The 138,419-nt window shown below is 42.9% G+C and overlaps 12 protein-coding genes and 1 long non-coding RNA gene across 28 annotated transcripts; 7 read left to right on the top strand and 6 right to left on the bottom strand.

Annotated features, from left to right (window-relative positions):
* Positions 1-15,394: 15,394 nt before the first annotated feature.
* On the bottom strand, positions 15,395-33,453 carry LOC105358860 (centromere protein P). Its single transcript, XM_020701459.1, has 5 exons — positions 33,354-33,453; positions 30,101-30,163; positions 15,783-15,940; positions 15,552-15,706; positions 15,395-15,463 (listed from the first exon to the last, which is right to left on the bottom strand). The coding sequence occupies exons 2-5, from the start codon at positions 30,152-30,154 to the stop codon at positions 15,456-15,458; spliced, it is 375 nt and encodes a 124-aa protein (XP_020557118.1). The 5' UTR covers positions 30,155-30,163; positions 33,354-33,453; the 3' UTR covers positions 15,395-15,455.
* Positions 19,787-29,426, top strand: nol8 (nucleolar protein 8). 4 transcript variants are annotated; one of them, XM_020701458.2, is made up of 18 exons: positions 19,787-19,898; positions 20,045-20,240; positions 21,785-21,847; positions 22,054-22,132; positions 22,226-22,382; positions 22,474-22,772; positions 23,208-23,437; positions 23,528-24,603; positions 25,717-25,899; positions 25,978-26,085; positions 26,868-26,949; positions 27,069-27,204; positions 27,299-27,379; positions 27,717-28,012; positions 28,083-28,203; positions 28,474-28,535; positions 28,617-28,696; positions 28,988-29,426. In XM_020701458.2, exons 2-18 carry the CDS (start codon positions 20,120-20,122, stop codon positions 29,045-29,047), a joined length of 3,234 nt encoding a protein of 1,077 aa, XP_020557117.1. In that variant the 5' UTR covers positions 19,787-19,898; positions 20,045-20,119; the 3' UTR covers positions 29,048-29,426. The 4 variants fall into 4 exon arrangements, with proteins under 4 accessions (XP_020557117.1, XP_020557114.1, XP_020557116.1 ...); XM_020701455.2 differs by having other exon boundaries at positions 28,614-28,696; XM_020701457.2 differs by lacking the exon at positions 19,787-19,898 and adding an exon at positions 19,908-19,930 and having other exon boundaries at positions 28,614-28,696.
* A 24-nt stretch (positions 33,454-33,477) lies between the features above and the next one.
* On the top strand, positions 33,478-35,792 carry tspo (translocator protein). The gene is made up of 4 exons (XM_011494591.2): positions 33,478-33,748; positions 34,370-34,545; positions 34,612-34,750; positions 35,565-35,792. Exons 2-4 carry the CDS (start codon positions 34,373-34,375, stop codon positions 35,736-35,738), a joined length of 486 nt encoding a protein of 161 aa, XP_011492893.1. The 5' UTR covers positions 33,478-33,748; positions 34,370-34,372; the 3' UTR covers positions 35,739-35,792.
* Positions 35,793-36,903: 1,111 nt separating this feature from the next.
* Positions 36,904-39,615, bottom strand: LOC101156472 (ubiquinol-cytochrome-c reductase complex assembly factor 2). Its single transcript, XM_004086124.1, has 4 exons — positions 39,283-39,615; positions 37,617-37,691; positions 37,169-37,235; positions 36,904-37,078 (listed from the first exon to the last, which is right to left on the bottom strand). The coding sequence occupies exons 1-4, from the start codon at positions 39,418-39,420 to the stop codon at positions 36,969-36,971; spliced, it is 390 nt and encodes a 129-aa protein (XP_004086172.1). The 5' UTR covers positions 39,421-39,615; the 3' UTR covers positions 36,904-36,968.
* On the top strand, positions 39,493-42,218 carry tomm6 (translocase of outer mitochondrial membrane 6). Of its 2 annotated transcripts, none has more exons than XM_011494596.1 (3): positions 39,493-39,654; positions 40,969-41,091; positions 41,220-41,247. In XM_011494596.1, exons 1-2 carry the CDS (start codon positions 39,557-39,559, stop codon positions 41,063-41,065), a joined length of 195 nt encoding a protein of 64 aa, XP_011492898.1. In that variant the 5' UTR covers positions 39,493-39,556; the 3' UTR covers positions 41,066-41,091; positions 41,220-41,247. The 2 variants fall into 2 exon arrangements, with proteins under 2 accessions (XP_011492898.1, XP_004086173.1); XM_004086125.3 differs by having other exon boundaries at positions 39,532-39,654; positions 41,220-42,218.
* Positions 42,219-45,656: 3,438 nt separating this feature from the next.
* Positions 45,657-48,519, bottom strand: sirt4 (sirtuin 4). Its single transcript, XM_004086126.4, has 4 exons — positions 48,361-48,519; positions 47,666-48,153; positions 46,422-46,716; positions 45,657-46,350 (listed from the first exon to the last, which is right to left on the bottom strand). Exons 2-4 carry the CDS (start codon positions 48,151-48,153, stop codon positions 46,198-46,200), a joined length of 936 nt encoding a protein of 311 aa, XP_004086174.1. The 5' UTR covers positions 48,361-48,519; the 3' UTR covers positions 45,657-46,197.
* A 201-nt stretch (positions 48,520-48,720) lies between these two features.
* LOC101166114 (melanotransferrin) lies at positions 48,721-60,928 on the bottom strand. 2 transcript variants are annotated; one of them, XM_011494597.2, is made up of 17 exons: positions 60,811-60,928; positions 57,681-57,844; positions 57,384-57,483; positions 57,138-57,314; positions 53,495-53,657; positions 53,275-53,339; positions 52,632-52,789; positions 52,363-52,549; positions 52,148-52,296; positions 51,984-52,074; positions 51,066-51,113; positions 50,794-50,976; positions 50,559-50,706; positions 50,295-50,377; positions 50,019-50,203; positions 49,713-49,899; positions 48,721-49,625 (listed from the first exon to the last, which is right to left on the bottom strand). In XM_011494597.2, exons 1-17 carry the CDS (start codon positions 60,863-60,865, stop codon positions 49,582-49,584), a joined length of 2,187 nt encoding a protein of 728 aa, XP_011492899.2. In that variant the 5' UTR covers positions 60,866-60,928; the 3' UTR covers positions 48,721-49,581. The 2 variants fall into 2 exon arrangements, with proteins under 2 accessions (XP_011492899.2, XP_020557136.1); XM_020701477.1 differs by lacking the exons at positions 48,721-49,625; positions 49,713-49,899 and having other exon boundaries at positions 50,117-50,214.
* sfi1 (SFI1 centrin binding protein) lies at positions 60,592-70,407 on the bottom strand. Of its 5 annotated transcripts, none has more exons than XM_020701472.2 (24): positions 69,889-70,406; positions 69,658-69,775; positions 69,230-69,447; positions 68,996-69,152; positions 68,821-68,917; positions 68,548-68,629; positions 68,392-68,463; positions 68,216-68,313; positions 65,909-65,990; positions 65,735-65,835; positions 65,571-65,646; positions 65,235-65,330; positions 65,082-65,158; positions 64,880-64,979; positions 64,681-64,777; positions 64,337-64,497; positions 64,181-64,255; positions 62,878-62,952; positions 62,615-62,791; positions 62,147-62,410; positions 61,968-62,064; positions 61,782-61,899; positions 61,597-61,696; positions 60,592-61,302 (listed from the first exon to the last, which is right to left on the bottom strand). In XM_020701472.2, exons 4-24 carry the CDS (start codon positions 69,129-69,131, stop codon positions 61,159-61,161), a joined length of 2,325 nt encoding a protein of 774 aa, XP_020557131.1. In that variant the 5' UTR covers positions 69,132-69,152; positions 69,230-69,447; positions 69,658-69,775; positions 69,889-70,406; the 3' UTR covers positions 60,592-61,158. The 5 variants fall into 5 exon arrangements, with proteins under 5 accessions (XP_020557131.1, XP_011492900.1, XP_020557132.1 ...); XM_011494598.3 differs by having other exon boundaries at positions 68,548-68,602; positions 69,889-70,405; XM_020701473.2 differs by lacking the exon at positions 69,230-69,447 and having other exon boundaries at positions 69,889-70,407.
* A 334-nt stretch (positions 70,408-70,741) lies between these two features.
* Positions 70,742-82,916, top strand: eif4enif1 (eukaryotic translation initiation factor 4E nuclear import factor 1). 4 transcript variants are annotated; one of them, XM_011494562.3, is made up of 20 exons: positions 70,742-71,063; positions 72,015-72,140; positions 72,216-72,289; positions 72,630-72,757; positions 72,889-73,163; positions 73,350-73,548; positions 73,631-73,794; positions 74,291-74,429; positions 74,612-74,755; positions 75,303-75,571; positions 76,029-76,079; positions 76,841-77,018; positions 77,111-77,190; positions 78,645-78,781; positions 79,672-79,750; positions 79,827-79,947; positions 80,028-80,345; positions 80,439-80,582; positions 80,663-80,861; positions 80,957-82,916. In XM_011494562.3, exons 2-19 carry the CDS (start codon positions 72,051-72,053, stop codon positions 80,842-80,844), a joined length of 2,772 nt encoding a protein of 923 aa, XP_011492864.1. In that variant the 5' UTR covers positions 70,742-71,063; positions 72,015-72,050; the 3' UTR covers positions 80,845-80,861; positions 80,957-82,916. The 4 variants fall into 4 exon arrangements, with proteins under 4 accessions (XP_011492864.1, XP_011492862.1, NP_001121993.1 ...); XM_011494560.3 differs by having other exon boundaries at positions 80,663-82,916; NM_001128521.1 differs by having other exon boundaries at positions 70,819-71,063; positions 75,303-75,526; positions 80,663-81,530.
* A 4,346-nt stretch (positions 82,917-87,262) lies between these two features.
* patz1 (POZ/BTB and AT hook containing zinc finger 1) lies at positions 87,263-109,547 on the top strand. Of its 3 annotated transcripts, XM_023954680.1 has the most exons (6): positions 87,263-89,615; positions 90,773-90,836; positions 95,344-95,515; positions 100,230-100,388; positions 105,983-106,195; positions 106,523-109,547. In XM_023954680.1, the coding sequence occupies exons 1-6, from the start codon at positions 88,381-88,383 to the stop codon at positions 106,999-107,001; spliced, it is 2,322 nt and encodes a 773-aa protein (XP_023810448.1). In that variant the 5' UTR covers positions 87,263-88,380; the 3' UTR covers positions 107,002-109,547. The 3 variants fall into 3 exon arrangements, with proteins under 3 accessions (XP_023810448.1, XP_023810450.1, XP_023810451.1); XM_023954682.1 differs by lacking the exon at positions 105,983-106,195 and having other exon boundaries at positions 87,265-89,615; XM_023954683.1 differs by lacking the exons at positions 100,230-100,388; positions 105,983-106,195 and having other exon boundaries at positions 87,265-89,615.
* Positions 109,548-109,617: 70 nt separating this feature from the next.
* On the bottom strand, positions 109,618-118,175 carry slc2a11 (solute carrier family 2 member 11). 2 transcript variants are annotated; one of them, XM_023954685.1, is made up of 12 exons: positions 117,897-118,175; positions 117,212-117,310; positions 116,874-117,034; positions 116,461-116,585; positions 116,245-116,374; positions 116,024-116,172; positions 114,635-114,822; positions 114,263-114,373; positions 112,370-112,471; positions 111,902-111,977; positions 110,556-110,656; positions 109,618-110,031 (listed from the first exon to the last, which is right to left on the bottom strand). In XM_023954685.1, the coding sequence occupies exons 1-12, from the start codon at positions 117,915-117,917 to the stop codon at positions 109,819-109,821; spliced, it is 1,476 nt and encodes a 491-aa protein (XP_023810453.1). In that variant the 5' UTR covers positions 117,918-118,175; the 3' UTR covers positions 109,618-109,818. The 2 variants fall into 2 exon arrangements, with proteins under 2 accessions (XP_023810453.1, XP_023810452.1); XM_023954684.1 differs by having other exon boundaries at positions 110,556-110,683; positions 117,897-118,171.
* On the top strand, positions 116,013-116,862 carry LOC110014676. The gene is made up of 3 exons (XR_002873264.1): positions 116,013-116,094; positions 116,222-116,560; positions 116,762-116,862. It is a non-coding gene; the product is annotated as an uncharacterized LOC110014676 (long non-coding RNA).
* A 4,907-nt stretch (positions 118,176-123,082) lies between the features above and the next one.
* On the top strand, positions 123,083-138,178 carry LOC101166855. Its single transcript, XM_011494601.3, has 7 exons — positions 123,083-123,466; positions 123,999-124,160; positions 125,227-125,427; positions 132,474-132,588; positions 133,785-133,934; positions 134,033-134,124; positions 135,852-138,178. Exons 1-7 carry the CDS (start codon positions 123,430-123,432, stop codon positions 135,857-135,859), a joined length of 765 nt encoding a protein of 254 aa, XP_011492903.2. The 5' UTR covers positions 123,083-123,429; the 3' UTR covers positions 135,860-138,178.
* The last annotated feature ends 241 nt before the right edge of the window (positions 138,179-138,419 follow it).

Genomic DNA, 138,419 nt, shown 5'->3' with positions numbered 1-138,419 from the left:
TATTTATAAAGCACTTAAAAATAAATTTCATTTCTAAAGCACCTAAACCATGCAGACCCCAAGTGTTGAACAGTGACAGAATATAAACATATACCGAAATGGATTAAAAAAAAAATAGGTGGTGAGGGCGACCCATGTCATGTGAGTAAGTTGGAAGCAGCAGGAAGTGCTCCGGTAAAACTAGCTTTTATTTTGCCTCATTCACCGCTAACTTCAGAAAAATATAATTATATAATTGAGTCTGGAGGGTCTGGAAGATTGATAAGATTGCCAACAGTTTCCGTTCAAATACTCAGCCTGTTATAACTCAAAGCAGGTTGTTGCTATAGCAGAGGTTTTGCTATTTCAATCAATAAAAATGTCATATTTTTGCACACCGACACTGTGTTGGATCCAAAAGGTAGACATGTGATATTAAGATATCAATTTGTAATACGAAATATTGCATAGTCCAGTGTTTTTCAACAGGTGTGCTGCAGCACATTAGTGTGCCGTGATAGACGGTCAGGTGTGCCGTGGGAAATTATCCATTTTTACTGATCACTGAACATTTCCCATCTCCAGGATATCAGCTCTGTGTTCATCCAAACAGGCCCTGATAAAACACAAAGAAGTTAGAAATATGAAAGATCATAAAATACTTTTTATTTTGTGTTTATTTGATTCTATTAAAGACATTTTAATAAGAATGACGGTACCGCGATTTAGCCGCAGCCTCTGCTCTGTTTTCGGAAAAGTCCCGCCCCTTTAACTGTCTCCACCAATCATTCTTGGAGGCTTAATCACACGTCATCAGTCTGACCAATCAGAAGTGGTTAAAGTCTTCACTTCCTTGTTCCGATTTAGCTCATAAAGTCTCTCAGTTCTAACAAAAATACCAGCTAAAGCTCATCTTTAGCGGTGCAGCTTTCCACAGAATCCAGTATCAGACCTCGGAAAAAAGTGAACAAAATAATAAAGCTTAGAGACGCTAGTCTGTCTGGCCTTGGCGTCAGTTTTTGCACTAGATCTCCCATGATGCATTGTGTTAAAGTGACAGCGTCTCAGCATACAATGATTCTTCCCTGTTTAACGTCTTGAAACCACAACGAACACACATCAAACAGTTTTTAAACCTTCTTGATGAAATCAGAGGTCAACAGTTTAGTTTCCTTCAAGGTTTGTGTTTGTTAACAGCCAAACATCCCAGAGTTTGGTCCAAGTCATCTTTCTAACTGAAACACTTTTCTAAGAACGTCTGGATTAAAGGACAAATTTGCTTTCAGACTTCAGTCACTTTTGAAAAATTAAAAGATAAGCTTTAATAGAAGTAATCACAACAATTAAGAAACAGACTTAAGGTAAAGTGGCAAACAGAAACAATTAAACTAAATTGAAACAAATTAATCTTAAAAAAAGAAATAAAACTTTTTTGTTAAAGTTTTGAAAGACTTCATTTTTGAAGACAAAAGAAAAACTTCTGGTTTGTACACAAACGGTATGGCTGTGTGGTGGGAGAGCTCCCGACTGAACCAGAGAAATTGATCACAAACCCCCACCGGGAACGGCAAAATCAACTACCGTACAGTATTTTCCGGACTATAAGCCGCTACTTTTGTCACGAACTTTCAACCCTGCGGCTGATTCAATGATGCGGATAGTTTATGCTTTTAATTAACGGCTGCCAGTAGCGCTCCGGCAGTATCAGCGGGGACCTGCCTGCATAATTCAATGTCCAGCAAAAGGCGTGATTGCTTTGACACACACCAAAGCAGCCAAAAACAGCATAGACCTGACTTCAGCTCTTAGACATGATGCAATAAAAGAAACACCCATGCTCAGCCGCATCCTACAATCCTTTGGTGCCATTAGATCCAACGTGTACGTGACCGCCACTACAATGTGACGCAGTTTTCAATTTAAAAGCAATCGTTAAAAGTAGTGTGAAAAAATCCACCATCACCAACAGGTTTGGAAAAGCTCAGGCCTCTTAAATCTTATGATATTGTTCTTATTTTCATCGAGACAATAATAGATCACCTAGTTTGATTCTGGTTTTTCTTTTTCCCCTCTTGTATTCATGTGGGTCACAGAGATGTAGCAGCGGAAAGCTGCTTTTACGGCAGGACGGAGTGCTTACCAGGTAAGACTGTGAATGAACCCGGACATGGAGACGTGATTACCGATGGTTATATAGAGCTTCTTAAAATAAATATATCTGATCTCCAAATATCCTGTGTCTTCCATGCATTGTAATGAGATGCACACAGACAGAAATGTGAAGGTATCTGCTGTAAATCCAAGTATTCGCATCGTATCCGTGTTTATTTATGACTTATTGCGAGAATTATTATTTTGTGGAGACTAATTTTTTTTTTTTTTACCCATGTCAGGTCACAGGCTCCATAGTTTTGTGAGCTAATGTGAAAGAAACCAAAAAGAAAACAGGGAGAATTCTCAGTTATCAGAAACTCCTGCTATTAGCTAGACTACATGTGCTGTGTCCATGAATGATTTGTTATATATACCAGTAAGAGGAAGCATTAACTTCCGATAGTTGTAAAAAGTTACCAGAGAGCTGAAAATCCTGCTTAGAGTACTGAAGCCAACAAAATATAATAATAAGTCAATTCCTATCACTTCTTTATGTTTAAGCAATTCTTGTCTCAATTTAGATGTATGTTAATAATTTAGTGGTAATGAATACCTTGAAAGGAAGCCACTGCAATTCTGTAGGTCATCCGAGTCCAACACCACATTTAGACCAATGACTTTCTTCTCAGACGTGGGGCCCTCCTGCAAGACAAACACCACAGGTACTCATCACAACACTGACCAGCATTCTTACCTTACTTTGGTTAGAACTGTTTCCTTTCTAATCTCTGTTGAACCACTGAGAGGGATTAAGTGACCAGCTCTGGTGGATGTTAAGCTTCAGATACAGATCAAAGAGTGACCATCCTTCATTAAAAAGAAGATTTTGACAGAATGCATCAAATAGAATTTGACTTTAACATTTTAGCCAGTGTTTTTTAACGTTTTTTGACCTAAGGCACACTACCCTTGACAAAAGTCTCGCGGTACACAAGCATCCAAAAATTAAAAGGAGAAACTCGACAGTTTCAGCTGTTTTTTCTAAAAGATGTAATCAAAGTTAAGTTAGTTTTCATTTATAATTTTCAACTAAATTATTTGACATTTTACTCTGGTAGTTGTTTTTTCCTCTAGTTTATTAACATGTAATTTTATGTAACCTCACAAAAAAACAAATATTTTCTTTCTAAATAGTGATTTATTTTTAAATATTTTTTTCAATGTTGGTGCAAATGCAACTGTTATTTTTGTTGTTTTGTTCACCTTAATCCTGTTTCTTAAATGTTGTTATTACTTCTTCTTTAGTTTAACATAAAAAATAATCCAGACGTTCTTAGAAAAGTGTTTCAGTTAGAAAGATGACTTGGACCAAATTCATGGATGTTTGGCTGTTAACAAACACAAACCTTGAAGGAGAACTAAACTGACTCTACAGTCCCACAAGCCAACCAGAGTTTGTAGGAGTCTTTCTTCAGCTTGACGACATCCCTTACTAGACAACACCGGGTTCTGGGATTACCGCCACGACTGGCACCAGTGACCTTGCAACCTCAGCTCCATACGGACTCAATGTCACCAACCTCCCTCTGTACCTGTATGAAGCTCGGCTTGATGTGGGAGTAAAAGACTTCCCTGACGGAGGGCTCAGCAAGACGTTCCCAGCAGACCTTCACAGTGTGTTTAGGTGCAGAGAGCTGCAAAGTCTTTCCGGCCTCCTTCCCCGCCAACAAATCCAGCTCACCACCAGGTATGGATCGGTGGACAGCTCTGCCTCTCTCGTTACCCGAGTCTTCAAGACACATGGCCGTAGGTCACCAAAAATGACAACTAAGTCGATGCTTGAGCTCCTGCCTCTAGGGTATCCTGATGCCACGTCCAACACAAAAGTCCAACAACAAAACCCTCCTCGGGTTCAGATCATAAAAGGCCATTCGTACCAATCACGCCCCTCTAGGTGCCACTGTCATTGCATTGAAGCTCCACAGCAGGACAATTAAGTCCCCCATTAGGGCACTATGAAGTACCCCTTCGAGAGACACCAAGCAGGTCGGCTACTCCAAACTGATGTTCGGCAGTCAGAGACCTCTCCCCCATTCGAAAGGCGAAGGTACGTGATCCTCTCGTCCACCAGGGTGAACTCCAACACTTGGTAGCTGAACTGGGGGCCCCTTAAAAAAGTTGAGAGATCTGTATTGCTCATCGTAGATAAAGTTTACCTCAAAACTTTGCATTGTAACCCTGGTTGTCAATGACAGAGATCAAACGTTTCCTGTATGTCCTCAGCAGATTTGAAAAATCTGGCCAACTATAGACCAATTTCAAATCTCCCTTTTTATTTTAAAAATCCTAGAAAGAGTTGTGGTTAAGATGCTTTACTGCCACCTACAGGACAATAGCCACTTTGAAGATTTTCAGTCAGTATTCAGACCACACCACAGCACTGAAACTGCACTATTTAGAGTCTCTAATGACTTGTTATTAGCCTCGGAAAGGGGACTACTCTCTATTGTGGTCCTGTTAGTCCTAAGTGCAGCCTTTGAAACTATCGACCACAGCATCCTACTTCAAAGATTAGAGTATGACATCGGGATCAGAGGATCTGCACTCCAATGGTTTGAATCCTAACTCAGTCGAGTTAGCTACAGAGTCCCACAGACTCTCCAGCCCGACCAACCAGACCATGAGAAAGGGGTAGACCCCCGGACCCGGAGCGTCCCCAGCGACAGGACCCACGCAGCCCGAGCAGCGGGGGACCGCCCACCAACCCAGCCAGGTGCAGAGGAGGCCCCCCTACAGGGCCCCTCCCGTACCGGGAGGCATAGGCAAGCCCAGCATCAGGACCCCCGGGCCACAGGACAGGCGCACTCGGCCGTACTGGGGGGCAGCCATTGGGGCCACCGGGCGCTGGACACCGAGACACGAGCCAAGGTCAAAGCCAGGGCCCAGAGGGCCCAGGAGCAGCCCACCACCAGCCGGAGCCTCGTCACCGCAGGCCAGCCCCGGCGCCTGACCTAAGCTGCTCAAAGATCTCGACACAGCTCCAACCCTACCTCCCCCCACACTACACTACTCTCTACAGTCCCCCTCACCCAACACGTTCTTCAAATCCTCCTCCCTTATCCCGCCCACGCTGCTCTTCCCACTCTGCAAAAGGGGGGTTGAGCCCCAGTGGGTACTGGCGAGGTAGCCCCCAGGCCTGTCCCCAACCCATGCATCTCACACACACACATTCTTCTGGTTGTCCTCCGCCCCCGTCGCTACACAGTAGCCCCCTCCGGCCCACCTAGCCCCCAGCACCGCACACCCGGCCACCGCCTCGGCTAACAGTATCCACCCACGCCAGGCTGCCCCGAGAGGACCAGGCGGGTGAAGACCGGCCGCCCCTCCCTGATCCCACCTGTGTATTGTGGTGTGGGGGTGCAATGTGTGTGCTGCAGGTAAAATGGGCGGTCAAGCAGGAGAGCCCTCCACCCCGGGGGTCCCTCTGTGTAAGTGTGTGTTCGCTACGTGTGTGGTGCCAACATGCAGTATCTGGTGTCTAAAGCTAGAGTTCAAATTGGGGGGCGGACCGGTGAGAGATGAGACCAAATGTTTCACCGTGCCCCCCTCCACCAGGCCATCCCCCCCAAGACCCCTAGACGAGTCAAGGTGTCTAATATGCGAGTAAAAGTGGAATGGAGGGTGGGTGCCGGTCAGCCCTCCCAGCATATCCCACCTGTCCAATTCCCGGAGCCCAATGTGCATGTGTGCAAAATTTGTTTGGGTGGGAATGGGAAGGAGCAGGCGGATGGGCACAATCGGGAGAAGAAGGTTCCCCCCGAGCGACTGCCCCCCCAGCCAGCCGTAGCAGGCGCCTCACCTCCCAGGGCGAACGGGAAACCAGAGGGCGGCCAGCCAGCCGCAGACAGAGACCGGGACAGCGCCAGCGCAGAGAGACAGTCAGCAAGAAAGCGGCCCAGCGGTCCCGCACCACCACTCATGCCCCTGACTGTCCTGAGGAAGTAGCATTACGCACCCCCCTCTCAGAAAAAATAATAATGAGAAAGAGAAAAAATAAAGAGTTTGAGTTTTAAAACACCTTTAATGACCAGTCATCATTAAAAAAAGAAAATATTCACGCGGTGATGAACCAGCAGGGGGATTTTGTTTCGCAGTGTCGGGGTTCACCGCGACACCGCAAAACAAAATCCACACCATCCACCCACTGGATGCAATAGGATGCAATAAGATCCATCACGATGCAGATGCAGTAGGATCCATCACGTAGGCTTGAGAGGACACAGGCAAGGAGAGACAGATCTCTTTCACAAGATTGTGCAGTGTTCTGAGAGATTGTATTCCATTCAAAGCAGAAAGCTCAGGAACAGGAGTCTGCAGGACATGTCCAAGCATCACACAGCCCACATCTCTCAACTTTGACCTTAGGTTAGCTAGACCAGACCAAAAGAAATCCACCAAAGTTTTTTGAATTGCAGTGATGAGGCAGGTCGAGTCAACCAAGTTATTGACAACAAGAACTCTACCCCTGAAGGAAAGCTGAGATAGCAGGTATTTCCATTTACACAGTCTGGCACACACTCTCTCCTTGACACCCTCTTAATTCTTTTTTTGAAAACCGTCACTGCCTAAAAATGTCTAAATTCCTAAAAACGCCATCCCCTCCGATTCCCAGGCAGAAGAGGCAACGTGGCGCCTGCCTGACCAACTTCCCAACAATAGAGCTGTGCTCTTACTACAGTTCAACTTAGCCGCAGAAGCTTTTTGGAATAAATCCAGAACATTACACATGGAATCAACATCTCCCTGATGCTGAACAATAACAATCACATCATCTGCATGTGCAGACACCACAACAGATGGCTTGTGGGACATTTCTGGTAACATCAACCCTGTACGCCGGGGTAGAAAGGGTTCAATGGCTATAGCGTAAAGTTTGCCAGAAAGGGGACATCCCTGTCTAATCGCTCTCTGAACCATAACAGGACTGCTCAGTCGGCCACCAAACTTGACTAAACAAAAATCATCCTTGTACAGAAGAGCCAACAAAGAAGTAAAAAAAACTTTCCAAAACCAAAAGCTCTCAAGGGAGTAAATAAATCAGAATGATCAACTCTATCGAAAGCTTTCTCCTGATCTAAAGATAACAGTCCAATTGAGGTGTCACAGTGTTTACAAATATCAAATAAATCACGTACAAGATTGCCTACAATAGATCGGTCCGGCAGATAATATGACTGATCTCTGTGAATGATCACACCCGAAACATTCTTAAGTCTAATGGACGGGACCTTAGAAAGCAACTTATAGTCTGTACAGACCAAAACAAGCGTTCTCCAGATTTTCAGGAGATTTATTCCCCTTTTTTAGGAAGAAGAGAGACAACGGCGTGACGACATGAGAAAGGTAACAATCCAGTCTTTGAGCAATCCTTGTACACCTCTTGTAGATCCGGGCCCAGAAGTGTTTGTTAAAAATCAGCCAGCAGACCATCCTGCTGGCTGATTTCCCTGTCTGTATCACTCAGTCGTTGGAGTCCCTCCAGCAGCTGATCCACACAATTGCTGTCGCAATCTTCTTGTCCGAAGAGGCAGCTGTAAAAATCAATCGCAAGAGTTCTCATAGCAGCTGGACTCGTAGTAACAGTCCCATCATGGAGGTGTAGACAGACCATCTGCTTTTCTTAGAAAAAGATTTCTCCAGTTTGAAAGAGAGAGATGTGGGAGCAGCCATGTCTCTAATGCCTGTAAAACGAGCTAGAACTAAAGCTCCCTTAAACCTTTAACGGAGAAAAAAACTTAGTGCACCCTGTCTGCTCTTAAGTAATTGACCTTGTGAAGCACTGTGAGTTGAACAAGTGTTTTCTTTTTCCAAAGCAGATAGTACTCTCTTAGTTGTTGTAACTGTGAAATTACTTGTATACTGCTGACAGAAAACCCGTATTTGTGCTTTACCCACCTCCCATCACTGGCTAACAGAAATAAAATCAGATCTTCTACATCTCCAAAGCTCCCAAAAAACTCAAAGTTCTCACAAAAAAATTTATCTAGTAGAAGCTTCACATTAAAATGCCAGTATGAACTTCCTTCAGAAGATGGATCCAAGGTGTAAGTCTAGTGTAATCATATCATGATCACTAACGGCAACCGGATAAATGGAACATCCATAAACCTTGTTCCTAAAACTGCTTGTGAGATCAAATCTGTCCAGTCTAGCGAGGCTCAAATTCCCACCCATATTCCTGGCCCACGTGTATTGTCTGGTTTGGGGATTATTAAGCCGACAAACATCAACCAACATCAATCAACATCTTTTCTGTATCTCTCCCAACATTAATATTTCAAGAGCCCGCCCTAACTTTAAGCATAGAGAGATAGGAAAGGAGAAAAAGTGAAGGAAACAACAGTAAAGAGATCATCCACACACACCCAGTCATAACTACGTCAACATTTCATTCTATTTCTTCATTTTCAACCTTTTGGAACTTTTAACTTTTGCAGCCTTTAACTGTTACCGAATAGTTAAAAAATAGTTAAAAAAAAGAAGAATCACTGAACCACACAAACTTTGTCAAACTCTCAAACTGTCCATGCTGTCATCGACACAACCAATCTCCCAGCATGCAGTGCAAGAAAGAAAGATTTTTTGATTTTTACAAAACTTTAATAAATCACATTAAAATAAAAACACACTGTACATTAAAAGAAAAATAAGACATAAAAGGTACCCCATTGCGGAGCAACAAAAAAAAAAAAAAAATGTATGTAGCTTGTTATCCGTTAGAATTGGAACACGATGTTATTATCCTCCCCGATAGTACACAGAACTCCCTCCAGAGCCCACATACTTATGAACTTTTGAAGGTCGTCAATCAACTTGAAATAAGCAAATTCAACATTCACACGACTTTTCAGAAGAGAAAAAAACATAAAGGGAACATCCACACAACCAACAGAGAGTAACCGATTTTTCCTTGTTTAACCAGATAGCAAGTTTTGCTGTTGCAAAAATAAAATTGAGAATGGTGTGCACATGTTTCCTTCGGGTCGTATATTTGCGGCCAAAAACAAACAATGGTAAGGAGAACACCTCCCTGAGCCTCAGACACCAGTCTTCCAAAACTGAGCAAACCCCTTAGCCCAGTGTTTCTAGAATAGTGGGGCGCGCCAGCGATGCCAGGGGAGGCGCACGGTGGTGGCGGTTTTAGGCACAGGTAATACGGGCAATTGTCCGGTGCGCAAATTTCACGTGGGGGCGTGGTGACAGCAGCTCAGTGCTTGGAAATAAATCTGGTCCACTATTGGTTTCCTATTGTCTGTTATATCACAGTTTGTAACAGCCTGAAACCTGTGAATTCCCATCTGTGCAGCTCCTGTCCCCTGTCACGGGCGGCTGCGTGAGCGACAACGAAAGGGGAGGGGTGGTGTGGGCTCTGTCTGCCAGGTGAAACGGAGCACGCGGAGAGCTGCCTGTTGCCCAATATCAGGATCATCGTGTGCCTTTAGATTCCTCAGTTCATGCTAATAATGTCATTCTTTATGAACTATTGTAGACATTTTGATGACGTGTCTTTATTTTTTTCCAAAAATTTGTACTTTCACTCCCAACATTAGGAGCATAAACGTTAACTAAAATTACAACAGCATTGTTAACCTCCAGCTTTTACGCTTAAATTTTCAACTAATTTAGTTAAAAAGTCATTACTAAGAGCTATTGCAACTTTTAGGAAAAACAGCTACAACTTCAAATTATCACGCCTCAATTATTACAAAAAATGCATGTGAGATTGTGGAGGGACTGTAAATCAATACATACAACAGACTCTCCTTTTTTACATTTTTTTTTTTGTCGAGGAAAAAGTGTACCTTGGCTGAAAAAAGGTTGAAAAACATAGGGGCCTTGAGCTTGATGTATTCATGCATCTTGGATGTTTCATCCTGGATAGTGGCTTCTACGCTCACTAGTCCTCTGCCTCCTTCTTTGCGGCTAGCATACAGTCTCAGGGTGCTGGATTTGGGATAGAACCCTCCATGCATGGTGAGGAGCCTTCGTGTTTTAAAATCCGTGGTCTGTATCTCTTCCTCTTGGCTATTTTATTATTCTTGCGGGGCATCTGATAACTGGCAGTGCATAACTGTTTATTGCCCAGGTCTTGTTCTTGCCATTGAGCTGGCTTCTCAGGATTTGCCTTACTCCTTGGAGGTATTTGGCTGTTGCAGCTTTCCTTGTTGCCTTTTCCAGGTTGCCATTTGCCTATGAAATTCCAAGGTACTTGTAACTGTCCTCAATGTCCGCTATTGTTCCTTCTGAGAAACCCCTCCTGTGTGGACTACCTTGCCTCTCTTTGTCACCATCCGGCTGCATTTCTCGAGCCCGAATGACATCCCAATGTCAGTACTGTAGATCCTGGTGGTGTGGATCAGGGAGTCAATGTCCCGATCGTTCTTAGCGTATAGCTTGATGTCATCCATGTAGAGGAGGTGACTGATGGTGGCCCCATTTCTGAGTCGGTATCCATAGCCAGTCTTGTTGATTATTTTGGTGAGGGGGTTAGATCTATGTAGAACAGCAGTGGGGACAGAGTGTCATCTTGGTTTATCCAACATTTGATGTGCAAGTGGCTTGCCATTGGCCTTATGGGTGGTTTTCAACAGCTTCATCGAATTTCCTATGAAGGCTCTTAGAGTCCTATTGATGTTGTAGAGCTCCAAGCATTCAGTAATCCACGTGTGTAGCATTGAGTCATAGGGTGCATTGTTGTTGTGTGCCGTCTCTTTCTTCCATTTACTTTTCCAGTACTGTTCGGTTTCAAGCCTTGGTGGGTCTGCTCTGCTGTTTTGACCCTGCCACTGAGCGTACACTTTTAGCAGTTTGGTTAGTGATTTACCGTCTGGCTTCATTGTCTCTTGTGTACCTCTTTAGGCGGCTGCTTAAGGCCAGGAGCCTTTGTTTGGCAGTTTCCAGTCCTTCAGGTGTGGGCAACTGGCTAGATCTCTTAGGTCCTTAAGTTTTCATTGCACCTCTTTGAGCCTCTGTCAGCTGACTCGCATCCCTCCGAGCTGCCTTGATTTTAGCCTCCAACCGTTGCTTCCGCGGTGGGCATTATTTTCTCCCATTGTTGTCAAGCAGTTCAAGGATCACCGTTGCTGAAGTGTAAACCAGTTCATTGTTTTCTGTGATTGTAGGGGTAGGGATTGCCCTCAATGCTTAATTCACAGTTTCCAGGAGACTTTCAGGGGGTACATAACTTAACCGTTGTAATTGGTGTCGGAGTTGCCTAGTGTTCATTCTAGACATGATCTTGTCCTTCAGGTTAGTTGCTGCCTCGCTCAGCGTATCTGTAGTTATTGGGGCTGAATTCCCAAGCTCAGGGTGAGAATGTTGTATAGCCTCCTCTATGACCTGGGGCCTCATTTATAAAACTTTGCGTAGGATTTGCGTCAGAAGTGGCGTACGGATGAAACATAGGACGTGCGTACGCACAGAAATATTCGGATTTATAAAACCGTGCGCACGCACATCCTACGCATCTTTCCCTTAATAAATCACAACCGATTCTAAATGCAGCGCAGCTTTTGCGGCTACATGACACGCCCATAGTTGCCCATAAATAGTCCGTGAAACGCCCACAAATTAATATTCATGGCTTGCTAAATCATGGCAAACACAGAGGGGAAATCAAAAAAACGTAACTTCACTCAATGTGAAGTAGAAGTTATCGTTGGCGAGGTGGAAAAGAGGAGAAAAATGTTGTTTGGAGGGCCCAGTGTGGGCATTACTAATGCCGAAAAGGCACGTGAGCGGCAAACGGTGGCAGACGCCCTAAATGCTGTAGCCTCACAACCTCGGACCGTGGCCGAAATAAAAAAGAAATGAAATAAATGATCGGACATCAAAGTCGAGGCAAAAAAACGTCTAGCGCTGCATCGGCAGAGTGTGTCCGCCACGGGGGGGTGGGGGACCGGAGCTGACCCCTCTTGATGAGAAACTGGCCGCTATTATTGGGGAATCCCTATTAAGTCCCCCTTATCGGCGTCCTCCTCCGCCTCAGTCACCTGACTGAGACGGAGGGGACGCCGACGCGCCAGGGTCAGGCTGACACAGGTAAGAGAAATAATTCAAATGAATGCAGTCAAGTCACATGTATGCAGGCTACACAATTACAGATTATTAATATAGAAAAATTTTATTTTAGTTGCTGGGTGTTCCAGCGGGGCCAGTGGTTACGATGCTGCAGCTGAGCAGCCGTCTGGACCCAGCGTCTCCACGGCACGCGGCTCTCAACCCTCAAGCAGTGGACGCGTCCTCACCGATGCAGTCCTTGAAATGCAGAGGGAAGTCAGTAGTTCAATCAGAGAGGTGGCCAAGGAGTTGGGTGAAATCAAGATCGCCCTGACTGAAATAAACTGCACGATGAGGGAATTCTTAAATAAATAATATTTTCCACACCTTTTGTTGTTCTTTATAAGCGACGCATCACTTCCAAACGCTGGCGCACAGCAGCAGCGTTTGGCTCAAATGCGTGGGGATGGGGTTCAGGGTCGGGGCCAACACAGCAATCGGCGCCAGGGGGTAGAGGCACGTTTTTAAGCTGTGCCACATTGTGTAGCACAGCACATGCCGGCACGATTTGGCACACACTGTCACTTTCACGTGTTTCTTCCATCTGCCGACGGTGTCGCCGTTTCTTATTTCACCCGTTTTTGTGCGTACGCCTGGGTCAGAGCGTGAAGGACCGCACATTTTCCCGTCAAGTTTGCTTTTTATAAATCTCAACTATTACGTAGAGAGTGGCGTACGCCTTCTTTTGTGCGTACGCAACGTTTATAAATGAGGCCCCTGGTGATCTGGCTCTCCCATGGTGTTGTTATTGTGTTGTACCGCTTCAATCTCAAGTTGTGATAGGAGTTGCCGTTTGTGGATGTCAGACTTTTGAACTACTAGTTGCTTGGCAGTTAGCCTTGATTGTGGGCTTTGAAGCGTCCATTCACTCCACATTCTCTGCATGTAAACACTCTGATTAAGATTACTTGAGTGGTAGCATTCACATAGAATCTTGTTCTCACATCTAGTCCATTTCCGTGTTGTTCCAGTAGCCCACCTTCCATCAGGGTGCTCTGGTTCTCCAGCACCTGACACAAACCTTGTTTGGCCAGGCGACATCTGAGCCGGCATGACATGCGATTCATTGTTTATCAATGGGTTATGAGGTAGACAGTAGCGTTAAGGGTCTGGCCCAGGGGCCCTCACTGGACTATAGTAATCACTCACCATTGTTAAGGTAATTGTCCTATTACTATTGATGGTTCATTCTGCCCCTGGGAATCGAACCCTTGTTCACATGTTTAAACAGAACTTAAAGTTTGTGTCTGTCTATTTATCTGCATATACATACACACACACACACACACACACACACACACACACACGCGCACACGCACACACACACACACACACACACATACATACATACATACTTCTTGTACCTTGTATGCATGCACACTTACATAGTGCTGCACCGAACGTAGCTCTCTGTCACCATCTGCTGGTTGAAATTAGCAAAAGATCTTTTTCAACTTTGCTTCTCTGCAGCCGTACAAGCTGAACTTTTCTTTTTGTAAAAAATATTGAAAGACAACTAGCTTCCACCACATGACTGCATTTTTCTGATTTTGGTTTCAGTGAAAAACAACTATTTTGCAGAAATGCAGTTTCTACCATTTCACCAGCTCTTGAACAAGTGAGTAACCGTTGTGCTATCCTAGGCACTTAAACAGTCGGACTGGGGTCATCTAGACCCACTAGTCAGTGCTCTGAACCTTTTTTCTTCAATGATTTGTGATCTTCACTGGTGTCCATGGATTACATGAAATCTTTGCACCTTTATCCACCTTTGTCATGGTAGGGAGAACACGTCAATGTGAGGGGGGGGTCACCTAAGATAGCACAAGGGGTATAGAAGCGCACACAAGATTTCTTGGCAAAACACTAACCACCTTGGCATCAGCTTAAAAGATACCTAATTTAATTGTGTGGGTTTTTGAGCTAAATACTTGTTTGTAGTAAAGTCAACATTTACAAAAAAGTATAATGTTCATCCTTAATTTATCAATATTCTAACAGCTTCTGTACTGTTCCAAAATGACCCAATTTCAATTTTAAAGTTGTCTTTGCTTTCTTGGACTGGGAAGAACCAGACAGGAAACCTTACCCGGTTATGGTAGTATCCCTTCAGCGCTGTTCCAGAGGAGTAACACCAAAACTTTTTAAATTTAGCAACTTTTTTCTAAGGTGTGTCCATGATAGTGAAGGGTTGCAGTTTTTTCCTGATGCCTAACAGAAAACTCTAGCAGGTTTCTATTTTCGTTTGAGTTCATGAACAAAACTTGGATGGTATGTTGCTGAATTTGCAACAATGCTATTTTGTAAAATAGAGTTTTAACTGTGATGCATCTGTTTTCATAACAGGGGAAGCATATCTCAATTTGCAACTTGATGGTGAAATGTAACAGGATCTTTAGAGCCATGTTTACAAGGTTGTTGTCCCATTACTTCTTTGCAGGGCACACCTCCACATAGAACCACAGCTTTTGCATTTTTTCACAAAGCTAATGTTTGCAATTAGCTAACCACCTGTGGGGAGATTTATAGTCTCGTCATCTGAAACTAGCTGACAAAAAGTTTTTCTTGAAATCTTGAAAACAATGGAATTCTCTTTTTCAAACGCTCTGCTTTAATGCCATCAGAAAAGTTAACCAAACAAAAGTGAGTGGATCTCACAGCTGGGTTTTTCCTAAAAGAGCTTCATGTGAGGAAGGCTGAGAAAACACCAAAAGCAGGATTGGTTTAAAATTGATATACATTTGCTTATGGAAAAATGTTTGCTTTATGGATGTAAAAGAAACTCTGTATGTTGCATTTATAAAATGCAGAATGAGATGTGAAAACCAATTTAAGTATGTAAACACAGGAAAGACTCACTTTAGTCTCCGAGACTTGGAAGTCCACTTGGAAAACCATATGAGAGCACTGAAGTGATACGCAGACCTGACGGATCCACTTCCCCTCACCTAGGACACACACACCCACACACACACACAGACCTTAGCTGTAAATTATTATAATAAAATGTAAAACATTTCAATTTATATATTAAAATTAAAACAAAAAATAAAATAGTTTGCTTTAAAAGAAAAAGGCAACAGATTACTATCCCTTTAGGGGTCTCCACACGGAATTTGGTTTATGCCGGATGCCCTTCCTGACACAACCCTGTATTTTATCATTGTATCTGGACTGCACAGCGCTTGAGCACTACAGGCAGTGGCACCTAAGGATGAAGGTGGATGAAGCTCATCGCACTCCCTATGTGATTTCCCACTAAGCTATGCAGCTGCAAAGAAAAATATACTGAATTTTTATTGCAGACTCTTCACAAATCTTCAAATGTATGTTGAGGTGAAACACCCCATTGCTCTTACTTCTAAAGAGAGTTTTTATCTTGCAGTTCTCCACAATGATGCCATTCATCTCAGTCTGCAGTCGTAAGTCCTTTTCCAACTCCTCCACCTCCTCCTTCAGCTTGGACATCACCACCTCCTCATCTTTGTCTCGTGTCTGCCTACACACAATAAGCCTGTGAGGAGAAATGACAATGATTTCCTATAAGGAACTTCACAGTGAGGCATAAGAATGGAAAAGCTGAAACTCACAGTGCATCTAGCATTGGTCCTTTAAAGTGGAACATTGCGTCCCTGTCAATTTCTTCTTTTTGATGCTGCAGTGATGTAATTTCAGCTTTCAGATGCTCAATGTGACCCTCCAGCATCTTCACCTCATCAGCATTCTCCGCACCCATCTTCTCCAGCATCTTGAGGAGCAAAGATCAAATGTTTGAGTTAACAGGAAAAGAAGCACATAATGTCTCAAGACAGGAGGTCACTCTCTGAAGCAGGACTGTTGATTTGATTTTACAAAACCAACAGTACACCCTCTGTTAAAACTTATGCTTAAGGTAAAAGTTATAAAATAAATAATTATTTTCAGGAAAGTTACAAAAATTAAAGCATGAACATGAGAAATTATAATCTTTCTCAGGAATGCTGCATAAACAAGCCCCTGAGAATTAAGCAAAAAATTCTTACCCCATTGGAAGATAATCTTTACATAAGATAAATGAAATATGCCAGAAGGGTAAGATAAATGGTCTTATCAAGAATTCTAATTTATCAAAAAGGAAATTACAGTCAAAAGAAGGCATTCTGCTGTTTTCATTAGGGTTGCACAATAATATCGGATACCGATTATCATCAGCCAATAATGGACGACATGACTTCATGCCGATAATTCGGATAAGAAAAGAATTTGCAGATAGAATGGACCGTTAACTAAAAGCTTAAACCTTCGTCGCTTCCTCACTCACCATTCTGTATTTACTTGTGCCAGCGAGGTGTCTGCTCATCCATCCTTTTTTTTTTTACTTTATGGTACAAAATGGAAGTTCTTTTCAAATACAAAAGGCCACTTGGGTATGTGGTCCTGAATCCAATACATATCTGATCTTTTTAAATGCGACCGCCGTCTGAACGGCCAGGCCACATGAATCCGACCCGTACGTCATCGATACGCTACAAACTTCATCATTCTGCGTTGAAGTAGGCGGGAACGAGAACGTAAACATCAACCCTGGTGGACGATGCTGCTGAGACCAGTCAGTGGAAGGGAAGCGAGATCCCCGATTGGATTCATATTTGGGGTGACAGCTCTATTCAGGCCAAACTTAAGGGCTCTTATCGCAACTGGGCGGTTTTTGAAAAGATTTCCAGCTAAATGGCCGAGCGTGGTGTTGAACCTTTCCCGCAATTACTTTTTTTACTTTCCAACTTTGGTTAGAAGAAGCGCGGGGAGACCTTCTCCAGGGTCGAAGGCGGATCCTCTTCCGGGGTTCACTTCCCCGTTCGGACCCTCAGATTCTCCAGAGCGGGTTAATAGAGAGTCAATAGCATTTATTCTGGGGGAAACCTTTTTTTATCACCGCTCTCCTTCCTCCCCAACACACTTCCGCTGCCCCTCTCACTCCCTTCTGCACTACACGCACTCTCGCCCCTCTCTTGCACACACGCGCGCGCGCATGCGGCCCCAGCACATCCACATCCCCATTACACAACAGTGGTTACAGACGATCCCGGCTCCAATGCCTTCTTACAATGAGAAGATTGTAATTGTGCTGGCTCCTTCGTGAAAATAAATGTAATAATGCAAAAAGAGCTCCACTGTTGACAACACTGTTGTTGACATCCATTGTTAACGTTAGCTACTTCCGCAAACCACCAGTGACATTGTTCCTCGTTGAGTACTCTTCTGCGCGTGCGGGTCACTTCTGGGTCATTTCACGGTCACACAGGAGATCACAAAAGTTCGTATTTAATTCGAAATTCAAGTCCTGCAGTGTGAACATAACCAAGAGACACATACACTACGAGAAGTGCGGCCAGGCTTGTAGCCTTGTGTTTGCGGCAGAGGACAGGGTTTTGTGATTGTTGTGCACTCCTGATGATTGTACACATCTTATCAGGACTACGTAGCAGCATTTCTGCCTTATGCGGTCCGGATTTTGGGACCACAGCCTCTTTCGGAAACCCTGCGGTCCACAGCCAGATGCACCCGCTAGGCCTCGGATGGAGCCTGGGCCCACAGTTTGAAGCTTCTCTCGGACTAGCTTTGTCTTTGGACAGAGACAAAGCTAGTCCGGAAAGCTTTGAAGGAGGAAGTGCTGCTACACAGACCTGAGAAACTCTAAACCATCATATGAATTTGTGTTTCCAGTGGTGTCCAGACTAAATAAAGGCTGATGTAAATCCCACACATTTACATTCAATATGCTCATTGCGACATTACCCGCACTGAGTTTTAAGTCCCTCCATGGCTAATGTTTTTAGCACGTATTAGCCTAATGCTAACCCTTCTTTCGGGTCCTCCTTGCAGCGAAGAAAAAAGCACTGACTGCACGGATTAAAAAAATAATATGAGCGAGCAGGCCCTTAATTATAATCATAATAGTAATAAAGCACATTTAGAAGATACGTGTTGGTCCAAACGGCAAACGTTTAGCATGGCGAAATCTGCTAGAGCTGTTGATGGGGCTCCAGCTGTCATCGAACAGCAAAATCAGCGAAGCTGCAGGAGACTATCTTATTATTTTGCAGGACAGAAAACCAGACAATTTTTCTTGAAACAAGGGTCTTTTTACTTTCTTAAGATTCCGTTTTTGCAGTGTAAAATAGTTCTAGTGCAGTATTAGAGCTGTAACCCAACTTGCATTATGGGCCCCGGCTGAGGAGGGCGCAGAAACATAATGCAGAGAATACATTTCTTCAGGAAGTGTCTCCTCCTTTTGAAGATCTAGCAGCACTTCCACACATCCAGTCCAGTCCCACATTTCCCCCTCATGATGTTTGCTGCAGCCACAGGCAGGATGACTACATCTGATCTGCATCCCCCTGACCTGGACAGCAACCTTCACATCCCCAGTTTGCACTTCCATGGTTCTATTGTTTACAGCCATGTTTTTATGTCTTTTCAGCATTTTGATTAAATCCAGTTACTATAAATTTTATCCTCTGTGTTTACACAAAGACCAAAGCAAGTTCTTCAGAAGGTTCCCTAATGGGAGCAAATGTATCTGCAACTTCACAGTAGCCAAACAAAGCTCATTTGGGGCCACTGACTCTGCTGTTGTGAAAAAACTGCAAACATTTGAAGCAAGCAGCGTAAACATGAAACCCTCAGCAGTCTCAGAATCAAACACATTATGGACATCCACCTCATTTTTTATTTTATTTTGTTTTTGTCTTTTCGGGACCGACATATGAGTGCAACGACATGGAGACACACACACACACATTCTGACAGGGATAACTACTCTAATGTACTTTAGTTTAGCACAACACCTGCACAGCACGGTGTCTGAAGGCTAAGCAACAACATTCAGACAATAGAAATAATTTTTAAATAGTTACATTAACTGCGTAGGGTAAAATACTGCGATAAAAGAGCGACCGCCTTAACGTTGGACATCCCCATGATGACACTTATACTCAGTGTTTATGTTTGAAATTTCTCGAAAGGTACGATTCGAAGAAAGTGTTGACTTACCGCCGCCATTCACTAAAACAAGGGTGGTCAATTTAAAGAAATACTCTAATGTGTTATATTTATATAACACACGGTATTTAGAGGCGCGTGGCGATATTTTTGTTACAGTTATTGCTTTAAAGTAATACTTCTTGCAAATGTCGAGTTGCCAAAACACATTAGATTAGAACGTCGCGCGCTTTGGACTCTTCCACTTCGCGTGACTCAAAGGGGGTGCAGGTTTCTTCTGAAGTGCTTACAAATGTACGGTCTTTTGCAGTTATACACCCCAGTTACTATAATGCACATTTGAGTAACATTATGTTTATTTATGTAATTATTTATTATTTAAATAAGCTAATAATTACAGCTAGTCCAATATGAAATGTCACAGCACCCCTCCTCCAGAACGTGATCGTGTAACTCATTAGACGGATCTTAGACGAGACGGACTCAACCCGATGCTGAACGAAACTCCAGCCAATAATTGCCTTATGTGTGTGTGTCATATTTCATAGAATAAATATAAAATTATTTCGTGCTCTTTTGTTTTTGTATGCTTTTTCTAAAAAACAAAACGTTGCATTTGATGAAAAAAGACAACATAAGCGGAACGTTTCTGTCTCGTGGAAGGAAATCGCAACGGGACTTGACACGGACTCAAAAGAAGGTGGGACCGGCTGGCCGCGTGTGAGGTAAACACGTCTGTTCCTCCCTCTTCTTTGGAGTAAATGGATGATCTACTTTGATGGGTCTAGTGTATCTTCTTGATATTGAGGCCACTTTAATTGGTTAAGGCGATATTTTAGTGTGTCTAATCTTTCGTGCTGCGTTTCATCAGACGCTGAATTTCAAGTTACCACCGCCGGAGAAGAAATTGGAGAGAGGCACTCAGACAGCAGCCACGCGTGGAGAAATGCGGCGTCTGTTTGTGGGCGGCCTGAGTCACACCGTCACCCAGAAGGAGCTGAAGGATCGCTTCGGGAAGTTTGGAGACGTGGTGGACGTGGAGCTGCGGACCAGGAGAGACGAGGAAGGTGAGAAGATGTGGGGCAGAGTTCTCATGTCATTCTTCTGTCACCCACAAACATGCCTGGCTGCTGCAGTGCTGGAGTCCGGCGGCAAGAAATCTTCCGAAGCTCAATGATAGGTTTCAGTTGCTTGTGTGATGCAGAATGATACTTTTAAGATGTTAGTTCCGTTTCAAACTCAGGCTTTCATGTATTGACCCTTTAAAAACAAGAAAAAAAACTAGTAGAACAAAACCAATCAAATGCAGCGGAGTATGGAAGCATTTCTTTTGCATAATTGAAAATAAAATTAATTCGATTAATATTTGTTTTTATTACCTTCTGATGGATTTGAGTTTTAGTTAAAGAGGCGAAAAAAATGTAATATGAAATGAGGCAAAGAGCAGTATTTTCACGACCATAAGATGCAGTCTCAGTTATGTGGGCTTTTTTTGTATTTGACACATACAATAGGTGTTAACACAAACCGGTAAAACGTGCATGTTGGTTGTGATTTATTTTTCATTTTTTCACTCATCAGTCAGCATCCAAAAATCCATCAAAGTCCTCATCTTCTGTATCTGAAATGAACAGCTGGGCTAAATTTCTATCAAACACGCCACCAATTGCCTCATCGCCAGAGTCCGTCTCGTTGCCGTACGGCTCCTCATTAATGATGCCGGCTTCTCTGCACTTGGAATCCAGTGTGAGCAGACACGTCAGCCCAAGTTTCTCCCAGCCATTCTCAAAGTGTGGCGTAACTCGCCCGGCGCTGCCTCCCAGTAAAAGGAGCGGAAGATGGACAGTTTTTCATTGTCATCCGCTGGAAGTTGCTTGCGCGACTGTAGGTCTTACCTGGATGGAAAAATGGCCCCTTTCACAAAACGAAAGCACCAAGACCTCCCTGAAAATGTTCAGTTTTCCTTTGCTCTGCAAGCATTTCTGCCTTCAGTCAAGTCGGTTTCGGGCCACCTCACTTTTTTTCCGTGGAAACTCAGCTGCGTCATCTTGACTTGTCGGAGTACGTTTCCCAGCTTCCTCTACTTGTGAACCATGGATTCATTCATCTTTAATTCTCTGGCAGCTGCTCTATTCCCGTGTTCCTCCGCGTAGCTGATAGCTGCAGTTTAAACTGAGCTTCATAATCGTGTCTCTTTGCATTTTCAGGGTTTCCAAAACGAAGTTGTTCTGCATTATGCACATACCTGCACCTTTGTACTATGGGGGGGGGGGGGGGGGGGGGGGTGTCTACTTTCACGTCCTCACTTCTCTCCGTACCGTTCTCATACTATTTTCTCTAGGTCCTCTTTACCGAAGTCACACATCAACACATAGTCCGTAGTCGTATGGTTGTTAAAATATGGTCAATAGAAAATTTCAAATAAATTTCCAACGTGTGGGATCAATAAAGTGATTCTGATTCTGATAGGATAAGAGGTAAAGAGGTGCATTCTTATTGGCTGAGTGTCTTTGTTCAGGAGCATTCTTATTGCATTCATTAACTGTTTGAAGTTCCATCCCTTTCTCTGTTGTGTCCTTACTGTTGTGGTCTTGCTATTCTTTTCTTACAGGAGTTCCTTACAAAACATTCGGCTACATCAACATCAGCATTTCAGATGCAGACTTGAAAAGATGTAAGTAAAAAGTGGTTGAATCGTCAGTATGGAGAGGGGGTGTTTAGTTGGTTTAAGCAGTAACGTTGATACTTGTTTACTGCATACACTCTAGTCAGACTGTGCAGGGCATTGGTGTGAACACTTATGTAGAGTAAGAGTTGTGTTTTCTGTCACACTGAGCTGTTTTAATGTTTGTTCCTTGGCCCTGTGTGTTTTTTCTGGAGGCTTGACGGTGCTAAACAAGTCCAAATGGAAAGGAGGAACTCTGCAGATTGAAACAGCCAAGGAGAGTTTCCTGCACAGGTGCAGTTCTAACATTCTGACCACTCTGGTTTCTGTAGATGTTGAAGTGAAGGGGCATGTGAAACCTTTTGAAACTGACTGTCTGTGGGTTAGACTGGCTCAGGAGCAGCAGGCGGTGGCAAACCAGGATCTCCAGCAGGCTGCAGCAGATGACAGAAGGCAAAACCTGCTGGACTCTCTTAGCAAAGCTGGCATCGACAACTTTACTATGAAGGCTGCAGTGCCAGGGACCGAAGTCCCAGGACATAAGGTTCAGTCTCTCTTTGGTCCAGTTTGAAGTCTGGATGAGCAGCTGATGTCAGTGACAGACCTTTGGTTTCATGTGTGTGCTCTGTTTTCAGGACTGGGTGGTCAGTAAATTTGGTCGCGTCCTCCCTGTCCTGCAGCTCAGGTGTCAGAAAGGCAACAAAGCTCGAGTAATGAAGTATGACCCTTCAAAATACAGCCATAACATCCGCAAGCTGGACCGGTGCGCAGACGATCAGTCCACACCTGTCAGCCAGCTCACCTGGGAGCTAGATGGAGGGGATGATGACATCAGCAGGAAGAGGCGGGGGGAGTTCCCTTCCTACAAGCCAAGAAGGGCCAAGAAGAGTCGACCACATGGCATCAACATCTGTAAAGCTCTGGACAGAAAGAGGTACCGTAGACATTTTCCCATCATGAAGTTCCTGCTGCTTTGACTCAGAAGAGTTTTGGAATCATGGCATTATTCTTTCCTCAGGAAAGCTTGTATGGAAACACGTATTCAAGCTTTCTTCTGCCAAACGTAGCATGAGTTTCATCGGTTTTCAGCTGCTCGAGCAGCCAAAATCCTTTCAATTTGTTTCAGCTCTGCTTAGAACTTTGTTTTATTGTTTCCCTGTTTATATATATATATTTTTATAAATAAATCCATTTTGATTTATTGATTCATTATTTTTCTTCCTTTTTTTAATCCTTTTTAAACTTTGTCCTCTTCCTCAGGTCTTTCCAGCTTAGAAATAAACTTGGAAAAATGCTCCATTTCTTACTTGGTGTTGGTTTCTGTGAAAAACCGATGCCTTAAATCTTCTCTTTTTCTTTTGTTCGTTAGATTGGAGCAGAACAATTCCTCTGAGGATGACATGGAATCCAAGCAGTTCTCCGTTGGACCAACCAGGACCAAGGCACAGCTTTCCCCTGACAGTGATGTGGACTCGGATGAGGACATTTGCCGGCTGATGGCAGCTCAGGATAGTTCCCATAATGCACTGCACCAGGAGGCCGGGGAGAGTCAACTTGAGGTGGTGGGACTCGAATACTCGGTGAAATCTGGGCGGAAAGGTGACTAGAAAAGCCTTGGTTACGTGTTTGTCTTAGCAAGTCAGTCAATGATGGCGCTTGTTGATAACAAGACTTTTCTTGTGATTCCAGATTGTGAGGATGAGTATGACTCTGCTGACACAGATGAACTCTTTGCATCTAGAAGAAATGTCTCTACACTTATCAACAACGCGAATGAGAAGGCAAAGAGGAGGAGTGGACCCCTAGAGAAAGAGGAGAAAGTAAAGGCCCCCCTTCCTCTTCAGACTTTTTCATTCAAAGAGGATTTTGATTTGGGGGAGAAAAGAAACAAATCGAGAGTCCTGCCTGTGCTTCAATCCTCCTCTGTGTCGCATAGTGATGACGAGGAGGAGGAGGAGGAGGAGTCTGAAGGATCCTGCTCAGATTCTGAATATGAAGCCATGTTCTCACACGGCACTTGTCTGGAGATGTCGTTCGCAGATCTTCAGAAACTTGCTGAGGATGCCTCGCAGAGCTCAGAGACGGCCTGTGATCGCGGGTCTGAAGAAAACCCAGAGCTCGCACCCGGCCCTGAAGAGTGGCCTGCGCTCAAGAAGGGCATCTCCCCTGAAGAGATCCTCGCCGCCATCCTGGAGGAGAGCACCAGCGACGAAGACGGGCAGAACGAGAGAAAAAAACCTGAAGGCGTGTCGTTGCCAGCCTTCCAGGGAACCAAATCACTGAAGGAAATGGACAATACTCTGACAAAAGAAAAGGATGGAAGAGGAATGGAGGTTAAAAAGCAGATGCAGATCTCTGAAGCTCCACAGATGAACACCAGAACATCAGGGACAGAAAGACAGGAAGGCGAGAAGAAGGCTTTATTGCAAGTTGGAAAAAGGACTCTTCACAAAGTCCTCACAGCATCAGAGTCTTCCTCCTCCAGTGACGAAGAGGAAAAGGAAGAGGAGAGGACAACAGGCCGGCAGGCTAATGTTGCAGAAAAGCTTTCAGCAGAGATTTTCTCTGAAGAAGACAGAGGGAAGATCTTCCCTGATGAAGGTTCTGTGGAAGCAGTGCCTCCACCTTTTCATCGGAAACTGAATGCTGGGAAAGAGGAGGAGCTGCAGAGGAAGGCCAACCTGAGGCGGCTGTCTGCCCTCCAGCAGAAACAGAAAGAGGCTGAAGAGCAGAAGAGGCTCATTCAGGGAGCTTTGGCCAATCTGGTGAGTCTGAACTGCATCATGGATCTAAAAGTGGCTCGTCCTGCTTGGACGCCAACTGGCCCGTGCCAGATCCATGTTTAAGAGGTGCAGCATTCTCGAAATGGGATTGCAGGAATCTGCATCTGTGGAGACAAAGATCTTCTGAATCGAAAGGGGGAAATTTTCTAGCGTGCTTTGAGGTGACTTCTCCCTACCTCTACATTTTGCCCCCCAAGCAGAGTTATGGAAAAATAATGTCTTCATATTCAGACATTACTCCCACTCAATGGCGTCATCAATAGTCAGCAGTCAGCTACGTTAGCACGGAGCTGCTAGCACTCGGAAAATACATAACATCTGTATATAACTTTAAAAAGGCCGTGCTAAAACAAAGAGTCAGTACTAACATGTAAATGTAAACTTCTGTGCCTCAGAGGATTCAAGGATTGAAAGGAGTTTATTGTCATTTGCACAGTAAGGAAACAGGTTTGCCTGTACATGAGCTGTCTGCTCTGAATGCCTAAAGGTTAAAGGTCAATTCAAATACTTTGCCGTACTTTGCACTTTTGTACTCAGTCTCATTGCCAGATGTAAATGCAGTGGAGTGAGGATGCAGCATGTTATATACAAGGCTGTTTATCCAGAGCTTCTGGTTGGAAACTTCCTGACTTGGATGGTGGTCATGATGTTTTCCACACAAGTGCTGATGTACTCAGTCACATAGTCATAGTCAGCTTGATCCTGTGCACTGACAGAAGAGGCCTCCAGAGTGGCTCCAGCTTCAAACATCCCAGTCTGCAGCCATGAAACAGTCCTGTCATGCGCCCTCAGTCTCCGGTGTCCAGAGCTGAACCTGTTTGGTGACTGGATTAGATCCTTTGAGTCTATGTCTCAGCACACCCACGGGAAGAAATGTCTCTTCTCTACGGCACAGCGCGGCACGGAAAACCCCCTCTCGGTGGAGGGTTCGGAATCCCTCCGCATTATAAAAATTATTTCAGACATCCCCACCCCTCCAAATGCCCCCACAATTGGAAAGGTAGGGAGAAGCTGTAGGGGTAAGGTAAGAATTCGGATTCTGCCTTTATGTGATTTGTAGTTTTTAATTGGTTTCTCTTTATTCTTTCTGACCAGGATGCTCCACCTCCAAAAGCAGGCAAACGCGTCGTTTTTGACTCTGATGATGAAAACAATGAAGATGAAGAAGAGAAAAAGAGTTGGGCAGCAAGTTCAAAGAAGAAACTCCAGGACATCCAGTCAGAAGAGGAGGCGGTGTGGAGCAGAGCAGTAGCCAATCAGAGAGCCACAAAGGACAAGGTGAGATGGATTCACTCAGTTTTCACATTTTGTTGATGCCGCCAAAAGTAGTTCATGAATTTTTGTCTCCATCTGCAGTTTACAGGCCCACAACTGTTTGACAGCAGTGAGGAAGAGGACAGCGCTGAAGAGGAAGATAACGGATTTCACATTCGGCCTCAGTTTGAGGGTCAGGCGGGACAAAAGGTGAAGAGCAACTGTTCTTTTTCTTTGCTGGTTTTATTTCCTCTGGGTGGTCTGATGGCCTTTTTGTTCAAGGCTTTTTACATTTTATGGGATGCAGCATGTGAACATTTGTGTCAGGAAAATGTGACGGAATACATTCAAAGCTGTTTCTGCCTCTGGAGAGCTGTGTCAGTCTGACGAGAATGTCTGAACAGACTTTTGCTTAATGAATACACCCTTAATTGTCCTCCCGGTAAATGTTCTGATCAGGAAGCATCTGCAGTCCCCTACAGTTCAACTAACCCTGGATAACTCAACCTGACTATAACTCAACCAGAGTTGTACAGAATCAACCCCTTTTCTTTGAGGAAAAAAATCTACTACTCCAGCGGGTCACACGAATTCTACTCGCTATCTACTTTGACTTACTGGCCTACAGAGTCAGCATCCACATGATAACACTTCAGAATAACAATGAGGCAGCATCCTCTCTGATGTGTCTGTGATAAGCTCCTGAAAAAGACCTAAAATACGGTAAATTGCATTGCATAAGATTTACAGAATAATTGCATATAAACCACGTAAAATACGTATGAACTGCATAACTCTCGACCAACCAAATATTTTGAATGGCTCAAAACCAAATTCACCCGTAAAGACCTGAAACCCTTGATGGACATCTGCGCACATTGATGAATGACCAATGCAAGAGACACTTGCTTATATGACAAAAGACTGAAATCCTGTACGTGGAAAATGTGGAGAACAGAACTTCTACGTCTGACAGTTGTTTTGTTGTCCAGCTGATGGCGCTGCAGCATCGCTTTGGAACTGATGAGCGGTTTCGGATGGACGAGCGCTTTCTGGAGGAAGAGGAAGAGATGGGTGTGTTGATGTCAGATGCATCAGTGAACTTTGTGTTTTTTCTCTCTAATGACGGCTCAGGAAGGAATTAAGCCGTTGTTGTCGTTGGGCCACTGTTCTCATACAAATTTGTTGTTTAGAGGCAAATGGAAGCCTGACTGTGGAAGATGAGGCCCTGGAGGAGGAGAAGAAGAATAACCTGTCTATTCTTCAAAACGTCCTTGGAAGTAGCAAACAACCCAGCAGCAAGACGCTCTTAAAAGCTGCAAAGTTCAGGTGCGCCTCACAGGGAGTCTGAGCCGCTTTGGATCCAGAACATCTACATTGAAATGAAAAGACAATAAAAGATTGTTTTTGTGTGTGTCTACAGAGATGTGTCCACACTACATTATGATCCCAGCAAAGAAGAACACTCTGCGTTTGAGACCAAAACCATCAAAAGTACTGAGAGGTAGGAGTGTGAAGAGTCCACTCTTTTTACTAGAGGTTATTACAGAGCTCTCATGCTTTTCTGATACTCTCCATCATTTGATCTTATCCTAAATAGTTCAGACTCCTCCACATCTGACTGGTAGTTGGACAGCATAGTTGATAGTTTCCTTTTCCTCTTCAGACTCACTTCAGCAGATTTTCCATGTTGTTTTTACCGTTTTCACACTGCATTTACAACATTTACTGAAATGTTTGTGTCTTTAAAATGAGTCCACATAAAAAACGTCATGACCGCATCATGTGCACGGGATCAGCTCCACCTGCCCTCTGCATCATGTGATCTGCTGTCTACACAGCAAAAGCGCCAGGAGGAAGAAGAGAGAAGAGGCTCAGAAGCTTCCAGAAGTTTCACCTGAGATCTTTTACCAAGTCTCCAGCGACCTGAAGGGTGTGTTTGGTCAGACGAAAGAAGACCTCTCTAATCCAGAGAAGACCAACTGGGACCAAGTGAAGGAAGAGGAGGACAGAGGAAAGGCGGAAGAGCTGCAGTCGTCTCTGCTCTCAGAAGATCCCACTACCACGAAAGAGGGATCATCTGGATTTAAATTTTCTTTCTTTGGGGTTGACGCTGAGGCAAGCGGCAGAGAGACCAGTAAGACAACCGGATTGTTAGTCAGATCTTCATTTCATTTCAAACCTTTAACTTTCATCTCTTTTAACAGCTGAATACAAAGTGGAGAGCATCCAGGCTCCAAAGGTGTCATGGCAGCAAAACCAATGTGTCCATGACAGCAGCTCTGATGAGGAGCAGGAGAGGCAAAGCACTGCATCCACTGAAACAGAGTAAAGAACTATAATTCTGACAAACGTCACTTTATCCTCATTCTGTTTTGTTACATTGTTTTTGAGAGCAGCAAATAATGTTGAATCAGACAAACTTAATGCAAGACAGGCCAAAGAAAGTTTTGCTTGAATGGTCCTAAATCCAGTTAATATTATGCATTTTTGTCTAAAGAAAAGTGTTAGCACTGATAGATTTAATGAAAGGAACAAACGGCTAACGACCTCTTTGAACTGAGCGTATTTGAACTTGTTTGTATCATATTATCTCAGAGAAACTCCCATAAAGTCGATGGATTTGTTCTTCTTCTACCCTGGTGACACCAGACTGAAAGGTAGGAGATGCTTTGAAAGAAAAGAGGCTGTTTAGATTCTGGCCAGAAAAGTCATTTGACAGCTCTGTTCTGCTCCAGAAGGTCCAACGTTGTTCTGCCGCTCCAGCCAGCTAGAGGAGCAGAGGGAGGAGTGGGAGGAGAGGAGGACCACGCTCAGACGGGTTAGTCCCAGGAAAGCGATTATCACACTGAACAGATAAAATACACAGCAGTTTAATGTTGTGTATTCGAGTGTGTATCGGAAAGTGTGTGTGTGTCTATATCTCCTTGTGTGTGTAGGAGTGTCTCCGTGTGATGGTGTGTGTGGGTATGTGTGTATCTCCTCTTGTTCTGTGTTTCTTCTCCTCCAAAATCACAGTTTCAGTGTTTGAAGAACGTTTTATGGGTTTCATATTTCCATCTGAAGACCAGGTGTTATGACTAAGTGTAAACTCCTGCTTTCTTTTCCAAAGGAGGTTCGGAAGAAGCACAAAGATGCACAAAGGAAGCTGAAAGCTGCACCTAAGAGCTGAGGGTTCTGGGAAAAGGTTTCCTTCCATTCAGTGGGCTGGACAGCAGAGCCGACTTCTCTGTCAGATGTAATGTTTGGCCTCAGCTGGAGGCTGAGGATGGTGAACCTGAGTATCTCACTGTGGACAATGCTTTGTGCTGGGAGCATTTGAGAGGCATTTGTTTGTTACCTCTGAGCAGAATGAGATGCCGAAGCTTTGATCAAACCCACAAAACAAAACTGGCTTTAACTATAAACTGTGCTCTTTGCAGGATTCACTTGCTGGTCTTCACAAAGCACAACTGTTCAAGAATCTGCTTTTGTTTGTTAAAGAGAATACTGTCAATAAGAAACATGCATATCTTAAAATAAAAAATGTGAATACAACAGTTTACATTTGACATGACTGTTTTGACTTTTGCTTGTCTTGAATATGAAATTTCACCTGTTATAAATATGTCGCGTGTTCACAGACGTATTCCAGTCTCAAAACATCAATTCAACTTAGTGAGCATGTGCTTTGAGCCTCATTTATTAAACTATAACAGAATTCAACTTCTTAGAATGTTATTGATCCCCTGGCATGGAAGTTGTCTTGGTGCTATAGCTCTGTTGAATAACAAAAACCAGATTATAACAGCGATGTCCTGCCAACGTTTTTGTTGCCAGAACAGCTGATGGAATAAACAATGCACCTGATCCAGAAGTGGTCGGAAAAAGGGCAGCAGACATCCGTCAGATCTAAAAAGTACATATTTATCAAAAAATAAGAGAATGATGAAACGACAAAAGAAAAGCCTGAGCAGGCGGCGGGGGGATCCCTGCTCCCCTGACTCCCCCTCTGTAATGTCCATGTGGGAGACATGGACACCACAGAAGAAATGAAAAAAATCTCCCAAAATCCTCCACAGAACCAAATCAAAGAACCCAGCAAAGAGCTGTCGACTGGGTCCAAGGATCTCTCCAAGACACTTCAATGCCAGTGTGCTGGAGAACTAGGAGTGAAGCATGACAGAAGTGCTGACATCATTCTCTCTCATCGATCAACAGAAGACAGGTAATCTGACTACTGCACCTGCAACAAGGTCCTGAATGTGTCAAACCTTCCATTGTCAGAAATGATCTTCATCAGGTTTTCCTGCAGAGAAACAGCAGCAGTTTAAGAATTTTCTTTAAACTATAAAAGGGAGAAAGAACAACAGGAACTTCTGATCCTCTGAAATGTTTTATTATGTGTTTTTTCACAATGACTTTTTTCAGGAGGATAATGTCAATGCAGGTTCTCGCTCATTTAGGTGACATCCTAAAGTTGAATCATGGCATCTGGACTTAAGTCTTCTTGAGAGACTGAAGGTGGGTGGAGCCTAAGAACAGTGGCAGCTGGAGGAGTGTGATTGGATGAAAGGGCCTCCCTCTATTTGAGCCTGAGCAGTGCTCAAATCCGGTGGATGGGATTCTGTGCTCATCACAGAAATTCCAGCTAGCAGGTACCGGTGGTCTCAGCAAGCTGCAGTCTTGACTGTGTTGTTAAATGGCGTATGGTAAATGGCATTTACTGATATAGCGCTTTTCTACGTCTTTTCAAAGACCCAAAGCACTTTACAGTCACACACACATTCACCGATGCACACACACACTGGCGGATCCGCTGCCAAACACTGGCGCCAACCTTCCACCAGGCAAGGTGAGGTTCAGTGTCTTGCCCAAGGACACTTCCACACATGGGCCTGCAAGGCGGGAATCAAACCTGCAATATTACGATCATGGGTCGACCGCCCTACCGCTGCACCACGGCCACCCCAAGATAAAAACTCAGTCCTGGGAGGAGTTCAGTGAGACCACAGAGAAGAAGTATCAATCAGCCTTCAAGAGATTTTGGCGAACCACCTGGCAAGTCAGGAGTGGAAATCAGTTTTCTGCATGTATGTGGACTGTTAACTTTGACCGGGGAAATTGTTGGACGGTGGAGGAATACACTGAGGAAGTTAACAATCCTGCTGACACGCCTTCAGCCACACCTTATTAAAGACTATTCTATTCTATTCTGCTGAGGAGGGTGAACCTGGGGACTCTGGAGTCCGGCTGTCCGTCACCCAGACGAAGCCACAGAGACAGATGAAGAGCCCCTCCTGCTTAATGACGTCACTGCTACCTCAGTGTGTCCGGCTGCTAAAAGACACATGCTGGGAGCAGTGTAGCCTTGTGTTAGCGGCAGAGAAGAGGGCTTTGTGACGGTTATGCACTCCTGATGATTGTACACAGCTTCTCAGGACTACATAGCAGCATTTCCAACTTCTGCGGTCCGAAGTTTGGGACCATAGCCTCCTTCAGAACCCCTGCAGTCCGCAGCCGGATGCACCAGCTAGGCCTCGGATGGAGCCTGGGCCCAGGGTTCGAAGCTTCTCACATACTAGCTTTGTCTTTAGACGGAGCTAACAGCTTAACCTGGTCCGCTAGCCCGGGGACAAAGCTAGTCCTGGGAAGCTCTGAAGGAGGATGTGCTGCTACGCAGGCCTGAGAAGCTCTAAACCATCATATGAACTTGTGTTTCCAGTGGTGTCCAGACTAAATAAAGGCTGATGTCATTCCCACATATTTACATCCAAGATGCTCATTGCTGGATTGAGTTTTGAGTCCCTCCACGGCCAATGTTTGTAGCACGTATTAGCCTAATGCTAACCCGTCTTTCGGGTCCTTGCAGTGAAGCAAAAAGCACTGACCACACGGATTTAAAAAAATTTGAGCGAGCAGGCCCTTAATTATAATCATAACAATAATAAAGCACATTTAGAAGATAGTCTCCTGCAGCTTTGCGCTGATTTTAATGTTGAGGACAGCTGGAGCCCCATCAACAGCTATAGCAGATTTCATGCTAAACGTTTGCTGGTTGGACCAAAACGTATCTTCTAAATGTGCTTTTATTACTGTTAGGATTATTATTAAAGACCTGCTCACTCATAATCTAGAGTTTCGGATCAAAGGCAACTGCCGGCCTGAAGACAAAGCTAGTCCTGGTAAAAGTTTCGACAAACCACGGTGTGTCCGAAGGACGACCGTGGAGGGCAGAAATGCTGCTACGTAGTCCTGAGAAGCTGTGTACAATCATCAGGAGTGCACAACCATCACAAAGCCCTCTTCTCTGCCGCTAACACAAGGCTACAAGCCTGGCCGCACTACTCCTAGCATGTGTCTGTTAGCAGCCAGACACATGGAGATAGCACTGACGTCATCGCCCCGCCTCCTCTCTGGAAATGCTAAGTCAAATTGAATTATGCGACACTATTTGCAGGGTGGATGTGAAAATGAAAATGCAATCCCCTCTTTGCATTTTCATTTTAATTGTGACACAGAATACACGGTTTAAAGTAGAAAATGAAAAAGCATTTTGAAGTATTGCTTTTTCATTTTCATTTTTGTTTTTTGTTTTTTAAAAAGCCAAACTTTATTAATTTCAATCATGTTTGAAAATCTTTGGTGTTGGACCGGACGGAAAAGGAAAGAGGGGAAGAAGAGAGAGGGACGTTAGAGAGAGGGGGGGGTAGGAGGGTGATAATAGGAGGGGAAGGGGGATAAGACCATGAAGCAGCATAAAGCAACAAGTTTACTGGTTGTTTATCGTTACGGTAAGGTTCAAATGTAGTACAAAAAGGGCGGGGCCTGTCCACACACACACTCAAATGTTATAAACACACCTGCTAGCTGCAAAAAATGTCCACCTGTCGACATGTACACAATACAGATAGTGCTCACACGCATACTTATGCCTTAAAACCAACTAGTGTGAAATATTTCAGTCATTCAGTCATGCAAACTGTTAGTGCAAAGGTGAGCTAACACCTGTGCTCAGGTGAGTGTTTATGTTCTTCTAAAATGGATGGTGGAACGTGACAAGAAGGAGGGAGAGTGCCCAGCCATCCCCACCCCAAGACCCCCACCGCAGCAGCAGCGGCAGCCGGAATCCCCCCAACGCCACACGGGAACCGGCAGGGAACAACCGCTCCCCGGATGACCAAGCCCGCCACCCAGGCCAGGGCCAGCAGGGCCCTGGCCTGGGTGCCCTGGCTGGTTTTCATTTTCATTTTAATTCATTTGATGCAGCTACATTTTGAAAATGAAAAAGCATTTCTGGTTTTGACCTGTATTTTTCATTATGCTACACAAATGCTTCCATAGTTTTTGGCTTTATAAACATGGAATTTTGCTAATACTAAAAACAAATGTTTAATAAAAATAAAATCTTTTTCTACTTTGTCAATAAGCTAACCTAGAATAATTTCTTTATCCAAAGGTTTTACAGAGAAAACCCAATGAAAAATGTGAAGAATGACCTTAAATCGTCCACTCCAAGGAGGCGGGGCTTATTTCGTGAGCTGTTTTCGTCCCGTTTCCGGCCCCCGTAGGTGTGTCAGTCGGTAGCGTCCATCAACGAAGCAGGACGAACAGGAAACGAATGTCTAAATCCTCGAACGCAGTCTGGTCTGGTGGTGTTTGCTTATTGCACAGCCAACTGTCGGTTGAATCCGTTTGACATGGCGACCAATCAGAGTCTACCACGCTACGACGTCACGTCTGCGGTTGGCGTGGCCGAGGAGTGACCTGTCCGATAACCCGGCCCCGCCCCCAGTTTCACAACATAGCAGCGCGTGCCGCCGCTGAGTTCAGGCTTCCCTCCGAAAGCTACGCTGTCGGTATTCCCCGTCGAAGAGCCGAACGCCGAACCGGGGTGAGTTCCGTTCAACTTATCGTCCACACTCCTCACGGATGATTGTTGGAGCGAAGGCGACCATAAACTTTGGAATTAGGATACGTCATCAGGAAAATGTCAGAAACGATTGTACCGCCATCACGTTTTAGTGGCGTTTGCTTCTTCTGTGAAGTTTGCTCCCTCTAGTACCAAACGTCCCGGATGGGTTTTAGAACTTAAAAGAATTTCCCAGTTGAGTCCTGTATAGAACTGCAAATGCTGAGTTTTGTGTTCAATGATCTCGTTTTAACATGTTGGTTAATAAAGGGAGCCTAACCCGCCAAAAACAAGATTTTCTGATGAGGATGATGAGGATTGTGGGTAATGTTGTGCTTTTAAGAATTGTAGTTTTCCACAAATTATCATGACCTGAAAAGACTTATTTGTAGGAAACGTGTTATTAGACTAAAAAATGTATTTAATCTGAATTTAGTTGCTTGTGAACCATGTTTGACCTTTTGACACCTTTGTCTGTTTCCTGCAGACCCACTCTGATTAAATATGTCTTTTATTGTGTTTATATTGTGTTCTTGTGGCATTTTCCTCGTGAAGATTCCTAAAGAATGACTTAAACTGAAACCTTATCTGTTCTCATCACAGACCATGTGGCTGCCTATGATCGGGATGACGGCCCTGCCACACTTAGGAGGGCTCTACGGGGGCTTCATCACACGGAAACAGGTGAAAACCTGGTACCCCACTCTGAAGAAACCCTCGTGGCGCCCGCCAAACGCAGCGTTCCCTGTGGTGTGGACGTGTCTGTACACTAGCATGGGGTAAGTCTTGGGGTCATTGGGTCTACGGTCTTGGCGAAATGCTCCTCATCTAAATAACCTCTGCAGATACGGCTCCTACCTGATCTGGAAAGAGCTTGGAGGTTTTACCCAGGATGCTTTGGTTCCACTGGGACTTTATGGCACGCAGCTCGCTCTGAACTGGGCCTGGACTCCTATATTCTTTGGCGCACACAAGCTAAAACTGGTACGTGTAACACCACATGATTACTAGAGTAGGTAAGGTAAACATGTACATACTTGTGATTGGTTAGAATGCATCGAGCTCTTAGGTTCTTCTGTTATCAGACACGTCTGTCAAAACATGTCATGTATGTGAACAACACAACCACACGTCATGTATGTGAACAACACAACCACACGTCATGTATGTGAACAACACAACCACACGTCATGTATGTGAACAAAACAACCACACGTCATGTATGTGAACAACACAACCACACGTCATGTATGTGAACAACACAACCACACGTCATGTATGTGAACAACACAACCACACGTCATGTATGTGAACAACACAACCACACGTCATGTATGTGAACAACACAACCACACGTCATGTATGTGAACAACACATTCACACGTCATGTATGTGAACAACACATTCACACGTCATGTATGTGAACAACACAACCACACGTCATGTATGTGAACAACACAACCACACGTCATGTATGTGAACAACACAACCACACGTCATGTATGTGAACAACACAACCACACGTCATGTATGTGAACAACACAACCACACGTCATGTATGTGAACAACACAACCACACGTCATGTATGTGAACAACACAACCACACGTCATGTATGTGAACAACACAACCACACGTCATGTATGTGAACAACACAACCACACGTCATGTATGTGAACAACACAACCACATGTCATGTATGTGAACAACACAACCCTGTCTGATAACAGAAGAACCTGATAAGTCAGTTATCAGTACAGACACTATGAACGTTATTGCATCGTCTCTGTTACATTTAGGCGCTGATGGAGATCGTGCTCCTCACTGGGACTGTCGGCGCCACCATGGCGTCCTGGTATCCCATCAGCAGCACCGCCACTCTGCTCTTGGCGCCTTATCTCGCCTGGCTGTGCCTCGCCACGTCCCTCAACTACTGCATATGGAGAGACAATGCAGAGGAGAAAGAGGAGTAGGAGGACATTTCTGCTGTCCAACCCTTCTGATCACATTAAACCTGCTTTTCCAAACCTCCTGCTCGGTTTCCCTGTGTAGCTGTGCGCTCCGTGACATCAGAAGGTTCATACGGTGCCATGATTTACCAAATGTGCTCGTGTACTGTGACCTATATAGAAATGGTTTCTTTTTCCAGTTGTGTTCAGCATCTGGCACTTCTTATGAAGGGAGCGATTTCTGTGGGATCAAAGGTGAAGCGACGTGGATTTAATGTGATCATAATGCACACGCCTTCGTTTTATAATACACAGACAATTACTTGCTGCCTCTCAAGGTTAGGAGAAAGACACCGTTTTTTATTTTCCTTCCTTTAAAAGCCGGTCTTAAACTCACGGTTCCCAACCTTTTTCCTTCCTGGAATTGCATTCATATGCATTGCTGCTCCCTATTTACAGTATTTCATTTGAGACTCTTTTCCTAAATATATGGATGATGATGGCTCGACTGTTTTCTTCATGAATTAGAAACGGCTAAGAATTAGTTTAGCCTTTTTAGCTTTCTTTCACTGGATCTCCTCAAAGTTTTTCTTCAAAATCCTAAGGAGTTGACAAAAAATAAAAACTTAGATCAACTGGACCAACTTTCCTTCAAGAAACCAAAGAAGGTCCATCAGCTCACCCCACTATGCTGCAAATCACACCAGAATTCACTTTTCTATGTCAACTACTGTCAGATTTTGTTGGTGGGGGTGTGAAGTACAGTCACCTGTATTTAGTCTGCACTGCCAAAAAGAAAAGCCAACAGTGACATTGTGGTCACAACAATAAAACACTGATCTGAATTTGGGTCCAAATTCCCTCAGTCCTCCTTAACTCCCAAAGACCTTTGGTGCACAGCTATCCAGTAATACAGTTCAGACATGTGCTCACTAGTTTTTTATTCTTTGAGCCCTAAATGTGTCACCCTTTTGCCGAAGTGAAAACGCAATGCATTGTGGTCTATATTCGCCAATGTAGTAAGCATCGATGCGCACTGAGATTTTTGGGAATTTTCCATGGCGCAGAGTTTGGAATTGAAGATCTGGATACCCAGCCAGTGTGGCGTTCTAACCGGGTAGAGGTGACAGGAGTCTGCCTCTGCCTCCAGTGAATTTACAACCTGTAGAGTTAATGGAAGCACACCAGGTCACAAAGAGAAACTTTATTTCTACACAAGCACTAATGGGAAAAGGTCATTTAAGAGGTCAAAAGTTATTTTTCAGGAGCTTTTTCTGGAACGTCCTCCGTTTTGGAGGAGAACCTCTCCATTAATGTCTTCCACAAGCCCTTCTTTTCTTCATCCATGCTTTGCTGCATACTTCCTGCATTTGGAAAACAAAGCATTTTCCGTGTTATTCCCCCTTCATTGTGAGAAAAGAGCGGACAGTGAATGGTAAATTGGGAGTCCGTACCTGAAAGGAGGACTCGACACTCTTCAACCGTGACTCCGGTGAAGCTCGTGTCTCTCACCCGAGGAAACTGAACAAAGCGGAGATTACAGTTTTAGTTTTTATTCAAAGCCAGGACAAACAAAGAAGCTCTTTGGATGATTTGAAAAATGCCATTTGAATGTATGAGTTTTCTTCTCTGGTCAAACAGTGGTAACCAAGGTGCTCCAGCCATCCGAGGAGCTCTGGGTCTCATGTTTTCCATATCGGTCAATTGAAGTTTACTCAAACATTGACCTTGTGTGGCCTGCTTTAAAAGTGATGAGACCTTTGGTCTAAATATGGGTTTATGACCATCGACATGGAGGAAGGGAGCAGAAAGGAGGTCACAGCAGCAGCAGAGGCAGGTTTTCATGGAACAGCAACAAATTTTAACGTAAAATAAATGAGGAAGCTTGAGGATGTCACTCACTTTTTGTTTGTATACGTTGCCATTAATACGAGCCAAACTTTCATACATCTGGTCACATTTGTCTGGATCTGAAATCTAGAGAGAATGAAAATGCATGGTCATGAAAAACCAAACAGAGGAAAGACTTGTTTAGATTATCCAACGTCTGATGGTTGTGGGGTTTACAGAGAGCAGGAATTTGCACGGCCAGTGAAAACATGTTGCTATGTGAATACTTTGGGTCATAATATATAAATGTACTTTTGTTAGATAAAAGGATTAAAAGGAAACTAGACTTTCAATTACAAGGACTAACAAAGGAAGGAGCCTGGTCTATAAAATTCTTAAAGGCCAGAAAGAAACCAAGAATCCATCTCAACATGTTCTGGGTTGTCGATTTTGCTTTATATGATGAATTCAATTTGGATTTACACTCTAAAAAGAAAAAGGTTGATCCAACCTAATTAAATTAAGTTTGTTCAACTAAAATTTTTATGGCTATCCAACTCAATTTGAAAAGTTGATCCAACTTAAAAAAAAAATTCAATTTTGTTTATACAATTTAAATTGACACATTTTTCTAAAGTTTCAACCAATGTCATCATGACGCGTTGACAGCTTCACACCAAAGTTACACCAACTTAATTGAAGTAAGTTGATTGAAAGTAAAATAACTGTCAGACAACTACGTGTTATTTTTAAGTTGACTGAACTAAAAAAAAAATATTTATTTTCACCAAACTAAATAATTAAGTTACAACAATGTAAAAAAGTTCATCTTCACTCTTTTTGGAGTGTACTTTTTAAGTTATTTTTTTATTTTTTTTGTAAAACAATTTTTCAGAAAGGCTGATACTATTCACACGTATGTCATGCATGTATTTTAAGTGCGTCCAACTTAGGATTCTGTTGTTTGCTGCACATATTCATAAAAATAACATCCAAATAGACGATTTCTTTCTGGGCTATCTGGTGATAAAAAATTCAAGAGATTTTTTATTATGAATTCCTTTGTTGAAATCTGAGAAAATTCCTTTTGGATTTTTTCCTTAAAAATACAAAAGGGCGTTTTAAGAGAAATAAATCATCAATATTTCATGCATAAGACTTTTTAATAATGTGTGTAAACCACAGCAGGTCACATTTTAGCCTGATAATGGCACTCTTCCCACACTATATATAACTTTTCTTTACATGAAAAATAGTATAAGCCCAGTTACAAATATTTGTAAAACAGTTTTGTGATTTCTTTTTCAAAGTGAAAGACTTGTTCTTTAAACCTGATGTCATTGTCAATAAATAAAACAGTTTCACCATATTTTGAAATAGTTTCAGTTATAGTTAGCCTGCTGAACAGATTAAAAGTAAAATTACATTAACCATAAAATCAACAATAAAGAAGAGTTTTCAAACTTTAACTTTTCACATTTAAATCCGTTTAATAATAAGTGTTTGTTGAAAAGACAAACTCAGCCATTGAGAGGCGAAGAAAAGGACTTTCCGGTACATTTCTGCATAAATGATACTTCCAAATATATATAAATATGTGTCGGTTCATGTTTGTTTCAGTGGAAGAACATTTATGAAAGACATTTCACGTGCATCAACAGCCGGGTCACCAAGGTCGTCAGCTGATGGCCATATAATCTTAGCTCAGCTGCTAAGAAGCTAAGCTAAGAGCCTCTACCTGCGTGTTTTCACCCTCGCGAAACGCGGAGGCGACCCTCTGCCGCAGGAATGTGCCCAAATCGCGACCTTTCTTTGTCTCATCTCGAGGCCATTCCTCGCACAGTTTCAGAAACCGTCGGTACCGAGTCGCAGACATCCTTAATCACGTAACAGCGCAGTAAACGCCGCCCGCTTTGAAAGTTTGGGCTCCGTTGCTTTCCGTACTGGTGTTACATCTAAACTCTTCCTCCCCGTTTGACCCTTCCTCATCCCTGACGCCGCATGTTAGCAAGATGAGCGGAGCAGGTGCGAAAAAGAGCCCTTCCACTGGAGTGATGGGTTGGATCAGCTCCTCGTGTCGTTTTGTAACGGACAGAAACGATTTTAAAAGGTAAGAATGTTGCAGTTGTTCGATAAAAACTGTAGGATTGCTCATTAGCGCCGCGCTAGCTAGCTGGACTGGAGCACAACCTCGCAGTGCTCAGTGTTAGAGACACGCTACAAACGAGACATAAAAATACATGATGATCGACAAAAACTATTAACAGAGGACTATGTGAACATGTATACAGTTGGTTTGTTATGTATATGTGTGACAAACGTAGCTTTTGCACAAATAAACGTGGTTATTATTTACTATTTTTTTAGGTTTGAATCTTTTAATAAACAGTTTTAAAAAGCATTTCTTGATTTGTAGATTTAGTTGCACTTAGATTTAATTCAAGTTCCAACAAAGAAAGTTGTCCATAAATGTTCTCCAAATGGGATTTTGTGAGCAGCAAATCCTTCTGAGAGAGAAGAAGAGTGAGGTGAAAACAGTGAATCAAGCAAAAATGTACCTAATTTTCTTTGAGTCTGAGGTCAATAACCTCCATGCATTAACATTCACGTCAGTTTAATGTTTAGTCAGGACATTTTTAGTTTCCTTTCCTAAAATGACACTGAATTCTACCATTTTTTAAAGCTAATTTTAGACGCCAAGCATTTTGTTAAAATGACAGAATGCAAACAGTGCTTTCAATTTCTCTACTGCTGAAAAGTTAAACTAAAGATTAATTCAGCCATTGAATGTTGCACCAAAACTAACTACTAACGTACAAGCTAAACAGAAAATGAAAGTTTTTCTAAATAAATAAATGAAACAGAATGCTTACCTGTTCCTTCAGTTCCATTTAAACACAAAGCATTAATTCTACAGTAAAATTCTAATGTTTTCATGTTTTACTGAACAAACATGAAATTGACAAATAGGGCTGAACGATAAGGACTGATGGCTTAGATGCAACGTACAGAAGAATATCTTCAAATAAGTTTCAATGAAAGAAAAGCGACACTGAATTCTCCTCTGTCTTCAAATCAACAGTTGTCATGTGTTTGTCACGTCAATTCAGCTGGAAATTGTTGTATTCATATGAAATTATCAACAGCTTAAATGTATTCAATACTTTGGCTTATTGTAAATATCCACACAATGAATCTATAGCAGTGGGATATCGATTACAAAGTTCACTTCTTGTCTGAAACTTGTGCTAAGTGGATCACCGCTCCCTGCTTTGGTTGATGTGCATTAAATGTTTTTTTCCACATAAAGCCTCCTTTTTTGTGCATTGAATGAATGTTTACTTCTTGAAATGATATCTGTGTTTTACAGGAAGCAGGACTCTGAATCATCAACGGGAGCTAAATCTTGGTTTCTTTTTTTCAGGAATCTTCTTGTCAACTTGGGGCTATTTGCTGCTGGTGTTTGGGTTGCGAGAAATCTTTCAGACTTTGACCTGATGTCTCCTCAGCCTGTGACGTAGCGCGGCCCCGGGGCATCAGAATGATGGTGAGACCCCCTCTTTATAGGTTTCCTACTCAAAAATCAAAGCCAGGATGGAAAGGCCTTTATTTTAGGAAACAAACGGTTGCCGTCTAGCTGTATCTGTAACAGACATAATGTCTCTTCTCTTTCAGGCCTGTTGGACCAGCAAAGAAAAAAAATGAAAAAAGAACCACAAAAGTTCATAAAAAGTTGTACTATTTTCCTGTTTTTTGTGTCTCTTTGAACCTGCATGGACCACCTGTAAAGACAGCCGTCTATTCCAACACCTGCACTTTCCAGTTGAAAGCGTTTGAATTCCACCATGTCTGCAGCGGAGCGCTGCGTGGCGGCAGCTCGCTGCTGTCTGCGTGTGGGCAGAAAATCCCTCTCCACCTCCCAAAGTCTGGACCTGGCTGCTCAGGTGACCGCTGTAGATTTAGGCTTAAAACCCGCTCTGCTTTATGACGGCAACGGCGCCGGCGTGGAGCAGGTGCAGCGGTATTTGAGCGACCTGCAGTCTGTCGGGCTCCTCTCCGGCTCTCTTCTCACAGTGGAGTTGGACGGAAACAGTGTCGTTATCAATGTGAGTGCAGTGAGTTCCCATCTGGAGCGTGCGCTCACCGACTGCAGCGTGGCCGGGGTGGATGTCGGCTCGTCCCTGGAGAGGCCCTTCATGGCAGACCCCCAGACGCAGCTGAAAAGCACACTTCAACATCTACAGCGTCTTGTTGGCGATCTTCGCCTCCAGCAGCCTCAGCAGCCTTTTCGTGTTGGGAGCAGATCTGCAGGGTGGAACCTGTGCACCGTGTTTGGCCTTTTATTGGGTTACCCTGTCGTCTACTGCTTTGATCAGACCGAGAGCTTTGAAAACTGTCTGTCCATGACGCCGCTGACGCTGACAACAGCCTCAGTAAGGTGGCGGGCTGACGGCGCCGGTCACACGTGCTGTCTGTACTCCTTCAGTGTCCCAGCTGCTCTCCAGAAGGAAACCTGGCCCGTAATGGAAAACTGGAAGCTTCAACTTCAAGAGAAAGTGGAGCAGCAAAGCATCTTCAATGATCTGACGATCGCTTTGTCAACCGTTACTTTACCTGCAGTCTGTTTGTGATTCTCATAAAAGTTCTTTTAATAAACTGGTATTTTACTTGAAACATTTCTCATTCTTTTTACACACAACACTTTAAACAGACTTACAGGTATTTACAGATATTTCTGTATAGTTGTCAGTATTGAAGTCATCTTAAGGCTTAAACTTACTTTGGAACGGCTGGCCCTTCACCTTCATATTTAATGCGTAGCCTAAACATCTATTTATACCAGGGTCCGGGTGAATCCTCAATTCTGATTGGCTGCTGAGTGTGCATCAGAATGTGATAAAAAAGTAGTTCCGGTCATGTAGCTTAAATGTTCTGTATCACTGCGCTGGCTTCATTAAAACAAACTTTGTCTTCATCATCTGGACAGAAACAAGCGGTTAGAGGTGAACTTTCTCTCTAAATTGATGCTTTATTTAACCATCGTGACCATCAGCATAGATATCGCTTTCCTTTGCCGGACCTTGACTGCTGCAGTGGTGTGGCGCCGTGACAACACGCAACAAATAGTCTGCTTTGTAAAAAAAAAAAAAAGCGATCCAAACCATAAAAATAACAGGAATAAAGTACTAATATGTGGTTGAATATTTATTTCTTTTGTATGTGACCATTTGAAGTGTGCATTATCAGAATTAACACACTCCACGTTGAATGGTTCAGGCTTCCAGGTCATGAGTTAATTTCTGATAATGCACACTTGGTTGGCCCTTAACCCTTAAACTCCAAACAGTGGTCACTGAACATGTCTGTCCATCTTCAGAACCCACTGAATCCATTTCTGAGTCTCCAGTTGTCTAAGTCAACCAGCTACTGTTGGGTGGGGTACACCCTGAACAGGGAGTCCATTGCAGGGCCACACACATGCACATCAAGGGACAACCTAGAATGTTCAGTTAACCCAAGAGGCGTGTTTTTGGACTGTGGGAGGAACCCCACACGCGTGGGGAGAACATGCAAGCTCCACACAGAAGGAACCCAGTTGGAACTCAAAGCAGGAAATGCTCCACCATGCTTTTCTCTGTCGCAGTTTTGATGAGGAGCCTTGCTCAAGGGCAACCCAATGGTGTGTAACCCTACCTTAGATGACCCCCCCCTTACATTGACGTGTTCTTCCTACCATGATAAAGGTGGAAAGATTTGGATTTCAGGTAGTTCATTTTGACTGGTGGTCACCTGCTGTGTTGTTCTGGAACATGGAGCTTACAGACCCACTCCAATAAGAACTCTGTTTTTAACAGCATCCTGTAGCAGTTTTCTCATGATGGAGGACAAATATAAAGAAAGTTCAGCTTTCAATGGCCTTTCTGAGTTTCTCAAATGGTCGTAAATCAGGAGCAAACAAAAAAATGAAAAAGTGTGTGGCTGTGACCTAGGTGCTACAATCGTTGGGTCACAAGCTTCCTGCTCCACTCTATTCTGATGGGTCCACTTACAACCAAACAGATCCGTGAACGTCTTTGTTTTCCTGGTCTGAGCTGGAATCTATGTCACTCTATGTCGTGATTTGTTTGGACCAATCCCTGTCTGACACGTCATCGGACCAACGTACAGCCAATCAAATAATATGACGTCATCATCTTCCTGGAGGGCTCCGCCCCCTCTCCTGTGGCTCTGCATGAGTGGTGCACAGCTGCCTGCATACACTACTAGGTTCATTTTCACGAGAAGTTTTTATCTCCGGAGGAGTTACCCACCTGGACCCAGGAGGAGTGCAGCCTACTATCTGGCCTGCAGAAGCTCCGGGGTCGTCCCACCAAACTGGAGCACAGCTCCTCTTCTCCCCAACAAGCCCGACTGGGTTCACATGAACTCTTCGATGGAACCGCAGAGGATTGTCGTCCTTTTCTCTCCTCTTGTCGGCTCCATTTCATGTCCAACCTTTCTGACTTTCCATCTGAGCAAAGAAAAGTGTCTTTTGCTTTAAGTTTTTTGACAGGAAGAGCCAGACGGTTGGGTCTGGCTGCATGGGACTGAAGAGCAGCTCGTTGTCTCTATGTTAGTGAGTTTTCTGTCCAGTATCTCCGTGTCTTTAACCCAACTGCTCTCCACCGTGCAGCCGGCGCACAGCTTCGTCAGCTCAAGCAAGGAGCACGCAGTGTTTTGCATTATTCAGTGGAATGTCGGACCCTGGCAGCCAGCACTGGATGGACTGATGAGGTGTTGGTAGACGTACAGGTACAAGCTTGCAGCGTGAGATATGCCTGATGTTTTAGAGGAGCTAATCGATTTAACCACCCGGATTGACAGGCGGTTGAGTGAACGTGAAGGTTGTGATGAGAAATGTGGTTCCCTACCTGCGATTCTCCTTCCACTTCATCTCCACAGCTCTAGTTCCTCATCTTCCACATCTCCTGAGTCTGTGCAGATGCTCACAAGACAGCTTCCTCCTGCTGAGCGACGAAGACGCATGCAAAGTGATCTACTGCGCATAGCCAGACAGCTACATCAGAGACTGGCCAGTAAAGACCACGGCTTTTGGACGGGGGCGTCTGGGAAGTCGCTCTTCACCTTTTTCTTTGCCCTATCCCCCTTCAAACCAACTCTTGGTGACTCATGCTCAGCAGAAGGCTGAGTTTGAGACTCTTATAGATTTTGGGTCTGATGGTGACCTCATCACCCAGGAGGTTGTGAGCAGAGTAAACATTCCAGTCGAACCTCTAGCACCTGCGTTACAGATCAACGCCATAAATGGCTGTGTGATTCACAAGGTCTCTCCAAGGACGGTACCAGTTACTGGAACTGTATCTGGTAATCATACTGAACTTGTGTCCTTTTTTCTGGTAGAAACTATGAGACCTCCTATTATCTTAGTTTTAAGCTCACATTGACTGGTTGCTCAGGAAGAGTGCTAACCTGGAGCCCTTTTTGTTTAATGAACTGTTTAAATGCTGCTCCTCTTCGTTCTTGTTTCTCCCTCTCTGCATCCACCTCCGAACCCTCACTACCATTTTGTCTCTCTCAAACGGTCAGATCTTCAACGAGTCGTAACTTCTTTTTTTTCACGACTGCTGCATCCATTGAAGCCCTCCACATGTTCTACCTGAAAACCTGCATCATGAACTGTACTGTGACCGATCGAGGTGAGCTTGCTTCTTTACGTCGTTGATTGTGCATGGTGTAGGCCCTTTGAGACACTGTAATGATAGTACATTGGTAATGCACTCAGGGTTTCAGGGGTTTTTCAGTTGGTGGTGTGCCTTGGCTCAGGAACGGTTCAAGGTGGTAAAACATTTCTACGTCACAGATGTGCTCTTTTTCCAACAGGAAAAGGGAGTCACAGAAATAAAGCAGATGGTTTCTGTAACAGCAGCTAACTGTTGGAAACTTCTTACAGTCGTTGATCATTTCTATTTGAAATAAAAAGAATTATTAATAAGCAAATAAGGACTCTTAAAGGGTCTATAACAGGCAAAATCAACTTTTTCGAGTTGATTATTATAAAACACCGGAGTGTTTTATAATGTTCATTCCTCGCTAAAAACAACCCCACAGTGGTATTTTGATCCAGTCACATCTTTCTGAGTATTCCTATATAAACCTGCTTTCTGAGCACCAGCCCCTCCCAATCCACGAAAACACACCGCTTCTGAAAGCCGACGTAGACCAGTGAGAACAGCCCCTTCCAGGAAGAGTCTGCGCTGCCAGCCCCACCCCCAGACTAACACACACGCCCACTTTCTCTGTGGGTGATCAGCTCAACCCTTTCCCTGTATAAGCACAATACGCACGTCCATCTTTGTAGAAGTTCAAATGTTTGTTTTGGTGGGGGAAAGGCAGACACACTGCTGAGGCCGACTCTAGGATGATGTCATGAAATGGGTGGCACCCACAAGGAGAGAAAGGCGGAGCCTCAGAGATCGAGGCGTTGAGAAAGAATTCAGGAAATCAAGGTCTTAAAAGTAACAGCACCAAGTCCATTTTTAACTAAGACAGGATTGATTCATACATTCTCTCTGCTTCCTTCAGAAAACTGTGACTCCATTTTAACAGAGGTAGTGTTTCCTAACAGAGTCCAAATGATCTGACTCCCACGGCCTCAGAGGAGCTGAACAGCTGACAGGACTTCTCCACAGCGGCCGCTCACTTTCAGCTTGGCCAGGTGGTCCGCTCTAGTGGGTCCGATGTTGAGGATGGCGACAGGCAGCTTTCTGTCACTGGCTGCTAGTAAAAACCTGTATCCTGAATACACCTGTGGACAGAAAGAAAGAAGTGAATTCCAGAGAAGCGATCCACCTTCAGTGCCTTTGTGTCTGTCTGGACCTGCAAGGAGGAGCCAACGACCAGTACGGAGTCTGACTCTGCAAGTCTGCCATGGACGAACTCCACGGTGGTTTTGGAGACGGTGTCTCCAAAAAAGGTGACTTCTGGCTTCAGTATGCCGCCGCAGTTCTGGCAGGAGGGAACCCTGAAGTTCAGCACCTGCTCGTCCTCTAAAAAGACATCCCCGTCCGGAGCCACGGCGCCGGCCTGAGCGCTCCACTCTGGGTTGATGGCTACGAATCTTCCCTGCAGGTCTTCCCTGGGTGTGACAGCACTGCAGCTCAGGCAAACCACCCTATGAGGACATGTTCAGAATGAGAATGCAGACCTCAGCACTGTTGATGCCGGTGGCACTGAATCTGTAGAGATTCTTCACCTATTGTCTCGTTTAGTTCAGGGATCGGCAACCTTCAGCTCTGGAGCCACGTGTGGCTCTTTGACCCTCTATTGTGGCTCTCTGGATGAAGGAAAATAAAATATTTTTAATCTAAAAAAGGTTTGTGTTATTGGACTATAAGGTGCAACAAGTGGAACAGAAGACTAAGATTAGCTGAACATTTATTCATGTTAATTTCTCTGGGAGGCAATGGACTACAGTACCCATAATGCTCCAACAATCCGTGAAGCGGCGAGGATTTGTAGTTTTCCACAACCATACTAAAACGTTTCGACACATTTTTGAGCGCTGTATACCACGAAACAAAAGGCTTGAGGTCGATGAGCGCAACCAGATTTGGTACATAAAGATCGCTAAATTATAAGGCGCATCTTTTTGAGGAAAATAAAGGTGATTGATTTGACTTAATTAGGTCTGTGAGTTTATGGCTACGGTGCACCAGCAAGAAATAAAGTGTATGATTGTTTTTTTTTTCTTTTATTACCCCTGACATCACATGGACCACTACTGATTTGCTGCATAATGATGATTCCATGTGTTACAGGGTGTCTTATTTTGAAAGGACGTCATTGATCCTCTATCAAAAGTTAGTATTTTGGTATTTTTTTTTTTAAAAAAAGGTTATTTTATGTTTTATTTAATACAAAATAAATAGAACAGTGGTTCATTCATAGTTTTTCTAATAGTATCGATGCAAATCGACCCGAATGGCTTTTGAATCCTTGAATGGATCTTGAAGGTTGCAGACCCCTGAACCAAATAACGTTAATAATGATAATTATTATTATAACTTATGAGCACATGCGCATTGGTCACCAAAGTAAACCTGGAGAGGGTCGTGCCTGACCTGTGCGCGCAGCCGTGCAGCTCCGTCAGCCGTTTCTGTCCCGCTTTGCCGTGAAGCGCGTCCACGTTCTGCGTGACCAGCCAGTGCAGCTTCCCCCCCTCCTCCCATCGCCGCAGCGCTCTGTGCGCCAGGTTCGGCTGGTGGGAGGAGAACTGCGGCCACCCCAGAAAGTTTCTGGCCCAGTACCGCTGGCGGGACCGCGCGCTGCGGACGAACTCCGCATGCTGCATGGGCCTCCGGTCGGTGCGGGCGTACAGCCCGACGCCCTCCGAGCGGTAGTCCGGGATGCCCGACTCCGTGGACAGACCCGCACCGGTGATCACGAGCATGCGCCGGGCGCGCGTGACGAACTCCTGCAGCAGCTCCAGAGAGCGCGCGTCTGTTGTCCTGCAGGGGGGCACGAAGTTCAGCTGACCGGCAGCGACCGAGGAGGCTCCCCGCCGTACGGAAGCCGGGTGGGGCGTCACCATCGGCCACGGGAGTCTCATCTGAGGAGGACAGGCACGAGTGACAGCCTAGAAACGACCGATTTAACGCAGCAGAGCTCAGCAGACCTCAAAACAAAATCCTCTCTAGAAGTTAAGTTTGGTCAAAACGTTCAGCTGTCCCGTGATTCACGGGCGGGAAAACATAACCAGCGGTTGGCAAAGCGACATGTCAGTAAAAGGTTCAGCTGTGCATCTGAGCTACTTTACCTCCGGATCGCTGCCCGTAAATGAACTCTTAACAGAGGCAGATACAGGTGAACAGCTGTCAAGTGCGATTGAGTAACATTTCACCCAAACAGACTCAAAGAGGAACCTTTGTCAGACAGAAACCGGAAGTTTCTTTTAACTGCAACACCAAACAAAGCCGGTCTGTTAAAGCATGTACACTTTTGAAACCTTAACAGATTCCTTTACCTTTATTATTTTAACTTGTTTTAACATTCCTATTATTAAAAACTATTTTTTATATAATAGAAAAATTATAACATTAAAATTATAAAATAGTTACAAAGTTAAATGATTCAAAGCATTTCTAGTCTGCAGAATTATAAGAAATGAGTATAAACAGAAACTGAACATTTGCTTTAATACATGGAGAAGTGGTAAATATTGCAGAAACAATTGAACATGTGGCCAAACTAACTCTTAACATAAAACACAGAACAGATTAGATTTCACCTTTTATGGTTAACTCTCAAACACTGGACAATAGGATAAAAGCATTTGCTTGTATTTCCTTATCTTTGAAGAATTCTACGATGATAAATCCCATTGTTTAGAAAACCTTTATGATGAAAGCAAAAATACTTAGCAACTATTTAGTTCTGTTTATGTAATTTAATGATCCACGTTATCTCAACGGTCCTTTAAGGGCCGTATCTTGCAAAATCTACTTTTTTGACCTTCTAAGTGTTAAATGGTAATTTCTTACAAAACAAAACCCCAAAGTGGTATTTGGATCCATTCACACATTTCTGAGTATTCCTCTGCAAAGCTGCTCTTTGAGCACCAGCCCCTCCCAATCCATGAAAACCAACGGGGGAAAAGTGTCCCTAAAAAGATTGTTCTTCAGTGTCCCAAAGGTAAGATGTTATACACATGCATATGGTTTATCCTGACCGGATTAAGAAAAGCATGAAAGAGGCCCTTTAACCCTTGTGCTATCTTAGATGACCCCCCCTCACATTGACGTGTTCTTCCTACCATGATAAAGGTGGAAAGACTTCATGTAATCCATGGACACCAGTGAAGATCACAAATCATTGAAGAAAAAAGGTTCAGAGCACTGTCTAGTGGGTCTAGATGACCCAACTCTCAACGTTAACGTGCCTATAGGATAGCACAAGGGTTAACATGGAAACAATAAACATGTGGATCAAAAGTTAATGAAAAAGCAACACCGGCTTGTGGATCAATGGCCTTCCTCCTTTAGAAAATGCTGCACACATCTTGGTTACAGAACTCTAGGATGTCTGTTGGGACGAAAATGGACAAATAAGATGTCATGATAGTCAGAGCAGAAACCTTTAGCGAGCATCAGTGTGTGGTGGTGGCCTCACCTGAGTGTGTGCAGTTGAAGACATTTTCCAGGTGAGAGTGGAATTCTTCTCCAAGGATGGAGCGGAGGTCCATGTGACTTGTGTGGACAAAACAATTTGTGGCGTCTTTAAAAAGGAGATCGCTCTCTCCAAATTGCTCAGACTCAAAAAGCTTAAAAGCTGTGTTTGGTCTTAAAAACAATGGTTCCTGAGGGAAAAAATATATATATAGTTTCCAACTCCAAATGTCCAGATGTAAGAGAATACTATTTTTAACAGAACATTTTGGAAACACCCAAAAAGAATGAGAAAACAAACAGATCTGACCTGTGACTTCATGAGGAGGTCGTACACTCGAGCAGCGAGCACCGGCCGCGTCATGATGGTGTTTGGGGGGATCACTCCCAGATTACAGCTCTCCCAGTCAGACAAGGTGGCGCGGCGCCCGTCACCACACAGCAGCTCGAAATCCGATGACGTCCATCCCTGCGCCCAGCCGCCGGAGCTCAAGCCTGAATAGCAACTGCACTGTTATTGAGGCATCGCTGAATATTTGGCAAGGCTCGTTTTGATTTAAATCTGTATATAATTGAAGTTTCTCACTTAAGATGTTGGCAAGGAGGTTGTGCTGTTCAAGGAAGGCAACATCCCCATAGCTTTTCCCATTGGGATCGCCAACTAGACACCTCAATGTGGATGAATATGACAAATGTAGTACCTTGCAGAACATTTAGGAGTTCTAAACAAAGCAATGGTTTCTTTGAAGATCAAGCTTTTAGTCACAGGAATTCTATTTCCTGGGGTTTGAAATGGATTCACGCTAGCATCAGATCTAAAAAAGTCCTGATAAACAGAAAAGCAGAGTACCTTAAGGCACCCATGTTGCCATAGTAACGCTCGTTGTGGTTGTCAGTGCAGCGCTTGGTTGCAGCCTCCCCTGTGCCTCCCATGCAAACTTTGCACAGATTCCCCACAGAGCCAGGAAGACAGCCTTTCCAAAAGAGCTCTTTGTAGACTGAAAAGACACAGACCCGCCTTGATACTGCAGCCGGGCTGAACGCATGCAGAGAGCAGAGCTGAAAGAGATGAGAGGAGCTGGTACCTCGGGTCGGATCACAGGAGGAGCTGCCGTTATGTGTCGGGCTTAACGCATGTCTGTATGGCAGCAGCCAGCCTGCCGGGCTGTAAAGGTAGCTGTGACAGGAACGGCAGCCCTCCAGATTCCCCATGAAGACGTTCCGACTGGAACGCTTTGCCAGTGCTACTGCCACCAGTGAGGGCAAGACTGAGGGGCAAAAACAACAACAAAACAGTCCCATCAGCTGGAGCAGTGGCCTTCAACTCACTGCTTGTTAGGGTCTGTTTCCATCCTACCATCAGCCTCAAAGTGAAGCCCTCTTTTATCATCAACACATTTACTCCCTGAAAGAAATAAAGAAATTACAAAAGACACTAATCAATATTATATTTATTAGCACATTCAAACTACCGTAATTTATTTATTTCTAAAGCACCTTTCATGAAAAAAAAGAACAGCTCAAGGTGCTGTACATAAAACAAACAAGAATGCAAAAACAGCAATCCTCACACATGCAGTAAAATACTAGAATAAGCCCGTCATAAAACACACAAAGACAAATAAAAGAGAAATGATTCTAAAAAGGTAAAGAAGAGAGAACCCAGAAGGCGCCGTCCTCCCTGTCCTCCCACTGGCCGGGGTGTTAGCATCTAAACATCACAACTCATTCCCAGCACCTCCCGCCCCACAGACCCCCAACCCCCTGGTCCAATGCGCCCAACGTGGGCACACCAGGCCGGGCAGCCTGGGGGACCCGGAACAAGACACCGAGCGAGGAAAACAAGGATAGCTTGGGTTAAAAAATTCAGTTAAACATTCTCACTGGGCTTTTGGTAACATAGTGTATTTGCATCCATCTTCTAAATCTAAATCTAAATCTCTGGGGCCAACCCAGCTATTGTTGGGGAAAGGCGGGGTCCACCCGGAAAAGATCACCAGTCTGTGGCAGCGCCGCACTCACATGGACCCCGAAGGGCAACTAAGATTCACCGATCAGCCCAGGAAGGAGGTTTCTGGACTATAGGAGGAAACTCCTTTAAAGAAGACCCACAACATCCAAACTCCACACAGAGAGGACCCAGACACGATTTGAACCAGCATCAAATAATAATAATAATAAAAAAAGGTCCTATTGTGTTAGTCAATTTAATCCTAGGCCAAAACAAAGTAAATGCTGTGACTTTGGGGATAAATACTTCATTTAACCACAATACCATAATACTCTGTCACAACAGGGACCAGACCACATTTCCCTGCGATGTAGGAGTGGGTGGCATCCAGGGAGACGGCGTCCACCTCATTCCTCTGTGGTGATGACACATGGCGTTCAGCTCCTTTCACAGCAACTGCAGTCATTTCTGAAAGCCTCTAAACTTACTTTAATCTTTTCAATGCAGTCCCGCATGGAGGCTGCTCGGATGCACACCAGCGGGTCGGACTTTATGCTCAGAGCCCACTGCTCACATTTTTTCTGCTCGGCATGGCTGATGCAGCACCATCGCATGACGCTGTCCTCCAGGGAGCTTCCTGCACACACGTGGGTTCACATCTGTTCCGTCTCTTAACATCAATACTGTCTGAAAGCATAAAGACCTTCATGTCCAAGACCCTTAAGGAGCGCTACATAATCCAGCCCCAGCACTTGGCTGACATCCATGTCGTCCGGCACAACAGCCAGTTTGTGGGTCGAATCTCTGAAGAGAAGGTCGCTCTCTCCAAAGGCGTCGGAGCTGAAGAGCTGGAAACGCTGCCTTTCCCTTCCATGTCGACCAAACAACAACTGAAGGAAAACAGTTTGAAAGGCAGCAAGAAGACAGTGAGGGCATTTGAGGGCAAAACCCACAATACGAGAAGAAAAATACCTGCACAGCTAACAGAAACTTGCGAGAAACTTTCCGAAAATTATATCTAGTGACCACCGCCCCTCCTGGACCGCGACCCAGATTACAGCTGCGGTAACGGCTGACAGGAGCTTGTGTGCCATCAGGGCACAGCAGCCTGAACATGTCCCTGTCGATCCCTGAAAAACAGAGACAGGAAGAAGGAGTAGTGTCTGTCCATTAGAGAGGCAAGTATGATGTAATAAAACAATATTAATTACACTGAATTTAGCACTTTCAACATAGAAAGGCTAACAAATGTAATATGGTGGCAACAAATCATGATTTGGTTCAGTGTTGTAACAAACGGTATGGTTTTAAACTAAGAATTGTAGCTTCTCTTCTATATAAATACCAATTGTCTACCTATTGTCTAATTAATTTCTATTCTACAAAAAGCAGTATGGCTGTTATTTTAAGTGTAATGCAAGAATTATGTCCCATATTCGGTTTCTGATTTCCATGTAACTTTTTATCCCTTTTCTTTTTTTTTTAATTAAGAAAGAAATATGAGGCAGCTGAATGTGTTGAAATAGAAAAGATCTCAATGCTGCATTATAATCTCTTTTCAATTAGGGATTTAGCTGTGTTACAAAACAATAAAGAAAAATGTTAGTGTTATTACCGTCTATGCTTTCAAGAGCTAAATGGTCCACAAATGCAACATCACCTGCTCCACTTCTGAGACATCTACAAGGAAAAAAACAACAAAATGTTTTTTGTCAAAACAATGAAGCCAAAAAAAGGAACTGGTAAAAAATACAGAGGTCTTAGTTTGACATTTCATAATTTAATTTCTAACAAAGTACAAATAACAAGCTGTTAGAAAACAATACTAAGCTCACCTGAGCGCTCCCTGGTTGCTGTAGAAGGGTTCATTTTGAGACGTCTCACAGTGGTAATTCTTCTGAGGATTGAAGGACTTCTGGCCTTGGCACAGAGTGCACAGTGCAGGAGACATGGCAGCAGCTCCAGGACAACAGCTGGCGCTGAAAAAGCCACCGACCTCTACCAGAGAACCGGTACATACCAGAAAACAGAAGCTTTAGAGCACGTGGCAAAGTCAAGGCCTGCGGGGCACATCCGGCCCGTCAGACCATTTTATATTGTTGTTATTAAAACGTAGCACGAAACGTAGCGCTGATAACATATCAACTACAGATCCCATAATGCATCGCTACAGCTGCCCCGGTAAACACTTCTGCTGACCCTCGCAATGCACAAGAGAAGAAGTTGATTCTGAAAACAGACGCAATAAAACGGACCGGAGGCAGGATAAATGTTTCTGAAATGACTGCTAAACCAATATGTCTCATTTGTGGAGGAAATGTGGCCGTAATGAAAGAATATCATCAAAGATGGCACTGTGGTAACTTTGAAAAACAAAAAGGAATTTTTAAATTGCTTCCTAACCCGTTAGCAGTGGATGTAGAAACTGTATCTGTGGAGATTAAGATAGAGCTGCAGCATTTTGACACACTAAAGACAAAGTACGACACAGAAGGCAAAGTACGACACTGTAGACAAAGTACGACACTGAAGGCAAAGTACGACACTGAAGACAAAGTACGACACTGAAGGCAAAGTACGACACTGAAGACAAAGTACGACACTGAAGACAAAGTACGACACTGAAGGCAAAGTACGACACCGAAGGCAAAGTACGACACCGAAGGCAAAGTACGACACCGAAGGCAAAGTACGACACCGAAGGCAAAGTACGACACCGAAGACAAAGTACGACACCGAAGGCAAAGTACGACACTGAAGACAAAGTACGACACTGAAGGCAAAGTACGACACTGAAGGCAAAGTACGACACCGAAGGCAAAGTACGACACCGAAGGCAAAGTACGACACCGAAGGCAAAGTACGACACCGAAGGCAAAGTACGACACCGAAGACAAAGTATTCCACTGAAAACCAAGTACGACACTGAAGACAAAGTACGACACTGAAGACAAAGTACGACACCGAAGGCAAAGTAAATGGCGTATACTTATATAGCGCTTTCTACCTTTTTACGAAGGCCCAAAGCGCTTTACAGTCACAGTCGCATTCACCCATGCACACACACACATTCACACACTGATGGCGGCTCCGCTGCCGAACACTGGCGCCAACCTCCCACCAGAGGCAAGGTGGGGTTCAGTGTCTTGCCCAAGGACACTTCGACACATGGGCATGCAAGGCGGGAATCGAACCTGCACTCTTACGATCATGGGTCGACCGCCCTACCGCTACACCACGGCCGCCCCTAAAGTACGACACTGAAGGCAAAGTATGACACTGAAGGCAAAGTACGACACTGAAGGCAAAGTACGACACTGAAGGCAAAGTACGACACCGAAGGCAAAGTACGACACCGAAGGCAAAGTACGACACTGAAGACAAAGTACGACACTGAAGGCAAAGTACGACACTGAAGGCAAAGTACGACACCGAAGGCAAAGTACGACACCGAAGGCAAAGTACGACACTGAAGACAAAGTACGACACTGAAGGCAAAGTACGACACTGAAGACAAAGTACGACACCGAAGGCAAAGTACGACACCGAAGGCAAAGTACGACACTGAAGGCAAAGTACGACACCGAAGGCAAAGTACGACACCGAAGGCAAAGTACGACACCGAAGGCAAAGTACGACACCGGAGACAAAGTATTCCACTGAAAACCAAGTACGACACTGAAGACAAAGTACGACACTGAAGACAAAGTACGACACCGAAGGCAAAGTAAATGGCGTATACTTATATAGCGCTTTCTACCTTTTTACGAAGGCCCAAAGCGCTTTACAGTCACAGTCGCATTCACCCATGCACACACACACATTCACACACTGATGGCGGCTCCGCTGCCGAACACTGGCGCCAACCTCCCACCAGAGGCAAGGTGGGGTTCAGTGTCTTGCCCAAGGACACTTCGACACATGGGCATGCAAGGCGGGAATCGAACCTGCACTCTTACGATCATGGGTCGACCGCCCTACCGCTACACCACGGCCGCCCCTAAAGTACGACACTGAAGGCAAAGTACGACACTGAAGGCAAAGTACGACACTGAAGGCAAAGTACGACACCTAAGGCAAAGTACGACACCTAAGGCAAAGTACGACACCTAAGGCAAAGTACGACACCGAAGGCAAAGTACGATACCGAAGGCAAAGTACGACACCGAAGGCAAAGTACGACACTGAAAACCAAGTATGACACTGAAGGCAAAGTACGACACTGAAGACAAAGTTCGACACTGAAGACAAAGTACGACACTGAAGACAAAGTACGACACTGAAGACCAAGTACGACACTGAAGACCAAGTACGACACTGAAGACAAAGTACGAAAACCGAACGCAAAGTACGACACCGAAGGCAAAGTAAATGGCGTATACTTATATAGCGCTTTCTACCTTCTTACGAAGGCCCAAAGCGCTTTACAGTCACAGTCCCATTCACCCATGCACACACACACATTCACACACTGATGGCGGCTCCGCTGCCGAACACTGGCGCCAACCTCCCACCAGAGGCAAGGTGGGGTTCAGTGTCTTGCCCAAGGACACTTCGACACATGGGCGTGCAAGGCGGGAATCGAACCTGCACTCTTACGATCATGGGTCGACCGCCCTACTGCTACACCACGGCCGCCCCTAAAGTACGACACTGAAGGCAAAAATACGACACTGAAGGCAAAGTACGACACTGAAGACAAAGTACGACACTGAAGACAAAGTACGACACCGAAGGCAAAGTACGACACCGAAGGCAAAGTACGACACCGGAGGCAAAGTACGACACTGAAAACCAAGTACGACACTGAAGACAAAGTACGACACTGAAGACAAAGTACGACACTGAAGACAAAGTACGACACTGAAGACAAAGTACGACACTGAAGACAAAGTACGACACTGAAGACAAAGTACGACACTGAAGACAAAGTTCAACACTGCAGAGCTGAACAGCTTATTCTTTACATTTCTTCCGAAATACAGCTCCAACTTTGCCAGTTGTCCAGCTCTGATAAATTGACGAAATAGCAAAGAAAACACAAGTTGATTTGATTTTTTGCTGGAAAGCACACATTTGACTCATATTTCCAGGTTCGGTTTGTTTAGTTATGCAGCATATCCCTATTTCGAATTTGTGTGATTTTGACAGGATGTATTTTCATGGAGAACAAAGTCTTTCTGGTATATTTTAAATTTTAAGTTTACTTTTCATATGAAAGGACACAAGAATAAAGAAATGTCACGTTCACTTTATTTTTAACCTGTGTAATTTAGACAGGATATATTTTTATGGAGGGAAAATGTAACTTATTTAAGGTTTAAGTTGATTTATTCCAGAATAATATTTTCTGTCTATTTTTATTCATGTTTATGTTTTAAAAGTTTAGATTTAGTGCGTTCAGAACTTCGACCTGTCGCGCGTTTTGGATTTTGGCCCCCTGAGCGATCGAGTTTGACACCCCTGCTGTAGACGTACCCTGAGAGAGAGGATGATCTTTGGACCAGCTCAGGTAGTTCCTGGACAGCAGAAAGCCGAGGGGAATGCTCCACCCCGCCGTCCACCGCACACCGCTGTGGCAGCTCCTCAGGCCTTGCAGGGATTGGACGGCCAGGCTGCTGTTTCTGACCACAGCCACAGACAGAACGCAACTCCCTGCAGAAACACAAACCTTCACGCCTCCAACCCGAGCAGGGTGCCATCAGGAACGTGAAGCAAACCCACCTTCACTGTAGATCTCTTTTGCAACAGTTACAAGGTCAAACTGCTTCACTGCAGAATAAACCTCTCCTGCATCCAAACTCACTATATCAGCACGGTTGGCCTACAACAAAGACAGGTTTGTTACAGCTTTTTCTGCCTTCATCTCCTCTTTTTCAGGGTTTCCTCATCTCACCTTTCACTCTATAGCTTTCAGTAGAGTGAAACTTTTTATGTGCCAAATTACACATAAAAGGATTCAGAGTAATTCAAATCATAGATAGCTTACACCTTACAGAGCCTCTGTAAGGAACAGCTCACCTTGATTCTGTCCATGCAGTCCCCAGTGCTGGACGCTCGAATGCACGAGAGTCTGGCAAAGTCTGCGACAGCAGCTGGAGGCAACACCGCCACCAGAGCTTTGGCTAGCTCTGCACACTTCTTCTGTTCGGGACTGGAGACTGTGCACCATCGCATTTTCTTTGCTGCCATGGAAAGAGCGGGAGGAAGAATCCAACCATGACCCTCAAAGGGGAATTCTGCTGTTTTAGGACTGGTAACCACATAAAAGAATCTGTGCTTTCTAACTCTAGTGAGGTTAATTTAATGATGCGAGATACGATAAATAACATGATACGATACGATCTAGCCCGGTTCCCTCTCTAATGAAAACCCTTTTAGTTTCAGATAACAATTAAAATTACATAGAAACAATTGACACGCATTGTTATGTAGAAACACTTGTTGGTTGAATGCTATAAAGCCTTTCTTCATTATTGTATCTTCCGCCATTTTTTTGCGCTAACTCCTTCTACAATTTTTCAGAATCAGCTTTAATGGCCAAGTCCAGTGCAAATACAAGGAATTTAGCTTTGGTGTTTTGTGCTCTCGAGCAAACCAGCAAGGTATAAAAAGGTGTAAAGGGTAAGACCAAAAAGATCAATAATAAAAAAGTAATAGCAGATACTTATAGGAGTAACAGTTCTCGTGTTTCTGTTCCGTGCTCTGTGATTGGTCAGGGGGTCATCAGAGTGACAGCTCGGGGGAAGAAGCTGACTTTGTGGCGAGTGGTTTTGGGGCACGTTGTCCTAAAACGCCGCTCTGACAGTAGAAAGCTGAGAAGGTAGTGTCCAGGATGAAAGGGGTCTTTGGTGATTCTGCCAGCCTGCTTCCTGACGCTGGACCGGTCCAGGTCCTGAATGGAGGGAAGATCTGAGGATTCTCTGCAGTCTGCTCCTGTCGTTTCTGGTAGCTGATCCAAACCAGACCGAGATGGATGTGGTCTGGACGGACCAGATCATTGCAGGGTAGAAGATGGTCAGCAGCTCCCGGTTGAACTTCTTGAGTTGTTGCAGGAAGTACAAACTCTGCTGAGCCTTTTTCCAGAGTGAGACAGTCTGATGGGTCCACTGAAGTGAGATGGTGGACCCTGTGTGAGTCTACTGAGGGGACAGCGCTGTTGAGAATTGTGAGTGGGGGTCCTCGTGAAGTCCACTGTCATCTCCACCGTTTTAAGTGGGTTAAACTTTCAGCTATTTTGACCATTCAACTATTCAAATGTTCAGCTCTTTCAGTTTTTCCCAGTTGTGAATTTTGGTCCTTCAAATCCTTGAACCTTTCCAAGATATTCTAGGATTATATGTCCTGCCTACTGTACCTGGTTGGTGGCATCATGGTATGACTCATGAGCTGCAGTGAACAACATTGCTGGTTTGATTCCCGGTTAGGCTCTCATCTTCCACAAACATCTTTTTGTTATTGTGCCGTTTTCTTTTTATTTATGGTCCACTTTGATCACTTCTTTTTTTTTTGCCAATTATTGGTTGAATACTATAAATCCTTCAATCATTGTTTTCCTCTTTCTTTATTCTAGTATCTTCCTCCATTTTTTGACGCTTAACTCCTACAATATTTCAGCTATTTTACCCATTCAACTATTCAAATGTTCAGCTCTTTCAGTTTTTCCCAGTTGTGAATTTTGGTCCTTCAAATCCTTGAACCTTTCCAAGATATTCTAGGATTATATGTCCTGCCTACTGTACCTGGTTGGTGGCATCATGGTATGACTCATGAGCTGCAGTGAACAACATTGCTGGTTTGATTCCCGGTTAGGCTCTCATCTTCCACAAACATCTTTTTGTTATTGTGCCGTTTTCTTTTTATTTATGGTCCACTTTGATCACTTCTTTTTTTTTTGCCAATTATTGGTTGAATACTATAAATCCTTCAATCATTGTTTTCCTCTTTCTTTATTCTAGTATCTTCCTCCATTTTTTGACGCTTAACTCCTACAATATTTCAGCTATTTTACCCATTCAACTATTCAAATGTTCAGCTCGTTCAGCTTTTTCCAGCTATGACTTTTGGCCCTTCAAATCTTCCAACTTTTCCAGATATTCCAGGATTTTTGCCTCCATTGAAACGCATGGGAATCCTTGGTGCAGGAGCTCGCTGGTTCGATACCCGGCTGTGGCATTTTTCAGAAGCATGTCTCTTTTGTTATTGTGCGGTTTTCACTTTATGGTCAACATTTCTTTATTCATTTTTTGCCAATTATTACCATTTTATTTCGTTTTCATTCAGCAGTAGATCACCAACCCTGATTTTCTTCTGGAAATGCAGCTCCTTCTAGTTTTGTATTTAATGTCTGCCTCTTTGGTTCTGTAATTTTAGATTAGTATTTAGAATTTGTATTTTTCTTTTTTTGTGCATTTTGTCAATGTCTATATAACTTAAGTTCAAAAAAGATTTTTTTTTAAATATTCAAAGACATTAAAACTCATTCCATTTACGTGTCTGCAAATCAGCTTTATATGCAATAATAGTGTCCTCTGTCTTAATTCTTCTGTGTTTTGTTGAAAATCCTAACTTAGAGTTCACATTACTGCGATCATATACTGGAAAGACTGGTAGAGGGTCACTAATGTCACTGATTAACTGTTTCATTGTTGATGTCAGTGAATTTATTATCCATTCGTGTTGCACCATTAGCAGTTATCTACTTGGTTTTGTTATTTTTGGGAATAAACTAATACTGTACATGGCCTTAATAAGGGCAGGGATGACCAGTTTAGTTTAGTCTGTTTGTTAGTTCAATTTAGTATTTTGCTATTGAATTCTATGTATTCATGATCTTTTTGATTTTATGTTTAACTTTTTCAATTACCAATACGAAGACTATTGAGACGACTGTTGTTGTGAATTTGGGCTATACAAATAAAACTGAATTGAATTGAAATAAATTCATCAAGGATTTTAATCTTATGAGGTTACATGTCCACATTAAAGTCGCCATACATGAAATTGATCTTATTTTGACCAACAAACAATGTTTAAAAAAAAAAAAGGAGCTCTGCCAGTCTTTTAATGAAAAAAGCATCATATCTTTACTTAAAAAGGAAGAAACACAGGAGCTGGGAACAAACAGAAACACTCCGAGACCAGCACTTACCCCTGATGCAGCTGACAAAAGCCATAAAAACCAAAAGACTGTGAAGTCCTCGCATGTTGACCTGTCGTGAATGAAAGGCGACCAGCACTGTGAGCCGTCAGCAGAAAGCCGTCCTCCCAGTCTGAGATCTCAGCTTCTTCCAAAAGGTTTCGTACAAACGGGAAAAAGGGGAAAGCTTATTGCGCAAGAGCAGCTGCTCCGAAAACGGTCCAGTCACTTTATGCACACATGGAAAATGTTATTCACCATCTGCATCAAGAATGCTGTCCAACCATTTGAGACAGAGACTTTTCAATGAACAAAAAAGCGTCATTTTAAACAACGAAGAAATGCAGAGACGTGCACTGATCATGTGACGCGATGGCCATCAATGTCCGTTTCTGCTGAGGCGCACAGGACGACCTGCACCTGCTGGACTCTCTCTGCATGCAGGAGCATTGCTGGCCTTCTCCTCTCCAGCTCAGTGGAAAGTCTACTGATGCGCCCATCCAGCTGCCAAAAACAGAGACTTTTTTTAACAGCAATAAGAAATCAAATCAAATCAAAAGCAGTTTAAGCAGCACCTGCTCATAACCTGCTCTTGCCTCAGCCCTGCTGTCTGTTTCCTTACACAAATGCATCAAGTGTTTGGGCCACAAAAACAGAACTTTAGTCACTAAGGTTCTCTTGTCTATACTTTAGAAATGAAAAGCTAAATTAAATAACTGCATCCCTAACAGGAATCCGAGTTACCGTGGAAACGCATTAGCAAAGGTGCTGCTTTAACTCCCCTGACATCCTTCTTACCTCCTTCAACTCTTCAAAGACGGCCTCTTTCTCCCGTTCGTCTTCCTCTCCACTCCACTGCAGCCAACTCCGTAAAACCTCTCTCAGCTTTCGCCACGCCCTGGGAATACCGCAACGCTGTCAGACGCGAGTCGAGGCGAGTCGCCGCAGGGACACGCTTCTGGAAGGAGCAGCCAGGTTTTTACCTGAGCCGTTTCCTGCTTTGCTGGAAGTTCTTCATATCCAGCTGAATGTGGAGGAGCTCTGTCATCAGGGCGGATGCATCTTTACTTTTATTAACCGGCTCTTCCATCTGGGTGTTTCCTTAAAAATACATTCATAATGAAACAAACGATCACAACTCACAAAGAAAAGAACAGCCAGTGCCATACCTGGATGAGTAGATGTGTGGCATGTCATTGCAGAAGTGAAGTGATGAAGAGGTGTGGCTGAAACTTCTCCAGTATCAGAGCTGCTGAGGTTCCCCAACTTTGAGAAGAAAAGACGGGCTCAGACTCAAGCCTTCAGCATGGAGAGAGGCGTGCCTCTGTGTCAGGTGTGTCATCATTACTGTGCTCTTTGGGATCATGAAAGCAGAAGGAGGAAGCAGGACGTCCTGATGCCGGGCTTCTCTGGACGTGTGGCGTTCACGCTCAGTGGATGCTCCATCCTGAGCTTCCCGCTCCCTTCTGACACAGGAGGGGATGCTGGTGAGTTCAGGAGCAGTCCGACAGAAACTCCTTCTCCATGCTGGGATGTTCTGCTCCTTTTGGGGTGTGGAAAGGGCACGCCGCTTCCACCTCATTGCACAACGTCTAACAACCTTATGGAGATTCTGAAATGACACAAACAGAGCTGATGAGAGGACACCAACACAGGGGGGTCAGAACCCGGGCCTGGAGGGCCGGCGTCCTACATGTTTTCATGCCATTGAAGCAGCTTAGTGGCTAAACACGCCTGATCCAGGTAGCAGGAATCCGGCCCTGGAGGCCTGGAGTTTGACCCCCCTGCTCTAATGGAGGGGTTGGAGGCTACTCACGTGGCTTTGGGCGACCTGTGCCATGCTTGTGGTGAGGTCACTCATGTGAGCCGCGTATGTGAGGATGCAGGCCACGCCCTCCCTTAGCAGCTGGTCTCTGTAGATCTGGGCAGATCTCACGGACTCCTCTCTCCTCCTGCGCTGCTCGCCGGCAAACAGCCTCCACTCCATTAACACCTGTAGCAGGTGTACAGATGACTAAAGATGAGACTGAACTGTGCAGCTTACGCTTGAGTGGGAGAAACGATGGCGAGCGTGTTAACCTTAGCCTGCAGAGTGAGAGACCAGTGCCAGAGGGCTCGCTCCGTCTGCTCAGCCTCTGTCCGTCTGCGCTGCAGCTGGGAGGAAAAACCAAAGAGTTTGTTCTGCGGTGAGAACCGCTCAGCTGAAACAGAAAATCCTGTTTTCATCTTTCTCCTTCAGAAACTGGCTCTTTTGTTGATGCTGATTTAAAAGGATAAAATCTGTTTTCATCAAATTCTACTTTTTTGCATGAACAAAATCCATTTTAATTAAAGGTTTTAAAACGTTGTTTTTTTTAGTAAACTTTGTGGTTCACCAGAGCCACAAGAAATGCTTGGAAGATTCTGTAAAAACTCTTGTCTTGTAACTTAACAGTCCCAGAAACACACAGCTAAAGTGAATAAGAATGAACTTTAGCCTAAATAAAACCAACAACAACCCAAAGGCATCGTGTCATTAGTGGAGCTGGAATTAAAAATAAATCTAAATTAATTTACTTTAAGGTTTTTCTTTAAAATAATTCTAATTTTGTCACTGCTTTCACTTTATTTTTAAATGTATTAAATGGTGAATTTATAAATAAAGGTTCCTCTTTTGTAGGTTAATGTCACTAGTTATATAAAAATCCAAATTTACATCCAAAACTCATCATTTGGAAGTAAATTTAAAGAATAAATCAACATCAAATCCTGAATTAGAAGTACATGAATCCCCTTTTTTGCAGCAGGTGAGGAAGCTAGAAATGGTTTAAACCAGTGTAACTCAGTCAGGGCTTTGCATGATTCCAAAATGGTTGCACTCACACATCAGTCTGATCAATTCTACTTTCACATATTTTCCTTCAATATCCTCAAAGGACCAGTTCTCCCTGTTTTTTAAATAGTTGCAAAGCACAGCCGTGTTCAAGAGGTTGCCAGATTTGTCCAAAAAGGACCCTTTTCCTCTGAAGCCCTGAACTTCAGAGCAGTATCACAGACTGTGGCAGGATCGTCTGCATAATAGAGATTTCATGTTTTGACAAAGGTTTTAATCACAGGAGGAAAAGATTGGTCCAACTATGGATCCTTGAGGAACACCAAAATCAGCAGTCTAAGTAGAGGGATTTGATATTGCAAACAAACACACAGTTGATTTAAATGAATATTGGATTTTGTTCATGCAAGAAGTAGAATTTGATGAAAAACAGATGTTCCTTTTAAATCAGCGCTAACAAAAGAGCCAGTTTCTGAATGGGAAAGATGAAAACATGTCTTTCTGTTTCAGTTCTCACCGGAGAACAAACTGCAGTTAGTGTCAAACCTGCACTGGAATCCCACAACAAACCTGCAATTTCCACAGTTCAAAGTGTGTCTGGAACATCTTCAATCTCAGAAACAGAGCCCCTTGTCGTTTCATAACCTTTAGGAGAAAGAAACATTTCACACATATTTCTGGAGGAATTCAATGTGCTTTTATTGATGTCCCACGGCTGGAAGATACCAGTTTTGTCCTGCGCTGTGACTGATGCGTCTTCCACGCTCCCATAGCTTTGGAAAGGATTCTGGAGTTATGGTGACACTTAGCTTTTTCCATGCTCGTCCTCTCTATGCATGCATCTCTGGTTTGTTTCCTCCACTGTTTGAAGAGGCCCAGCAGCAGCTCTACACAGGAAAATGAGGGGAGCAGTTATCACACCAGCTTCTTTTATATCTAGTTTTTTCTTTTACTTTTGGGGTTTTTCTATTTTAGCAATTTAAGATAATTATACAAGTATAATTTCTACGTGTATCCAAACCACTTAGATATTAAAAGTGATACAAATTAACCCTAAAAATGTTATTTACTTTGATTAATGTTGCACTGAGCCTGGCTGAGGGGCTCCCCCTGCTGGTGACGCTTAGACTCTGCACGTGTGGCTGCTTCTCTCCAGGCAACAAACACCTCAAATATTTTAGAAGAAAAAAGAAAGAAAAGCCAGCAGAGGCACAGATAAAACCAAAAAGCACAATTTTATCTACCAAAGACGGCACATGACGGTCAAACCTTCAGCTGGAGGACATTCTTGAAGTGCTTCTCTGCTCGTTGCTCTGCAGCTCTGGTCTCAGCCAGCAGCGAGGCTTTCTCCCACCACACAATGAAAACCCTGGAAATGTAAGACTGGAAGTGAGAATCCTGCAATACAGCTGCAGCTTGTGACATTAAAGGGTCAACTTTCTTAACGGTCAAGAAAAGAACTTCTTGTTACCTGAGAAAAGGGTGAGTCTGCAGTCTGAAACGCTCCTTTGAAAGTTCAGGGATCTGCGATATCTGCAGCTGATGTTTCTGTAAATCCAGCAGACTACTGTTTTCAGATCGGTGTTACCCTGACAAAATAATCCGTTTGAGACTCATAAATCACCTTCCAAGCCCTAAAAAACTGCTTGAGCAGCATTACTTTAGGACGATGCTGAATGTCATTCAGTCCACTTGTCCTCGCTCTTTGGATCTGAACGAACTGAAAACGAGGCCAGAGTGGCAAAGGATGAAAAGGAGGAAGAGGAGAAAGCGTGGCAGAAACGTTCAAGCTTCATGCTAGCCCTCAAACTCTGCATTTGTTTGAACATTGGACAGATGGACAACAGCTACAATTTACAAGCTTCCTGGTCAATATTAAGTAATTTTTTTCTTTTTAGATCCAAATCATTGAAGATTAAAAGTGTTCATATGGAGACAAAATAAGAACAAATAAAAGCACCTTTTTCCAATTTTCCACAGGAACTGGCATGCAGTCCATGTCCCTCAGCAGACAGGCCTGCAGCTCTCCGTTTCTCCTGGAAGGAAATCCATTCATGAGCCGACGTCACTGAATGACGGCCAGGTGGAGCTCAGCACAGCTGAACTTCCCCCCACCTGTCTCACCTGTGCAGGTGCTGCAAGGCCTCCTCTCTGGCCGCTCCTTCCACCTTCTCTCGTGTGCGTTGTCTCCATCTTTTCCACGTTCTCAGCAGGTGACATCCCTCCTGAAACGAAGTGTCTGCTGTTATTTGGAGCTCAACAGTTTACTAGAGTGTCAGAACAGAACAGGTGTCCCACCCTCTCAGAGAGCGACGCCCCCTTTCGTTTCTCTGCCTGCGCCCACCAGCTGTAAAACACCCAGGTACGATGACGCCGCTTACTGTAAAAAACACACACACACACACACACACACACAATGTGTGTCAGCTTACATGGAGGCTCTGAAGTCAGCTGCAGCTATAGACATGATGGAGAGGTGCTCTCTGATTGATTATAGATGTCAGCTTTGTGACAAAGCAGTCTCTGCTGAGCAAACAAAACAATAAAAGCTTGTAAATGCCAGCATGCATCTGTTTTCAACAAGTTCTTCTATCCATGATGGAAACAGCTTCTTAAAGGAAAGGCTCTGAAATGAGAGAGACGACTGTGATGGTCAGGAATGAAAACAGAGAGGTTTGGATGGTCCTGTTTAGGAATTAAAGCTTCTGAACGCAACTTTTCCATCCCAATGAACTTTCAAATCCATATTCAAAATCTTCCTCCCAGCGGCTTGAATTAAAAGAAAAAGAAAACTGCCAGGTAGAGGACAAAAATGTAATTGCACCTGGAAGTGAGGAATTACATCTGAACCATCAGTAACAATCAGATTACTCTTCATGGTAGAGTTCTGTGTATAGGCCTACTGTCCTTTTGCCCACCTTCTAGGCCAATGTTGACCATGGATGACGTATTCTAGCGCTCGTCTTGGTTCATGGATTGTCTAAGACAGAGTATTCCAAATTATTATGTAAACTGTATTTAAGTGTCAGGAAGATAAAACCTTGTTTTTCAGTTCATCTCATGGATGATATCGTATTTCTGGGCTCTTTGGATCACTGACATCAATCTCAGACACCTGAGATAACTAGTTTGTTAGGTGAGTTCATTTAAAAACCTAACAAAGAAGGACGCTCCACATTGTTAAGCAAACCAACATTTTTAAGCTGTATGGGAAAGAAAAGCAGCAAGCACATATTTGAAGCTGCTGGTGTCTCTGCAGTCCCACGACCATCAAGGTGTAGGACCCTCCAGACGCTTGCAGCCCGGCTGACCGTCACCGGGACGTCCATACACCAGTGGGGCCACACTGGAGGTGGGGAGGGGAAGTGAACCCTAACCCTTGCCCAAGGACACAACTAAAGTTGACTGGGGGGAGCGGGGATCGAACCAGTGACCCTTCAATCATTGGATGACCTGCTCAACCGCCTGAGCCAATTTAATATATTATATAATATATTGGTGGTTTATTAAAAAAATTAATTTAAAAACATTTTCTTTGCAAAAATTGTTCAGACGCAATGCATTGTGGTCTATATTCCCAGATCTAGTGGATGCACACTGGTTTTTCACCGAGACTTCTCCTGGATTTTGGAATTATAGATTCGGACAGCACTAGAAAAAGGAGAACGCCCTATAGAGTGAGTAGGGAAGGAATTCAGACACAGAGAAAGAGGATCTTGTTCACTGGTGAGTGCCATGAAGCCCTGGATGGTCCAGATGGATGGAGTAGGGGGTGGTTGGTGGATGGCCACCATGTCCCAACAAGGCGGTGACGTCAGCAAGGAGGAGGCGGAGTCATGGTTTGGGCCAGAATCATGGGGAGAGAGCTGGTCAGCCCCTTTAGGGTCCCTGAAGGAGTGAAAATGACCTCTGAAAAGTAGGTGGAGCTTCTGACTGAACACTTTCTTCCGTGGTACAAAAAGAAGAACCGTGCCTTCCGTGACCAAATCCTCTTCATGTATGACACAGCAGCATCTCCTGCTGCAGGGAATGCCTCTGCATCATCGGCTGCTATGGCAGAGATGAGATAAACTGATGCTGTGGCCCCCCTCCTCTCCTAACTTCAACCCTATTGAGAACCTTTGGAGCACCTTCAAGCAAAATATCTGAGGGTGGGGGGCAGTTCCCATCCAGGCTATTCTGACTTCCTGCAAAGAAATCCCAGCAGAAACTCTAAAGACTCCAAAGTTCAATGGATGCACGAAATGTGAAGCTGCTACAAAATAATGGCTCCTAAATTCAAATGGAACCTGAACTATGAAGATGTTTTTGTTAGTTTTCAGTTAATATGACCTCCTAATGCAGCAAATTCAACAAATGACCATTTTCAGTTCTTCAGAATCTAGAAAATGTTGTACATCTCTGCGTAAAAATGTGGAACAGTGACTCTGAAAGGTTTTACTTTGAAAAAAATATCTTTCAGGAGGTTTTTATAATGGCATTTATTATATCATCTGATGGTTAGGGATTTAAAATTACGCTGTAACTTGCACTGAAAATCATAGAAAACTGTAAACTGATAATAGTTTGGAACGTGCTGTAATGAGAAGTGTGAAAAAGGAAAACCTGTATTTGCTGAATGCGACCTCAGTTGGTGGTAGAGAACTCCCATTTCCTTCTTCCTCCACACGGTCCATCCACAGTTTCCAGTACTGGATCATCAACTGCATCAAAATACAGAATTACCCGTCTATGAAATGCATTTACAGCAATGTTCGGAGCATTGATTGCTAATGGGTTACTCTTAGCGGATGGTGCTGCACAGCCATGTTTTTGTTCCGTCTGTAATCTGCAAGGCCCTGCAGTCCAGCTCTCTGGAACAGAAACACGTTGAAGTCAGGAAAAAGTCCTAATCTTTGACCCCCCCGTCATCTCATTCACTCATTTGTTTCATTTACCAGTGAGTGATGCTGGAGATGTTGGCTCGCTGACGGATTCCTTTCAGCTTTGCCCCTACAGAGCATCACATCTTCAGAAGAGCTTCAGAAACAGCCACACATGTGAGATGTCGTACTCTGCTTGAAGAGCCCATGTAGGGCTCCAATTAACTTCAAATATATGTATCCAACAACAGAACAAGATAGTTTAATGTATGCATTAGGATACAAGCTCTCCAGAGCACTATGGTTCTACACAGCGTGCTTCCAGCAGCCAAAAACCTTGCAGCTTACATATGGATCCTGTCCCTCCGTTTGATCCCCGGGATCCTTTTCCTTTGATGCCAGGACTTCCTCAGCAAGTCCAACCGAGGAGCATGCTGGGCCACAGCTAGAGAAAACATGCACACGTATGAAAGAATTGTCCGCTTTTGCACTTGACAAGCAAATAAAGATGAAGCATAAAAACCTCTGGAGTTTTTCTTGGTTTGGTGAAAGGATGTGTAACATTTCCCAGAACACAAGCTTTTGTTTTTCAGTCTTTGAGCAGCATAAAGAGCAGACTTGTCTCTTTTCTTTCTCTGGTAACGTGCTAACCTGTTCATCCCTTTCCAAAGAAGCCAAACCTGTAAAAAAAAAGACAGAAAATATCATCATAAAAATGCCCAAATGTCAGCAGCAAACTGTGTGGATCAGATCTCACTTTGCTTCAAGTCCTCACTCTCAGCTTCAACAGCTGCTTCTCAAAGGGGTTGAGGTGTTGGCGTTGCCTTAGTCTAGTCTGCCACAAACGCCACACTGAGCAATGTGTGTTTATCTTATTGCATTATTGGGAGCCTCTTTAGCTCAACAGCTGAATCTGGGTTTTGCCTGTGCGTTCTCATGAAAGCCCTCCAACTGAATGCATTGATCGCCTGTCAGCTGATTGGAGAAACAAAAAGGTTAAATGTCACCAGAGACTTTTTTCAAAGGCACGTTTGAATAAGAATGTACCCAATAACTGTCTTTTTTGTGTATTTTCCTTTCTCCTGCCTCAGTGATGCTGAATTTCTCTGGTTACGGAACGTCCAAATAATATACCTTCAAAGCAATGGCTGGCAAACGCAAACAGCACTCAGGTAGAGTTTGTACCTTTCAAGCATAGGATGTCCTCAGATGACCTAATGACAGTCTGCTCGCAGTTCCCCGCTAGAGGTCCAGCACTCACCTTTGCATGAATTCAAGGCTCGTGCCAGTTAGTATACAGGCTCTAATAAAGTCAAAGAAATAAATAGACTGGTAAGCAATGGCAAGACCATCAAGGATTTCCCCAACTCTGATCTTGAAAACTCAAAACAAAGTTTGCTAACTGTCAAATGTTACCTGGAGGAGAATCTGTGTTTCCAAATGATTAGAAACTTTGTGAAATGCATGAAGTGGTAAAGCAATAAAACTCAATAATCACAGCAGTAAAATCCTAAGAAGTAAGCTAACAGTCCTAGAACCCGATCTAGTTTGTTCATCGAGTCTTCCAGCAGGGATGTCCAGCTCTGTGAAGCACTTCCTGTTTGTTTCTGCACCGACTTGCAGCCCCGACTTTGCGTCTCTGACTGAACTATGTTGCATATTTGCATCGTAGTTCAACTAACAAGGAACGGAAACCATATCGCATAGTCGCAAACTTAAAATTTGAACAACTTTCCTTGTCACGTGACCCCTAGAAACGGTAACATCAGGCGGCAATGCTCAAATATAAGACATTAGAAATTGTAACTATGGATTACACTTTTCTATTTTAAACTCAGTCCTGCTGTACTCGTTCTACTTTTCGAACTGAAATATATGTGTGTATATTATTATAAAATATATATTTTAGATGATAGTCACATTGGGTCCTCAGCTTTTGGAGGAATACTAAACAAAATACAAAACCGCCCACAGGGGTGGAGACGGCAGTTTCTGACAATATCACTCCGAGATCAAGATTGAGGGGGAAAAATCAAGCATACCCTGAAAAAATTAGGTATTCTATATAATGCCAGATTAAATGAATGAAGTGTTTGGTGTTTTTTCATCAACAAAAAACTTCACAATAAATATACACGATTTTATTAATTAACAAACATTTATTACGTCTATATAATATTTAAGCAATAAGAACAAGATTGCTCCTACACCTTCAGTAACAAAAATTTAAATTCTACAAAGGCGCGACGGGCACCTTTTAATCTCTCTGAGGACCTTCTTAAAGCGGTGATTGTAGGAAATTCGCTGCTACGACTAAGAAACAAGAGAAAGAGCAAACAATAATTTGTGATTACAGAGTTTCTGTGCGACCCGATTAATTATTTGGACTAGAAATACTATTTTGAGTTACCCTGCCATAGCCTGTAACAATATAGCTCTTTGGAAAAGTCGACCGCCTTATGAGTTGTTGTTTGCGGGGTGGGAATTATCCCCATTACCCAGCTAGTTAGCTAGCGAAAGGCGCTAGGCTAACTTGCTAACTAACGTGAAGTGCAGCTGTTCGGCAGTATTTCACGCATCATTTCAACTGAGTAAGTTGTTTGTTTGTGTTTTTCAAGATGCTTTTGACAAGTTTCTGTTGAATCACATTTTTGCCATCCCCTCAACTCTCAGGGGTTTGCATCGGACTGTCTCAACTCGGGTAACCATAATTAACCAACCTGTGTTTATTGTTGTTCTCTAATGTTGAGGTAAATGGGTGGAGGAAAAATACTACTTGTAGTTAATAATTTGTTACCAGGTGGCATCAACATTTGTCGCAAACATTTTGCGATTCATTGTAATTGACTGCCACTTGTGTTGTCAGGATGCTTTCAATTAAGCCACTAATTGGTCTCCACTGACGGATGGTTTGGGTCTTCACTGTTAAGTGAGTTAACTCCCCCCCCAGTATATATCTATTTTAATTACAGATTTGAAAACAAAGTGCTTAAAAAACTAAACTACAATTACCAACCAAGTTTAAATAATCCTATAGTAGACATGATGCATGTAAAGCTAATGGAAATAAACTATAAACAACATACTAACCTCCGGAACAAATGGGTTTTGATGACTTTGAAAAGTTTAGACCAAAACCACCAATGGACGGATGAAGAGGTTGTTCCACAAATGGAGGACAACTTGAAAAGTTTGATCCCCGTTGATTTGAAGCGTTTTGAGCCCCATCAAATGATTCTGCTTAAAAGATCAACATCTCCAAGCCAAGGATTACAAGGTTAAAAAAATATATATTTTATAAGCTTTATGCCAGCAAAGCTCCAAAATAAGTACCAGTACAGTATTTTGGGTTTGACAAATTATCTGTGTGTACTGTTTGATGTATTTACAAGAAACTTTCTTTAAAGGTTTGGTTTTTTTTTTTTTTCCTGCTAAGACATTGTCTGATTCTGAAACTTATTTAATATCAAGAAGTTGACCAATTATTTATTTATTGCCTCTAATGACACCAAACGAATGTGAAATTCTGCCGTTTTCAACAGGATCAGTAGTTTACCTGGAACCGCTTTGCCTGCATCATGGACAAAGATGCCTCAGAACAGAATGAAAGTGCGTCCACTGAGTCCAAGCAACAGGCACTGGCTACGTCTGCCTACAGATACACCAAGGTGATGAGACGCGTCAGCTAAACGTTGCTGCTTATTCCACACCGTTTTCCTTTTAACACAAGCATTTGTGCACAGGAAGAGCTTCTCAGGATAAAAGAGCTTCCCATTTCCAATCAAAGGCCTGAGTGTCTCTCAGAGAAATATGACAGGTAAAACCGTCTCCTTGTGAAATGCTTTTCTTTTTTATTTCAAGGGTTAGTCATAGATATTTTTTTTGCCTCTTGATTATATATCATATTTTATCAGCTTACATTTGATTGTGGCAGATTTAGTTCACTTAGTGACTAAAATCGCAACAGTTTGACCTTTTGTTCCGAACAGGATATGTCAGTTACAATTACTCTGAGGTTGGTTGGTTGGTTAATTTTAGGGTTAGTATATACTTCCAAAAATACTGAAACGTATTCTATGTGTGTTTTAACCAGCCAGCCCTACTTGATCTTTATGTTACATTTCTTTGCTCACCTTCCCCTAAAAACTGTTCTTTAGTGATGGAGTTTGGGACCCAGAAAAGTGGCATGCCTCACTCTATCCAACTTCAGAGCGGAGCTCTCCGGTGGAAGGTTTTAAGAAGGACTACATGGATGAAAGGGTTCCTTTAAAGCGAAGAATCCCAGGTATGTGCACTTCAAGAGTGAGACAGTGGTGGGAATACCACAAGACTTTTCTGTAGTTGTGACTTCAAGCTTTCAGGAATATTTACTGAAATTTCTGAATGAAACTTCTTTTCTCACCTATTTCCATGAAGATCCCCGTGAGCGGTTGAAGGAGGACGACTTGGACGTCATACTTAGTCCACAGCGCCGTAGTTTTGGCAGTGGATGTCAAGGCAACGCCCTACCCGCTGCTCACGTCCGTCGCCCAACCAGTCCTCTGGAAAACAAGGAGAATGAGAGCCTGCGTCTTGGAGGCCCCCGCAGGATTGGCAGCGGCCGCATCATCCCAGCGCGGGTTTTTGAGAGAGAAGCCCGAGTAGAGAAGGACAGAGAACGAGAGAGAGACTTCAAAGATAAAAGATTCAGGGTTGGTTTCTTCCATTTTTACAAACATTTAGGTCTCTTTAAAGAATTTTCTTTAAATTATCCTGTTATGATGACTAGTCTTGTATTTTAGTATAACCCTGTTGAAAGAAGTTCTCAATACTTTGCATTCAGTAGTCCATCGTTATTCCCTTTTCCATGTCCACCGACCCCTTTTCTGAACTGGCAGAGAGATTTTGGTGACAAACGTGTGTTTAGTGAGAGGAGAAGAAACGACTCGTATGTTGAGGAGGAGCCAGAGTGGTTCTCAGGAGGCCCCACCAGCCAGTCGGAAACCATCGAACTCACCGGATTTGACGACAAGATCCTGGAGGAGGATAAACGCAAGTCCAAGAGGTCCAGGAAGCGGACGGAGCCCATCAAAGAAGGTCGCTCACATGTACATTGAAGACTGTTTTAAAGTTGGCCAGAAAATCATTACTGCTGGGGGGTCTGTTCCGTTTCTCACAGCTGTGGATGTTAACGGTGGATTAGTGGAGGACCAGGATGTGAGTTTGCCGTCCACAGCAGATCAGGAGGTTCCACATCCTGATGTTCTTCCAGACCAGTCCAGCAGAGACTTTGACTTCAATGAGTTTTTCAATTTGGAGAAGACTATGCCAGGACTGGCCTCTGTAAGTACCAGGCTGTTTCATTATGACTGCATGTCCAGAACATCAGCCAGAAGGGGGGTCATTACTTCTCATGCTCCACTGTTGTCAAATGCGTCACAGTGCTTTTCTCTCCTCTAATGTTACATCTATAGCCATGTTTTTATTACTGAGGTTTTGTTAATTTAGTTTTTTGCACGTCTGCACTGTTCTGGTCCCACCTAAACCTCCGGCGGTGGGCGCTGTCACTAAATGATGAGCTTCTGTTGGGTCAACAATCCGAATGTAAGCCCATCTGTGCTGCTGGACCGAGCAGTTCAGACGACCAGGCGTTCTAAAATAAATCCTTGTGACCAAACGGCAGTACAGTATATATTGAAGGTTATTGTTTCATGTCTTAGCACTTTTCTGCAAATCGATAAAAAGCTTTTTAAAAGGAAGTTTCCCAGTTCCATTCTTTGACTCTTCTGTGCACATGTTTTCCCAGTCTCCCTCACAAGCCTTTCTTTTTGCCTTTCAGATGATCGAGGACGTTTTGGGGGAGGGCCCTGTGTCAGCGAGTCGCTTCAGTCAGTGGTTTTCCAGCAGTTTAAGCCCATCAGGCAGTCATTCCAGCAGTTTAAGGTCTACCCCCCATGAGGAGTTGGAAAAACTCGCACGTAAGTGACGTGATGCCCTTATTTCTGTCTTACACGCAGATGGGAAGAATCAGTTTATGCTAAAAACCACAAACATCCAAAATGATAAAACGCAAAGATACCACGGCGAGGGCATCATTGTCCTTCCCAATCTTCCTCTGTTGTCTCGGGTTTTGAACCGGCCTCCATGTCTCTCTGTCAAGGTCCTGCGTCATACTTCACGCCCATTCAGCCGTCTGAGTCCAAAGAAAAGGTGGACATCCTGGAGTTGCTGCAGAAGGCCAAAGTAGACCTGAAACCTCTCTTGTCTACTTTATCTGTCAACAAAGCTCGGCTACGAGAAAGCAGTGAGTGTGGATTCATCCATCCGACCCCATCTGGGTCTGGAACCTGTTTGGATGTATGGAATTGGACACATTTAACCCCTCGATGTCTGAGTTACATGAATCACATCTTTGTTTTCAAGTAGATGCCTATTTAGGTCATTTTGGGGCCGTAGTGGTTGATGCATATTTGCATCAAAGGCGTTAAAAAGAAAAACCCAGTTCTTTGTCAATTTGGCAAAAATCTATTTAAAAAAATAGTTTTAGTCTTGTGAAAATTGTTTTATTAATATATATCATATTAATAATTAGCTTTTACAGCTGATTAGTCTGAATAAAGGAGGATTTTACTCTACAATTCCAAGTATATAGTATTGTGTAGATGTAACTTTAGTATTCTGTGTAATCGTTGAACCCGTCTGGGGAAAACCAGGAAAACGATGTGACCCATCAAGATGAGTTTCAACGTTTTCTGCTCTTTTGTTTCATCTAGAAAGTCAACTGAAGACAAAGTATTTTCTAGCGTTGGTTTGAGCCTTTTCTTTGCTGAAAGCGTCTGTCCTCTAACCAGCTAACTCTGGGGTGGTTCTGTCGCTGGAGGATGTGGAAGGAAACATGAAGGGGATGAGGCTGTCCTCTGAAGCGCCTGTGCCAAAGGCGTCTCCGGGGCACGGGAACGGCACGCCCTTCATGGCGGAGCATTTAGAGGAAGCGTTAACTGGCGGCTCTAGTAGCCGGCCGCGCTCGCGCGACACTGACATGTCAGCCTTCAACAAACTGGTCAGCAGCATGAAGGCAAGTGGAACTCTGCCAAGTCACCCCAGACCCAATTCCAACAGTGTAAGTATTTTGACCCCACTGTGCCCCTCTTCTCAACCAAAACAAGCGACCCCCCCCCATGACACAAGCATAGAAGCTAAATGTAAATAATCTGATTTAAAGATGGTGGCTACAGATTGGTATGGCAGCCGTTCCTTTTAAAATCTGCTCTTGTTGTTCGATTGCGATCCTTTGCGTCAAATAAGAACAAAATGTCTTTAAAAACCACTGAGGAGCATGTTGTGGTTATGAATGAAGCATCACTGCTGGCATGACGAACACTGACTTTACATGCTCCGCATGCGTTTGCCGTGTTTTCATGTCCGCTTGGTTTTTACATTAAAATGAACAGAATAGTGGTGAGTACTTGGGCTGCTCACAAATGATTCGTTGTGGAAAAATGCTTGATGAGAAGGAATGAAGTTTCGGGGGAAACATTTACGTTTTTTTGTTTGGTTCTTTTTTCCAAAACCCTCAGAAACCAGCAGACCAAGCTGTGATGCCGCAGCAGCAGAAAAACCCCTTTCAGGTATGGATGGCGTTTGTTTTCTCACAGCTGCATTCGGTAGGTCGCATGCCTTTAAAGGCAAATGATTTGTTTTGACATTCAAAGCAATGAACGTTTTGCTCAGACTGCTTCTCACAAAAAGCACAGTTTTCAATGTGTAAATTCAGAAGTTTGTCAGACATACAAAGGAAAGCCGTAAAGACATAAGTTTGCACACGTGGGTCTGTAATGGGGGTAGATTTCTTTAAAGATTCGATTCATATCATAATTGGTGGTTGCCGATATGATTCATAGTCGATATTAGCTCGAGGTCGATCCATAACATCTTTATCCAAACTTCCAGAGTTGTTTTTCCACATCCAAAGAATCCAAAGGGAACATTCTTAGAACATTCTAGACACTGGATGGTCACATGACTTTACTCAAAGTCTGTCCACACATTGGACTGATCCGTGTTTGATGATGTCATCACGTGTGTGTTGACCGCTGTGATGACAGAGTAGAAATGAAGCCACTGTACCTCCATCCAAACTGTATTTTCAAATATTGAGTATTTATTGACCTCATTTTAAAGCCATTTATAATGGTTTAATTTGGTTAAGAACTTTCCTTAGACTGTTCAATCTGGTTGGATTGGAATAGAAATCGGCTAACCGCTACACCCCTAGTTTGTAACCACAAAGAGCTCGCCTAAACCCTGAAGAGGACATCAGGTCTGGGGACTAAAAAGGATGCCTTTGTCTCAACATGGCAGTTAAAGTTTTTTATTTCTGTTGTTTTAGGAGCTCTTGAGGCACAGAGACCCCTCGCCTCCTTTAGGCAGCCTGGTGAGCAACTCTGATGCTCCGGGGACTGCTGCCCCCCTACAGGGTCTATTGCACAAAGGCCCCTCGCCACCCCTGTTTCCACAGAGGGCGCCATCTCCGGACTACTTCAGCACCAGGTTGCCGCCTCCTGCAGGTGAGATGGAGAGTTTAGTCCAAAGGCAATGGGACTTTTCATGAAGTTGACTGACCCACTGAGGGTTTGACCAACTGTGTTTGATTCTAAAGGGTTTGCCGTTGGTCCTCAGCCCCCTCTGCCAGATCAGTTCTCCCGTCTCCACGGCTCCATCAGTCCTGTGCAGCAGCAGGTAACCTGGGCTTAAAGCGAGCTGCCTCTGTTGGTTTGGCCGCATGTAGGTTGTTAAAAATGGACATATTAATCTGATTACTATTGAAAAATACTTTAACTACTCTTAAGTTTGTGCTTTTGTTGTTCACATCAGTGTTTTTTGGCAAATGTCCACTTTCTGCCTTGGCAGAAAAATCACAAGGAAACTGAAAATGTAAGAAAACTGGTCTGTGTTCATGATGTACCAATCCCTCTGGATAATAGTTTAATAGTTTTAACATGGCTCTAACAAATGTTTTTGTTTAATTTTAGTGAAAAAAATTAGCCTTAATTCTGTTCCTTTTTTTATTGCTAATATTGAAACTTTGCTTAATTGTTTCAATAGTGCTTGAAGTTTGAGCTAGAATTTGTCCTTCAATACAGACATTGATCTTTCTAACGGAAGCAGCTGATTTCCACAGACTTGAACTCTGGAATCTCTGGCTGTTAATAACACAAACCTCAAAAGAGAACATAATAGTGTTTGTTTGTGTGCATTGGGCCTTATGATGGTTAGCAGTAGGAGATGTTGTCGCATTAACCCAATGAGTCACTGGTGATGTGGTCCGAGAACGGCAGCGCTGATGCAGGACAGACTCCTGTCTAAGCATTGTTAGAGTTTTACATGATCTGACAGCAGATCCTGTGGGAAGCTACGCCGCCAAACACGACCTTCTGTTGGAACTGATGGACTTTATGAGCCATGTCAGCACAAGGAAGATGTTCACCGCGTGTCTTTGGTTGGATTGACATGTATGATTAAGACTCCAACAATAATTGGCTGAGACATTTTAAGGGGTTGAACTTTTTCCAAAATGAGAGCAGTTGGCAGTCATTCCCAGCTACTGTGTCAGTCCTACTCCTGTTTGGCTGAACGCGGCTCATCTCCTCCTAAGTGTTAGTTACACCAATGATGCAAAATGGACGACAGCACACTTGACCATCTGTCACAGCTCACGGGGTTAAAAAAAGCACTGGTTTAAGCTGCACTGGTGGTGCAGTGGTCAGCGCTCTTGTCTCACAGCAAGAATGTTCCTGGTTCAAGTCCCGGCTGGGGGATCTGAACCAGAACATCAAAGGAGGGCGTTTCTGTGTGGAGTTGGCATGTTCTCCCCGTGCATGCGTGGGTTTTCTCCAGGGACTCCAGCTTCAAAGGTTCATTGGTTACTCTAAATTGTCCCTAGGTGTGCATGTGTGTGTGCATGTGTGTGTGATTGAAGACCTGTCCAGGGTGTCCCCTGCCTTCACCCACAAGTGGCCAGGATAGACTCCAGCAGCCCCGTGAACCCGAAAGGGACAAAACGGAAGAAGATGAATGAATGATGGTCAAGATGCCAAACGGTCTTCCTAGAAACCTGCATGACCCTTTATTGTGTGTGTGTGTGTGTTGTCCAAACAGGGGTCTAAAGCTTTATTGTCGTTTGTATCGTCCAGATTAGAGCACTGTCTATGCCTATGAATCAAGTGGACCTGGAAGCCCTGACCTTCCACCAGGACCTCGCTCTTCATGCTCACCAACCCTTCCAGCAAGCTTACAACAAGCAGCCCCAGGACAGGGCTTTTCGGAATAGGTTTGATTTTGCTCTTTCTATCTAAACTAGTACTGGACAATGGTTAACGTGTGAAAGTGTGATTAATGGCAGGAGTTTTCATGATGAGTTGTTTGTGCCTGCAAAGGTTTATGCATTGAAACGGATTCTTTTGAGGAATTTTAATTTCAAACTAAGAGCTGCATATCCAGAAGAAAATGCAGGGTTGAACAGTGTATTGCTGAATGAAAATGAAACTTAAAGGGTAATAATTGGCAAAAAACTTTTTTTTTAAATGCCAGAGCCGGGTATCGAACCAGCGAGCTTCTGCACCAAGGATTCCCCATTTATTTCAATAGAGGCAGAAATCCTGGAATATCTGGAAAAGTTCAAGGATTTGAAGGACCAAAAGTCACAGCTGGAAAAATCTGAACGAGCTGAACATTTGAAAGGTTGAAATAAATGAAAAATTGTAGAAGTTAAGCAGCAAAAAATGGAGGAAGATACTAGAATAAAGAAAAACAGGAAAACAGTGATTGAATGATTTATAGTATTCAACCAATAATTGGCCAAAAAGAAAGTGATCAAAGTGGACCATAAATAAAGTGAATTTTCTTTAAAATAAAACGGTTGCAATGAAATAGAAATGATGTAATCGTTTTTCTATTTGTTCGTGTATCTTAAGTCACATGGTCATCGCAGTATTGATCACTAATAATTTACATCACAGGTTTTGCTCATATCCTGCAGTCCTGGTGTATTTTATTACTCCATTGTTGGCAGCTTGCGTGCCTCAATCATTTATTTATTGTCAGTGTTTTAACATTGATCCAATTCCCTGAAATGTGGCACAAATGTACAAACCTGAAAGTGGAGCACATGACTTGTTTGGTTTTTGGGTTTGGCTGACTTTGGTTGTTTGTGATGGGCAGACCACAGCGTGTGAACCATTCCCCTGGACCTCAGCCTCCTGCTGGAAGAAACTCTCCTGGAAATGCCGTCACTAGCATGGTGAGGATGAACCTTGCTGTTGGGGTCAATGTGGTGTCCTGTTTATTAAATGCCTTGCTCTGTTGCTCTTTGGCAGTTGTCTCCATCATTTACACCCACTTCTGTAATTCGCAAAATGTATGCAACCAAGGAGAAAACCAGAGATGACGCATCCCTTCCTTCTGATGCAAAGGAGACAACTGCACCCTCACAAGATGGTCAGTTCTATTAAAGTCTCATATTTCGCACGTTTTTTTCTGATTAATTGATCAAACCTAATAAAAATTATGTTTTCCAGGCAGCAGAAGCTCTCCTAATCCTTTCCTGGAAACGTTGGATGAAAGCGTTGCATCATCAGCAGGGATGAAGGCCGCCTCACAGCCTCTGCAAAACAAAGGCCAAGAGTGTCTCAGGCCTAGTCCAAGTGGCCACCATACAGTAAACATGGTTCCCCCAGGGCCCCCTTCATCTTTCCCTCGTCCGGTCTACCCAGTGCCACTGCTGTCCCATGTCCCCATGGTACGGCCGCCTCCTCAGCTCCACCCCAATGTGGTCCAGCGAATGCTGGAACAGGGGATCCAGCCCCAGCAGCTGGGACCTGCACTTCTGCAAGCAGGTTTGTATGTGTGCGGTTTGTAAGGCACTATTACCGTTGTTGTACATCTAGTTTTTGCCTGATTTGATCACTAGATTTTTTGCAATATCTTAGCCCAACTTCAAGGCTTGCCACCTGCACTTCTTGGACAGCCACTGTACCCTGTGAGCGCCGCAGGGCATCCGCTTCTACCTCCCAGAGCCAACACTCAAATGCAGCTGGCAGTAATGCCCCCACAGCTTCAATCCCAGAGACCAAGTGAGTTCAGTGCCACAGTTCCAGTTCAAACGTATTCAGAGGTTTTCTGAAACCGTTTTTCTCCCGCTTTGTCTTTTCAGTACATCCAAGCATCCCAGTGTCACATGGCCACAGGCCTCAATGGACAAACGGCGTTCAGCGACACCGGGGCAGCTCCCCTCTTGGTCTTGCTAAATGGTTCGGCTCGGACGTCCTCGACCAACCGCTGCCTTCCATGCCGGCCAAAGTCATCAGTGTAGATGAACTGGAGTTCCGGCCATAAGAACGCTGACTGTAGAAGTGGGGTGGCTCTTTTTTTTTCCTTTTTTTTTTCTTCCTTTATGCCCGTCTTCACCTCCCGGTTAACTATAAAAATGTGAACTTTATTTTGACAGATGGTGAGCAAGATGGGACATTCTGAACATGCCATGAATGTCTAGCATTGGAGGGGGCAAATACTGATTTAAGTTTTGAGTTCAATGTTCTTTTTTGTATTAGACAGTAATTAATGTACAGGCCCACATGTACAGATCACAGGAGAATGTTATTCTTTATGTACATAGCTTTTTTGTTGTTGTTTTGGTTTTTATTTTTTTGGTTGGAGGGGCAGAGGTCACAACTCTTGAAAGTAAATGATGAGCTAGAATTTCAACGTCTACTTTAAATCCTTCTCACTTCCCCTTGTTGGAGAAAGGGTCACTGTTGGTGAGATATGGTAGATACACACTCCACCTTTCCTTTGTGGCATGATCAGTGGCCCTCGAGACACCCCCCTGTGGATGCAGCAAGCTAGTTTGTGCCTTCCCCTCCTCATTTTTTGGGTACCTGCTCCCCTCTGAAGTGTATGCTCTCCAATCTTGTGTGTCACTAGGAGGATTGCACTGCTCTGTCATTTTTGAGGGTGGCTGGGGATCATTTTGTGTGCTGTTAAGTTATAATAAGCACAAATAGAATAAATAAAATGTTGTGTAAAGCACGGTTTTAAAATTATTTTTGTATTTTATGTTTATTGCTGTTTTAGTCAAAGTAATACAAATGGAAGTGTCAAGAGGCAAAGGTTTTGGTAAAAAGGCAACGTTGTAAAATTTAAAGTACAATCGCCCACATTGGTCAAATAGTTTAGACCAGCTTAACTAAAACAAATGTTTTTATGGAGAAGTCTTTTGTGGAATTTTTAGTCCTTTCAACTCTTGAAATATCACCGGCAGCATGGTGACTTGAAAATTTAGCAAATCCTATAAAATTTGGGGGCAAAGAGATTTGAGGATGGACTCACAAAGTTAGGGGCATTGGAAAAACTAAGGTGTACTTCTATAGCACCTTTCAGACGGTCCCAAAGTGCTTCTCACAGAATACAGCACAGTTAAAAATACCCAAAATGCAGTCACCGGCCATGCAGTGGGATTGGAGAGCCGGATTCTAAGTGCGGTTTTAATGGAGTCCAGCGAACGTAAGGATGGTGGGAGTCTGTTCCACAGTCTGCTCTGAAAGAACGTCTCTCCTTGGGTTTTCACGTGTGCCAGGGACCATCAGCAGATTTTGCCCTGAGGGTCTTGGCCTTTGGGAGAGGGTATCTGTCTGATTGTAGGGCTCTGAAGGTCAGGACCAGGATCTTAAAATGTATTCTGAACGTTCCTGGGAGCCAGTGAAGAGACTTTAACATGGGGGTGATGTGTGCTCTTTAGTTTGTGCGAGTCAAATGCCTGGCAGCAGAGTTCAGCATCAGACGGTTCGGTTCTCTGTTTAGACGAGTGAAAAAGGCTGCTGCAGTCGTCTAAATGTGGGGACACAAAGGGATGGATTATCATGTCTAGTTCATGTTTAGAAATCATGGTTTTGATTTCATTGGATATGCTATACAGTGTTTGTGCTTTACTCATTGGGGCCAGAACAAAAAAAAAACCTCAACGTTGCATCAATGTCAACATTCTGTTGGTATAAAAAGCTGATTTTTTTTTTCCAGTAAGTCACTCAAAGTTCATCATTCAACCACATGGATTAACGGACGAGCAGGCCCACCTGCACACAGCGCGTTGCATGAGGCCCAATGAAGGTTTTGCTCCGTTACGCACCAGATGCACCAAGAAATATCAGGAATAAAAAGAAAATTCGATTTTTGAAGAACTTGCTGGTTTGAGATCCACCAAGACTCCAAAAAACCTGTGAAGTGTTTTAAAGTCTTAGTTCTCTCTAAATTCTCCCTGTTTTTTCTGTTTTAAACATTGACAATTTGACTGAATTATGTTATGTCTAAACTAAGTTGGCTATTAAGTTAACTGTCATACTTCTACTTGGAATTTAGAGAGTACTTCTAAATTTGTAAGTTTGTATACTGAATAAATCTTTTCAAAATAAGACTTCTTCGTATTTCTTAAATTCATATTAGTCCTGACAAAAAGTATAACTATCAAAACTTAAATTCTAAGACTTCACTGAAATGAATACATGTAAGTATGTCAAATAATTATACATTTGCTACATCCAACTTATTTTTATTAGGTACAACCTGCTCAAATTTAACAATGTTTTAAAAGTAAAAAATTTGAATATAAAAAAGTGAATATTAGTTTTTACCAACTGAAAATTCTGCTTGGTTCAGTAAACTTCAAAAAATTGCTTGTAAAATATTTCCTTGATTTTTTTGTCAGCAATATCAAATAAATGCTTTTTACAGTGCCGGAGTGGAGCCCCACCAATGCTATGACCAGTACCTAAAGACCTCTGACCTCAGATAAGGTGTAGCAAACGCCACATAGCTGCAGGCCCGTTACCAGATGTGACAGGTACTAGGGTGTCCAGACAAACCAGTCACAACTGACTCCACGCCTTCAAGACTTGAATACCAGATGACCGCTGCAGGTGACTCCAATGACACCAAGACACCTCAGGAAACGTTTGCAGTGGGAACAAGAACTTGTGACCTGAAAAGTGCAGCACCAGTCTACTGTCCTGTTCACTGATGACTGTCAGCCGAAGTGAGCGATATGCCAAAGTCAACATGGTTCACTTCCCAGGGATCACTTTGGTGGAGGAGGCGAAACAGTCTGTGCAGGTATCACCAGTCTGTGCAAAACCGATGTAGTTCTTGTAGATGGTCCAGGCACTGCACGTTCTGACCTCAAGACTTCATAAAACCATCACCATCCCCCAGTTCCATCAGAACCCCCCCAACTTCCTGTTCGTGGATGATCACGCCCCTCCACGTGCTGCCAGAGTGGTCAAAGCTGGACTTCAAGAAGTGAAAGTACCTCATGTGGTTTGACCAGCAGTGTCCCCTGACCTGAACCCCATAGAGCAGGTCTGGGACCAGCTGAAGCAGAAACTCGTGATCGGACCCCACCCCCAAGTGACCTGACAGAACTGCATGTAGCACTCGTGGAAGAGTGGAACGTTGTCTCAGGCAGGGGTGCCCAAATCCCCGCCTCGAGGCCCGGCGTCCTACATGTTTTCCTGCCATGAAGCTCCCTATTGGCTAAACACACCTGATCCAGGTAAACAGCAGCAGAGGAGGCGGAGCTTCTGGAAAACTAGCAGGAGGTCCCTTCGAAGCCTGGATGTGAGCACCCCTGAATCATAAGGCTAGCGAGGATCGTTAGACAAATACTGGCAAATGTGGACATGCCTGCTATTGACATGGTCAGTGTTTGTTATTTGGGGCTATCTTTATGATTGTCTTCATTTTGGGGGCAATAAATATCAAACCAATGAAAATTGTGTTTCTTCTCATTGATTATTAACGATATCAAAGGGAACTTTTACACGTTTCGTTGGAATTAAGAAAAGCACTGGTAACAATATTCCTAACTCATTGTGAATAGTGTCCTTTTGTAGAAGACTGACAGAAAGTGGATACACACAACTACAGACATCATTCAGGCAATTGTTTCTGAACTCCTCATGCTTCATCATCCTGGAGGCTTTTGTTTCTCCTCTTCAACACACCTGCCTCTAACTACTGTAATTATCCAGTCTCTGCAGAGCTTGATGATGAGCTACATCAGGTGTGTTTAAACATGGAAGACATACAGGTTAGTTGTCCCTGAGGTTTGGAGTTTTGAAACCCTGATTTCAGATACCTACCTTAAAGTGGTCTAATGTAAATGTGTTCCTAGTGGTCTTTTAATTATGATTATGCTGTTTATAGCCAAAGAACTGGGGGGTATTCCAGGAAGCATGTTTAAACTACCCTGACTTTAAGCCTGAACTCTGGCTGAAATCCGCCTGAACTTGCTTACTCTGGGTATGTCGGTTCCAAAAGACCGGATATGAGTTGGCGTAATTACGCTCGACTTGGTAACCCTGGGTTAACGCACGGTACATAAAGACATTCTCAATAGATCGCCGATTTCTGGAGTCACCATGGAAACGCGTGGAGAAAAAAAAAAGAAAGCGCGACACTTGAGACGGAGTGTGAGATTTTAATGACGGCGGATAGAAATTATAAGTCCATCAAAAAAGTAACACGGCTGAAAAATAATTTAGTTAAATTTATTCAAACTCTAATTGTTTATACAACTCAAATTTACGTATTTATCTAACTAAATGTCACATTACTTCATTAATCTTTTTTCCATCTTAATTACTTATATTTCTTGAACTTTCATATGTCTACGTTTGAGCCGGCAGATATGCTCATTTTTATAACAATAAAAAGAACGGAAAAAAATGCACGGAGTGCAAAAATTCATAACTGAATATTCCATCACTATCATAACAGGTTTGGTTGGTAGAGGTGCTATATAAACTCATCATCCTCTCCTTTACTCTCACTCATGGTGCAGAGACGTAAGCATAGTAGGACAAATTAGCTCGGCAAAACAAGGTTAAACAGCTATACAACTAAACACATTTTGTAAAAAACCCACACTAAAGGCCTGTTCACACCGGGACGAATTTCGCCGGCGATTTTCGCCGACGTTTAACGCCTCGTGACTAAACAAAGGGCACCAATGAGAATGTGCACACTGACGCGAAAAAACGCCACGCGCCAAAGCGTCAAAAAAAAAAAAAACGCCTCGGGTTCTTTTTTTTTTTTCGACGCGACCAATGAGAATGGCGCTTTTGCTCACGTGTCTGGAGCTTCTGAAGTTACAGTAAAACACAACTTGGGGGCGCTCAAACACAAAACTGCCTTGCTGAGCACACATACCAGCGAAGAAGATAGACGCCAAGTAGCGTCAACACTGCCGCAAAGAAATAATGACGGACATTCTAAAATATCCCCTTACCAAGTACCAGTTGGAGCTACTGATGCTTGAAATATTCATGTTTTCTTTGTATTATTCTGACAAGCGCGTAAATACTTGCTCTCTTCTTCTGAGTGAAAAGCGACTTTAAGAATCGTAAAGTTGCGCAGCGCCACCTTGTGTACAGGAGTATTTCTGTTTACATTAAGCGCCATCTAATGTCAGGGAATGAAATTGCATGTTCGCTCGGCTCACCGTCAGCGAAAATCGCCTGGGTGTGAACACAAAAAACGTGGCGAAAAACGCTGGCGAATAACGCCTGGCGAATATTCGTCCCGGTGTGTACGGGCCTTAAAAGCCTGTTCACACCGGGACGAATTTCGCCGACGTTTAACGCCTCGTGACTAAACAAAGGGCACCAATGAGAGTGTGCACACCGACGCGAAGAAACGCCACGCGTCAAAGCGTCAAAAAAAAAAAAACGCCTCTGGTTCGTTGTTTTTTTTCGACGCGTTGCGTCGAAATCTACTCGACCAATGAGAATGGCGCTTTTGCACACGTGTCTGGAGCTTCTGAAGTTACAGTAAAACACAACTTGGGGGCGCTCAAACACAAAACTGCCTTGCTGAGCACACATACCAGCGAAGAAGATAGACGCCAAGTAGCGTCTACACTGCCGCGAAGAAATAATGATGGACATTCTAAAATATCCCCGAACCAAGCACCAGTTGGAGCTACTGGTGCTTGAAATATTCATGTTGTCTTTGTTTGATTCTGACAATCGCGTAAATACTTGCTCTCTTCTTCTGAGTGAAAAGCGACTTTAAGAAGCGTAAAGTTGCGCAGCGCCACCTTGTGTACAGGAGCATTTCTGTTTACATTAAGCGCCATCTAATGTCAGGGAATGAAATTGCATGGTCGCTCTGCTCATCGTCAGCGAAAATCGCCTGGGTGTGAACACAAAAAAACGTGGCGAAAAACGCTGGCGAATAACGCCTGGCGAATATTCGTCCCGGTGTGTACGGGCCTTTAAACCCAAATCCGTCCAGACAGGCAAAGGGAATGATATCCCAGAATCCCTTGCGGTGCCGATCTAACAGCAGCATCAAAGTTACACCTACTTAATTGAATTAATTTGAACGAAAGGAAAATAACTGTCTGGAAACTACGTGTTATTTTTAAACTGACTTAACTAAAACGAATTTGCTTCTTAACTGAAGCAAATAATTAAGTTAGATCAAAGTAAAAAAGTTTATCTTTCCAACATCCATATGTGGTTTTATCACCCTCTCATGGTGGAAAAAGTATTATCTGAGCTTTTTCATCCACTAAATCATCTTCAAATGGACACGCCATGCTGCTTCACCTCTCTGTAAACAAACTAATCTTCAACTAAACCTGCTCCAGACCAGGTTATGTTCAGAGCATGAGTTGCCATGGTAACTTGACCTACCCTGAAAAATACCTCCATTTCTGGAACCGAAAGCTGAGGTTATCAACTTCCTTAGCCTCAAACTTATCGTGGGAGCTAGCATAACCTGCTTTCTGGAATACCCCCCTGTCATTTCTGGGACACCGTTTCAGCAGAAGAGCAGTATTTCATGAGAAATTATGGGTGGGACCGTTGGTGTGAAGCAACCCCACCCACACTTCCCGTCACCCCTTTGTTTACTCTCCTGCTGGCTTACAGCTCCTCATATTGACATTACCGGTGCGAGCATATCAGAGCTATCCAGACATACAGTGTTGAGCGGGATGCCAGCTCGGACGAGGAAACAAAGACGTTCCTGGATCTACAAGTGATTGCTGGTGGCTCACTGTTATGTGTTCTCCGTCACACGTTTGTCTACTTCTTATTCACCACAGCTTGAGTACTCAGAAATACTCAGAAATGCCATTTTAATCTTCTTCATGTTTGTAAAAATGCCAACAGAACAAGTTAAAACTCCTGTCATTTGTAGGAAATGCAACATTTGCTGAAAGTCTTAGATGGAGATGTAACCGGGTTTATTTTAATATTTTTTATTTAAGTTTGTTTTTATCTGTTTAATTGTATTTTTTTTTTACTTTATCAAAGTTGTTTACATTTTTCTATGCCTGTTGTAATTGTAATTTGATGAACACTTTGTCCAACAATATTGTAAACCTCAAGTGATTTTTCAATTTAAAGAAAGAAAGAAATGATGGGTTTTGTGTGGATTTCCAGAGGGAAGGGGGGTTTCGGCCCTGCGGGGGGAGGGGGAGGGGCAGACGGCAGGAAGAGACCTGCGCGGTAACCGAGAAAAAAAAAACAAAAAAAAGAAAACCTCGAACCCCCGCAGCGGTGACGCCGTGCGGGGAAGCGCGCATTGTTAGATACGGAAAACGGTCAATGTTTTCATCGAACCGGAGAAATGTTAACTGACGACCCCCCACCCTTTAAGAAGACGGGGTCAAAGTTCACAGGAAGCTGGGGGGCTGCCATTTTCCCCCCGCTACTGCTAATGTGTAACGGCGGATGCTAAATCGACGGCAGGGGCGGCTCGGTTTGGGTCTGCAGCTAGCTTGTTTCAGCCGTGCCCGCGTCTGCACGCGCGTTCAGCCGTTTCTCCCGCCTTTGTCGCCAACACCCCTTGGACTTGGATGAATCTGGAATGGAGAAAGTAGCAGAGCCGTCTTGGACTTCCTCCTACACCTACCAGGTGAGCAGGCACAGCGCAGAGATGCTATACAACCTCAACGTTCAGAGGAAAGATGGAGGCAGGTTCTGCGACGTGCTGCTGCGCGTCGGAGAGGAGAGCTTCCCCGCTCACAAGGCGGTGCTGGCCGCCTGCAGCGAGTACTTCGAGGCGGTGTTTGGCCGCCAAGCGGAGGGTGACGGGGACGCCCGGGAGCTGGAGATGCACACGATCAGCCCCAAAGTTTTTAAGGACATCCTGGACTTCGCCTACACCTCCAGGATCGTGGTTCGCCTGGAGTGTTTCCCGGAGCTCATGACAGCCGCAAAGTTCCTGCTGATGCGCTCCGTCATCGAGATCTGCCAGGAGGTCATCAAGCAGTCCAACGTCCAGATCCTGGTCCCCACCGCCCGCGGAGGAGACGCCAGCCTCTTCCAAAGCGGCGGGCCGGTCGAGCTGGGCTTCCCGGTGCCTCCGCAGGATCTGGTGAACGGAGCGGAAATGCTGCTGAACGGGCAGGGCTTCGCCGCCGGCGCGCACATGCACGCGGAGGACCACGACGGCGCGGCGGCGGCCGCGATGCTGGAGGACGGGGGCGAGTCCTCGGTGCCGATGCTGGAGCCCGTGGAAGGACTCTCCGTGTCCCCGTCAACGGAAATAACGGGGAGCGCGGCGCATCCCGACGCGGGCTCCCCCGCATCGAAGAGGGGGAGGGGGAGACCAAAGAAAGAAACTAGCGCTCATTTCAACCACCACAACAACAACAACCAGAAGCACGGCGAGCTGTTTCCTTGCGGGGCGTGCGGGAAAGCCTTCACGGAGGCTTCGCGTCTGAAGAACCACGAAGCACAGCACGGAGCCTCGTCCGGGGGCGTCAGCAGCCTCCCGGACAGCCTGTCGGCCGCGGGGGGGTTCTCTCTGCTGGCGCTGGAGAACGGCATCCAGCTGCCCGGGGGCTTGGCGCTGGACAACGGCCGCAAACGGGAGAGGACCAGGCGGCACGTGGGCTGCGAGATCTGCGGTAAAGTGTTCCGGGACGTGTACCACCTGAACCGACACAAACTCTCCCACTCTGGCGAGAAGCCGTACGCGTGTCCCGTTTGCGGGCTGCGGTTCAAGCGGAAGGACAGGATGTCGTACCACGTCAGGTCCCATGACGGCTCCGTGGGCAAACCGTACGTGTGCCAAAGCTGCGGGAAAGGCTTTTCCAGGTGAGTCCGCGCAGACATGCGCCGTAGTGTTTGCTGACGTTCAGTTTGGGTTGCATGATTTTGTGACACCTGCGTGTTTGTGTTGTCATGTCAAACAGCCGACTTACAGTCAAATCTGAGTGCGGATCAATCGAGTGCCCTGAATTTTAAAATCAACTGCGACACCATGCTCACTACCCTTTTTTGTTTTATGGCGGATATGACGTCATAGATTTCCCACAAAGTTAACATCTAATATCTCATAGGTTTATGAGTCCACTGTCTTCTAAAGATTAAAAAAGCTGATGGTTTATTAAAAAATATATATATTAAAAAATGGTTTAAAAAAGAATTCTGACGCAATGCATTGTGGTCTATATTCACCGATGTAGTGAGCATCGATGCACACTGGTTTTTCGCAGAGACTCCTGGGAAACATTTAGGGTACTTGATTTGGGAATTGTAGGTTCGGACAGCTACACAAAATGACAAACGCACTATATAGTGAGTAGGGAAGGAATTCAGACACAACCTGAAATACAACTATGGTGCAAAAACAGCTCATTTCTCGTAGGAAAGTAAAATCACACGCAATTTTTTTCCCCCTAACAAAACTGGAACAATATTATTAAAATCAGGTTATGATTATTATTATTATAGGGGATTATGTTTAAACCGACTAAGTCTGTTTAAAAACTGCCTTTATTTAGGTGATCAGTCAGTGATTCAGCTTTTATCATTTTCTATGTCACACCCATAAAACATGCTTTATCAGTCCACTAGTGTCACTCGTGCGCCACCTACTGGACTGGAGGTTAGGTGCAGACAAACACTGTTGCACACCTGTACACTGCATCACAGGCTTTTGGTTTTATTAATCAGTTTCTGTTTTTTCCCCCCTTAAATTTTAATATTTAATCTTAAATATATATTTTTTTACATGTAAAAAGAAATCTCCTATGTTTTGGTAATTCACACATAAATTGACATGCAGCAGTAACAAAAAGCACCACACTAATGGGGACGAGTTGGAGGGAAGATTGAGTAGAAAAGACTGATACAGCTTGTCGATTTTCATAGACTAATGCTGTTTTTAGGTAAATAGTCTAGAAAACTTGACAAGAGAAACTTCTTTTATGGGATACTGTCATGCATATTTTCCTTGGATGTTTTTTCAGACCAGACCATCTGAATGGGCATATCAAGCAAGTGCACACAACAGAGAGACCCCACAAGTGCCAGGTAACCTTTACAGTCTTTTTAAAATGGTAAAAAGAAAAAAAACAACAATAGCTGGTACTTGAATTCCAGAAAATAGGATTTGTTTTTTAAATTTTATTTGATTCCACAAAGGTATGCTTTTTCTCCCTTTTGGTTTTCACTGAAAACCTGTTGATTTAGAACACACATCTGAAGATGGTTTAAAGCAAAGGGGGCTGAACTCCAAGCCTCAGAGGCCGGCTGGATTTTCAGAAACACGCTCTACCTGTTGCTGATTACCCTGATCAAGTGTGTTTTGCTGGTTAGATGCTAGAATGGTTGGAAAACATGTAGGACACTGGTAGGGATGGGTATCGTTAAGGTTTTAACGGTACTACTACTCTTATTGATACTTCTTATCGGTCTGTATTTTAATGATACTCTTATCGATACTTTGAGGACGAAAAATAAACAACAGATTAAGAACATAAAGTGTTTTATTTCCTCTTTATGCAACAACATTGTTCTTTTTACTTTATACATGATAATGTTCCAGTACAAACCTGGAATGTATGTGGATGTGCTAGACCAGGGGTCAGCAACCTGAACCTCTCAAAGAGCCATTTGGATCAGTTTCCCACTGAGATGAAAGCACAGGGAGCCCCAACACTAGGGATGTTAGAACAAATGGTTTTGCTGATATATCACAATAGTTCACTTGGCAATACTTGCATTGATTCAAAATGCTCTCAGGATATTTATTTGATTATTTAATTTAATTGTTTGTATTCTTTATGAGCGTGATGTTTCCTTTGTTGTTTTGTCCATTTTCCACAACCTTGAATAGACTTTTCTGTCAAACACCAGAGTTAAGATGAGTGAGATGATGGAAACAGATTCACTTTGACTCCTTTTTATTTTTTTTATTTTTCTTTAAATCTAGTAAACCCAAAAAATTATTTTAATTTTATTGATGACAACTATGTTTTATTTGGAAGCAGCTGTTAGTTTGTCTGGAATCACAAGTGGTGAGTATAAGCCCCGCCCCCGCCTCCTACCTGTTAGTTGTTTCCCCTCCGCGTGCAAACCCCCCCCCCCCCCCCCCCAGCGTGTCATCGTAGCAGGATGGTGAGGACGCCCTGACGCAAATTTAATTAACTTTACGCGGAAATGGGTGGTCTTAGTCTAGGGGGATAAAGTTGTTGTTTTTTCTTCTCCTTTTTGGTCGTTCATGTGTCCCTATGAGATCGCCACTGACTGTCTTTCCAGAAAACTTTCCATCCCATAACAGACTCTGGTCGGCCTTCACAGCTGCAGACACGCCCCCTCCGCGCTCACGCTGCTCTCTTCCTCCTGTCTGCTCTGACCAGTGGCGGTTTTTGATATGGTCGATGTGGGCGGTCGCCCAGGGCGGCACTTCATAGGGGGCGGCATTTGCCGTTCCTGAGGCGTAATACATAATATGCTACATACTAAATTCAAAGAGGAAGCTTGGAGCTTTTAATTTGAAATTGCTTGAGCAGCCGACACTTAATGCTTTTATTTAGCCACATCAGACTCTAAAGAATGTCTTCCTCCTATTTGCTCTTCACACTTATGGTGCAAAAAAAAAAAAAAAAAAAAAAAAAGAATACCTCAGAGTGAAACAACGTAAAACAGGCACATGAAAATGAATTAGGCAGAACAAACATCCGTGCTCAACCCAATTTCGAAAAAAGCAGGCAATGGAGATTATTTCCCACAATTCTTTGCTCCGACACAGCAGACCCGATGCGCACGTGACCACCGCCCTCTGCTGCAAGACGATTGCGGCCACACCTCTTTGCGGTAGTCTTTAGAACATAAGTCAAAAAACTCGAGAGGGGAGCGCAGCTCGCCGGTGGCTGGCTGAATCACACTAACAGGTGATTGGGGGTCTTTTTCTATCTGACAATCAACTCTGGGCCGCAGCTGCGCGCTGTCGTCATGGAGACGGAGCCGCGTGTGTCAGAGGGAAGGGGAGGGGGAGGGGGAGGGGGAGGGGGGATTAGATCAGACCATTTTTTTAGGATTGAGTTTTTTTGGAGGATTTCTGCTGTTGGTGTTGCACAAATTTAGGGAAATGCCAAATATTTTTGGAGTAATCCCACTGATGAGTTCTAAGATTTAGTCTTTAATGTTCTATAAGACCTAAACATATTAATCACAATAAGTTTTATTTTTTAGATCTAATCCCTCTGATATGTTTCACAGAGACACACACAGGACGTCACACATTAAGAAATTATTGCTAAAAATGAAGCAGGAGTCTAGCTCTAAAAAAAAAATGCTCTAAAAAATGATGAAAGAGCAAAAAAAATGGAATTATTTGATATGTAATTTCTTATTAATATTTCCAGGCTTTCTTTGTTTTGTTCTGCAGCATGTTCATATTTGTATAATTTTGACAGAACATATTTATATGGAGAACAAATATTTCAAGTTATTTAAGGTTTAACTTGAGTTATTCTGGATTAATGTTCCTGTTTTTATTAATATTTATGTTCAAAATGTTCAGTTTAAAAGGTTTAAAAGTTTAGCTTTAGTGTGTTCAGTAAATGTTTATCTTCTTCGGCCCAAAACCTAAAGCGTGTTTTTAACTTAGGCCCCTGTGTGACTGAGTTTGACCCCCCTGTAATACGAGTCTAGAACATTCATGCATTTTTTGAGTAAAATGGCTAAATAGAAGACAGGGAACACAAATTTTGTATGTGTGCGGGGGGGGGGGGGGGGGGGGGGCGCTGGTGGGGTTACTCGCCCAGGGAGTAAGTTAGTGTAGAACCGCCACTGGCTCTGACGGTGTTAAAGGCACCACCACAATCTGAGAACATGATGGTTATTTTACAGAAACACAGAGAGCAGCTGCATTCTGGAACGTTTAGCTCTTTCTGCCATCGCATATCTTTGGTAGCGTTCTGGTGTGCCCTTCCTTGTCTTGTCCTGTGTGTGCGCGCGCCGCGTGCTCTCTGAACAACAGCCCCCCCCACACACACAAATAGCCACATAGACCTCTCCTCTTCAGCGAGAATAGTGAAACAGGGGTTGACATAGCCCAGAAATTTGCACTGGTCCACAGGGCCAGCAGTTTCTGAAAGTTACTGGCCCGACATCGCGCACAGCGCGACCCGCCGCCGCACGCGGCACCCAAGCGAAGGACGCCGCAGGCGGACGCAGCAAGCACCACAGGTCCGGGGAAAAGTTTAATATGCTGCAATGTGGTGCATTCTGGTGACATCTAGCACTTATTTCTACACTTTTCAATGACTGAAAATAGAGCACATCAAACTTAAATCTGCTCTAGTCTGTTTCAGATGTTTTGAAGAGAGCACTGCAGTGTAGTAGGTAACACTAGTTAAGAAGTTTTCATGCTGCTTCTAATCACTGCTATTTCACATTTGTTCCTAATCAATAGTTAAGAAGTTTTATTTACTGTTTTGCTCTGACTGCCTTGAAGTTCTGCTTTTTGTTACTGCTGCAAAGTTACATTTACTTTTTATTTACTTTAGTTACATAAAATAATTGAAAAATTAAATAAAATTAAATTACTAAGATCATTATTTGGAGTTGCCTTTGATTCTTTGACATTCAGCTTAAAGCTTAGTGCAGGGGTGCTCACACTTTTTTGGCGTGTGAGCTATATATATATATATATATATATATATATATCTATACTGTATATATATTAAATACTCTAAGTAAATGTTTGTTTGTTATGTTTGTTAGTTACATGTTTGTTTGAACATTATTGTTTATATACTGATGATTAAAAACTACACAGTAAGATTACACAAAGATACTTTTGTATTAACAGATGAGGCGTTTTATTACAAAGACAGAAAGCAGCGACTATCGTATGTCACGCTCTGTTAACCGTACAATGCGGGGAGCATCATGGCATATTATGAGGCTTTTGGCGCTGCTGGCTCCGTACGAAGCGCGTGCCACGTAAAAAATTGAAAGCGACTTTCTGATGACAGAGAGGTTGCGCTGAGTTTTTTTTAAACACGCATGTGCAGTGACGTATGTATCAGAGGATGTCCGATTGGCCAATCTACATGTCAATCAAGTCCCGTACTTCTCAGTGAGGATTTTGATTGGCTGGTGGATTTTTAAGAAGTACTTTTAATTTTATTTTTTTATCTTTTCTGGCCTGCGATCTACCCTCATGTCCTTGAAGATCGACCGGTCGATCACGATCGATGTAATGAGCACCCCTGATCTACACGTTTTCACAAAATATACTTTATTGAAAAAGGTCAAAAATATATTAACCGTTAGATATTTATTACTAATTAATTGACTGACTTGGTGAGTTAATTATGGCAGATAACCTTTATATCTTGTGGGACACAAAAAAAGCCACTTCTCCAGTACCAATAGCAGAACCGTTGAGGTCAGATCTTAACGATACTGCGGTCTTGAAGAATGTTGCTCCGGGGCTCGGTACCCCTCCCTAGACGCTAGAAGTTTGACCTCTGTGGTTTACAGGTAAAGCATTTTCAAACCATTTGAAGAATTTGTTTTGTTTCAGATTTGCAATGCGTCCTTTGCAACAAGAGATCGCCTTCGGTCACACCTTGCTTGCCACGAGGATAAAATCCCCTGTAAAGTTTGTGGGAAGTTCCTGCGAGCTGCTTACATGACAGACCACCTCAAGAAACACAGCGAAGGAGCTCACAACTACTGTGGCATTTGCAATAAAGGTAAGCTTTGGCACACCATGGCAAAACACTGCCGTGGCACTTCATTCTGACGGGCATTTAAAAAAAAAATCAAACTCTTTGCTATGATCATATTTTGATGTATATATCTGTCTATTCGGTTCTACAATGCTACAAGAATCTAGGAGTGTTGCTGGGTCACTGCTGTTTTTTTCAGTTTGTAGTCTTGAGTTTTTTTGGTATGAAGTTTACATGGTTGAAAACTGTCTATTAAAGGGATTCCGGGGCTGAATCTGAATTTTGCCCCACCCCTACGGCTTCTCTCTACCCCTCCCATTGCTGGGGCATTTAGAAGGGGTAGGATTGTCCAGAATAGTTTTATTTTTTTTCTGGGTTCGTGGTCGCGCTGTGCTGAGGAGAAACGCATTTCCTCACACGGGTATGCTCTGATGCACAGAAGCTTACATTTAAATGTAAATAATGACTTTTTGCTTTAGCGTGACCTTTTTAAAGTTAAAAAAACGTTGTTATTTATTTCATAGCGCTACCAGCTCTGCACTAACGTTGCCTACCCATTGATGATGTCATCGAGCAGGAGTAACGTCTGAAGTAGAAGACACTGGCTGTGTCCAAATTCCCGCCCTTATCCCTAACTACTAAAAAAAGATGTAGTGCAGGACTATCTAGTAGGTGTGTTAGAAAAAAACGATTCAGCGATGTATTGCGATAGTTCATTTGGTGATGCTTGTATCGATTCAAAATGCTGTCATCATATTTCTTTAATTATTTCTGAGCGTCCTTCGGCGTCTGACTCTTGTTTTCCACTTTAACCTCTGACCACTAGTTGGCAGCTCCGCCCACTTTGAGCAGCTCTACACCACAAAACATCAAGATCTCAGTGAAGCAGCTTGTTCTGTTGTTCTGAGACAAGAACTACTTAGTTTCTACTCAGGATGGTACCGAACAGATACTCTGTGCCATGTTCCTGTCAGTATCATATAAAAATGTGGATTGTGGTTCTTTGTAGTTCAGATCAGAACCAGTGAAGCTCTGCAGCTGCACAGCGGCTAATGCACAGAGACAAAATGCTGTCGGCAAAGCGGGCCAAAGTTCTGCTTAACCTCCCAGCAATAGACTCTAGTTCAGAGACCTGATGGATCAGAGTGATGTGTCCAAGCTCTGGAAAGAGGCCATCGCCGTGGCGATGAGCGGTGAAGTGTTTACAGAGCTGCAGAGCAGACTGTCATGGAAATAAAGCATCTTAGCCACATTAAAGCTTCTCTTTCATCCTGTCATGCTGCCTCATCATCATCACTTTATTGTTTCTGGATAGAATTAGTGTTTTTTTGTTTTTTCCCTTTATGTTTGAAGCACCGTTCAGGCTCCTGAACCGTTTAAAAGTTCTGGAGAAGCTACATTAATGTTGAAAATAAACATTTAATTATTTCCTCAATCATACTTTTAGAACCTTATTGGTTTAGGCACATTCATTCTATTTATTTATACTGAAAAAGATTTGATTGTGGAACTCAGACATGATTGACTGTTCCCTTCTATATTTTAAGTTACCAAAATAAAAGCACGATGACTTTGCATGGGTAAAAGCAGCATATATATGAGATGCAGTTGCAGTGCTTCACATTGTGATCATTAAATAAACTGAATTTGACAATTTTATTACAATAGAAGACGTATTGATATTCAGGTAGAGTTTTTACTAAGTTATATTTAAAAGAAAGAAAATGTGTTCCGGTATAATATTGGGATAGGCATCGTATCGCCAGACTCGCCAATACACACGCCTACTATCTAGCACAGGGGTGGTGAACAAGTTTGACACCAAGAGCACAACATCTTCACTGTGAGAGTCAAAAACAACACCACACACTGAGAAGAAGGTATAGAAGGTATTTATTCGCTCGTAATTTTCTAAATCCATGCAGCGGTTGCTGAACTTGTTTCTGGGTCGCATGGACCCGGAGGAGGGTTATGGTTACGATTAGGTGTGCGGCGGCGTTCAACCCCGACCAAACGGGTCTATCCGCTCCCGCAGGAGAGTCGGGTCGCTGAGCAGAAAAATGTCCCACACGTACATGCGTGACACCTAACGGGGCTCTAAAAGTAAACACGTGCGAGAAAACAACACGATTTCGTCTGAGACACTCAGAAAATACGTGTGACATGTGAAAATGCAACGATAGATGTGTTTGAGATGAACCAGCGCCGTGCCTGGATCGTTGGGGAGACCAGGCGCGGGGGGGTCTCCCGCCCCTTTCTCCTGATATTTTAGTGATGATTGACAGGTGATGTTGGAGGAAAAGCAGAAACATCCGTCACACACCAGGTGATCTGTGCAGCGTTGCGTCCACCTGGGTGATCTCAAACACGCTTATTGTTCATCTTGGCTGCACATATTTATTATTGCCAACATGAATTTCCATCCGTTTTTTTTATAAAAATATAGGAGTGGCTGACCGGCTGCTCTACAATAACTTGTGACCGGGGTTTAAATGTTCAAAAAGTCACAAGATAGAAAATCCAAAAATGGTTTCTGAATTTTGTTTCTCCTTTACTGATCTGTGGTTTAAAATGTAAACTTAAAAAAAAATGCAACACAGACTCAGAATTGGGAGCACATCCTCTCTGACGTCTCCACCTTCAATTTCAATAAGTCCAGTCCAGACTTAATGACAATCATCTTCCTCCACACTGAGGGTCTCAGCTGTGGAGGAAGTGCTGCCAAGTGTCCAGCAGTAAGAAGTAGACAAGAGAAGCCGAGTTCAGAAGAACCATTGATGGATTTACAGAACTGTAGAATTGGAGTCTTCTTTAGTTTTTAATAGTTAGAATTCAACAGTGTTAACTGAACTGTGTTAATAAGGACATTTAAATCAGAAAACAGCAGATATAGAAGAATAAATAAACAGAAATGTATTACTGATTTATTTACTTATTGATTTTTTTATTTACGTATTTTATTTGTATGAGACTTTTATAAGTACATTTTGTGTAGAAAACAGTTAATAATATAGTATAGTTAACAGTATAGTACATGTTCCATACAAATTTATTGGCTCTCAGACACTCACTAGTTGCGTGTGTGCGTTATAGTTGTGGCCCTCCCTCAGCTAAACCCTTCAGTGGCCCCCAGGCAAATTGAGTTTGAGACCCCTGTTGTAGACAGAGGATTTTTAAGACTAGAAATTTCCATACAAACTGCTGTAACTTAACCACTGTTTGTCGCAGAGTTCATAATTTTGCAGCAAAACATAGGAAAATGCCTCTAGTTTTGGAAAATGTGACCATCAAACCTGTGGGGCAAATGCTTTTGCCTCTGCAGCCCCTAGACTGACACTAAGATCCCTTATTTTTCCTATATCCACCCATATTAAAACTTTTGGCTGCTTCTTACGGCAAGTCATGTTTTTAACTTGCAATTGTGAGAATATATTAGAACCTAGAGACATGAAACTTTCACAAATTGTAGGCCAAATTCTTGTGATTCTCACAAGAGTACAATTTCTGATTAGTGAAAGATGTTTGAAGATATGAACATTTGTTTGGATGTGGTAACTAGCGCTCCTGACACAGAAATACATGGGGTTCTCTACTTAGTGCTGTGTGTCGTTAGGGAGATAAGGCGCACCTGTGCTGCCAGTGTTTGTACACACCAGGGGAGTATTCCAGGAAGCATGTTTAAGCTACCCTGGTTTTAACCCTGAACTCTGGCTGAAAGGTTCCAAAAGACCGGATATAAGTTGGCGTAATTACGCTCGACTTGGTAACCCTGGGTTAATGCACGTGGACAGCAATTACATAAAGACATTCTCAATGGATCGCCGATTTCCGGAGTCACCATGGAAACGCATGGTGAAAAAAAGAGAGCGCTATACTTCAGTGAGACGGAGTCTGAGATTAATGACGGCGTATGATTAAACGTCCATCAAAAAGTAACACGGCTGCATCATCAAAAGAAAGAGTTTCTGCTTGGAGAGTAAACGCATGAGTTTCTGTCTCATTTCTATTTTCATTGTGATGCAAAATACTTTTGGGAATATATACAGTTCAGACTAAAAGTTTGGACACACATTCTCATTTAAATAAATGGGAAGGTGTGTCCAAACTTTTAGTCTGTACTGTATCTCCAACTTAAATGAATTAATTCAATTGGTAACATGTAATTGAGTTAAAGTTATTCCACTTAATTTCCTAAGTCAATCCAACTTAATAATTGTTTATACAACTCAAATTTACGTATTTATCTAACTAAATGTCATATTTCTCCAATTCAATTCAATTAAATGTTTTTCCGTCTTAATGTATTGCACTTCTTGAACTCTCATGTGTCTAAGTTTGAGCTGCAGATATTTTAAACTTTTTAAGGTTCAAATAAATAATACAGTGCAGATTTGCAATATATGTCATGCATTCAGTTATCATTATTGCATAATACAATGTAATACTCATTGGTTGTTGTCAGAAAAAAAAACATTCAGTTAAGACGAACAATTTTAATAAGTATTAAAAAAAAGTTCAACCTTTGGTTAATTGAAGTCTGTAGTCATATAGAAACTGTTTTTTCCTGACTAAACACAACTGTTTATATTAATAAAATACTGGATATTTATTCAAATGGTAGTCAACAGTAAATCTGACTCAGTTCAGCATGTTGGCAGTGATTCCCAGCCTCTCCTTTCTTCCTGAAGGCTTTGACTTTGTCGGTATTTGCCTTTATTCTCTGTTCCTCTGGTCTCAGGTTTCTCCACTGCATCCTACCTTAAGGTGCATATAAAGACGCACCATGGCTCCCTTCTTTCCCCCACTGCCACCATGTACCCCTTCCCTGAGCCAAGGGGGGATCTGCAGATGCACAGCGGCGCCCCTTACTTCATGGGACACCAGTGCTCAGTGGAAGGCAAGCAGCCGCCCGTCCCATCCCAGACCGTCATGCTTTTGGCTGTCATTTGCTCTGCTGCTTTTGGAGAAACATGCTGCCACATTTCTGGATATGTGACCACAAACTGATTTACAGCTGCAGCTCTGCAAGTAAAAGAACAGCAACGCTCTAACGGGCAGTTTCTTTTCATTAGCCTTTTGTGTTGTTGTTGTTGTTTTGCCGCTTAGATAAACCTATTACGATTCCAGGGACTCTAAAAATATATATTTTTCACAAGCTTGAAAGACATTTCTGCATCAATGAGAGATAAAAGATAAATGATTGTTTTGGTGTCTCGTTCGTAGAAAAGTTATGAGCTCAAAAGAAAAAAATGAACAATTGTTTCTTCCAGTCTGAACTATTTCCCTTTAATACGTCACAACTAAAGGGTGACGACAGTTTGATGCATTAGCTGCCATATTTCCTGCAGAAGTAGCCTAAAAAGTGATGTACACATTGGTCTGATTTGGACTCTTTCCAAACATTAGAATACTTAAAAATGAGTTTTTACATGTTAAGAACTGAAACAGGAAGAATTCTTAAAGACCTACTACTATAAAAATTGTGTTTTCATGTTTTTGTTCTCGTAGCAATACTCTCACAATGGAGGACATGTATAAAGAAAATTGAGCTTAAAATTACATTTCTGAGGATGTCTTTATTCGAATCGTTGTGAACCAGATGCAAACAAAAATTGCAGTTTAAAAAAAGCTTGTAGATGTGATGTAGGACCTTCGACAGCAAGCCACAAGCTCCCTGCTCTGCTCCATTCCGATCCGTCCACTTGTAGACAACTCGATCCATGTTCCAGCTGGTATCCGGCTCATAACTGTAAGGCTGGATAGCTCCAATAAACAGAGTGTAAAACAAAGGAAGGGATGACGGGAAATGAAGGCAGGCTTACTCTGTGCCAACGTCCAGCCCTCGACTCGGAGATGAATTTCTAATGAACCAGAAAACGGCACCGTTTAAAAAAAAAGTTGGCTAAAAAAACGCATGATCAGAAAAGACCACTGGGAAGACTTTTAAAGTAGATTGGAAGATAATCACAGTGGGACTTTAACGTTTCCAAAAAGCATATTTTTGTAGTTTTATTGGGCTGTCGGCAGAAAAAATCCCTCGTTTGGTTTGAAACTTTAAGCCATGATCCCTGCTGTTTGAACAGCTTTTTTCCAAGCGCGTCCTTAAATGCAGCAGAGATGCCGCCTGATGCTGTTTGAGCTGCTTTTAGGATCATTTCTGATCGGCCCCTTTCTGTGCATTTGAAGGAAAAATGCAGACGACTAATGAGTGTACCATCTGGTTTGACTTGATGTTGCTGATCATCTCTATCACAGCTTGAGTGGCATGCATTCCCTCTTACTGTCTTGAATGTGAACACATGTTTCAATGAGTTGTCAGGTTTGTAGCTTGGATTCTCTTGTGTTTTTCTGTCCAGCATGGCTGTGGCTGATTGGACAACAGTGTGTGGTTCTGCTTGGCTGCTTCATACTATAGACAGTTGTTCAGTGACACGGTGCTGCATGATTTCCCTGATGTGCACTCCATTTGCCCTGGATTCATTGAAACTCTGCAGCATGGACAAACTGACCTGAGAACTAAAGCATTGAGTGGTTTGACAAAATAAAAGGTAGAAAATTCTTCCTTTGAATCGTTTTTCTAATTGAAATAAATGATATCTGAAACAGTTTTTGCTACAACTTCTTCAAAGGTCTAAATAGGATTGATGGTGTTACAATCTGAGCTAAACAAGTACCTGATTGCATTTTCATCAGTAAAATTTTAGCTGGAATGGACTCTGCTCTTCATGTGCATGGATGTAGCATGTTTCTTCAAATCACCAAAATAATAAACTTGTTGGAAGAAAAAAGGCTTTAAACTCACAGGAGCTGATATTTTGACCCCCAAGGAGACAGAAATTCCCAAATAAAGTATACATATAATCCTTAACCAGGGAGTTGGGGGGGGTTTGGGGACCACTGAATTAAGAAACGCCTACAATGTTTCCATCACTATAAAATATTGTATAAAATCATCCTCAAATATAGAATTTAATGGACTGCATGATATGGAGAGAAATTAGACTCAGTCGGATTTGTGCGTGCGTAATTCTTGATTTGTGCGTAAATTAGGATTTGTGTATGCATATTCTTGCTTTGTGCGTGCGTAAATTAGGATTTGTGCGTGATTTGTTACTCACATAATACGTTTTGTGTAGAAGTTAAAAAAATATAAAATGAAAAAAATACAAAATGCAATTTACGTATACACAAATTAAGATTACAACAGCTTGAAACTACTATTACACACATCTTTAAAAAACACGCACGAATCCCTTGTTACGCACACACGAAGCCAAAGTTACGCACGGATCTACCGCGAGACTGTTTTCACGTCTCACAAATTCGTCCGTAAATGCTGCGTTTAAATACCAGTGGAATGCTCGGTCATTAGAATTTTCCTATCAGCCTTCCCTTTCTCTCCATAGCATGATCATTGAATTCTATATTTGAGGATAATTTTATACAATATTTTATAGTGATGGAAACATTGTAGGCGTTTCTTAATTCAGTGGTCCCCAAACCCCCCCCCCAAACCAGTACCGGTCCATGGGCCACTGGGTACCAGGCTGCAGACAGAAAACCAAAAGGGGCATAAACTAACTTTGATTATTTCCGTTTTGATGGTTCTGATACTGAAGGAAGTTTTATTTTGGAAAACTACTGGATTCTGTTCACCACATCCGCCTGTCTTGACGCGTCACGTGACTTTAAGCAGCTGCTTGGATCCATTCACTGTAAAAACAATAGAAATTTCACCCCCTCCCTTCCCAAACAGGAAGTACCAAAATCCCATAGACGTCTGTGGAGAAATGGACAGTAATTACTCAATACTTTTTAAAGAGATTTTTTTCTTTATCGCAAGTTATTCAAGTTATTAACTGACCAATCAGATGCCTGAGTAAAAGCATTTGGGTCTGACGTTGAATGTCTGAGGCGTTTGACAGGTTTTGAGTAGCCAATGGCAGCAGACTTCATCCATGAAGGCCTTTTCAAAAACACGGATGAGAACAAGACTTTGATTTAAAGCAGACATTCCCATTTCTGTCTGCGTTTCACTCATTCCAATGCATGGAAGACACGGAGGATGTTCACAGATCATTTATTTATCGTAAAAAGTTCTACAAAGCATCGGTAATCACGTTCATGAGACCATTCAGTCTCTCCCGGTATTAGCTCCACCCCCGCTGCAAAAACGACTTTGCGCCTCTATGTCTGTGTCTCTGTGACCCACGTTAGTTCAGGAAAATAAAAACGGACAAACTACAGGATCTATTTCATAATTGCTCTGGCTGCGACCGGCCAGCCGCCCGGAAGCCGCATAGCGAGCAAACAAGCTACCTCCCCTGTATCCCTCCTTCGGCAAACAGTAGCGGGAACAGGATCCAGCAACTCAGCGGGTTAAGAAAATTGATGCGATAACAGTGCTTCCATGGCAGTCTTGTTAAATATGTCCATTTGGGTACGCCTCAAACACCTCCTCCTCCTCCAAGAGCAAAAACCTTTTTTTTGATAAATGCAAGGTTTCCCCCCCCCCCAAAATATTTGTTTCCTTGAGGCAAATTTATCATCGCAAATCCGAATTCCGCAATTTCATAGTCAATGGAAACGCAGCGTTTAACAGGTAGCAGCGTTGAAAGAGGTGGGGACTCACAAGCTCACTCCTGTACTCCTGTATGGGTGACGTCACTCCTCGATTCGTCCATTGATTTTACAGTCTATGCTCAGCTCGCTAAGTTAGCAGCTCTACGCTTAAAAGCTAACAATAAACAAACAAAAAATGTATTTGGAAAGTTTTTTTTGGGAAGAAAGGAGTCTGTGAGGAAACCAAAAAGAGTCTTCGACTTCAGAGAATCATAAAGCTGCTGTCTAGACACAAAACCAGGGGTTTTCCTCCAAATATGGATATAATCAAACTGTTGTTCCCATGTAGCAGAAGCTGATACACAGCAACTGATTGTCCAATGCTTCCAACCGCGGAAAACAAAGTTGCATTCATGTTTATTATTCTATTTAGAAAATATGTTTTACGGTGGCTGTGTAGTTTAGTCTTGCTTCAGTTATTCATCACACCTTAAAAATCAAACGCAGAGGAAGTTAGCATCAACTTTCAGGTCTTCATCTTCGTCACAAAGTCTAAGCTTGCCGCAAACATTTTACACAGATTTAAATCAAATAACGTTGCTGACCTGATGAAGATGTTTCTGATCTGAGGAAACTTGTAGTAGAGACATTCAGGAGGAACGAGGCAGCTGTTAAGAAACGAGAATAGAAAATGTTCCTGTTTTAAAAATAAAAACACAATGAACCAGGATTTATGTAAAAACAAAATATAACATGAAAGAGGATCCGACGCTTAATGGTTATGATGTATCTATTAGAAAAACGTGTAAAGGTGCTTTTAGTGAATTTTTACAAATCAGGAACAACTTCTACAAACTAACAACTTTCCGTCACCGAATCCTCGTTCTCTGCAACAACCAAAAATCCAATTTTTTCAGATTTTATTTCACACAACGTTTTGTGTTGTAGCATTTTAACGTGAAAAATAGCTTTTTCAGAAACTGGAAGCTTAAAACTATTAAACGCCAGCCTTGGCCCCATTTGTACCGGTCCATGAAAACGTTGTCTGACAGTGAAGCGGTCCGCGGCCTGAAAACTGTTGGAGACCACCGTCTTCATGGATCTGAACAGCTGCTTTAGGTTCTTCTTGTAGACTTTTTTTAATATTGCAGATTTTTACCAATTTGTGAAATTTATTAATCCAGACACAGTAACTGATTAAACAAAATGATAAATAATCTCGGAAAACCTGTTATTGACGATTGCCCCTTTGGAAGGGAAGTGTATCCCATTGCTATTTTGACTGTAGACTAACTGGAACACAAGCAGGTCAAACACTCAACTTTATTTAAACAGAAAGTCAACCTAGAAATGATTCTGTTTTCCAGTTGTCTGGGTAAAAGTCCGAGCCTTTGCATTTGACTCGCTGACGTCCCCACTTTCAGTACTCGACAACTTAAATTACAATGAAATGTCCCTCGTCCACACAGGAGGCGAGCATCAGACATAAAATGACTCCATCTGATTGGTCAATGATGTAAATGGGTCTATCCAATTGGTCATGCATGGATTTATTTTCTTAAATACTTCAAGCTGCCATAAGATTGTCTTAGCAAATTTATTGCAATTTTCGCTGACTTTTGCGGTATGCGTATTGCTCAGGTTGTCATCGCAATAATGATAAATTTGCGATTTATTGGGCAGGCCTAGTTGTGATAATCCCAACAGTCATGCACATGTGGATTTAGAAGGAAGGGAAAGCAGCTGATGTCATTCATCACTTCCCAGACTCGCTCAGCATGGACTCGTGCTTTCAGCTCCACCCATCAAGTGTCCTGTGTTTGTAAACCACAGAAATGATGTCATGAAGGTAAAAATGTCACCGTGGTTTTCCGCCCGCCTGTTCTGTCTGTCCTTCCCCCTCTTTCCTCTCTCCATGGCGAGGTGCAGACATGTGTGCCAGTCGCCAGCTGCTTCTCACCTCGTCTGAGGCAGAGGGTCGTTTTCACGGGTTGTCGGGTCACCCGGTCCTTTCTCAGCCCGGCCACTCGCGCCTCTGCTTGCAGTCTGAGCTGCTCGTGGGGAAGCCAGGCGGCACTCCGTATTTCTGGGAGTGTCACTCCGGCGGGGTGCCTGGCTTCCCCTCCCATGAGCCGGACACAGGTCAGTACGGTCCGGCTGAGGGTTGGTGGGAGCATGATGCTTGTGTGGCTCGGATGAACACGGCAAACGTTTCTGTGAATACTGGGCAAATGGACTCTGTCCCGTCACCATGTACCTTCATGTGGTGTCGACCTTTCCTTAAATGATGTTAAACTGCTGTTTGCTTGATGCTTTCTAACTTCAAACCCTGCTGGTTGACTTTTGTCGTCCTTCCAGATACATGAGCAGCGTCTGGACTTGCTGTGTTTGACCTAACCAGCGTTCTGTTTGTTTATCCTAATTCTCTGTCTCTTATATTTGTTTCATTCCTCTCTGCATTCGCCTCAGACGGACAGGAAGATGACAGGAAATGCCCTCATCTGGACTCGGAGGAATCGGACGCTTCGTTCAGGGAAATGTCCAACGGCGACGAGTTAAAATCTCCCCACAAATCCGACGGGCCTGAGCAGGAGATGTCCTCTTTAGACTGCAACGGAGCCTCTGCTGAGCTGCTGGCGTCTCCGGACGGCTCCAAGTCCAAGGCGGAGCCCGAGAAGAGGTTCGGCTGCGACATCTGTGGACAGGCTTTCCGCACCAAGTCCTACCTCAACAAGCATCAGCACAGAGTTCACAAAGCCCAGAGGCCCCATGGGCTCTCAGGGTCTGGGCTGAGTGACATGGCCTCCGCTCTGACTTCTCCGTTCTCCCTTCAGCAGAACATGTCGCTGCTGGAGTCCTTTGGCTTTCAGATAGTCCAGTCGGCGTTTGCCTCCTCCCTCGTGGACGCAGATGCGGGTCAGAGTGGAATAGACTTTGGAGGAAAGTGACTTCAGCCTTTCAGGACACAGAAGATGGTCTATCTGGAAATAACTTTGCCTCAAGACTCTTTTTTCCTTAATTTAATGTCTAATACTTTTGTCAAAAATGGCCATATTGAGTCCTATTTTTTTCTAGTTTTTCAAAGTGTAAAGAAAGGGTATTTGGACTGTACTTTTTTCCTATGACATGAAGATATTTCTTGCAATGGTTATTTGTTTAAAGTATGTTGTTTAGCTTTATTTCTTTGGCCTCTTTGGGATGAAGCGAGCTTCAGTCGCTCCAGTCAGGTTCCCCGTTTATTCTTTTGCTGTTACACTTCTGTCTCCTCTTTCTTGTTGGCAGACTGCTATTCTTTTACGACTTTTTGGACTTCTGACATTTCTTTATGTTGGTCATTAAGAAAACGCCTAGTGTTTGTCAGGAGTGGAAAAGCTCTCATTCAGAAAGTCAGTATTTCTGGCCATTGAGTTGCCTTGGTAACTGTTGGGGACCTTGACATTTAATTGTTTTTGACAGTGTTGGTATTGAGAAGCACTTCTGTTTAAAAAAAAAACCTTTTCAATTTTATTTTTTTGGTATTTATAAATTTAGTCAGAAAAAACAGGAAATGAAACGTGAAAAATTACTATTAGTTGTATTACAGACCCGTCATTTTGATAAGACGTTTGTCCTGAAGTGTTCTGTTTTCCTCTTATTCCTCTTTCTATCGTGTTGGTCCATCTGTTTGTTTCAGGTTTTATAGCTGATATCCAGAGACGAAGCTCAGAGCTGCAATGCAAACGTCTGAATCCTCCAGAACATGTGTGGAGGGGAGAAAGAGGCTTTTTGGGAGGAGCCATGAACAAGAACACAAAGCCCATGAGCCCTGAGGCCTTTAACAGTGACGGGTGTTATTAAACATTTCCACGCTGAGACTGTCTTAGTGACCAAACCTTGAAAAGCCGTCTCTGAATGTGGATTCAGAGGAAAAGTCAGGTTTTGGCGAATGCTGCCGTCTCATCGCGGCGCCGCTTCTCCATGCTGACTGCTAGGACTGTTTGTTTCAAGAAGACGATCTTAGGACGAGGGATCGTTTCTACAGCTCATTTGTGTTTTTTCCTCAGTATGTAAAAAACCTGGAACAGCAACCAAAAGTGTGAATTTTCCTTATAAATCCAGGGAAAGAAACCTTACCGTTTAGGTTAATTAGTCCTTTTTTTTCTGGTCCTACAAAAAATCTTTGATTTTGCTGCAGATTGTTCTCTTTCACAGTTTAATAGAAATATGAAGATGTTTTTGTTCATAAGATGACGCTCAAAGGGACACAGCCTCCTGGTTGGCAAACAAATCGATGAACTTCTTCACCATCAGCATCCAAACGGTTTTTGATTCTTGTCTTCTGCTTTCTGAGTTGTTATTTGCACACACTTCTAAAAGCTGCTCATCTTGGAGAGAGAGGACGTGAAGCTGGACACCCCCCAAGATGGAAAAGAAGATTCAGCTGCACCCCTTTCTTTGTTTAAATGGTATCTCCTCATTTTTAATTGGTTATGTTAACCTGAGATGAGACGCTGACGTGTTGGAGGAAATGCGGTGGTAAAAAGGCTTGGCTTTGACTTTTCTGATGGAACAAACCACTACAGCCACGGTCATAAGCTGACATCGCCGTACAATGTTTGTACAATTTCTGGGCATCAAAGTGTGTACGCTCTTAATATAGCTCTGATGTGGGTGACTGTCCAACATTCAAAGGCTGAGCACACGAGTGTGATTGTCTGTTCTTTACTTTGAATCATTTGTAAGTACTTTTGTTCATTTCAGTACATTCCTGTTATTTATGGTTATATCGTGATTGTAACAAGTGTATAGAGCTCATATACACAATCTATAAATATATATATATAAAATATATAAATGAACCAACCAGAATGATCAGTGTTTGTCAGTGGTGGTCCTGTACATAGATTTCTTTGACATTCTGTTGTGGTTTGTGGGGGAGGGACGGTCAATTCTGGCCGTTGAAGGTGGAAAGTGCATGTCGGTGGAACAGCCGGAGCTGAGGACTGTCGGTCGCCGGTTGGTGGTGTTTGAACTCACCACCAGCCGCTCGACTCGTCTCTTCACACAAGTCTTTTTCCATCCACTCTGCACTAGTGTTTACTCCTGCAAACCGTTTCATTCTAAATATTGTTTGCAGACGTGGAAAATACTGTAAGAAAATCTTTTGGTTGTCACTTGGACATATGGTGTGGTTTCCTACATGTTGGTACCTAGATGTTAATGCTTTTATTGATTATTTAGGCCTAAATATTTGTGTTTATTTTTATTTTTTTGGTCTGTTGCAAAGTGCCTTCCAAATACTGATTGTGCACAGCAGTGGATGAAAAAAGGTCCTCTTTTTCTAAAGAGTAAGAATTAGTGACTTGCATTGACACTTTTGTATTAAAAAAGCAAAATGATGTTATCTTGGTTGTTTTTTTCTTTCATTTTACTCAAGATTGCTCTTAAACAGAAGCTACGTGCTTTGTTATGATGTCTTTGGACATATTTCAATATAAACATACTTTTTTCTACACATTTGGTTTTGTGTTCTTTTATTGAGTCTCATCCTGTGGTGCAGAGAAGAGCATCAAACAGACGACAGGTTTGGTTCAATACTGGATTTATAGAACAAGAAACCAAAGAAGATTAGTTTGATTGTTCGTTTTTAGTCACAAAGGTGCTGGAAGGCCTTTGAAGTCATTGGGGGGGGCTATGTTTTCAATTCAGCTTTTTCTGGTCCCACAGTCCTTCATCGTCAGATGAAGATGAGGTCAAAGCGGAGGTGATCTACAGAAGGAGGTGGTCTACAAGGCCGTTGAAAGGCACTCCTTGCCCCGGTAGGACTGAGACTGATGCTGCGGTTGGAAACCTCCGTCTCTGAAGTTGAGCTTTTGGAATTCCCTGGTGATGGCAGACAGAGACTTCCCCTTCGTCTCCGGCAGGAAGAATCCCACGAAGAGCGCAGACGAGAGGCAGGTGGCTCCGAAAGGCACCAGGCAGAACTCGCTCAGGCCGCTCTGCAGACACGGGGAAACTCAAGCTGCTGATTCTCAAAAAAAACGGGGTTCAGTCCGTTTGGCTTCAGCATTTTGGTTTTGTTGTGCAAAAAGTCTGTTTTTCTTGTACTTTGTAGTGCTTTTCTTTTTCTGCAATCATCTGTATTCATCAGAGTAACTTTTGGAGAAAACAATTTACCCATTTAGAATTGAATGGAAGCACCTGCCTATACACACTGTTGTCCCTGTTTGTAACTTGAAGTTTAAGGATAAACTTAGTGAATATTTGTTCCAAGGCATCTTTAACTCTTCAGAAAGTAGCTCCTTCCACAATGCTGTAGGATTTGGAAATATTGAAGACATTGAAATCATTTAGACCTTTTCTATTACCACTTCAAGCAAATCGGCATCTTGCTGATTAGACAACATGTGCTTGATATGCAGTTTACCAGACTATCTTCTTTTATTCTTTCTTTTAGAATTATTTTTTCTTTTCAACAAACCACGACTATGCGGACAAACTGAACACAGATTGTTGCACTGACCATGATGAATGGAAATATCATTCCAACGAAGAACAGGTTGAGCCACATCATGGAGCCGGCGATCATGTAGGCCGCCGGCCGAGCCGTCTGCTTGAAGATCTCTGTGGGAAGAATCCCGGTTACTCCAGCTGAGGGAGGAAGAAGAGGAAGATACTTTCACGGCAGATCGATAACCAGAGACTGAGCTTTTTTATCAAAAATTACTCTTCATCTTGGAAGGATCAGTGTGACGTCTAATAGTCCAGCGTTATTTGAGCAATCTGGAATAAAAGACTTTGTAGGCTCCTGTTGAAAGTGAGGCCTACTGGCTTTCTAGATTCATTGGCATTCTGTTTCAAATCAGCGATGTGTTAAACAAAAAGAGTATCTTATTGACTGTTCATTAGTTGTTCTGTATCTTTCATAGAATAGTTAATAGAGCCATGTGTGAGAGTAGAGTCATGTGAACTAACAAATTCTATATTAAGTTTAGCTAAAAGTTTAAATTAAAAGATGTAGTTTATAGTACAGTATTAGAAATTGCTGACACATAATTTAGTTCCAGAAAAAATACAGAGACTTTATTCATAGTAAGTCTGTATAATTCAGGAGGTCTTTATCATTTTGCATGGGTTAAAGTTCGAACTGATGTTAAGGCAAGGTTGTCCAGAAACCGAAGGGTTGGCGGATCGATCCCCGCTCTCCCCAGCCAGCCATCGCCCCCTGAGTGTGGCCTGTATGCAGCTTACCGCTTCCCCCCCGGGGATGGATCAAAATGCGGAGAAGAATTTCCCCATTGTGGGATAAATAACGTAAATTACATTAAAATTAAGTACATCTTTCTTTGCTGTTCAAAAAGAGGCTAAAATGTAAATATATAAAGGTTTACAAAATGCTCATGTAAAAGGATTTGATTTACTAGCATCCATTGATAAAGGATTTTTTATTTTTATTTTTATTGCATCTATTTGGTTTGTTAAACTGATCATCATGGCATGGAGGACATTAAAGGACAGGCCGCTAGTAAGCTTCATATGCCTCACATGCTTCATGTGCTTCAAATGCTTCATATGCTTCTGCCTGTTCCCTTTTTTCATTGGCTGTTCTGTATAATTATCTGACAATACAAACGGCAAACTAAACCAATAAACCAATGAATGAAAAACCTTTCAGTTTATGTTCAAACATATCTGTATTTAAGACTTAAAGAACCTCCAGAAACATCTGTAAATATTGAACCGTATTGATATTCAAAGAAAAATGGAAGTTATGATTACTTTTGCTCTCATGTGTTTTCTTAATCCTTGACTTTTCAAGAGGATTGGAGTTTATATAATAAACATGATTTAAATAAATGTTTATCTGACCCGGTCCCATTCCAAAGCTGAGAATGTAGCTGAAGATGCAGGTCATATTCAGGTAAGGCATCCAGGAAAAAGAGCTCTGTGTGTGAAAGAAAACATTCAGACATTTAGATGCCTCATTAAAAGCAGAAATAACGCTGATTCAAAACGTTAAAATATGAAGGATCTCAAGGAGAAATTCAACAGCCTGCATCTTTTCATTTTCTGAGTGGTGTGTACGTATGGAGGGATATTCATGCCACGCTGCACACAAAAGTTTCTGAGTTGCAAATGAAAACATTAAATATTTGCTTTCACTTTTTTTTTGCTTTTATGAAGCCTCCGAGTGGCCAAAATGTCAAAAGACTTTTTATTAGATCAACATTTCAAACTATTATAAAAAAATCTTTGTTTTTCTTTTCTTACCTAAATAAGTGCACTTAGCAGCTGCTGTCTAAAAAGACGTGCTGTAAAAAAAACCCAGAGGATTACCTGAAACGAGAGAGCAACTGTGAAGATGACGGCCCAAACCGTCATGAGGATGAAGCCTCCCATCAACATGAACCTCCGACCTTTACGTTCAATCAGCAGGTTCTGAAAGGGTCAGAGCATTAACGTCGTCTCTTGTCATCAAATTGCTGAGATGGAGCACAAAATGTCTCACATTTAGTCACTAAGAGAGCCTTTGGTCCAGTTTCTTACTGACCAAAATCCAGCGAGAGCCACAAAGTCCCACTTTATTGAGTCAGTCATTTATAATATGCAGTTTTTAAATATTTACAATTAAACCATGTCTATATGTTTCTATTTATACTAGTTTTAATTTCTTTTTCTTTTGACCGCACCACATACAAGTTCCTTATAGAATAAAATCCACCCTTTGTCAAAGAAGATCTTCCTGCTGCAGCAGATTTACTTCAATAAAAAATGCAAAAAAGTCAAACATGCAGAACAGTCAGACTCTCATCAGGGCGGGGCCTACACCTTCATTAACTAACTAACTCATGCTGCCTCCAATGTCCTCCTTGAGATGCTGGGACAGAAATCTAATGCAGAGGATGGAAGAGCGTTCATTTGCCCTTGTATTTGCTCTGTTCGTGGATTTAGACATTTTGATTTTGTCACTATGTGGAATGTAATTTTGTATTCATCTTCTTCCATTTGTCCCTTTAGGGCACATGTGTCAAACTCAAGGCCCGGGGGCCAAATGTGGCCCGCCATGTCATTTTATGTGGCCCGCGAGAGCATAGAAGTTTTTAATTTCTTAGAATAAAAAATAAAAATTTGTGTGTATTTATTCACATCTAGGGGGAATTGGACTTGAAATATCTGATTGGGCAACTATACATTAGGACTTAAACACTGTCCATATAACCTAACCTGACACAATCAAATGTAAAAGGATTTATGCTAAAGTAACAAGCAAACATGTGTTTTCTGTGCAACTGTAATTGTTACTGCACTTTAAAAAGTTATATTAAGTAAATAAATGAGTTATTTAACATTAAGGAGTAGTTACATTTATTTTTCATTACATTCAGTCACATGTATAAGTTATATCTGGCCCTTTGAGGACAACCACTATGCTGATGTGGCCCTCAGGGAAAATGAGTTTGACCCCCCTGCTTTAGGGGACACAGGGCTGCTGGAGCCTATTCCAGTGAAGGCAGGGGACACCCTGGACAGGTCACCAGTCTGTCACAGGGTCACAATCACACAGCCAATCATAATCACACCCACACCTATGGACAATTTAGAGTTGCCAATTAACCTATGAAGCATGTTTTTGGACGGTGTGAGGAAGCCGGAGACCCCGGAGAGAACCCACGCATGCACGGGGAGAACACGCTAACACAGAAAGGTCCCCAGGCCAGGACTTGAACCGGGGGCCTTCTTGCTGTGAGGCAAGAGCAATAACCAGTGTGCCATGGTGCAGTCGTGAATTTAGTATGTCAGTGTAAAAGCTGTACATATGGCAATTAAAGCTTCTGATAATCTTTTCATATAAAACACAAAAAATTCAATTCTTGAGGTTTTAGTACTAAAAAACAACATTTCTACTCGATTTTGAATTTTTGGGACAGTTTGAGGTTGATTGTGAGATGATTGCGTAATATGATCAAAAATAAATAAAAAAATATAATAAAATATAAATAAATAAAATAGTAATAGTAAATAAAATATAAATACTGTAAATCTGTATAAAAAGAAACGGGTTTGATATCAAGCATTGACAGAGAAAACAGCTTTAAAGACAAACAGATAGAGCAAATGAAAAAGATGAACGTTGAATTCTCTTCCCAGTCGTTGCAGGATGAGGGCTTTCCACAGCCATTTGTCTTTTTACTGAAGGATCATGAAAAACAGGATGTTACACATACTTACACACATTATAGTTGCTGTGAGTTCACACGTCCCAGTTCCGATTGTCGCATACTGGATTTGATCCTCTGATATTCCAGCCTCCTTAAACACGTATGATGCATAGAAGTAAATCTGAAGGAGGAGCAGAGAGTGAAAGCACAGCAATGAATCCTGCTGCTGTTCAACTGTCCACCAAGTGATTGTGTGACAGCAACACGGCTCCTAAAAGGCCTCATCCCCGTGTATTTGTGTGCATTCTCAGTGTGCTCTGCTATTAACTTCATGGGTCATCTCATCTTTCCAATCGCAGATCCTCTGATGCCGGTCCTGCCCCTCAGGGTCAGCCCCTCTCATCCCTCTGGGACATGGACTCATCTTCCTCAATCATCTCACCGAATCATTGCCGCAGAGCTGCATGGCACTGCTGATGACGATGACAGAGATGAGCTGCCAGCGTACGGAGCGGTCGCTGAGCAGCTCCCACGGCCGGCTCGGCTTCATTCCTCGGATTTCCGCCTGTTCCTGCAGGATCTCATCGAGCTCACTGCTGTGGACCTCGCAGCCTCGCAGCCGCCTCAGAGCTGCCAGGAGAACATCACACATCAGTCTGCCAAGACTATGACAGCAATCAAACCAATCAGATTGAGATACATAATCCAAAATAATACTAATACAAAACATTTTCCAAATGAAAAATGTATCGCAAAGTTTTGGCACCCAAGGTTCAATCAAGCAAAAAAGAAAGTGAAATAGAAAAAAGGTGTTTTGAAATGATGTCATGTAAAAATGTGTTGATAGTTAAGGCGGTATTGTGAGAATAGCAGAAACCTTCTGAAGGATAACCCTCATTCTGGTTTTCATCTCTTCAACCCGCCGCCTCTGGCAGATGTCCCAGGTTAGTACGGCCCGGGACAACAGAGCTGTCACTGGACTCAACTCAGATGTTGCACCACAAACCACCTGATTGCTGTACATTTCTGAATGCTTTTTTATTTAACCTAAATGTCTCTGTTTTGTGTCCACTTGAAAGTCTCAACCGGTAATCCTTTTATCTATTTTTAAAGCATTTCTAGAGGTCTTTTAATTATGAGTACCGCATGTCCTTTTTTAGTGAAATCAAACAACCTGTGTTGTGTTCCAGGAAAGATTTTCTGCAGAGCGACAGGAACTGAGTTGTGGGCAGGACCGTTGGAGCAGAGTAAGTCTGCCCTCGCTACCTGACATCCTTCTGTTTACGTGCTCTCCCGCTAGCTTACAGCCCCTCACACACCAAATGGTGATCAGTATTGTAGCTATCCATCATCCAGATTCCAGCTCAGTCCAGGAAAACAGAGACATTCATGGATGTGTTTGTCTGACGGTGCATGGAACAGAGCAGGACGCTTGTGGCCTGCTGATTGCAGCACCTGCATCACAGCTGCAAGCTTTTTTCAACTGCTTTTTTTGTCTGCTCCTGATCACAATGATTTGAATAAAGAAATCCTCAGAAATTGAATTTTAAGCTTAATTTTCTATAAATGATATGTATAAAACATATCATCAGAAAGACGATGATATGTTAAAAAAACCAAAAACACGATTTTCATTGGAGTGGAACTGTTTTTCAGTTTCATTTTACTATGTTCAATAACAATAAAGGCTTTCCATCTCTATTCTTTTTCTTTAAAAAGTGAGTTTTGGATTTGAACTGTGACTGTGTTTAAACCATGATCAGGCCTGACAGTGTACTGAAATACACGCGTGTGACGTGGGACTGTGTTGCACCACGGGCCGTCACGGTACCATCGATACAAGCCTTCTCGTCGCCTCTGTCAATGAGCAGGTATCTGGGGCTCTCCGGAAACCACGGCAGGGTGAGAAGCTGAATGAAGCCGGGGATGGCGTTACTGGCGAGAAGATACTGCCAGCATGACTCACCACCCAAAACCTCTCTTGAAATAAACAATCCAGTGTCATTTTTTTTGTTTGCAAATCCAACAGCTGGTTTGGCGTGCAGAGCTTACCTGAGCCCAACCACCTGACCCAGCACAACACCAAACGCTGTGAAGACGGCGGAGGACAGGGAGGCGGCCCCTCTGAAGCGCTTTGGGGCACTCTCTCCAAAGTACATGGGCTGTACATTCATGCTGATCCCTTCAACACAACAAGGAGAACTGAAAACCAACAGGAGTTTCTCTGCTATGATTCTGAAGGACCCGGAGAACGCCGACATAACTCACCTGCATTTATGCCAGTCAGAACGCGAGAGAGGATGATCATCTCAAAGGACTTGGCGGCTCTACTAGTCAGTGCCAAGAGAGCCGCCGACATGAGAAAAAGGTTGTTCAGCAGCAAACATTTCTTCCTTGACAAGAGAAATAGTAAAAAAAATGATTGCATGGCCAAAAAATCTCCTATGGTTTCTTTGTTATATTATTGGGAAACTTTCATACATTGTTCTATGACATTTATTCACCTTTGTTCACATGAAAGAAACATTTTCCAGCAACCAAAATACTATTTCTTCTCCATTCTTTGTAGACATGTGCACACATCCACGTGAAAGGAGAAGGTAAATGAACAATCTCCATTCATTTGTGCCTCCCTGCAGTGACAGGTTTATCATTCACCGTCTCTCCTGCATTTACACTACCTTCCATAGTGTATGGTCATGGGTCCAGCAATCAAAGCTCCAGTAAAGCCTCCCAAGGAGAAGATGGAAACAATGATTGTCCACACCACTGTCACCTGGTAATCTTCCAACTGGATGTCCCAGCGCTCCAGAAATGTTTCATTGATGAACGTTTGAATAAACTGTAAGAAAAACAAACTCAGTTACTAACAAACCCAGAGAGGTTCTCTTTCCAGTCATAGTTCATTTCATGCTGTAAGGTCAAAACATGTTTTTAACAGATATTCCTGAACTGTTTGTTCTCCTGACATACAAGTGCAGCTGTCTGAATGTAGGATGTTCTGTGGCGTCACACGTACAGCAGTGGGAGCGTTCATTATGGCCAGGTTGTAGCCATACTGCAGAGTTCCTCCAACGGCTGCAGAAGCAACCATGAGCACCAGCGTCAGATGACTGCCCTGTTGATGCAGACGGAGCCAGAGAGGATGATGGGAACATTTCATTTCAGGAAAAACATGGTAAAACAGACAGTTAAATCATAGTAAGGGGGGGGGGGGGGTCATCATTCTGTGGCACCACAAAGCTGAGTTACTGAACCAGTTACCTGATGTTTCTCACTACTGTAAGGAATCTAAAAAATGATCTCAGGACCAAAATGATTGCAGCATTAAAAATCTGTTTTTTCAGTGAAACCTTGGACCATACATGTTTGTACATTTTACCATTAATTCATGCAAATTCTTTTGTTCTGAAACAGATTTTTAACAACCCATGTTTGCAGAATTTCGGCAGATTCTGTTGCCTAATAGAACAGAAATGTTAATTTCATGTATTTTTAGGGCATTGCTTGAAGCAAGGCGACCTCTTCATCATGGTCTATGACCAGAGGGATTACAGAGATGAAAATCCTGGACTTCCTTCTGACAGATCCCCCCTTCATGCGTTGTTCTCCAGTTTGTACTTGGTGTGAAGTGAAGCAGGTCATCAATGCGCGTAAAATCTTTTGCACATAGAAAAATAATTAGAGGAACTTCAGCAGCTTACCTTCTGTGCGCCCTGCACCATGGCTGAAGCAGAGACCTGACGGAGTCTGACAGAGCTCAATCTGCCCGCCTCACAAAAGAAGACAAGGCGTGACTAGAGTTAATGTTTCCGTCTGTTCAAAGTCTCAGTCTTTCTCTGAGCTTTCCCTTTTGTAAAGAAGGAAAGAAGCATTTTCAGATAGAAACACCCACAAGTCTGCAGGAGCAGCTTAATCTGTGACATATCTTTAATAATCTATGCACTTCTTTGAAATCTCTTTACCAGCGGAGCATTCTGGGGCAAAATGTGTTGTCTAAATGTGGAAAGTTGTACATTCAGGGTTCGGCAACCCAAAATGTTGAAAGAGCCAAATTGGACGAAAAAAACAAAAAACAAATATGTCTGGAGCCGCTAAATATTAAAAGCCCTATTTAAGCCTTATAATGAAGGCAACACATGCAATATGTATCTATATTAGCTCTATTAGCCTACTATCAAAATAACTAAGTTGCTACAAATATATAATGAAGATTCATGATTAAATGTTTGTTTGCCCTGCAGTGCATTCTGCGGAGAACGACGCGTCACGTGACTGCTCTGTTGTGCAAGTTTGACTTCATTACAATATCAATGAATTATGTTTCATTGCTTTGATATAATTAAAGAAATGTAATAAAGAAATCCAACTTTTGATGTCATTTTTATTTTGAGGATTTGAACACAAAACAATAAAAAATGGAACGTGAGTGATGACATGCCCCATGACAGTCAGCTTGCGCTGGAATGACAGAACAGCTTCAAGCATTTGCGGCGCCTGCAGACTTTCATCAGCTCGTTTAGGTGTTTGTCACAGTCATATCCACCAAAAAGTGCAGCTTTTCAGCCACAGGATCTTCCAGTTGCGGGTAGTTCAGGTCTTTGCTTTTCAGGAATGTTTTCACGTGTTCGAAACAGATGACAAAGTGACGCAAAACGTCCCCGCTGGACAGCCATCGGACTTTGTTGTGTAGCAGGAGATCAGAATATTTGCTTTCAACTTCATCAACCAATGCACGGAACTGACGGTGGTTCCATTTACATCAGCCACCTGCTCAGCAGTCGAGTAGTAAAATAAAAATAAAAAAAGCCCTGCTGGTAGAAACGTGTGTCGCAGGCTATGACGCAAATTTTCGTTGACAGAAATGTTGAAATTGTAGTGGCGGTCACGTGCATTTTAGGTCTGTTAGCAGCAGGGGATTGTGGGATGCGGTCTCTTGATCTAATTAGGGCTGAGCATGAGCATTTCTGTTTGCCCACATTTTCTTTTCATATGGTAGTTTTGTTGTTCCACCTTAGTTTATGCTTCCTGTTATGCTGTTTCTTTATGTTGCACCATGAGTGTGGAAGGGGGAGTGGTTGATGACCGCTGTGCAATGTTCAATGTTGTGTGTGTTCAAAATAAACGGGCTTGATTGGCCAAAAAGAGACTGCGCTCTCAGCTTCTCTTTCTGCCTCCTCCTTCTCCTGTCAGAGGCTGTTCGGAGTCGTGTGCTGTATGGGACACCGACAGTTTTCTAGCGCTGCCACTTGATTGACAGCTCAACATTTTTGACAGCGTGACTCCCGTTTTTCCCGCTGCAAGTGACGTACCTGCTGGGCGTCACAATAATTATTCTACACAGTCTTACAGCATTGGAAAATGTTAAGAATGTTTGTGTCTTGTTTTTCCTCCTACATAAACCATATTAAATTATATTTAAATATATATATTAAAAATATATTTCCCTCCCCCATCTTTTTACATTTTCAAACATTTTTGAAAATGCTCCAGGGAGCCACTAGGGCAGCACTTAAGAGCCGCATGCGGCTACCTGAGCCGCGGGTTGCCGACCCCCGATTTAGGGTAACGTTGTGATGTCTGAACCTTAGACTCCTGGAGAAGGAGCTGGAAATGCTAAAGCGTGATGATGCTGGAGCAGTTTGGTCACACAGAGACAGACACACATCTACATCTCATGGATGGCTACAGAAATGGAAGGAATGATGATCTCAAATGTTTTTTGATATAAAATATTGATATACAGTAGGTGTTCCTTTTTTCAGTTTAATTCATCAGTTTGTTTTCTTAAAAATATAAAAATGATGATTTGATGATGATGTAGATTTCCTCTTCCAGCAGGAAGAGGAAATCTGACGTCTGCACACACTATTGAAGGATTGAAGATGGACAGATCATCTTGAAGGTACTTTATTTTGATTGATGTGATCATAATCTCAGTCTTTGCCTTTTTTTTAAATGGAGATAGAAAAAGTGATTTCTTCACAGTTTTCCACTTTTCTGAAATCATGTTCTCATGGGTTTTGTGAGCTGAAACCCCAATTCATACAGAAATATACAAATATTTTCCCAACCACAGGGCACACTGGGTTACAGGGCGCAGTCTCAGCTATGGGGGATTTTTCAGTATTTGACACATACAAAAAGCGCACCGGGTGTCAGGGCGCAGGCACGTTAACACATACCTGTAATACATGCATGCTAGTGTTGAACCTTTCCTGCAATGACGTTTCTGACCGTGGTCGGAAAACGCAGGGGAGATCCTCTCCAGGGCCGATGGCGGATCTTCCTTCGGGGTTCACTACCCGTTTGGACCCTCAGACCCTCCAGAGCGGGTTCATAAAAGAACCAGTCTCCCTTCTTTAGAGGAATTTTCTTTATTGCTGATTTTCTGTAAATCAGTCACAAAAATTCACTCACACTCCTGCCCCCCTCCTTACTGCACACTCGTGAGCACAGACACACCGGCTTCAGCATACACACACACACTCATTCAACAACAGCAGTTTGTGTTTAAAAAAGGCAGGGGGAGCAAAACTGAGTTGGTTGTGATTTTGTATTTTTTCAGTCATCAATCAGCATCCAAGAATCCATCAAAGTCCTCATCTTCTGTGTCTGAAATGAACAACTGGGCTACATTTCTACCTCCCACGCCAGGTTCCCTTTCATCATTGTCAGAGTCTGTCTCGTTGCCGTCATCCTCCTCATCAATGATGCCGGCTTTTCTGTACTTGGAAAGCAGGGCAAGCAGACACGTCAGCCCAAGCTCCTACAATCCATTCACAAAGTGTGGCGTAACTCGCCCGGCGCTGCCTCCCACAACAATAAAAGCCATATCCTACCGCGCTGCTACATTAACACTCACAGGAATGTTAAAGTCCGCGGCGCCACGTCCATGTCGGTGATTCGGCTGGGCTGGAGGTGTTTGTCTGCGATCTTTTTACTGCAGTATGAGCGGAAGATGAACAGCTTTTCAATGTAACCCACTGGAAATCACTGCAGCACCGTAATCCTTGCCAGGATGGAAAGATGATGGCGTTTCATAATACAAAAGCAAAGCTTCCTCTGTCCGCGGAAACTCAGCTGCGTCATCTTGACCGTCAGAGTTCGTTTTCCAGCTTCCTCCACTTGTGAACCATGGAAGTCATTTATCTTGAATTCTCTGCAGCTGCTCCCATGTTCCTCATTGTAGCTGATAGCTGCAGTTTAAACTGTTCTTCAGCAATGTTCTAAACAATGTTGTTCACACCCACACCTCCCTCCCCCGTTCTCATGCCATCTTCTTCTTCTACGTCCCACAACAACACATTAAGCGCACTGCCTCATAGGGCGCCCCCTAAATTTTGGAGAAAATTTAAGACTTGTAACCCTTGTGCTATCCTAGGCACTTTAACATTGGGAGTTGGGTCATCTAGACCCACTAGACAGTGCTCTGAACCTTTTTTCTTCAATGATTTGTGATCTTCACTGGTGTCCATGGATTACATGAAATCTTTCCACCTTTGTCCCGGTTTGTCATGGTAGGGAGAACACCTCAATGTAAAGGGGGGGGGGGGGGGTATCTAAGATAGCACAAGGGTTAAGTGCGCCTTATGGTCATGAAAATACGGTAATTGAAATCAATTTGACAGTGGGCCCCGAATCTGTTTTCTATAAAAGTTTAATTAATTGAATTATAAAAATGAACACACTTTTCCATGATATCTTACTGTTTTTGGACAGGGTCTGATCAACTGTGACCCACATTTGCACTTTCACATTAGACCCATTATATTGGAGTTGGACACCATCTTTGTTATAAAGAAACCCAAACTCGCCACCACAGACACTTCATGTACAGACTAAAACCACAATCTTTTGCATTCATAGTGAAAACATTTCCCTGTAGCTCTGAAAAAAAGAAGAAATATATTTATATAAATAAAAACGTAACTATTCCTTTTTTCTTCCTCATTCTCCTCTTTTTTTAAATGAACACTGAATGTGTCCAGCAGAGGGAGCTGTGGTTAGCTGGTCACTTCCAGGCCCAGAACATGGCAGATCCATAGATCACAGTCAGAAGGAGCAGACGGATGGAGGGCATCACTAGCTGTTAGTGCTAGTTTGAACTGATTATTAAAATGTAGATGATCAGCTTCATTCTGCTTTGAGAAAGCCGTTTTTACATATCTGCTGGGAGCTGACTTTAACATCTAAACCCATGTATTCAGGATGTTCTCTGTTGCATTGCATCCTTGTCAAACAAAGGTGTCCGTAATAAAAAGAAACAATTCTTTAGAGTAAAAAAACTCACAAATCTGATCCTCTTTAGGGTCAGACCTGCTCATTACTTTTAGCAAAATGAATAAATTAATTTTATGAAGTGTACTTGAGTAATAGCGTAGAAAGTATTCTATAGACCATGTATGTGTAGTGTAGGATGTATACTAACTAAACTGAACTAACTTTCTTCTGACTAAAAATGATCATTTTAACGTTAAAATATTTAGAAAGTATATAACAAGTAACTTAAAGTATTTTTCCTTACTTTTGGTACAGATTACTTTATATATATATATATATATATATATATATATATATATATATATATATATATATATATATATATATATATATATATATATATATATATATATACATACATTGTGTGACCCTATTTTTAGTTTTCTGTTCTCATTGAAATGTTTATTCTTGTTTTCTGTTCTGAGGCGTTAATATTTACAAATGAATGTAACCTGAAAATTGAAAATTGTTGTCAAATAATAATATTAATAATAATAAATGCTGTTGTTGTGTATCATTTAATCAGCTGCAGGTGTGATTGGACCCTCAAACGGAAACCGTAGCGCGCGCGTAATTAGTTGGGTGTGGAGGTGTCTCCTCCCCCTCCCCCTCCGTCTCTAATTGGTCCACTCTGACAGCCTTGCTTGAGTTTCCTCAATTGAGCAGCGTGAAGTTCAACGCTCGAGACTTTGGAGAGGAAAGCCATAATAATAAGAATAATAATCGTGATAATATTGATTATATTGGTTGATCAAAGCCGCAGAAGATCCTGCTGCGCGTAAAGATCCGGAGGATCCGATGCTTCTGCCCCCGCCGCTCGGCAGGTCTGGCCGGTGCTCGCTGGGTTCGGTCGTCGCTGCGTCCGTTGCTCATCCCGGAGCCTGAATCCCTCATGAGGTTTCTGAAGACGCCTGCGTTACCGTAAAGCTGCTCTTCAAACCCCCGGTTGGAGCAATGACTCGGATTTTCTGGGATATTCTTCTTCTGATCAGTGAGTAACTCTTTCTGGACAGAATGTCTGATCTTTACAAATGAACGTTAAGAGATCAGGGGGGGTTGGTGGTGAAGTTTTTCCTTATTTTAAATAAATATGCTGTTAAATAATATCCATTTGTCAACATTTGTGATTTGACAAAGCAATATTTGTTCTTTTTCCGGCTTTAATGAGCTTCTCTTCATAATTGGGACTCAGAGCTGCTCCTCTGTCTTTGCCTGTCCTGCTGCAGTAATTGTGCTTTAGTCTCATCCTTTTAGTGGCTCTTTGACCCGGTTAACCACTGTTTGCTTCCAGGAATAGCCAGTCTCCATCTCCGTCAGGCGAAGGACCAGATCACATGGCCAGACATTTGTCAGAAATGCCCACAGCTCAGACATTTGTCTCAGCACTTTAGCAAAAGTCAAATTTCAACATTGTCTCCTGAATGTTTAGGTTTCTGACGATAAGTTTTGTGGAGAACCTTTGAGCCTGCGTGGTCTGTCCTGTCTTTAATGGGAGGGTTGCCTCTGTGTTTTCTCTTCTGCAGGCTCTCTTTTGACTTTTGCTGCGATGCTGAGCTCCTCAGCAGTCATTGAAGCCAGTATTTCCACCAAGCAGAGGCTCACTGCTACTCCAAACGCTGTCAGTAAGAGCTCTGGGACATCCACTGACGGAATTGCAGCTGCAACTAACATCCCTGCATCTAATAGTAAGTTTTTAATGGGAAGGTGCAACAAATTGCTCCTCCATTAAACCTCACAACCTGTTGTTGTGCTACTGCCAGAATTCATCGTCCTGCAAGGGTTTGTTGCTCTCTAGTCCCTTTTTGCAAGTTGAAAGTCTTTTTATAAAGCCCCCCTCTGATGGAAATGGTGTTTCTAACATGCTCTAATGACCTTTTCTGATGACGGAGGTCACATATATAGAAATTCTAACTCAAAAATTGCATTTCTGACTTTCTTTATTCAGTTTATTGTGAATCAGGAGCAGAAAAAACAATTCAGTTTGGAAGGTGTAGGTGTGGTGTAGAACCTGCAACAGCAAGCCACAAGGCCCCTGCTCTGCTCCATTCTGATGCATCTGCTTGCAGACAAACTGATCCATGAACGTCTTCATTTTCCTGGTCTAAGCTGGAATCTGGATCAGAACTGTGTGACTGGAAAGTTCTGATGTTGCTGCTATTTTTGTTAGGTTGGATGTGTCAGGGACTGTAAGCTAGCAGGAGAACAAGTAAACAGATGGATGATGGGATGTAGGGGCAGGCTTACTCTGCACCAACAGTTCTGCCCACAACTCAGAATTTCTACTGAACTCCTGCCGCTCATCAGAAACTATGTCCTGGAAAATGACGTCAGTTTTTTGATTTAGGCTAAATTCATCGTAACTGAAAGACTGCTCTGAAAATAGATCAAAAGATGATCGGAGTGGGACTTTCATTTGAAGTCTTTGGTGAAAAATCCAAGTCAAGACTTGTATTTGTATAGTAAAATGATTATTTCATTGTCACAAATTACCCATAAACTACTTTAAAACATGTGACACCGACACAGGCAGCTGATGTTTCTGCATCGTCAGTACAAAAGCCTTAAACATTTCTGGACCTAACAGTGATGTCCTGACATATAAAATAAGAAGGAACAAATGAACACTGACACCAAGTCCCAGACGTCAAGTCTCAAGTCTGCATGTCAGAGTCAAGTCTGTCGTGAGTCCAAGTCTCTGTCTGTGGTTCCTTGTGGTTTCTGCATTTCTTTGAGTGGTTCCTGTGTCTCCAGGTTCCCTCATATCGGTTGAAGCAAGTCAGATGAATTTAACAACACATCTGTTGGTTTACAACACCATCACCACCACCAGCAGCTGGACAGAGACCTCTGCTGCTCCTCCAAACTCCTCCACCAGCACCTCCTCAGCAAACAGCAGCAGAAGCAGCGCCACCAACAAACCGGATGGAGCCGTCAGCAGCCATCCTGTGAAGAGTAAGTTCGAGTGCAGCCCCATCATGAGGACTCATTTGGGGGGGTGTCTCATATGAAAGGAGCCACTTGTTCTCGTGATTCCCACAATCCTTTGTCTTGCTTACACAGCAGGAGTTTAAGACATAGCTTTCCATTTAGCTGCAGCGCATTAACATCCCGCAGACGCTGCGGCGGGCACCAATAATTGATCCTTTCAGAATGAGTGAGCCCAGTGGTTGTAAATCAAACGTATTTTCTCATGATGCATCCCATAAATCATTGTTCCAGTGCTGCACCATTATCTACAGGAACACCTCATTTCCTTAAAGGCGGGTTTCTATGTCGCTGTTCCTGCCAGGACAGCAGGGAAAGAGCGAGGGCTCGGTAGGCAGATGCCTCGGGGAAAACAGAGGCCTTTCAGAGTCTGAAAGAAAGAGACAATGCATGTAGGCTGCAATCCAAAGGCCCATTTACCGTTGGAATGGTGTGTGATGAAGACTGTAATGCAGCTCTGTCTGGAGGTTCATCCTGCCTCTCTAAATGTCGTACTGGGGCACGCTGTCCCGTGTTTTAGCAACACTCACATTTGTTTGAGTCAGTAATGTAGGCATTCGTGTCAATAGGAACCTTGCATGGAAGTCCTGTTGTTGTCTTGGTTTTTTATTACATCTTAGCCGTTCTCGTGCTTTGTCTGAAAGCAAACTGAGATTCACGCTGAAAAAATGCACCTAGGGACAGATGGTTTTCTTCAGGGACGTGCTCTCTGTTTAACCCTATAGTGTTTTATGGAGGATCATGTTTCCAGCGTCTCACTTGCATTCATTAAGTATTTTTTTTCTGCAACTGTTCCTCTAAGATACAGAGAGAGATATGAAGCCCCAAACATTCACATGAGGGAAAAAGTTCAGCTGTTGGTGTGAAGGTCAGCTTATAGAGAATGTTTGCCTCACATCTCTGAAAGGTTCTTACTTCCTATATAGGAGTCATGAGTACTTATCAGAGGCGGTCTGGCTAGTTTGACGCCCTGGGCGAGACACTGACCCCCCCCACACACCCATGCTCTTTTCCAGCCCCGCCCTCAATAACTCAAAGCATGCAAACATACAAACACAAGAACAAAACATTATTTATTTTAATTTATTAATCATTAGTATATTATAATTTTATAGTAGAATTCACAATTCAGATCTAGTGTGTAGTTAGTTCCCACTTAATACACATCAGTTTGTGTTTTCTTTCTGAAGGGTGCTTCTGGTAAAATTCTTTTTTTCTTGATCTGATTACAACCCTGACACCAATCATGAATGACTTATTCCGGTCACTTTCCTTTGGCTTCACTTCTCTACCTGTTCACAGCCTCTGGAGTTGGGAGTTGCTCAACCCCCACCCCAACCCCATGCGCTCCTCCAGCGTTTTCCACTCAGTGCAAAATATTGTTTGATTTAATTTCAAGAGTTGTAGTTTGTCATTCTAGCAGCAGTTGACATGATAGATTGATAGATGATAGATAAATTTACGTGAAAATGGGTGTTTTAGTCTAAGAAAAGGCTGTTTTGGTTTTTGTGTTTTTTGGAACTTGTGCCAAAAAGAGCCAAATGAGGTTGCGCCCTGGGCGACCGCCCACATTGCCCTGAGGAAACAAAGCTACTGGTACATGCAGTCAGGACCATAAATATTTGGACAGAGACATATTTTTTCAAATGCCATTGAAGTGCAGACTTTCAGCTTTTATTCCATGGGTTGAACAAAAAGATTGCATCAAAATGTGAAAAACTAAAGCATTTTTTAAACACAATCTCTTCATTTCATGGGCTGGTAAGTAATTGGACAAATGAAATAAGTGAAAACTAAATGGTCATTCCTAATATTTGGTTGAAAAGCCTTTGTTGGCAATGACAGCCTGAAGTCTTGAACTCATGGACATCACTAGATGCTGGGTTTTCTCCTTCTGAATGCTCTGCCAGGCCTTTACTGCAGCGGCTTTCAGTTGCTGTTTGTTTGTGGGCCTTTCTGTCTGAAGTTTAGTCTTCAACAAGTGAAATGCTGCTCAATTGGGTTAAGATCAGGTGACTGACTTGGCCATTCAAGAATGTTCCACTTCTTTGCTTTAATAAACTCCTGAGTTGCTTTGGCTGGATGTTTTGGGTCGTTGTCCATCTGGATTATGAAACGCCGTCCAATCAGTTTGGCTGCATTCACCTGGATCTGTGCAGACAGTCTGTCTCTGAACACCTCAGAATTCATTGGGCTGCTTCTGTCCTGTGTTATCAATAAACACTAGTGTCCCAGTGCCACTAGCAGCCATGCAGGCCCAGACCATCACACTGCCTCCACCGTGTTTTACTGATGATGTAGTGTGCTTTGGATCAGGAGCTTCTCCACGCCTTCTCCATACTTTTCTCTGGCCATCATTCTGGTAGAGGTTGATTTTGGTTTAATCTGTCCAAAGAATGTTTTTCCAGAACTGTGCTGGCTTTTTTAGATGCTTTTTAGCAAAGTCCAATCTAGCCTTCCTATTCTTGAGGCTTATGAGTGGCTTGCATCTTGCAGTGTACTCTCTGGATCTACTTTCATGCAGTCGTCTTTTGATGGTAGACTTGGATATTGATACACCTACCTCCTGGAGAGTGTTGTTCACTTGGTTGGCTGTTGTGAACGGGTTCCTCTTCACCATGGAAATGATTCTGCCATCATCCACCACTGTTGTCTTCCGTGGACGTCCAGGTCTTTTTGCGTTGCTGGGTTCACCAGAGCTTTCTTTCTTTCTTTCTCAGGATGTACCACACTGTTGATTTAGCCACTCCTAATACTGTAGCAATTTCTGGTTTGATGTTTTTTCTGTTTTCTCAGCTTAATGATGGCTCCTTTCACCTGCATGGGGAGCTCTTTTGACCGCATGTTGTCTGTTCACAGATAAAAATCTTCAAAATGCAAGCACGAGTCCTCTAATCAACTCCAGGCCTTTTATCTGCTTCACTCATAATGACATAATAAGGGAATTGCCCACACCTGCCCATGCAATAGCATGGAAGTCATTTGTCCAATTACTTACCAGCCCATGAAATGAAGGGATTGTGTTTAAAAAATGCTTTAGTTTTTCACATTTTGATGCAATCTTTTTGTTCAACCCATGGAATAAAAGCTGAAAGTCTGCACTTCAATGGCATCTGAGTTGTTTGATTTAAAATTTACTGTGGTGATGTAAAGAAACATAGAATTTGTCTCTGTCCAAATATTTATGGTCCTGACTGTATACTCCCTGGTTTGAATTGTTCCATGTTTACAGTGTTAGTACTAGACTAACATAAACCACCACAATTGGTTTGTTCCTTTTGAATCTTCTCCAATTTTTAGTAAAAGAATTGTAACCAATGATTCTTTTTCAGAGGCAAAGGACAAGTTTTGGTGAATGTTTTGAGGGTGTTTAAATTAAAATTTGTTGCCCATATTGCTCTAAGTGAATGGGAGTAATAACATTGATGGAGGGCTTCAATGCCCGAATCAGTTGATGGTAAACAAGGAAATGTAGAAATACGGCATCCAGTGTAGAGGGCGCAATATTTATTTAATTAGTTCATGTTTTCCACTAATGGATTCCAAAAATGTAGTCAATAGTACTGAAGCCACGCTGGCATATTGTTAATCAAATCAGTCTATACAATTATACAATCCTTTCCAAATGAAATGAATCAATTGCATCTAATTTGGAAAAAGAAAACTTCGGATTGTGTTCCGTTAAAGTAAAATAAACCCAAGTGCATCACAGCAGACAAAACACATGTGATGACATCATCAGTCCATCATTCCAGTCCAATGTGTGGACAGACTTTGAATAAAGTCATGTGACCATCCAGTGTCTAGAATGTTCTAAGAATGTTCCCTTTGGATTCTTTGGATGTGGAAAAACAACAGTGGTGAACTTTAGGAAACTAACATGTGAATGGATTTGACATTCATTCTAGTTTACTTGTTTGTTTGGACACAGATTTCATTTAACTTGATGATCTGGAAGAAATCCAAGAATCTGGACTATTTCACTGTGAGTAGCAGGAATTTCTTTGAGCAGCCACGTGTACATATGGGCCCCTGGGGGTACTTGAGCCCTTTTTGCCTCATTAAAATTTCCCCTGATGCCCTCTTTTTTTTGTATTAATATTGATGAATGTCTATTAGAGATACAAATGATGGTTAACCCCCCCCCCCATGTATTCTACCGTACTCATTTTCTTCTGAGCGTCCACTTCTGTCTTTACGGCTCTGCTCCGACTCAGAGAGTCACGTCCCACAGAGACGTGACAGTGAAGGGACTTGAACCTGTGACTTCTGGTCTAACTAGCCACTAATTTAATGAGCTTGAATACAGATATTTCAGGAAAGCCAGATGTCTGAACGCATCAATTCAATGCTCAGCAGATCGTTCACGAACAGGAAGTTGGGTACAAAGTACAAAATAAAACACTGGATGAATTTTCAAAATAAATGAACAGTATTTATAGCTAGATCACAGCTTCCTCACTACGGGTCTGACACTAAATTGATCTGTTTGACATAATAGTTTCTGATTATATTTGCCGTCTTAAAATCCAGTTTCACAATCTTCTGTATTAAAATCTTTCCAATCACAACAAAAGATGCAGAAGACAATTTAGCTGTGAATCCCAAGAGTCACAGTGGCTGCAGCTGTCAGAACCTGGAGGAACCAAAATGCAGGAAACTGGGCTTGGAGGAACAAACATAAGCATTTTATACATACAGTGCTCAGCATAAATGAGTACACCCCTTTTAAAAAGTACAAATTTAATCAGAAGCTCAATGAACAAAAAAAATATGTCCAAACTTTCCTCATGGTTGTGTTTTATTGAAGACTTTTTTTTTTAAACTCCATAACATGAAATGAAGGTTAATGATTTAACTTGGATCACATCTTCAGTTTGACTTCATTTGGTGGAAGCAAAAATGAAAACACGCTGCAACAAAAACTACTACATCTAGTATTTTTTGTATGAGCTCCGTGGTTTTCAAGGACAGCACCAAGTCTTCTAGGCATAGAATGAACAAGTTGGAGACATTTTGAAATCTGTCTTTGTCCATTCTTCAAGAAGAACCTCTTTGAGAACCTGGATGGAGAGTGATGCTCCACTTGTTCTTCAGAATTCCCCACAGGTGTTGGATTGGGTTCAGATCAGGAGACATACTTGGTCATTCGATCACCTTCATCCTGTTCTTCTTCAGAAATGTAATGGTAGCTTTAGAAGTTTTGGATCGTTGTCATGATGGAAAGGTGCTTGGCAACCAAGTGGATGATATAGAGCCATACATTGAGTTCAAGATACCATCAATGAAATGCAGCCCCCCCCCCCCCCCCCCCCCACACACACACACCAGCAGCACTCATGCAGCCCACATCAGGACACTACCACCACCGTGTTTCACTTTAGGCTCCATGCATTTTTCTTTGAAATCTTCCCCTTTGCAACGCCATACAGTCTTGAAACAATTAGTTCCAAAATCTGTGATGTTTGTCTCATCACTCCAGAGTAGTGAGTCCCAGTAGTCTTCATCTTCATCAGTACGGCCCCTAGCAGATTGTAGTCATGCTTTTATTGTGCATGGGCTTTAGGAGAGGCTTCCTTCATGGACGATAACCATGCATGCTGTTCCTTTGCAGTGTGCGCCACATGGCGTTAATGGAAACAGTCCCTCCAGTTTGGCGTTCTATTGCTTTAGCTAACTGCAGGGATTTTGCATGGCGATTTTCTTCAACCCTTCTCTTCAGAAGATGCTCCTGTTGAGATGTTGGTTTCAGTGGACAGCCTGGACGTCTCTCGGTTGCACTTCCATCTGTCTGAAATCTTTGGGTCACTTTATTATATTGACTGATATATAAAGCTTTGCTCATCTTCTTGTAGCCCTTACCTTTTTAGTGCAGAGAAATGATTTCCTTTCTCAGATTTGGTGACATTTCTTTTCCATGGGGAGCCATTGCTGACAGCACAAAATGGGATGGACTGTTCTTTAAGAAATGCCCTTTTCTAGTCATCTGTGTGCTGGATTCACCTGTGGTTGAATGCCCGTTCATTGGAATTTTGTAGTCTTAAGTTTGGCCTTTCTCCTAAGATCATATGCAGCATGGGCTTGAATTAATTTGTTAGGAAAAACAATTTCTTGGGCAAACGAAAATATCTTGTTTGCAATCAATGGCCCACCTTTGGAGGTGTGATTTGTAGTTTAGTATTTCTTAGAAAATGTTGACTCTGAAAGGACACTAAAGGTTTTCTCTACTCATTCCTGCTGAGCACTGTAAACTCAAACGGGACAAAGCTGTGGAGAAACAAGAAGCAGATGATCAGATGATGTAGAACTGAACAGCAGACACTTCTACTGACTGAAGACAAAGAAATGAAGACAGCTGTGGATGATCAACATGAACCAGTGACTGATAGAGGACAGAACATGGCCAACAGCACCACTGAAAAACTAAACTGCTGAATGAAATCAATAAATATTATTATTGATTCCAGAATTCTGGGGATAAGAGCTGTAGTGTTGAAAATATTACAATCTGCATTAACTTTTATTATTATGTTAATTATGCCTGCAGCATGTTGTACCAGTATAAATAACCTCCAGTGTTTTCTTGACTGGATGTCTTTCAAGTTTGATACAACATGAACTCATGTTGACAATAATCTGTTTACATTAAAGACAATGATATAACTCTCACCTACACAGGTATTATAGCTATTTATTAGTGGTTTATTTAAAATTATACTTAATTTCTGTATTTTTTTTGCTGCCCTTTTCTGACTTTGAGCCTCTAAAATTCTGTCCACGTCACTGTATCTGAGTCATTCTGGTTGAATTTTGGCTAAAAATGTCCTGGATTGTTTTTGGGTCAGTAAATCCAATCAGATTATTTTGGTACATTTTGAGAACCAACATTGACTGTGAATCAGATCAGAAACCACTAATGATGACGTGAACCAAATGGCTGGTAGATGAATAGCTGCATCCCTACAGAGTAACATTTATTGTCAGAATTGTAACCTCCTTTTTCGTTTGAACAGAGTTTGTGGCTGCAGCTGTTCGGTCTCACTTTGACGACTGTCCTGACTCCCATCAGCACTTCTGCTTTCACGGCACGTGTCGTTTCCTGATCCTGGAGGACACGCCTGCTTGTGTGTAAGTTACTGGGTTTTATCTGCCAAGTCCAGCTTCTTGGCACGTTCACTTTAGTGTTTGACTCCACTTTCATTATTTTGTTAGAAACTTGATCTAGATCAGTAATTTAGTTCAAAGGGAAACTTCCTTTACCCACCTATCATCAAAAAAGTCATATTTGAGACGACCGGGTCCCTTTAAATGTAAGGAGAACTTTTGTTGATCTGCTGCACACAGGAGGAGACTCACTGCTAAAAAGCTGGTTATGACAGAGTGCTGCATCCTCATCCATCACTGGAAAATGGTACACAAAGAAAACGGTTGCCTTGGAAATGTTTTCAAACTTCATAATGAAGATAATTTAGTAAAGATGGTTTCAAAACATTTTAAATCTGAACAGGGTTAAATGCAATCGTGTTTTTGGTCTTTTGAACTTTCTCATGTTGGAGAACATATCTAAAGGAATTAAGATGAAAGCCATGATTCTTTGATCAAATCATGGTGCATCAGGAGCAGATAAAAAAAACGTTGTTTAAAACGCTTTCAGTTTTGACGCAGCGACTGAAATGGGCGGGTTTTCCTGCTTTGCTCTATTCTGATGCATCCACTTGCAGACAAATCGATGCGTCTTCATTTTCCTCGTCCGAGCTGGCATCTGGCTCAAAACTGTCAGTCTGGTTTCGCTCCAATATTGCTCGCCAGTTTTGTTGCTCCGCTAATGTTAGCTCGGCGTTGAGGGGCTGTAAGCTAGCTAGAGAGTGTAAACAAAGGCCATAATTGGATATCAGCAGATGCTTGCTTCTGTGCCTCAACTCTGAGGCAACTTTCTCAATAGTTTCTGTTGCTCAGCAGGTTTTCTCATAATGAAAAAACCACTGGGAACACTTTGAAAATAGATCCCAAGATGATTGCAGTGGGACTTTAAGGGTTTACACCTAAACTTCCCCTTTTGGACTGAATTACTGAAATGAACTGCCCTTATTAGAGATGTCATTTATCTAAGATGAACACTAAGCTGCTTTGACATTGAAGGATGGAACCTTCTCAAACTGCAGTCGTAGTTGGTCTACAGTAAGTCCTGCGTGGGTCTTTATTGAATCTAAAATGGTTGTGTAAAACCTTCATCAGGTTGAAGTTGCATCTGTAAGATGGCATGACCGATGAACTCTGGAGCTACTTGTTCTTGGAGCTTGCATGTCTTTCTTTCCTTGCTGCAGGTGTCATCCGGGTTTCGTTGGGTTGAGATGTGAGCATGCAGACCTGCTGGCTGTGGTGGCGACCAACCACCGGCAGCAGACTGTCGCTACTGTGCTGGTGCTGTGCGTGGTTGGCTGTGTTCTGTTCATGGTGCTGTGTTCTCTCTTACAGTAAGTAGCCTGAAACATTTCATGCCGTCCTCCTTATTTACCAGCGAATGAACTGCAGTGGTTAGAATCGCTTCTCTGTGTCTTTTTTTTGTCTTAAGCTGCTGGTGGAGGCAAGACTGCCAAAGGCAAAGCCATGCACATCACTATGTTGGAGAAAAGCCTGGAGCAGCTGGCCATCCATCAGAGAGCGGTACTTTTTTCTTAATAGTACAAGTACATAGTAAGTAGTGAGTAAACATGAGATGCAGCTGGGGCAACCCCCCCCCCTCCCCCTAATTTAATGGTAAATTAGTTGTAGTCTACATTCTTTACAGTTCCTATAATCTCCTAAAATAATTATGACCACATGCTTTTTCTGATATTAATTGTAATTATTCAGTCCTTCCATGAACTTCAGCAGTTTCAAATAGTGTCTGGTAATATTCTGGCCTTTTCGTGACCCAGCTGCTGAGTTTGTGAATCTTCTTGGACATGCATAGCTGATCCTTTTTGACGTTGTCCAATTTTTAAAGAAATTATTTGTAAATGATGGTGGAAAATAAATATTTGGTCAATAACAAAAGCTCAACTCAGTACTTTGTTATATACTCTTTATTGGCAGTGACAGCAGTCAAAAGTTTTCTGTAAGTCTTTACAAGGTTTTCACAAACTGTTGCTGGTATTTTGGTCCATTCCTCCATGCAGATCTCCTCTAGAGCAGTGATGTTTTCAATTCCTTACATCTCAGGCCTGTCTGAAAAACTAAAAAGGATCTTCAGACAACATAACATCCCAGTTCATCTCAAACCAGTTAATACTCTCAGACAAAAACTGGTTCATCCAAAGGACAAAATTCCCAGCTACAAACAGAGTAATGTTGTGTACTCTATCCACTGCAAAGAGAACTGCAATGAACAGTATGTAGGAGAAACCAAACAACCTGTACATAAGCTGCTTTACCAACATCGCAGAGCCAACCCAAGTGGACCTGAGTCTGCAGTGCATCTCCACCTGAAGGCCACAAACCACTCGTTCGAGGATAGTGAAGTCCGAATTCTAGCCAGAGAGAAAGGATGGTTTGAGCGAGGAGTGAAAGAAGCCATCTTTGTCAAGAAGGACAAACCTTCTCTTAATAAGAATGGTGGTCTCAGATTTATTCGTCCATCTATCTACAGGTTGGTTTTCTGAAACTCAAACAAACCAAACCAGTTCCACCTGGGTGGTTATTAGCTGAAAGAGATGACCAGTTTGGGGAGGGAGTCACTGGCTCCCCAACCCCCAGCTGAGGACAAAGGACTCTTAACGACCAGAAACCATGTAGGCTAAGTAGACAATACCATCCAGTTTCAGGTCTGACTCCTCCCCCATGAGCAAATATAAACCAGCTCTTTTACCAGCTAATTCAGAATTGACAAAGCCTCTTGGATAAGAGTTGAAACGTCTTCTAACTTTAAAAAACTAAGTCCAGATGACATCCCCTAAACCTACTACTATGATGATACCTGGATGAATGTGAATCTTCATAGACACTCTTAAAGAATAAGTTACAGGTCTGTTGCAGCCAGAAATCTAGCTTTTTCTTAGGCGACCTGATACTTATTTTCCACCATAATTCACAAATAAATGATTTCAAATTATGCGATTTTTCTGGATTTTCTTTCTCATTGTCTCTCATAGTTGAGGTGAAATTATGAAAATTACAGCCATCTCATCTTTTTAAGTGGGAGAACTTGCACAAGTGATGGCTGACTGAATAGTTTTTTGTCCCACCATATGTATAAAATGGCTTTGAACCTCATGAATCTACACAGCATTAGTTTTCTTTAGTTTTTCTGGTGATGGAAAGAGGACTGTTCAGAGAAATCTCTACCACCTCATGACGAGAACGTCCAAACGTCAGACTGTAACCAAACTGTGGACTTTGCTGCTGTCTTTCAGTGGTTTGACGAGACATGTTGTCTGGACGCATCCCATGTGCATCGTTGCATCTTTCTGATCTGTGTGGCCCACAAACCTTTGGGATTGCATCCACAGTGGTCCGACTGGCCAGAGACCTCGGTCAGTATGACTGAGGCTGAACTTCTGGATGTGGAAGGTTAGATGTTCTCATTACCACTGGCTGGGACTTTTGGACTTCAACCATTTTGGGGAACGTGAACTTTGTTTTGTGGACAAACACCCGGAACTGCAACAGTTTGTTCCAACGTCAGAAAATGAAGATGCTGCCAAATCTTCCGTTTAGCAGCTGGCCTCCCGGACACGAGAGGATCTGTGAGGTCCTTCATCGTCCTGCACAGCAGCTGAAAAGCCGAGGTGTTTTTGCTATGGGACAACAACTCATTTGTGAATATCAGATGGCCACGGTTTTCTAACTTTATCATTTTAACATCATCTTTGCACATGTTTCCTTCAAACACTGAACACCAATGACCTTTCTTTTGGTTGGTTTTTATTTAGAAATGATTTGGTGGGGAAGCAGAGGCTTTAAAAACCTTTCAGCGTCTGTTTTTAAAGGAGAGATTTTCACTTGATTGTAGTTCAAATCGTAAGTGGGGGATTTACTTGACTTCAGAGAACGGGGAAGAAAATGTTGATTCCAGTGTTCTTATGGAAACGAAGCATACGTCAGTTTTGTTTTTTAAAATTCCTGAGCTGTATTTAAAAGAAAAATAACTTGTGCATTGGAGGCTTTGGATTTGCACATTCTAGGTGGTCACTTTTTTTTCCTTTTTATTGAAGCACATTTTAAACAAAACAAATTTACTTGATGAAGGTAAAAAAAGCTTGGTGTTCCTTTTGAATGTCTATTTTAAGAATCATCACTAACTGCATATGTTATCACTTGGAGGAAAGCATTCATGTGTGCTTGACGCCAAACGCACTTGTTTGTAAAAGCCTGAACGAGCACTGAGGTGAAGGGTCACGTCCACCTGAGCACGCACGCCACTCCATTTTTAAAGCAACACGGAGCAGAAGGTTCCTCTGCTTTGTATTTAAAATGTTCTTAAAACGGCAAAGCCTCTGATTTCTTAAAAAAATGGTGAAGGAACTTTGTGTAATTAAAAACTGACAGACATTTGGAATATACTCTTTGTGGTGTTGGGAAGAAAAAACGTTTTCTCTGCCAAAAATATTTCTGTAAGGTTTATTGCACTTGTCTCTGTTTACATGATCTGATGTTCTTTTGTGCAAATCCTGTGTGTTGATGTGTTAAAAAATATGCCTGCATGTGGTCAGACCTGAGTATCTGGACAGCATCAGTTCTCAGTCTTTGCTTTACAATGAGAGATGAAAAGTTGTCAGTCTCTGCTCTTGTGTGCTCAGTAACTGCTCCTTCTCCTTGAATTAGACTCTCTGTTTGTAGAATGGCTTCATTTTAATCCTTCTCTTCAAATGCTTCTCTTCTTCTTGTCTCTTGCCGTATATTTTCAAGAGGCAGAGATCTCAATGTGAAGCCCTTCAACTTTGGCACAGAGTGCTTCCATAGCCAAATGTTTGAGTTTTTTCCATTCAAAATGATCTATCTTTATAAGCCCTGAAACATGTATTTTGTATAAATACATCACCCAGTGGGTTCTGCTTTCCTGACCGCCTTTCGGACCCTCCGCTCCTCTCTGTCTGCTAGAGGAGCTTCATTTCAACATCCCGTTATGTGCGCGATTGGATTTCTGCGGAGCCCTTTAGAGCCGGCTGGCTAAGCTGCTCAACCAGCTTTGAATTAAGCAGCTCTAGAAGATGCATCTGTGATGGGGCACTACAGGCTTTGATGGACAATGCTGTGACGTTTAAAATAAGACCTGACAGTCTGTCAAATCGAGGAGCCAGTTTCTATTCTGATTGTTTTACCAAAGAGATCTTGATTATTTGGAGCAGATTGTAGTAAATAAAAGTACTTAGTGGTATCGGGGTTAAGCAATCCTTCCCTGTTCTTACTGCTCCGTACTGAAACAAATGATTAGGTCAGATTAAAGCTGAGAGGCTTTGGTTAAAGGGTCAGTTCACCACACCTTCCAGTTAGAAATGGGATTTCCCATGTGAAGTCATTCTGCCAGCGCGCAGCCACAGACGGCCTCCAGCATTCAGGACACGACTGCTGCTCTCTTTGATAAACGCATCACTGCAGGTTTTCACTTCATTTGTCTTCAGTTGTCTTTTTTTTCCACCTTCAAATCTGGGCTTGGATGTAAAAGTTCTGGTTCAGTTGTTTTATCTAAGGTTTAGGTAAAAAAAAATCAAATAAAATGGATACACAATTCTTTTATCGAGTCTGCAGTTTTCAGAACTAAATGGTTTTACGTTGAGGACAAAAATAACTATTCATCTTTTATATTTATTAGTGATGGGTCTACAACGCCCACGTGTCGAGCTGATAAAGTGAACCCCATGTCGGTGCGCGTATCACTGCAGAAGTCACGTGACCGATGCAGCCACTGTGTCGGTGTGTCACAGAGGAGCCCAACAAGGAAGTGTGTCTACCAGCAGTGTTGCCAGATTATGTGGTTTTCC

The sequence above is a fragment of the Oryzias latipes genome, chromosome 5 (assembly GCF_002234675.1).
Source record: "Oryzias latipes chromosome 5, ASM223467v1".
NCBI lineage: Eukaryota > Metazoa > Chordata > Actinopteri > Beloniformes > Adrianichthyidae > Oryzias > Oryzias latipes.
The sequence above is the reverse complement of the archived record's forward strand: the minus strand, read 5'-3'. Positions and strand labels throughout refer to the sequence as shown.

Bases quoted from the DNA above. Each gene is read 5' to 3' on its own strand.
- nol8 (XM_020701455.2), top strand. From the start codon at position 20,120: ATGCGGCGTCTGTTTGTGGGCGGCCTGAGTCACACCGTCACCCAGAAG. The intron at 20,241-21,784 runs GTGAGAAGATGT...CTTTTCTTACAG, and splicing joins GACCAGGAGAGACGAGGAAG to GAGTTCCTTACAAAACATTC. The intron at 28,013-28,082 runs GTAAGACAACCG...CTCTTTTAACAG, and splicing joins GGCAAGCGGCAGAGAGACCA to CTGAATACAAAGTGGAGAGC.
- LOC105358860 (XM_020701459.1), bottom strand. From the start codon at position 30,154: ATGAAGATCATTTCTGACAATGGAAGGTTTGACACATTCAGGACCTTG. The intron at 15,941-30,100 runs GTGCAGTAGTCA...TTGCTCCTCAAG, and splicing joins CATTCAGGACCTTGTTGCAG to ATGCTGGAGAAGATGGGTGC. The intron at 15,707-15,782 runs GTGAGTTTCAGC...TTCTCCTCACAG, and splicing joins GGACCAATGCTAGATGCACT to GCTTATTGTGTGTAGGCAGA.
- tspo (XM_011494591.2), top strand. From the start codon at position 34,373: ATGTGGCTGCCTATGATCGGGATGACGGCCCTGCCACACTTAGGAGGG. The intron at 34,546-34,611 runs GTAAGTCTTGGG...TAACCTCTGCAG, and splicing joins TGTCTGTACACTAGCATGGG to ATACGGCTCCTACCTGATCT. The intron at 34,751-35,564 runs GTACGTGTAACA...TGTTACATTTAG, and splicing joins GCGCACACAAGCTAAAACTG to GCGCTGATGGAGATCGTGCT.
- LOC101156472 (XM_004086124.1), bottom strand. From the start codon at position 39,420: ATGTCTGCGACTCGGTACCGACGGTTTCTGAAACTGTGCGAGGAATGG. The intron at 37,236-37,616 runs GTGAGTGACATC...CGCTTTGTTCAG, and splicing joins GCAACGTATACAAACAAAAA to TTTCCTCGGGTGAGAGACAC. The intron at 37,079-37,168 runs GTACGGACTCCC...TTCCAAATGCAG, and splicing joins GTGTCGAGTCCTCCTTTCAG to GAAGTATGCAGCAAAGCATG.
- tomm6 (XM_004086125.3), top strand. From the start codon at position 41,390: ATGTCTGCAGCGGAGCGCTGCGTGGCGGCAGCTCGCTGCTGTCTGCGT.
- sirt4 (XM_004086126.4), bottom strand. From the start codon at position 48,153: ATGAGACTCCCGTGGCCGATGGTGACGCCCCACCCGGCTTCCGTACGG. The intron at 46,717-47,665 runs GTCAGGCACGAC...ATGTCCTCATAG, and splicing joins CTGCACGGCTGCGCGCACAG to GGTGGTTTGCCTGAGCTGCA. The intron at 46,351-46,421 runs GTCCAGACAGAC...TTCTGTCCACAG, and splicing joins TCGTTGGCTCCTCCTTGCAG to GTGTATTCAGGATACAGGTT.
- LOC101166114 (XM_011494597.2), bottom strand. From the start codon at position 60,865: ATGCGAGGACTTCACAGTCTTTTGGTTTTTATGGCTTTTGTCAGCTGC. The intron at 49,900-50,018 runs GTCAGATCTGTT...TTTTTCCCTCAG, and splicing joins ACCTCCTCATGAAGTCACAG to GAACCATTGTTTTTAAGACC. The intron at 49,626-49,712 runs GTGAGGCCACCA...TCGTCCCAACAG, and splicing joins CTTCAACTGCACACACTCAG to ACATCCTAGAGTTCTGTAAC.
- sfi1 (XM_020701473.2), bottom strand. From the start codon at position 69,131: ATGAACAGGTTAGCACGTTACCAGAGAAAGAAAAGAGACAAGTCTGCT. The intron at 62,411-62,614 runs GTGAGTAGCCTC...GTGTCATTTCAG, and splicing joins CACAGGTCGCCCAAAGCCAC to AATCTCCATAAGGTTGTTAG. The intron at 61,303-61,596 runs GTAAGAAGGATG...TGTTTTTGGCAG, and splicing joins TCTTTGAAGAGTTGAAGGAG to CTGGATGGGCGCATCAGTAG.
- eif4enif1 (XM_011494562.3), top strand. From the start codon at position 72,051: ATGGACAAAGATGCCTCAGAACAGAATGAAAGTGCGTCCACTGAGTCC. The intron at 73,164-73,349 runs GTTGGTTTCTTC...CTGAACTGGCAG, and splicing joins TCAAAGATAAAAGATTCAGG to AGAGATTTTGGTGACAAACG. The intron at 74,430-74,611 runs GTAAGTGACGTG...CTCTCTGTCAAG, and splicing joins GGAGTTGGAAAAACTCGCAC to GTCCTGCGTCATACTTCACG.
- patz1 (XM_023954680.1), top strand. From the start codon at position 88,381: ATGGAGAAAGTAGCAGAGCCGTCTTGGACTTCCTCCTACACCTACCAG. The intron at 89,616-90,772 runs GTGAGTCCGCGC...ATGTTTTTTCAG, and splicing joins TGCGGGAAAGGCTTTTCCAG to ACCAGACCATCTGAATGGGC. The intron at 95,516-100,229 runs GTAAGCTTTGGC...CTCTGGTCTCAG, and splicing joins CTGTGGCATTTGCAATAAAG to GTTTCTCCACTGCATCCTAC.
- slc2a11 (XM_023954684.1), bottom strand. From the start codon at position 117,917: ATGGTGCAGGGCGCACAGAAG. The intron at 111,978-112,369 runs GTAATCCTCTGG...TTTCACACACAG, and splicing joins CAGTTGCTCTCTCGTTTCAG to AGCTCTTTTTCCTGGATGCC. The intron at 110,684-111,901 runs GTCAGATAAACA...TTCCTCCCTCAG, and splicing joins CAGCTTTGGAATGGGACCGG to CTGGAGTAACCGGGATTCTT.
- LOC101166855 (XM_011494601.3), top strand. From the start codon at position 123,430: ATGACTCGGATTTTCTGGGATATTCTTCTTCTGATCA. The intron at 124,161-125,226 runs GTAAGTTTTTAA...CTGTGTCTCCAG, and splicing joins TAACATCCCTGCATCTAATA to GTTCCCTCATATCGGTTGAA. The intron at 132,589-133,784 runs GTAAGTTACTGG...TCCTTGCTGCAG, and splicing joins GAGGACACGCCTGCTTGTGT to GTGTCATCCGGGTTTCGTTG.